The sequence below is a fragment of the Pseudopipra pipra genome, chromosome 1 (assembly GCF_036250125.1).
Source record: "Pseudopipra pipra isolate bDixPip1 chromosome 1, bDixPip1.hap1, whole genome shotgun sequence".
Lineage (NCBI taxonomy): Eukaryota > Metazoa > Chordata > Aves > Passeriformes > Pipridae > Pseudopipra > Pseudopipra pipra.
The window spans coordinates 62,774,429-62,878,808 of record NC_087549.1 but is presented as its reverse complement, the minus strand read 5'-3'; the positions used below and the strand labels follow the sequence as shown (position 1 = coordinate 62,878,808).

At 39.4% G+C, this 104,380-nt stretch overlaps 1 protein-coding gene and 1 long non-coding RNA gene across 9 annotated transcripts; one reads left to right on the top strand and one right to left on the bottom strand.

Annotated features, from left to right (window-relative positions):
* Positions 1-34,153: 34,153 nt before the first annotated feature.
* Positions 34,154-71,623, bottom strand: ELP2 (elongator acetyltransferase complex subunit 2). Of its 2 annotated transcripts, none has more exons than XM_064659027.1 (22): positions 71,471-71,623; positions 71,296-71,374; positions 69,482-69,567; positions 67,608-67,758; positions 66,314-66,391; positions 61,904-61,968; positions 56,056-56,122; positions 55,017-55,151; positions 53,980-54,075; positions 52,088-52,188; positions 50,827-50,958; positions 50,198-50,347; positions 46,767-46,955; positions 44,620-44,689; positions 42,310-42,405; positions 42,124-42,181; positions 39,059-39,131; positions 38,439-38,625; positions 36,712-36,833; positions 36,069-36,211; positions 35,420-35,533; positions 34,154-34,453 (listed from the first exon to the last, which is right to left on the bottom strand). In XM_064659027.1, exons 1-22 carry the CDS (start codon positions 71,600-71,602, stop codon positions 34,297-34,299), a joined length of 2,481 nt encoding a protein of 826 aa, XP_064515097.1. In that variant the 5' UTR covers positions 71,603-71,623; the 3' UTR covers positions 34,154-34,296. The 2 variants fall into 2 exon arrangements, with proteins under 2 accessions (XP_064515097.1, XP_064515103.1); XM_064659033.1 differs by having other exon boundaries at positions 44,620-44,686; positions 71,471-71,622.
* Positions 71,624-71,646: 23 nt separating this feature from the next.
* On the top strand, positions 71,647-103,447 carry LOC135416259 (uncharacterized). 7 transcript variants are annotated; one of them, XR_010431509.1, is made up of 6 exons: positions 71,647-72,154; positions 73,718-73,912; positions 85,179-85,257; positions 90,033-90,142; positions 97,750-97,918; positions 102,864-103,447. It is a non-coding gene; the product is annotated as an uncharacterized LOC135416259 (long non-coding RNA). The 7 variants fall into 7 exon arrangements; XR_010431506.1 differs by lacking the exon at positions 71,647-72,154 and adding an exon at positions 72,161-72,273 and having other exon boundaries at positions 90,037-90,142; XR_010431503.1 differs by lacking the exon at positions 71,647-72,154 and adding an exon at positions 72,161-72,273.
* Positions 103,448-104,380: the final 933 nt, after the last annotated feature.

Below are 104,380 nucleotides of genomic sequence, written 5' to 3'. Positions count from 1 at the left end.
AGCAATTTATGATGAGAGTAAAGCTCAGCAAAGTGGAAAAATCGCATGAGTTGTTCCAACATAATGCATGCAAACAAATAAGAACAATATTTACTACAGCTCAAAACTTTCAGATGTATCTCACTGAGACAAATTAAAATAATTTCAAAACAAAATCAAGTAAACACATCCCACGTTTAATGGACTGTTGAGTTAGATGACAGCTTTCAGTTATCTTTGAGCAGCTGATTTGGGTTGCCAAACCTGGGATCAAACCTACCTGCTCCACCCACTGGGGCCTGTTTGCTCACTGCTAATTAAAGCTGCCTTCATCTCTGCAAAAGCAGGCTTGTAACTCTTTGAAAGTGAAAGAATTAACTGTAAAATTCAGACTAGCACTTGTGAATTCTCCACAGATTTTTTTCTTGCCTTGTGTTAACCTGCCGCTCCTCCCGTCACATTTTGCTCTATATGATACTTTCATTTGATATAAAACTGCTCCTATTAGGGACAACAAAAATCGTAATGAGGATGGAAAGACATATAAAGACATTTCTTTAATTGGTCTGTAGCACAGCATTTCAGTATCAGGAGTAGCAAACTGATAAACCCAAAGGCATCTGAAACTACTTGAAAGGAGGCTGTAGCAAGGTGAGGATCAGTCTCATCTCCCAGGCAACTGATAACCGGACAAGAGGACAGAAACTCAAGCTGCACCAGGGGAGGTTCAGGTTGGACATCAGGAAGGATTCCTTTGCTGAAAGGGTTGTTAATTGTTGGAACAGACTGCCCAGGGTGGAGGTGTTTAAGAAAAGACTGGGTGTGGCGCTTAGTGCCATGGTCTAGTTGACGTGATAGTGTTCAGTCAAAGGTTGGACTCGATGATCTCAGAGATCTTTTCCAACCTAATTGGTTCTGTGATTTTGTGATCTGACCCCACTGAGCAATAGGTTATTTGTTTTGCCACAAGACAGAAGCAGTTGCGTCATCTGCCCATCAATTCCTCTCCACAGAAGTTTGGTTTGCATTTTTATCCTAACCTGATCCCAGGGTAGGAAGACTAACTACTCCTCTCTTCTTCCAGAGAAGCACTCCCCTGACTGAATCTTTTTAAAATTACCAAGACAGTGGAACTTCTCCTTCATTCTCCTGGACCTGCTAGGCTTCTCCAGCACCCTGTGCTCTTACAGGCAGGCAGAGTGGACGGGACATTCAGTAGCCAGGCAGATCCTCTCCAAACCACATTTCTCTGCAATGCAACATACAGAAAGGCTGCACAGCTGCACACCTTATCTTTATTTTCTTTTTTTCCTTTTCATCTACTTTACCAGCTCAACTCTACATGCCATTTCCATTGTTCTTTGTGTAGTTGTTACCAATGCTAGAATATCTGCTATGTTCAAATCCTTCTGAAAAGTCTGTCAGTCCTTACTTCAGAAATCATTAGGAGTGAACACGCACTTCAGGAGACCCAAAGGTGATAAAAATCGTTTCAAGAATTAAAAAGCGCCTACTTTAATATAGTCTTCTTTTAAATAAGCTCTATTTTTTTCCCAGTGTACGTCAGCAATCATCAACCAGTCATTGTCTTCTACAAAGAAAATAAGTGCATACCCAGCTTGTTTCAGACCTTGCAGGCACGCTTGCATTTCTTTTCATACCCCTTATATTTTGCCTTTTATTTTTTTATGTTGCTGATTTATTGTTTGTTTGTTTTCAAGCAAGACAGAAATGAAATTAACTTTCCCATATGGAGAACACCAACCGCAGAGCACTCTTGTCTGTGCAGTACAAATGCTCAAGAATAAACTGCTCTTCCTCATCCAGCATGCAAACTGCATATCCCAGACTGTGCGGGTGGAAGCTTAGAGCTTCAGTCAGATGAAAGATAATAAAATGAGCTTGGGCCTCATTAACTTACCCTGTTGATGTGAATATTAACATAGATTAAAATCCAAGCTCCGAAAAGAAAACGCAGTCCCAGCTCTCATCACAGGCAAATTGCAAGAAATAATAACTTCCTTGAATTAATTTAGTTCATCATACTCTAAAGCTACAGTAAGGGACTCTGCACAAAGGCCTTCTCCACATGGCTTTGAAAGTTTTGTAGCCAAGTGCAATTTCAAGAATTAAATCTCTGGTTATGCACTTTGTTTATGGCTTTGATGAACACGTTGCTGCTTTGGCTGAATATAGAGAAAGAGTCTAGGAAGGCATTTTTCTTTCTTTCCGGAGCTAGTTCAGCTTGGTATGTGTAAAAAACACTTATGAACATACCAGAATTTAGACAACTTGCTCAAATTAATTTAATGGGGTCTTTTGAAAATGATGAAAAGATGTTTCCCATTAATTTCTCTCTCTTTTGGAATAATGCTTTCCTTTTACTGATGTTCAGTTCTTTTACTCTGTTCTAAATAGATGTTATATTACCTTCATTACAAGTACATTATAAGTACTACACTAGTTATGCAAATAAGGACTCTTCATCTTTTTTTTTTCCTTTGCTATTCCTACAGGGGAACTGTGTTTACAGTGTACTGTTTGTACTTATGAAAGAAAGACTAAAGTGAAGGGAAGAAAGGAACTGCTTTTTTTTTTACTTACACTACAAACTTATTTATCATGGAAGTTCAAAAATGTGTTTAACATCTTAACAAAGGAAAAGACGTTTATGGAAATCATTAGTTCCTCCAAAAGTTCCGCCCCGTCTTGAACTGTCCCTTTGTACTCCCTGAGACTGAAGTCCAATACATGAAGCAGTCATCAGCAACCCTCATCCCAAAGCTTTAGGCCATTTTTTAACTTTGTTAATCCCAGTCACCAGTTTAGTATTTAAAAAGTACTTTCCTCAGAATTCACTGCCATTTAATTGATTCCCATTATGAAATTCATCTGTTATACCACATGAGACTTCCCTGTTCCTTCCTGACATAGCTGACACAGAAAGACATTGAAGTTGACTTTACCCTCGGACTCCCCATGCTGAATGGGCAGATGCCCTTGTCCAAGGAGATTTTATTTGTCATGGAACTTACCCCACTCTTTGGGATACATCTGGATATTTTTCCATTTAAGTGCAATGTTGTAAGCTGTACCATGTAAACCATACCATGTAAACTGTGGTGGTCTAAGACTGGTGTCTGTTCCTGCATCTGTGGCAGAGACATTTCCTATCCGTAGTTTGTACATCCCTGTAGATAGCATTAACACAGAAGAAGGGTGGAGTAGCAGATCATATGCATGTATTTACTAAATTGGCAAAGATTTATCTGGATTTTTGTGGTACACTGAGCAACACTGCTTTATGCACTATAGTTTTCTTTATATTTGATACACAGATCACTGGCTTAGAATACAATAGATGTTTCTCCTGAAGACAGTCCTCTGTCATACTGTCTTTCTGGCGCTGTTCCCAATGCAATTGCTGTGGGCAGAGCTGCGCTTCCCCAAAGACAGACCTTTCTGCATAAAAACATCCCACAATCTGCTAAATTGCTTTTGCACCTGTCAGGCAGCCATTTGGCTACCCATAAATTACATGATTCCTTCTTGCCCTACCTATCATCCTCCTCGTTTTTCTTCAGTCCTCTTGGTGAGAGTTTCTGGCTTCAAACCCTACGAAGTCCCTTCTGCTTTTCTATGACTATTCGATTTCATCTCTTTGGGTTTCTTTGGTGGCCAAATCTGCTCCTCACAACTGCCAAGTGCCTCAGGCCACCTGATAGTTTGCTAGACTACAGACTGAGCCCTTCTTTTGCAGGAGAAATGGTATGAACACCAAGAAAAAAAACCTCTGTCTAAGATGTAAGCCAGTAGCTCTGTGTTGTTATTGCTAGTGAAGGGCCACATTATCTGCATTTACTGAGTGATGACTCTGCTGTCAGGACTTATGGGATTGTGTTTTGGGCAGCTCTGAGCTTGGTTTGTCTGTGGCTGCAGAATCACTAAACAGTTGGGATCAGCTGCTTAACTTGTTCTTTTCTTTGTCCCAAAGCTGACAGGTTTCACCATATATGGTAAAGGACTAAGAGAACATAGTGATTGTTGTGTAATTACTCTTGTTAGCTAGCTCACCAACAAGAAGAAGTGTCTAGATTGTTTAGGAAGATACAAAGATAGCCTCCCTAAGCCAACCAGGACTGACAGAAGGGAGCCCACTCCCAGGACTGGAGAAAGGGAGCCCACTCTCTTTACTATGCTCCTCCTGGTGAAGAATTTGAGTGACCAACAACTCACTGCAAAAGCTTTCTTCTAAAGGAAATCTGGTGCAGTTGGCAGAAGGGCACAGGAAAGGTGTGCACAAAAGTCCACATAAGTTTCATGGAGTCTAAGGCAAAAAGAGGAAAAGTAAGATCCTTTCATCTGAAGCCATTCAATTGCCAAAAAACACCGTGTCTGCTGCTCTTCTCCCATCCTCCACCATTAGCACCAGAGAGAGAGCTTGGACTTCAGTAGCTCACATGAGATGCAAGGTATTTGTATAGATGAACAAGTCTATATCCTCACAGTTATATAAACTGAATGACTCAATGTTCCCTGAAATCACCATAAAAAAGGCTGATCATGAAAAGTACTTTCCGACTCCTTCCTCAACACTCACCGTTATTTCCGGTATTTATGCCACTGTAAATTCATCTTAGGTTTACTCTACTGAAACAAGATCATCTTATCTATAAGGGAGAGCAGGCTGTTGCCTTATTATTGCCTATCAACATTCTAGACAAGAGCAAGTATCTGGAAACCAAAATATTTAAAAAAAAAAAAGAGAACTAGGGAATACATAAAGAAGGAAGAAGAATGATTTCCCCACTCTTTCTCCTTGGGAGAAAACATTTTTGATCACAGCTTTTAGATCAACCTGAAAAACATCTCAAAAACTGTAAAAGCAAACAAACAAAAATGAAAACAAAATCAAACACAAAGAACAAAAAAAAACCCCACAATACTAGAAAAAAAATAAATAATAAAAAAAAAGGTAACAGTTTTCCACCACTTGCTTAGTCCTTCTCCCCCAGTGGTTTTGCTGGTCAAACCTGTCACTGGGCAGAAAACATTATTTGCAGAGGGAGAAGACAAGTCAATATTGAATCATATGATTTCCCAGATTATTTCATATGATTCCCCAGATGGAACCATAAAGCCATAAAGCAGAGTAAGGGTTTACCGCAAAATAAAACAGTCTGGAGAAGGGGGAAAACATATGTGTGGATGCATATATTAAAAGCAGTTTGAGAAAATCTGTTAGAATTTTAGAAAGTTATAAAGCAATATAGAATAAGTTTCTACATTTTTTCCAACCAAAACTTTACAGCAGAAGCTGTTATCTGGACATATTGACAACTTGCGTACATATAAGAATGTTTATTTTATACTGCAGAATTAAACTTTCCTGCTGCCAAGTTTGGAATATTGAAGTCCTATGTGCAAAGTTAATATGAAGTCATAGAATCACAGAATCACTAAGGCTGGAAAAGACCTCCAAGATCATTGAGTCCAACCTTTAAGCGAACATCACCATGTCAACTAAACCATGGCACTAAGTGCCACGTCGAGTCATTTCTTGAACACCTCCAGGGCTGATGACTCCACCACCTCCCTGGGCAGTCCACTCCAATGCTTAATCACCCTTTCAGTGAAGAAATTCTTCCTGATGTCCAACCTGACCCTCCCCTGGTGCAGCTTGAGGCCATTTCCTCTTGTCCTGTCACAAGTTGCTAGAAGAGGCTGACCTCCACATGCCTACAACCTCCTTTCAGGTGGTTGTAGAAAGCAATAAAGTCACCCCTGAGCCTCCTTTTCTCCAGACTAAACAACCCCACCTCTCTCAGCTTCTCATCTTATTGGTGAGTATTATTTACTCTCTAGACCCTTCATCAGCTCCATTACCCTTCTCTGGACACGCTCCAACACCTCAGTGTCCTTCCTGAATGGAAGGGCCCAGAAGTAGACATAGCGCTGAAGATGAGGCCTCACCAGTGCCAAGTACAGAAGGAGTCCTGATGGCCATGCTACTTTTTACACAAGCCAGGATGGCATTGGCCTTCTTGGCCACCTGGGCACATTGCTGGCTCACGTCTGACTGCAATCCCAGGTCCTTTTCCACTGGGCCACACTCCAGCCACTCTTCCCCCAGCCTGTAGCACTGCATGGCATTGTTGTGGCCCAAGTGCAGGACACAGCACTTGACCTTGTTGAACCTCATACCACTGACCTTGGCCCATTGCTCCAGCCTGTCCAGATCCCTCTGTGGAGCTTTCCTGCCCTGCAGCAGGTCAGCCTTGATCTCATCTGTACTTACTGAGGATGCAGTCGATTTCCTCATCCAGATCACTGATAAAGTTATTAAACAGGACTGGCCACAATACTGAGCCTTGGAGATCCCCACTAGTGACTGGTCACCCATTGGATGTGGCACCATTCACTGCCACTCTCTGGACCTGGCCACCCAGCCAGTTCTTAACCCAGTGGGGAGTGTACCTGTCCAAGACATGGACTGCCAGCTTTTCCAGAAGTATGCTGAGTAATGAAGGTTTTACTGAAGTCCAGGTAGACTACACCCACAGCCTTTCCCTCATCCACCAGACAGGTCACTTGGTGATAAAAGGAGATCAGATTGATCAAGCAGGAACTGCCTTTCCTAAACCCATGCTGGCTAGACCTGATCCTGTGGTTTTCCTTGTCATGCCATGTGATCACACTCAAGATGATCTATTCCACAACCTACCCCAGCACTGAGATCAGGCTGACAGACCTGTACTTCCTCAGATCCTGCTTCCAACCCTTGCAGATGGATGTGACATTTACTAACTTCCAATTGTCTGGGACCCCCTCATTTAACCAGGACCGATTATAAATTATGCAGAAAGGCTTGGCAAGCAATTCTGGTAGCTTCTTCAGCACCCTTAGATGAATCTCATATGGTCCCATAGACTTATGTGTGTCTAATTGGCTCAGCAGGTCATCAGGTCACTAACTACTTCCTCATGGGTTGCAGTGAGTCTATTCTGCTCCCTATCCCTGTCTACTAAACCAGGGACTGGTTGCCCTGAGGATAACCAGTCTTTCTGTTAAAGACTAAGGCAAAGAAGGCATTAAGTACCTCAGCTTTTTCTCCATCCTTGGCGACAACGTTCCTCCCTGTGTCCAATAAAGGATGGAGATTTTCCTTGGCCTTCTGTTTATTGTTAATGTATTTATAAAACCCCTTTTATTATCTTCCACTGCAGTGTTCAGATTGAGTTCTAGCTGAGCTTTCACCTTTCTAATTTTCCCTCTACATGACCTTATGACATCCTTGAACTCTTCCTCAGTTGTGTGCTCCTTCTTCCATAGGTCATAAATTTTGGGGTTTTTCCTAAGTTCCAGCAAAAGCACACTGTTCAAGCAGGCTTGTCTTCTTCCCCACCAGCTTACCTTTCTGCACAGAGGGATGGCATGCTTCTGCGCCTTTAAGATTTCCTTCCAAAAGTATGTCCAGCCTTCCTGGACCCCTTTGTTATTAAGAACTGTTTCTGAAGGGACTCTCTGAACCAGTGTCCTGAGCAACCCAAAGTCTGCTCTCTAGATGCCCTTACTTTCTTCACCAAGAATCAAAAACTATTATTTTGTGGTTGCTGTGCCCAAGATGGCCTCCAACCACCAAACCTTCCACCAGCCCTTCTCTGTTTGTAAACAGCAGGTCTAGCAGGGTACCACCCCAGGCTCACCAGCTGTATCAGGAAGTTATCTTTCACACACTCCAGGAACTCCTAGATTGTCTCCTCTCTGCTGTGTTCAGTTTCCATCAGGCATCCAGCAAGTTTAAGGTTTCAATCACCCTGTATTTTTGAGCTGATAAGACATTTTGCAGTATTTATACTGATGCCTTAAACCCCTAATGGTTTTTTATTTTTCTAATATTGGTAAGCCTTATAAGTTTTATAAGTAGATTTTAAAAGCAGCAACCCTCCCTCCTTTGTCCCTTGTCCCTTTCCCTTTCTCTGTAGTACCCTTGTTTACACATTCCTTAGCCCTTTTACTCCATTCTATGCTCCCTATATCACCCCTACTCCCGAATCCAGTAGAAATGTTTAGTCTTTTGTCGAGGCAAGGCCTAGATTGTTGGCAGAACAGCATATCAGGGCCTAAACCACAGAACACGGTCAAGAATTGGGTGACTATGTACCCTTTGTGCTCTGATGAAGATGAAGATGGGATGAACAGAGGGTCCTGAAACACACCCCAGACCCATTTTCAGGGGCTGGACCTGGGGTGGACCAGAGTAAAGGCCACAGGGTGGACACATCTGGGATTGGATGGATGGTATTATAAAATGTAACATCTCAGGCATGGCCTGCACGTGTCTTGTAACATCTTAGCCTTGGCATAATAAACCCTTTCTTATCTCACCCCTAATTAACCGCTCCGGAGATTTTTTCAGCACCTAACTCCCACGGCAACAATACTATTTTGATTTATCATGTAAGAAATTTTTGACAGGATGTTCTGGGCTCATACATTTTTTTTAAAATTATTGCTGTTTTGGTAAAGCAGAAATGTGGGGTGAACAATGGCAGTAAGTGGCTACAATTTCCTGTATTGCTACTATGCATCGTACCAGGATTTATATCTAACTTCATCATTAGCTTTCATTGCCCTGCCTTTGTACATTTTCCTTACTTTGTTTTTGTTGGTGTTTTTTAATCATTAAGTTTAAATTGACACCCTTGGGCCAATCCAGTTTTAATTTAGGAGTGTGAAACAAAAATAACTTCATGAGTCAAGAATTAAACAAATGAGAAATGACCATATGGCAAAACCCAAGCACTTTTAACTGCTCTTTGAATGTAATATGATTTATAGCAGTGAGGTTATGTGGTAAAGTTTAGAGTGCAAAGCTTACTAAATAATGAATACAGTGCTTCCATGTAATTTTGCTGGCAATAGCCCTAAGCAATTTTAATTAGCTTCACCTCCCATTAACTGCAAGGATAGCTGTGGATGTGCAGCCTTCCTACAAGAGTTCTGCAAGTTCTCTTATCTAGATTTAATTTTTTTGCTATCAAAACACATTACCAACAAAAAGGAGCATGGAGGAGTGATGACAAGCATCCAAAGCCTAATATACTAATCAGACAGAGAGGAGCACCTTGACCTGGCTATTGTTAGGCGCATCACAGGAGGATGCTCAGTCCACTGTCCTGGTGGGAAACCCATCATCAAGATGAGTTTTTGTGGGAAATCCCCTCTGGATGGCCTTACAGACTGAGGATGTGTTACTGCCTTAAGGGATGTGGGATTCATGGAGGAATGCATGGGAAGAATGCTTGAGGATTTTGTGAGACTTACTACAGGTTGTAAGGAAGGGACAGTGAGGGATTAATGTGGTTTTGGAGCAATAAGCATGGCAAAAAACACAAGAAATGGGAAAAAAGTAACTGATGGTGTGTAAACATTGCTTAGCACGTTTCTGTGGCCACGCCATGTGCCTGATTGCAATAGCCTGTCCTGTCTTCTCATTAAACCCCATTTCTATTTTCCCGAGTGAGGGGCTCTCTGCTCTGTGTGCATGGAGGTCCAAGTATCAGCGTTCAGGCTAGAGGACCATGAGTAACAGAGCCCCTTTTTCTGTGGTGCCAGCAACTGGAGAAACTGGTACACGTGGAGGCATGCATGGGTGTGCATAGTGCTGTGTAATCACTAGCAAACATGGAGCCACACTAGCCAGTGAGCAGAGTGAGAGTCCTGGGAGCCAGATATTATAGCAGCCAGAACTATGGGCTGAGGAGTAGAGACCAGAGGGTCTGAGAGCTGGCTGCTGGAGGGACCAGGAGCCCAAAACCAGCTGTTGGAGAGATTTTGGCATCTGGAGGTTGGCTCAGACAAACCTTTGCATATTGTGTGCCCGAGGCATTGGAGAGCAGAGGATCCAGGGGCCGTCTGCTGGGTAGGCTGAGGGTCTAAGGCTAGTGGTTGAAGAGACCTTTAGTGTGCCTCTGTTTGTCATAGCAACTGGAGTGGGGTTGGGGGTCTCAGGGGCTTGGATGTCCAGGTGTTGCAAGTGCTGTGTTTTCTGCCCATGCTGTGTGCAGCCAGCTGTGTTTGTACATGCCTGTTATGGTCTGATTATTGAGATATGCCTCTGCCCAAACTAAGGGGTAAACAAGACCATATGCCGAAGTCAATAACAAGGCTTTTATTTAACAATGAATGTGAAGGAAAGAGATAGAAAGAAATGGAAGAGAGGTGCGGAAGAGAGAGAGAGATCAAGTGGAAGATAGCCATCACCCATGGATCCAGCAGCATCCCATTGCTCCTTCTTCACCCTGGGATTCTCAGTAGTGGGAGTCTCGAGATCATTCAAGACTTTTCACTATTTATACATTTTAGCAAACAAAGGAATTAATGCTCATTGGCTAAACAGTTCTCTAATGCTAATTATTCTACATGCTGACTCTTTCTTTCCTTCTGAGTCAGTGGGTTTCTTGGGTCAGTGGGCTGTGAGTCAGTGGCCACAATCTCCCTCTGCCAGAATTACCTTTTACCCAGTCGGAGCTGGTTTCAGCAAAGTTGCTGAGTTGGCTTTCTCTGTGGTGTGTGAATTCTGCATTCTTCATGTGAATATTCAGTGATATATTCTCCCACAGCTTTGTTTACTTCCCACTAGGTCTAATATAACACCCAGACAACAGTACCATCTTATCTCAATGTCTCACTGTGGGGGTTTATCCATGGAGGCGTATTTGGGGGACTTCAGGGGTCGTTGGTGGTTCTAGATGCCATCTGTCCCATAACTCGGGGTGATATTTATTTGACCAGTGATATGTACAAGCTGTTGCTTCTTTACACAGTTTACCACAGTGTGGATTTTTGTCTGGATGCCTTATCCAGGATGTGCTAACCAGGCTTATCTCTGCTGGGCCTGGACTTAGCACCATCCTGTCGCTCCATTCTGTGCTTTCATCACGGCAAATTCCTTCTGTGGCCTTAACAGTGTTTAACACAGGCAACTGTGCTCTTTAAGTCCTTACAATGTCCCTGTGTGCCTGTGGGGCCTACCTGCTCAGCCTGGCTGCTGGCTGCAGCAGCCTCACCTCTGCCTGCCTGCCTGATATGGCAGCTCCTAACAATTTTCTCACCAGCTTGCAGCCGAAGGGTGCAAACAGCCTCCCATATAATTTCCTCAAGGAAGGGTTAACAGAACATCTTGCTGCTACCTCAAGGTCAGACAGCAGCTGTCTGTCACCTGAGACAGCAACATCCAGATGCACTTATGTCTGTTGCTACTGTCTGCTTTCTGAAACCTTGTGTTCACCTACACCATTGGCCTCAGATACAGTCTCAAAAAGGCATGGCTTAAGGAACCAGACATGGGTTTGGTACTCTTTGTTTTTAACCACTTAGCTGCTGCCATATGAAGGAATTGCATCATTTATGTTCCTCTGCCCATTTTTTTCCTCTGCCCCACTAGCCAGCTTCTGGCTTGATTTGTTTTCCTTTCTCTGCTGAAGCCTTCTGGCAAATCATTTCAATGAGTTCAAGAAATTGTTGTAACACCCAGAGAGCAGCATACCACTAGGAGCCCCTTGCCTCTTTGCTGCCTCTGCCTGCCATGCTGATGGCTGGAAAGCAGACCTCCTCCTCACTAATGGGGCACAGATCCCTATCTACTTCCTAACAACAGGAAAATTTGGAAAGACAGCAGTAAGCAGAGATATCTTGCCTCAGGACCAGAGGCCTGGTGATTAGATGATGACTATGTCTAGGTTTGCCCAAAGAGTTTTAAACCTTCCCTTCCTTGAAGCTCAAGCACTTTCCATCCTCAACACCAGATATAACGAATTTCTCTAGTGTGTGTGTGAATAAACCACCAAACAAACATATCCCAAAATGCAAGGTGGATAACCTGTTCCCTGCCCGTACCAATTTTCACTTACATTAAAGAAGGAAAAATTAATAGGGTTGGTTTTTGTTGTTTTTTAAATAAAATCTAATGTGATGTTTGTATTATTACCAGAGAAGTGTTACAAGGAACATAAATCTGACCTCATAGTACTTTATCTTCTGTTGTCTGGTAGCAATTCTTTGGAGTTTTTATTCCAGTTACAAAAGGAATAAGAAAATTGGACCTATTCTGTTTCACTGTACCAATTTGCTACAAAAAGTTGATAATCTTAAACAGCAGATGTTTGGAGTCTTGCCAAATGGGAGAAGAAAATCGACACAGGTTTTTGGTTGTTATTACAAAGAGTACTGTGTATTTGTTGGTCTATAACATATCCTCACCTCTGTAACAACCTGTCAGACAGCTGGAAGGTTTCTAAATTACATGAAAATACCAGTTTTAGTTTCTGTCACTACAGATACTTAGAGCGACCGAATCCAGAGAACAGAGCAGAAGTCTACACCAAAAGGATAAGCCAGATGGGAGGTCTCTATATGATGGCAGACCCCACAAAACAGTCTGACTGCTCAGTGAAAGCTGAATGAATTACTGGAATAGTTTTTCCTTGACATCCATTCATGTTTGCTGCGGTACATGTGAGCCCAGATGTCTTCTCCTGTTGTGTTTTAAAAGAACTCTTACTGCAATGGATATAACAGCACATATGTTTTAATTCCTTTAGCATCTGCTGGTGAAGAGTGCAATGGCTCCAGCTACTCTGTTGAGGATGAGAAATGGCCAGTGAAACTAATGAAGAAGAAAGACCAAGTGGGAAAGAGACTTAGAGATGAATTAGTGCCTTGTACCCTTTGTTTTCCATAACATTTTCCCTCCCAACCAAACCCACCATCAAATCAAGAAGTGTTAGCTAGCAGGAGATTGCTCAGGTGATGTCTTCACAGCCGACACTTTCTCCCCATAATTACAATGCTGCTGGAGCACACATGCACAAGGCAGCTTTGGCAGCACTAGACATCCTCAGAGCAAGGTGCAGCAATACCAGGAGGAGAGGTAACCAGGTCTTAGAGCTGTTTCATTTGATGATGTCTCTGCTATTTCACTGCTGACTGTACACAGCAGGTTGCTTGAGTCTTTAGAAAAGTAGCATTCTGGAGTAGCAGGCTAGTTTTTGCAGTATCACAGAGGTAGTCTTTATTTAGGGTACTTTTGAAACCTGAGGTAAGAAGTAGACTATTCCCCAGTAGACAGAATTAGCAAAAAGGACAGAGCACATTCTTGGAGCAAGTGAATTACTCAGTACAAGACAAAAGCTAATAGCTATGAGAAAAGCTGTTGAAGGGGCTGACTGATCAAAGTATTTAAGGGATTTCCATTTTCAAAAACACTTGGCCCTCAAAGTAGTCTGTAATCTGCATCTGTAACATGCAAAACAGAGGTGTCTAAAATCACTGAATTTCTGAAAACCTAAGGCAGGAGGTCTTCCGCTCGAGAAAGGGAGGACGTGCCATCTCTAAATAGGTTTCTAATTTAGGAAAATAAGTTCTCCTTATACGAAGATGTTGGCAGTCCTACCTAGCTCTTATCAACTCTGCTTAGGCTCATAACAAGTCACCACATGGTGTCTTTACAGAGTTAAGAGAGTTTCTAGCTAAATGGCTCACTGACAAAGATATCTGTTTTTAAACTACCCATAAAAATAGGTATAGCCTTTGGGCTCAGAGGTAAAATACACTAAAAGAAAACAATCACACATTCATGAACCCCACTCTCACCCATCGGCTTCTCCTGACCCACCCCACTCTTCTCACCCAGGAAATTTTGCAGCAAAACCTCCAGATGCACAAGTATAGACCCTGGAGAACAAGCACAAAAGCCATTTTCAAGGTCAAGGTCTCTTCTGTTCAAAATACCATGTGTCTCACCTTCCTTCAGCTAAGCTGCCAGTTTTAATGCTTCAGGCAATTGTAGCTGCTGCCAAATGACTCAAGAGGAAGTTGGCCTTTAAGATATTTGAGAACTTTAACTGCTTTCTGGAGTACTTCAATTTGCAACAACAAGAAGTGAACTCAAGGTCAATATGTATTGCAGAACATGGGTTAATCATAATTTTACTGATGGGCTCATTCTCACAAGGAAAACCAGTGCATTTGGAGAAACAGGGTAAGTAATGGCTTCTAGAAAGACCAAAGCTCTCATATTGGGTACTGGTTGGCAGAAATAGGGCTGGACCTCTATTCCAAGAGGTCTTCACCAAAAGGTTTACACTTAGATATTTGGAATTTAAAATGTGCTTTCTGGGGGCTCGAGAGAAAGCTGAATGCAGAAGTGGCATTTTATAAATGAGTTTTAAGCTATCAGAAAGAGAGAAAAGGAGGGACAACACATTGGTATGGAAAAACTGAATAAATCCTAAAACCCAGAGCCATTGCTATCCTCTTCACAAGCAAACAGTTGCCTCATCTTCCTCTTCATAAAACAGTCAAAGTGGGAAGCAACCTCTGGAAGTCATCTACTCCAACCTTCCTGCTCAAGCAGGGCCATCTAGAGCCACTCACCCAGGAGGAGGTGCAGATCACTTGTGAATATCTCCAAGAAGAGAGATTCCACAATCTCCCTGGGTCCTCTTGTGCCTATGTTTGACCACCCTCACCATAAAGAAGATCCTCCTGACATATAAGTGGAATTTTCAATATTTCAGTTTCTGCCCATTGCCCCTCATCTTTCCACTGGAAACCACCATCCTACCTCCAGAGATTACATTGAGTCAAGGACTCTTCTGTGTCGAAGATACTTTTTTGAGTCTCTACAAGAGACCATGTCATGCAGAGCAACACCTGCCCATGGCCCCAAGCAGATTCTGTTGGCTGCCTCCATCAGTGCCACTCCTACTGTCCCCCTGCATTTTCAGCTTCTCTTAAACAGAGAGAAAAAAGCCAGTATACAGGTGCCTCCCCACATCCATTTTTCCCTTCCCCAGTCTCCTTCCTGTTGCCTGGATTATTCCCGCTCAATGCCTGTCCCCACTCTGCTACACTTTCCTCCCTACACCCTACCACTTGCACCTCTGCACTGTCTCTTCTCCATTACTACCTGCATCCTCACATCAGCCCCTCCATCTCTTACCAACTGTTCTAGGCAACCAGAGGTGAAGTTACCCTTGCTTCCAGGCAACCCAGGTCCTCACAGATCTTTAGGGAATTCAAGAGGATTATACTGAGCAGTCCAGCCTTACCCACCACTCTGATACACATTTATGAGACAGGACTCAGGCACAAAGTCACACTAACATTTCTGTTTGTTATTTTTACTGCCTGTCCACTAATTCTCTTACTTTTATAGTTCCTATTAGTTTTCCCATGGAAGTGTCAAAATTATCAGCCTACATTTTCTCCTCTCTTTCCTGGAAATCTTTTTTAAAAACTGCCGTTACGCTTGTAACAATCTTATAACATCAAACTGGTTTTAGACAGGAGTTTGTAAGCTGCTGCATGCAGATCAGCTCTTTCATCCTTACATTCTCCTTTAGGAGACTTGAGTGAATGCCTTCCAGTCCTGGTGATCTGATAATACTCATTTTGTCTATTCCTTCCACAGTCTGTTCTGCAGTCACTTAGGACTGGGCAACTCTGCATGACTTCTTTATGATGCACTAATCAAAGATGAACTTTGCTGTCAGGATCCTTTCCCCTGAAACATCCACCCTTTTTGAGATGGTGGGAAAGGAGTGCAAACACTTTGCTCTCTCACACACCCACTCCCTGCCTACTGAAAATGTATTTTTTAATGCCCACACTCAGAAGGAAGAAGTGCTGCAAATTTAGTACACTCATTTTGCTGAGAATTTATACAACCTGCTTGCTTTCTGCTTCCCCCACCCCAAAGGCTCAGAGAGCCAAGCAAGATGCTTTCAGCTGCTGCTGGCAGCTGACCCCAGTCACCAGCATTGGTCCTGCATTCCCCTGATGCTGCTCAGCCTGGACCAAGTGTGACGTGGGCTGGTGGTACAGTGTAGTTAAGTCCTCTTTCCCAAAGAGTAAACCTCAGCTGTCACATAAAATACATGGATTTCCTCTCCCTTCCCAAAGATGTCTTTGTTTAGCTCTGATTCCTGCCCTGGAGGATCGCACAAATGAGATGTAAATCCATTCTTGTTGCACCAGCAGAAGAGGTGGATCCTGCCAGCTCTCTGTTTCAGAGGACTAGCTCTCACATGCCTTTACACACTTGCAATTGGGGGTGGGTGGGGGTGAGGTGTCCGCCTCCCTTACGTCACTGCAGCTTACATCTCTCTCCTTCCTTAGAGGGCTGTTACAGTTTTGAAAAGACCTAGCTCTGCTCCACTGGCTTTGACAGGAGAAAAAGCCTCTTTTCCCGAGCCTCATGCTTACAGGAAAGCCCATGCAGACTTTTAAAATATGTATAATCCCACTGTCTTTTATCAAGGAGGATTGCTGTGGATTTCAATTGCTTCATTATGCAAAAAAAATATATAATCAAATATTCTGCCAACCAAACTGGCTGTGAAAATTGAATGTTACAAGTGACCCAAATAAAATTTAACCACTATGTTTCTCAGTCACTCTCAGCAAAGGTACAGCCATCACCAACTCTAATCCCTAACTACAGATTATGGAAGCAAAATTCCCCATGTACTTCGTCTGTTTACGTATTTTTAAAGAAAAGCAAAAAAATTAATTTGGTGTAAAGTGATTCAGATACAGGATTCTAATCTGCATTTCTATAATCTTTGAGGGAAACACTTGTTCCTGCCTAAATGGGTATAGATTTGCCACCTAGATGATTATCCTGATGCAATTTCATACTGATTATCAAGGACTTTTACTGTGGCATAGCTGACTGGAGGAGAAGTGGGGTCATAGGTAATTCTGTAGCTGTCTAGATGGTCTGTAAAAGCATCTTACTTCCTTACTTCTTTATTTATAATAATAACCATAATTGTTACATATAACATGGTGAAACAGAATAAAGAAATAAGAATATTAAAAATTGGTTTATGTAGTGTAAGCAGCGAGGTGGTGAAGGTGGTGATGAGATCTGAGAGGAGCCTGCTGATCAATTTTGTTGTCAGAGAGTAAGACAATTTCATTGCCAGGAAGCACTGCTTAGGAGGGGGGAATTCCTAATAGCACAGCAGTTACACATAGCATCCATCACTTCTGCTTAGCCATGTGCTTGGGCAGCCGTACATGTAGCGAAGCATAGAGACATCACTGGTGTCCCCAAGATCAGCTGATGGTTAAAGTCAGTATATCCACAATAACCATGAGGGTTACTGGGGTACAGGATTTAAATTACATAGAATTTTGTCAGGAAACCCTTATTTTGAAAAGCAGTGGTTGCAGTTACTTTTCCTAGACCTAATCCCTCAATGCAGGGAGGGATTCCGCTACAGACAGGGAGTCTGTGGTCAGCTTTGTATCAGCCGGCTGTGGTCAGATTTGGGTGCTTTAAGTCCTCACTTTGAGCTGATTTCTGTCAGCTCTGATCCCACCACAAGTGGAGCGTTGTAGAGATGGTCACAGCCAGTTCCCCACCAGTCATTAGCCTCTGCCTCCATCAGACCTTCCCCCCTTGCTCAGAGTGCCTGGTGCATGGCCACTCCTGTGGCTTCTCTCTCTTGTCAGCAGCTGTCCCAGCAAGAGGCAGGTTTATTTCCCTTTCCTTACTCTTTTCTCCCAGAGTGGAATCCCAGGCTGTTTCTCTTCTCTCTGAACACAAAGGAAGAAGCAAAGAACTTTCCTGAGCACTGTAGAAATGCAGCTGATGATTTTCACCCTGCACACTCGGGACTTCAGCTTCATGCCTAACATTATCTACTAGGACTTACAAGCGCCCACCCAATGCATCTGTTTAAGTCAAATAAAATCTAGGTACTTGTTCCATCATTAAAATGGAAACACTTTTTTGTACTTTCCTACAAGAGCATCAGCTTGTTTCATAACCTCAATATTCAGCTTCTTTCCTCAGTCAGTTAACAGCATTTCCAGAAATGCTCATTCACAGAACCATCAAATCATTAAGGTTGTTAAAGACCTCTAAGATCATTAAGTCCAACCGTTAACCCAACACTGCAAAGTCCACCACTAAGCTGTGTCCCTAAGTGCCACATCTATACAACTCTCAAATACCTCCAGAAATAGTGACTCCACTGCTTCCCTGGGCAGCTTGTTCCAACGCTTGACAATCCCTTCAGTGAAGAAATTCTTCCTAATATCCATTCTAAACTTCTCCTGGTGCAACTTGAGGCCATTTACACCTGTTCTGTTGCTTTTTATCTGGGAGAAGAGACTGACACGTACCTCGTTTCATCATCCATCAGCTGGTTTTGAGGGACAGCTAAAACACAGCAGCAGTGGCAGTTAGGATGCACCAACCTTCAGCCAAAAATAGGACACTCTCCTAGCAGTAAATTTTCTTTTTTGCTTAATTTTGCAGTTACATTGATTTTAAAACAGTTTCGGCCACTGCTTGCATAAAAGATGTTTTAGAAAGGTACACTGTATTGGTTTTCAAATAATTTGGCAATGCACGCCCATACTTATCTTTGCAGTCTGTCCCTCTATATAAGTGTATCAGGGGTTAATTATGCTATACTTTTGGTCTGTGTTTGGCCCCGCCACCTGTGAAAGTTTTGCTCTTTCCCGGCCAAGTTATGGGAAAACAAGCACTGATAAACGGGAAAGTTGTCCTTGAAGAGAGCTTCTTGTATAAACTGTTTTAATTGGTATTCTCTGATTGGCTACTTGTCCTCCAAGGTCGCTTGAAGGAGAGATTGAGGAGGTGGAGGATGAAGTAGCACCCCCAGACTCAATTAAGAAAGACCCCCAAAGCATACTGCGCGTGCGTTAGGGGATTTCCAAAGTTCTCGTGCATGCGCAGAAGAGATGCGCTTACATAGCCGGGAGGTGGGACTGAGGGCCTCTGGTTGGGCCGTGCTGGCCACACCTGGGAGGTTGTGGTCCCTCAGTTAATTGTATAAAAGTAGACAGTGCTTTCTTGGAGGGGAGCTAGCTTTACTTCAAGGACAACATTGCCTTTTGTCAGGGATGCCTGCCAGTTTGTGAACTTACTGACTCTTCAAGGATGCAGTTTCTGCTATGGGTAATTATAGGCATGCTAGGTCAGTAAGTAACTTTATGGGCAACAGCTGGGTGACTGTGGAGGTCGTGCTGGGGGCTTATTTCTCTCCTCCTTTCTCCCTTTTGGGTTTGTTCATTTTTGTTGGCCACCTCTTGGTAATAAATATTGGTTTTTGTTAAGCTTTTGACGGTGTCATGGCTTCAAGATTTGGTATGTTTCAAACCCTCCCTAATACAATAAGGAAGGGACTTTAACAACTATTCTAATTCTAGAACAAATAAGATAAGAATGTCAAGATGTATTCCTTCTGTCCACTCCTGACATTCTCAAAATCACTGAATTGTCCAAATTCATTGCTGCAATATTTTTTCCAAATCTCATTTCACAGTTTCCATTGGGTTTCTCAGATGCACGAGTGACTTTCTAGTCAATGCTTAGGCACAGAAAACCATTCAGTAAGAACACCCTACTCATCCTGTGCTCCTAATGAACATACAGCTTTTTACCTGTCCTCTGGTGGGTAGATAAACAAGACTCAGGAGATAAACAAGACTTCTCCTCTTTTAAAGCCCACTGCAGGCCCCAGAGTCTTCCCAGGAAAGCAACACCTCCACAACCACCCTGCAGCCAAGTAATCCAACTCTGTGCAGAACTGCAAGATAATTACAGCTGAATTTCCACAGCAGGTACACTCAGCCCACAGACCTTGCCATCCTCTGGGGAGCAGAGGCAACTAGTCCTCACTAGAGAGAGAGGCTCTGTAGGGACAGCTCTGTGAAGAGCTGAGCCTGGGGAAGGTGTTTCAGCCACACGTCAGGTTTCGCTGCCTCTACGTCTGTTCTTTTTCCTGTACGGTCTGTCTCTCCCCACAGCCAGGCATCCTCAGACCTGCTCGTTGCAGCTCGGTACCTGAGTCATCCTCAGGTTTTCTTCACCTAGGGAGGCAGGTTGGTGGCAGGTGGGCAGGCAGGCTGCTGGCCAAACATGGTCAGGTGGTACTTGGCATCCTTGCAGTCAGGCTGCTGAGCGCCCAAACCACAGCCTCCCTTACGAATGTTCTGCATCACAGCCTTATCCCTTTCTTGATCACCCTGGTGCTGTATTTAAATGTCTGCCATGCTCTATATGCCACTCATCCATCAGGCACATACACCTGGCTCTTTCTGGAGTTATCCCCCGTGTCAAGGACCCTTGTCAGCAAATCGTGGTGTGTATGTAGCAAGGTTTGCTGCCAGTCTGGGCCAGGTCCCTTTGTTTTCATACATCTGCTGCCATTAACATTATTCTGCCCATGACAGAAACGTGACATTGTCACCTGTGTTTTTGTGATTAGATTTTAGTTACTAATAAAACCAAGCCAGCCTTGAAAATATACTTTTTCACATGACTGGAAATTGAATGGAGACTAGCTGCTTAACCGGCAAGAAAGCTATTTTATTCTTTCAGGTGCTTTTTCCTTAGCCTAATCGCTAAGGTCTGGTTTATATTTTAATTATTGTTACTTGGTTTATTCAGGCAGTTTTAGCATGCTTGTTCATCCCCTCTGCAGGTTAGAGCTGTCCTTTCTGAATACAATCCAGTCTGTTTCTAAGAAAAACAGCAAGGAAAACTCATAGGTTTTCAGTAAAGCATCTTATCATCACTTAGAAAATAAATTTATAAAGTGCTTTGAAATTGCAATCAGCTAGTCCCTTTACTGAGGTAGAAATCTGATGGAGAAACAGAGAAACTGTCTGACGGAAACTGGAACAGAAGTTCAGTGGCATGCTGAAAATTTCTGATGGAAAAAAGAAAAATAAAGCAAAGTTGTGATATGTATTCAATTCGGCCTACCAGAGGTCTGCATGTATTATCCTCTACATGTCCTTCCCTTTTCAATTATATTCCCAGCTTCAGTGGCTATCAATCTCAGGGTCACCAAAGTTACTTGCTAGTAACCTAATTGCCAAGAACAACAAAAAACTCAGAATTCCCTATTTTGACTATTGTTTAATTTTCATTCAGTTCAGTCAGCCCAGAGTGAGAAGGGCTTCTTAATGTCTGTCTCATGATCTGGAAACTCACACCAGTGAGTGAAAATAGCTATCACTTAGAAGGGATTCAAAGTCCAGAGCTATTGGTCACTCAAGGACACCCAAACATCAACAGGAGCTATTTCCTCCTGAAAGTGCCTGTCCCAGATGTGCACTTATTCCCCCTTTTCCATCACCCTTAGGTGATACTTCAGCTTCTTCTGGTGAAGCCGACTGAAAAATACTTGCTGTGCAAAGATCAAAGAGAAGTAACAATTAAAAATAGGTGAGGGCGTTGCTGAAGTTTAAAGGAGAAATGCTGGAAGATATTCACAGAGAGAAATGTAGAAATGACGGGCATGTCATTTTGCAGCACCAGAGCTCTTTCTGATGTGTGATTTCACACGGCCTTAACTGGCAGAAAATTTTCAGAAGACCTTTTCAAAACAAAGTAAGTTTTGGAAATACTCTGAACTTCTTTAGGCAAAGCTCTATCAGCCTTGAGTGGAGGGAAGAGAAGGGGAAAATTAAAAAAAATAATGGAACAATGGCCAGTACCCCCCCCCCCCTATCTTTCCACTACCCACCTGTCAGGTAATAGGAATGCTAAGACTGCTGCTGCTGCAAGCATCCAGTTTTCCCTTGGCTCTCTAGATCTGGTTGGGATGATAGCCTTACACAACAAAGCTGCAGGAGCCTGTGAAGAAAACATCATCAACGTTGAATTGGCAGCTCAGTGGAGGAGGCAGAGCTGTCAGTGATTTAATTTTGTCTTCCTCACACAGGATCTTCTTCGCTACAGCCACCACTGAGATCCCTGGAAGAAGGGCTGTAAGGGAGGATTGACTGCATGTGAGAAAAAAGCAAGATTTTGATAGCTGGCCAGTACCTAATGTTCCTCTTGAAATATTCAGGTAAAGAAAAAGGTATGTTCCTTCAACTGCCTCCTCTCTTTTGCTTCTTGAAACTTGATCTCTGTGATTTTCTTGTGTTAGGAGCACTAGCTATCTAGTGATGACTTCAAGATATTTAAGGTCTCACCCTTGTGACATAAATATAAGAACATTGATAGTTTCAAGGTGTTAGGAAGAATGAGGAGGTGAGATTGTTGTGTAGAAATGGTAATGATCTCATTCACAAGAACAGTGAGGGCCAGAGAGATATGCCATTTAATGAAATATATAATAATACCACCAAACATCTGTAACATGACTCCAAAGAGTCTCTCAGAGTGGCTTTTGAATAATTGAAGGGAGTTTAGGTGCTGCTGAATGATGATGCTCTGGCTTTCAGGTTAAGTTTTCTGAAGTTTACTACAGACTCCAAAGAAGGAGTGCATTCTAGCTTGAAAACAGAGCTGAGTGAGCATTGAGCTGCCCTGGGACCAAAGTTCGTTAATATTTTAATGTTTCTAACATGATGCAGAGTGCATGAGAAGTATAAGCCTTGGGGACCATCCTGCTTAATTTATGTAGTGAGTCACTAACAAAAAGCAAGGCTGTAGCTCTGCCTTCCTGATGGCAGATTAAATTCTGGCTATTCTCAATAGTCCAATATTGAGGACTAAAACAACCTCTTGTTCCTCTTCTACATTTTAACAAAGAAAATAGAAAATTAAACTGGTTCAGGACAATAATAGGCAATCAGGAAAAGATGTTGGAGCTGACTGTCATTAGCTATACCACTTTTCAAGCTGCTATAGCGATAAATCAGATCAGCATTTGGCAAACAAAACAGTCATGCTGGTGCTAGAATAATTGCATGCATTGTCAGAAATGCAAGTAAAGGCCCTTCAGTGTTCTGTCTACTTACCATCAAATCTGGCTTATTTAAAGTAGACGTCTACGGAGCAAACATGATCTAGTAAAAAGCAACACTGTGAGGCACAAATGAGTAACAGTAATCACAAAATGCTGGTATTAGCCGAGCACTTGTGAAGAACCCCACCATGGGACAAGCAGTAGCAGGCTGGCTGCCCAACAGCAGGACACGCAGGGGGATCGGGGAGAGGAGACACCACTCAGGGCTCTTCTTTGCCCCTAACAATCACATATACAAAGAGGCAAAGCACCCAGCTCCATGGGCAAAGGGGTTAGGACATGTATCTTCCCAGTGAGAGAGTGATGTTGCACAGATCTCTTCTCTGTGTAGGAAAAAAGTTTGATGCTTTAAGCTGCAACCGTTATCTCTGTGGTGGTCAGAATGAAGAAGAGTCCCAAGCTGCAGATAGCTTTGGACACTGAAAACCACTGTGCCATCAACAATGCATTTTAGCTCTCCTGCTGCTCCAGCTGCCTCTCGTAATTCCACTTTGCTCAGAGCAGAATGCCAGGTCAAGTAATTTGTGGCTACTCAAATAGTAAGACAGTGGGTCAGAAGGAACCTGTCCTCCTGACAACAAACTTCCTGAAAGTCATACATGTCTTGGGAGGTGTCTCCGCTCCAAGGAAATCCATATGAACCACAGTGCATTACAATTGCTCCTGTTTTCTTCCTCCCAGTATACAACACAGGGCATTACAAGAAGATCATCTGTGCAGGGGACATTTGAGTTTAGTTCCAGTTTCTGGTCTCCCAGAGCAATGAGCTATCTCGTTCTGTCATGGCTGCTGCCCTGCAGTGGAAGCGCTGGGTTTCCATGGTTAGGGTGCGAGCTTGTCATTTTCTGAACTGACATGAATGAAAGAAAAGGCTATGAGTTTGACTTGGGTCAGCCCCTGACCCATCTCAATTTTACTGCTGCTGCTAGCCAAGCTGTAAACTGAATTCAGCTATTTTAGGTGAGCTTTAATCTTCAAACAAGAAAAAGGGCAAGCAGATTGATGTTCTCCTCTATCTGACAAAGCAACAGACCTCAATATATCATGCAGTATTTTAACCTGACAAACAAAGAAGCAAAAATTATAGAGTTCCATGTATACCAGTATGAGCGGCTTTTACATCATTATAGATGACTGTATACAGTGGTACAAGTTTTAACTCCAGTTGGAAAAGACAGAAAAATCTGATGATTTTGTTACTTTTCATCCCATCACAACATGATTCCCCAGGAGGTTTCACTAAGAATGATGAACCACTCTGTTTGTGTCATGAAAAATAGTCACATCTCAGAGATGTTGCAACATGACATTGGTTTGGTATTTGTAAAGGACTCCACAACAGCTAGACAAGCCAAGGGCTTTGGGAAGCAGAACGACACTGTGTAGGGGCCAGCTAATCCTGTGGCAACCTGGAGAGTGCTTTTGCCTAAAGCTGTTAAAGAAGCACCAATCATTGATCCGGGCCTGCAGTGGATCTCCCAAAATAGCCTGGTACTGACTATCCTACTGGAAAAGAGAGTAGCACAGCCAAAACCCTGCAAGCATCTGGCACCAACATGCCTCCACATGTCGTGAATGCCTGCTAGCAAAGCTTCATATGGCCATTATCCTATGAAAGGTTCATTTGCATATCTGTGCCACTTGGGAAGTGAATATTGTTTATATTAGCCAAGAGCTGATGACAAAAAAGAGAACGTCTGCCTGGAACACGGTGTGCTTTCAGAAGCTGAGGTGAATTGGTTGTCTGCCGACACACTGCCATGAGACATGGCAAACAGCTTCAAGATTTGAACATGGGAATGGCATCATAGCCAAAGTCATAACTGGCCAGTTTCAGATGCCATCCTGTTGAGAAAATATTGTACATACCTAAAAAAGGGCTTCCACCAGGCTGCAGAACAAAGTGGGAAGATGTCTGTAAGAAAAAGACCCCAAAGAGGAATGATCCCAAGCCTCTGCAGCTCACCTGTAGGAAGACTAGGCTTGTCACCACTGCTAGCTGAAGGGATGGTGTAGAATATGAATCTCAGATCCAAAAGCACATCAGCCTCTACATTGACCTCAGAGCCCACTGCACCAGCAGCGCTGTCAAGAGCTACTCCTATCATAGGGTAAACTACGTCCTGGTGACTCAGAGAGCCACATATGGCACCTTCAGAAGGAAACAGGGATACGACAGCTTCTTCAAAAGCATATGTTCACCTTTCTCCCACACCTACGCAGAAGCACAAGGTGCAGAACAGGCTCCACGCAGACATCATCGTCATCACCATGGCAGAGTACAGTCTGCTCCCAGGAGGGGCAGGGGTTTTGCAAACATTGCACTCTTAGGCAAATCTCAAAACTCTCCAGTGTCTTTGTTTGTAGCAATTCTGCCATGCTGAAGTTATGCTCGGGATGAAATCAGGCATTTTTGCCTGCTTTGGGCTGGCTCATTGCCTGTGTCTGGGGCACTAGTTCTAACCCTCAACCAAACAGCCATCAGAGGAGGGGATAGGGGCAAGTCTGGGTAAAATTTTTCTGACATTTGTTTCCTCTTAGAGGCATATCAAACCCAAATTTTTATTTGTTTCCTCAATACATATGGAGAAAAGTGGATAGTACTCTTTTACATGACTTCTCTTATTGGTTAATAGACCTCATTTTGGTGTCTCACAGATGATCAGTTAACCCCACCACCACTGTAACAGAACAAGACTCTAAGACCAACAGCACAACCTTGCAAGCCCTTCCTTGCTTTTGGAGAACCTCTTTTAGCCTCACATTACACTGAGTTTTAGCCTCACATTATAATGAGCAAGTTGTGGAGGAGTAAGGAGATGTTTCCAAATTCTTTTGTTTTTTTAAAGATCTTCTTGGATAACCTGGTTAACCACAAGTCACTGCATCAATAGGATACAATAATTCCCTCCTGTGTTATGCAAAAGGACAAGCTGAGCAGCAATGGCACTTTCCTCTAGACTTAAAAAAATCAATTATTTCTTTGTTTTCAAATCTGTAAAATCCTATGGAGACTTTTCTCTCTCTGCTAATTTTGTTGGCAAGGTCAACTGGAAAAGGTTTCTGGCATCTGCCACGTCTGTTGGGAGGCCTTCCACACAGTGTGAAAACCCCTTTCCTGACGTGGCTGGAAAGTCACTCAGCAGCCTCCTCTATTTTTACTGAGTCAATAAATGAAATTCTCACCACCGTGATTGACTGATTCTTTGATGGAGCTGCAAAGACGCAGGAGGCATAATATCAGCTGCTGCACAGACGTCCCAAACATATGCTGCCAGTACCTTCAGTCTTGGGTTGCAGCTACCCTGTTATTTTAGTATTAGGTTTATCCTTTAGCAGCAAGTGCTAATCGTTCCACACCGTGCTGTGATTCTGAGGCCTCTGCAACTTGTCACTGCAGAGCAGAATGATACCAGAAAAATCAATTTATGACTTAAACGATGTTAAGAACAAAACAGTCCAAAGATAAGATACTACACTCTGTCACAAATACCCAAAAGACAGCATCATGCACCTTAAATGTTTCAAATAAGAAAGTTTTGACTTGAAAAAACCATAACAAAACAAACAAAAAAAAAAATAAAATTATTTGCCAGCACAAACAGTATTGTTGACTAGGCTCCCAGATAAACATGAATAAATAAAAAGGTGCAAAATCAGTAATAAATATTTCTTTATTGGTAGAAATTTTGTAGCACTGAGGAAGAGGAAATAAGTTCAATGAAAGGAAGAGTACAGCTGCCATGAAAGGAACACTTAATTACAACAGGACTCTTCAGACTGGAAAAGAAATCCATGGGTGGGAAATATACTAAAGGTCTATGAAATCAGGAATAACAAGAAGACAGTGAAAAACAACTAATCCTTTTCTAGTATAAAACCAAGGAGGCATTAAATGTTCAAAACAAACAAGACATGCATCTTCTTATTGGTAGAGACTGAGGATTTCCCTCTAATTTCCCTGAGGATTTCTCACTAATCACTAGGGGAATTATGGGTTTGCATGGATTCAAAAAGCAGTTGGACAAATACACGGAAGGAAAAGGAAATTCTTCAATAGCTAATAGGCATTAGGGCTCTTCCTCTGGTTGAAAATGTTCCTGAAACATAAGTCACTGGAATCTGGGAGAGTTTCATCATATGATCCAATACGGTGACTCTTTACTTACAAATTATAGAATCATGGAACGGTTTGGCTTGGAAGGGACCTTAAAGACCATCAAGTTCCAACCCCCCTGCCACACACAGGGACACCTCTCACTGGGTCACACTCCTCAAAGCCCCATCTGACCTGGCCTTGAACACTTCTAGAGATGGGTCACACACAACTTCTATGGGCAACCTGTTCTAGAGCCTCACCACCCTCACAGTAAAGAATTTCTTCCTAATATCTCATCTAAATCTACCCTCTAATCTAATCACAGCTGTCTACAGGAGATGCATGAGACTTCATTAGCTTAAACCCTTCCCAGGGGCATCCACATGGTTAGACAGCCTTTTAGAACACAAAACACAGACAACAAAACACACATAGGAAAAAAAGTCCCATTTTACACTTCAACAAGGTAAAGTAAGAAAATTACCATTTTTAAAAATCTTCTTCAAATTGATACATTGCAGTGAGGGAGAATATCTATAGCAGACAATAAGACCCTGTGTGATTAGGCGGTGCTCATCATTTTCTGAAGTTTACAGTCAGTTTCCTGACTGAAGGACAAAAACAGAAGAAAGAATGCTTTCAAAATCAGTATTTCATGAGAAATGCTTATCACTGAAACACTGCATTTAAACATCTCAGAGGATACCAAATACCTGTGTTTGATTGATAAATTTCTAATTTATTTTGATTTTTTGGGTATATATGACAGGTGCTGGAAAATCGCACTTATCTTTTTTCTTATATTGCCACCTGGTGGTCCTCGGCATGTGGAAGCAATCAACTCTGATTTTTCAGTGAAATGACCACAGTTTAGGCATTTAAAATAGCATCAATTTCTTCTCCTCTGAGACAGACAATAAGTAATTTTTTTAATATAGAATGTGTAGGGGTGAGGGGCTGTTTGGGTTTACAACCAACACGACAGCTCCTGTCTGTAGTGCAGTCAGCTCTTAGTTATCTAAACACCACAGGTCACAGGGAAACAATTAATATGGATTGCAGCTCCGCTGTGGGCTCTGGACAAAAACTTGGGCTGGGTGCCTTTCTCCCTACTGGCAGACTCCCCACGCTCAGATGGAGGCAGGAGACAAGCAGAGCTTCCAGCCAGACCCAAACCATCTTATCTTTCTTCAGCCCTTTCCACCTTGCCAGTGGTGGAAACGTGGCGTAAGGACACTCAATAGTGTGATGGGGGCTCTTTTGTTCCCAGAAGCTGTGTTGCCACATGGTCAGACCAATGTCTGAATTCACATCTGGCAGAGATGTTGGAGCACACTGCACAGTGGATACAGGAAAGGCACAGCTCTGCAGACACAATGTTAAAATCACCACCACACACAGTCAAGTGCATGCAAAGGAATAGTGTAGGAAAGGGACATGATAAGTTTAAAGAAGAGAGAGTTAAAGATTTGAACTTCGTAGGGGAGGAAACTGTACAACAGACTTTAGACACACCACTGTAATAAGACGCTACTGTAATGAGACCATGGGTACCTGTCCAGTTTGGAGTTTCCCAGTACAGGAAAGATGATGTAAACTGTTGCAAGTGCGGCAGAGGGCTACCAAGGTGGAGGGAGCAGGGAGCAGTTGCCCTGTAGGGGGAGGCAGAAGAATGGGGCAGGTTCAGCTGGGGAAGAGGGGTCTTTGTAGGCACCTGGTAGCAGCCTTTTAACACTTAGGAGGAGACTGTGAAGATGATGGAGCCCAGCTCTACACAGTGGTGAGCTGAAGGAAGGTAAGAGAGGGCATAAACTGAAACAAGAGAGGTTCAGAACTGAGAGAAGAACAGTTTTCACCATGAAGACAGTCAGCAGTCAAACAGGTTGCCCAGAGCAACTGTGCAGTCGCCACTCTGAGATTTTCAAGATTAGATCGGAAGAAGCTCTGAGCAACCTGGTGTGATTTCATACCTGACCCTGCCTGGAGCAGAAGCATGGACTAGAGATTTCCTGAGCTCCCTTCCAATTTTAATAATCCTGTGATCCTATTGCTCTGTGAAACACAATCTGTTTTTATTTCAGGTCTGAGCTAAAAATTTTCAGTACTATTAACCTGTGGAAATGCACTTTTGCACAATTAAGAGGAATTGCAGAATTTCACGTCACAGAGCTATGTTTTGAGCTATGACAATACTTTTTACACAAAAAAACACACCAGATTTCTTTTCAATGGGTAGAAAAAGTTGAAGCAGGCCTTTGTCTAGCAGTAGCTAAGCAAACCCAACATTTATACCTTTTTATTAGCTTTAATATTAGCTTTTATACGGGAGGTCCACCAGCCTGAATCAATGCTCACCAGCTGTAAAGGGGCTCTCACCTTGACTAGTCCCACTGGGTTTAGTGAACCAGAACTGTTACTGAAGGCACAGCAATGTTTGCGATATAAAGAGACTGTATGCACACACCGCAGAAGCAGAAGTTTGACCAAAGGATCCCTGGCAGGCTTCTACATCACACCTTTACCAACTGTGTAGGTCAGACTGACCCATCCTGAAGACCCACACAGAGCAACCTACAGGCATCTCAGGCACTTCCCTGAACTGCAGCTGTTTCAACCTCGCTGGCTGAACCTCTTCTGCAGAGAAAGAGAAATGTGTGTTACAGCTCAGTGCTCTCTGTGGACAGTGGTGAAAACTAGTAGCATCCAGAAATACGAATATAGAAATGCCTGCCATGTCAAAGCAAAGAACTTAAACAGCAGAAAGCTCCCATGCTCTAAAAAGTGCATCTATGCAGTACAGATATTCTCTCAGAAGTACATCTTTATATGATAACTCATAGGAAGGAGACTCTCCAAGATTATGAAATGGAAAGACAAACATAACTATTGTTTCATCTTGAAAAGCACTTGGAAAGCTTCCCTTGAGGGGACTGCAGTCAATTCATTTTTGTGGAGGAGAAAAGTTCTCCCCACTGGCAGTTAGATAGCTTATGCTTCAGCAAGGGAGGAAGGGCGTGCTGCTCACACGTATGCCAGCAATTTGCCGTCAGGGAGAAAGCAGGTAATGAGGCTGGACAGACTGTGTAAATACCAAAAGCCCAAAACATAGCAAATGAAGAATCAGGGACATAGAAGGTAGAACAGAAAATATCAAGAGGATGTTATACTATATATGAATTCTCTTAGGATCCTGTATTAGAAAGGATAGGATTATCTTACAAGAACAATAGGAACAGAGACGAGGCTGTTGAGAAAATAAGGATTGATTAAGTGAGGATTTAGGGGCCAGCAAGAATGGAGAAGGGGCTAAGAAGGCAAAACATCTCCACAGAAGAAGGGTGGGTGAGAGAAAAGAGAGAAAAGGCTTAGAAAAAAACCAAAATGACGCAAGACAACAAGATCTGTGTTTGCACAAGCTCTTGATTCAAGGGGAATAGCTCCTCTGCAGTAAAAAAATCTCTTTGCTGCATCCCTCATTATTTCAGTTGGGATCTGCTGGAGTCTATGCTGAAGTCTATTGTAACATGGTGATTACCTTGGGCATAGCACCTCCTCTCATCTGTACAGCAGTAATGTTGGCTGAATCATGCAAACACCATATACATGGTGCAGCTTTCTTAGAGGACTTCAAGTCCAGTGCACATGTGGTTGGCATAGCTACCCCAGGGTACTGGAGCTAACCCCATTATTATGGTACAGCATCGGGCTTTGTCACATGGTCTACCCTTTTCCCTCCAGAAAGAGCAAGTGATCATTTCTAGTTTTATTATTGCATTATTTATTATTTTATTATTGCATTACAGCATAGATCAGTTACTGCAGAAAATAAAATGATGCTGCTAACAAAGTTTGTATGTGCCATTGAGGACAAACTGCTTGCATACCATCACTAGAGCTGGTCGCACAAGGTGAGAGCAGGAGCCGTGCTTGAGTGAGAGTCTCAGGGGCTGGCAAATGGAGCCCACAGCCCTCCAGGCTCTCTACCAGCAAAGGCAGAAGAAAATCGGGTGGTTGGCATGGGCAAAAAGGCAGCCCCTGGCTGGGGAAAAGAAGCGTATGAATCATGAGTTGATTCATGAGAGTTGAGTCCCACAACTCTCTTGAGGATGTGCCAGTACACAGGGCAAAACCAGGAATGGTTGGAGGGTCAAGGGCTGGGAAAGTCATGGGGTAAACATGCTACCCTGCCATCCCAAAACTATCACTGTAGATCCTGATACAGTACTGCTGCTAAAATAGCAGTAGTAGAGCATCATTAAAATGTGCTCAACAACTCCACCTCCACCAGCTTCCTAAGGCATTAAAGGCAAATTCTGATTTCTGTCCTGTCAGTGATTTTGTCTCATCTTTTGTACAGCTCCAGATGCTCCCTAAAACAGAGCAAGTAATATTTTTGCTTCCCATTTCAGTTATTTTAAAGTTTCCTTATTTGCAACAGCCACTTCTTTAAAGATTCGATTCTAAATGAGGACACAGCTGCTGCCTCCTCTTTTCTCATCTCTGCATTAGCTGCAATTGGCAGTGAGCCTCAGAGCATTCTCATTTTTTCCCATTAAATATTTTGGAAAACAGAGATTACTCAGAGTTACCAAAGTGATGTTTTCAATAGCTGAGAGTTCAATAATTGACTTCCTTGAAATTTTCAACAGCTTCTAGTTACTTCTGAAGTCCCAGCCCACAAGACAGACAACAGCAGAAAATTATACTTTTTTTTTTAAGGCTTAGCATGATGTGTAACCTGCTTGTTCTTTCCCATTTCATAACGGAAAAAATTAACACAATCAATAGCAGTAGTGTGTAGGGAGCCTGCCATGTGGAGCCCACGCAGGAGTTCCTACGGCTGAATGTCAGTATCTCTTATCTTCCCAGTTTACACAAACAGCATATTTTGTCCTTCTAATCCAGTAGACACCACAGCATCCTCACCTCTAAAGTCAGTGTCTGCATGCCTTTTTGGTCCAACACTCGAGGATGCCTACATCCTGGACTGAAAGACTTGAGATTGCTTTGGATCACCTCAATAACCATTTGATTTTAGTTACAGATCTCAAATTATAAATAACAAGATCCATGCCATTTCTTGCTTGCTTTTTCATATATATCTCTCCTGTAAGACAAGACAATCTTCCTCCTTTAAGTCTGACTACATAAAACAGTTTGTTCATATCCTTGGCCACAAAGTCTTCTCAGAACAAGCATAAAGCCAGTAAAATACTTTTGATAATGTGCATTCAAAATATTAATGGAATGGTTTTACCTCAAATGTATCAAAAGATATTAGAATATTCCATGCAAAACTTTAGTTTATCCCATCAGTTTTCTCAACTCTACTTCCAATGGCACTGTACAACAAGCAGAGAATTTGAGTGCCACATACATGGCCAGCAGCTCTTTCTAAGTTTTTTTTAAAACGCTGATTTACATGCTGGTTTTAAAAGACTTTAGTGGACTTACTGAGAAGGTAAAGGTGTATGTAAAAGTCATGCCCACTAAATGCTTAGCAAAGATATATGTAAGCAAAGATAATATCATACATAAAATATTAATAATGTGTTAAGGTCTCTCTTGACAATCGCTAACTTAATCAAAAATTAAAAGTGTCTATTATAAACATTTAGACTTGTGAGACCAACAGACTAATCTGATGTATTTAAAGTTGGAACAACGAGGTATTTAATTTGATTGAGTCACAAAAGTTCCAGGGGTAATAGGAAGGATTACTAAATCATCTAACAGCTGATGCTTGTTTAATGACAGCATTTCAGCAAATAAAAGAGAGGGACAACTAATATGATGTTTCACTTTAAACTATACATAAGAATGGCCACATGGCAAGACATACTGGTATTGGAAAGAATTATCTGGTCCGATCATCAAATTGGAGCTAAGACACCGAATGACAACTGTGACATAGAATGAAGTTCCACCTTTGGCAGCTTTTTGAAACCTCATGAGTGATAAGTTATATCTTTTGCTTGCCAGGACACGACTGCTTAGAAATTCCCAGACAAGTAAAATACACTGCTCAAATGCTTAAATGCTTAAAGCACACACGTAAGGAAAGCATTGGGTAAAGCACAAATAAAATATGGCAAATCACCTTTATTAACAAGTAATTTTTTATTTCCCTGCCCCCACATTAAAAGTTGATTTTTTAGTTGCTGAAAAATGAAACTGAAAATGAAAAGCTAAAACACAAAATTGTTTAAAATATAAACTATTATTATCTGGAAAGAGCATGACCCACTCTGAAAGAACTGTACTCTTAATTTGAAGATGCAACACAGTAAAAAGTTAGACGCAATTCCAACTACCTCTGCACTACCAGTTCTGGGTAGCAAGTGTTTCTGGAATAACAAGAATTTCATTCTCAAATGAAATTCTCAAATTTAACAAATTTCTGAATTAGACTTTGGAATTAGATACAGACTTGCTGAGGTAAAGGCTTCTTTCTGAAGTACTCACTGTCTTAGTAACATTCTGCTTAAATTACAACACTACTGGACAACTAAGCTAATCTGTTTTCACCAGAACAGGTAAGGAGCCGTCAAAAGTCAGGAAGAGTCCAAAGGCACTGGTAAGGAATGGCTGCCTCCTTTTAGCTCCTGCCTAGTGATATCTGTAAGTTTTTCCAGTCCAAACTGTAGAGGACAGCCCTCCAAGAGATTAAGAGGTGGCTCTTCTACAGCACTCTCTTCAGAGAGAGCTCACTGGTACACAGGGGAGACACCAGAAGATTTAAGTGGTCTGTGAGTTTGGCTTTAAGCCCCACGTGACCAAGAAGCACAAGCTCAGCACTCTGCACAGCAGAATAAAGGAATAAAATCAAACACACAGGCCTGTCCAAGCATACAGACACAACTACTCCTTCTAACATCAGGTGGCCTAAGACTTGGAACAAGACTGTAATACACATTCAGAAGGCAAACAGAGAAAGCTGTACGTTTAACTCTGATCTCTGTTTGACTGCACATCCTGAAACACGTCAGCACTGGCAAGCCAATTAACAGTAAAAGTTTGATAGGAATAGGAGCTTAAAAAAAATTCAGTACTCCACTTGGAATCCCAAGTACATAACCCAAGTGTTGCCAGCTTCCCACCCACCCTTGGAGCCAGTGATTAAAACTGTCTCATTATCCTTCTCCTATACCCTACCCACCTCCCATGCCTCAGTTCCAAGATATCCACCAACCAAAACATATAAAATATTTCATATTCCCAGAACTGCAGGATTATAAAAATATTTGACATTTCAAACTTCCACCAAAGTTGCTTTAATAAGTTACATGTCAGATGTTTCACTTCCCAGAGCAGAAAACAGAAAATTCAATAATCAAAATGGCTAAAAGTTGACATAAAATATTGTGAATCTGTTTGGCACAGACAGGCCTGCTGTCTTTGCTAAAGAGCAAATCTGTTGACATTGAATACTTTAACACAGTGATCAGCTCCACAACTTGCAAGCTGCAACCACTCGCTGCTGTTCTGATCATTATGTCCAGCTCTGCCTGCATGATGTCTCCAACATAAACGTTTCACAGCAAGAGCATGACTTTGGCTGCAACAAAAAGAAATCCATACATAACTGCAAAATGTCAAACACAGTTGGGCATGTGACTGTAAACATCAACATTCATATAATTAGTACTCTTCAGTTAACACTACCAACTGAGGAAAAACTGATTTGTGACAACCAGCAGGTATTAAATTCTTAAAATAAGTAGGGCCATTAACACTAATGACATTTTATCCTCTCGCTCATCAATAATTCAAACAGCTATTGATTTCCAGTTTTACCACATTAAGCTACAGGTCTAGCATCTCAGTTACTGATATGACAGATTTTTGGCTTTTAGCCTACAATTTCCTGTTATCTGGTATCCCTTCCCAATTCACTTCACACACATACAGGCCAAAGTCACCATCAACTTTCATTTCTGTTACTATCAATGCCAGTATGTGACAGAAGAATCTAGGAGAGTGCTTCAAGTGAAACATTCAAAGTCTTTCTACAGAGTCTCTCTAGCTGTCACTGCAGCAGCACCGCATAGATCTTGTCATTCCTTTGGTTTCTGGTAGAAGCTGCTCTTGAAAGCTTGCTGTCATCCACTCCAAAATGTTTTGCTGATGTATATAGACAGGGATTCTTTCCCCCGTCTCTTCAGTGTTTTCTATCATCTTATTTTATGACTTTTTTATTTTTATTTCTTTTTAAGTAGGGCCAACAAAGAGAAATATTTCTCAAAGCATTTGTATAGCATGAAGTATTTATTTTGGGGTTTAACCCCCTCTTGTTTTTTGTTCACATTCATGGGTGAGTTTTTTAATACATCTAAATAACCAATTTTTTTTTTCCGAGTTTCGCTTTAAGGTATCTTTAGACTTTCAGGGATCAAAGGACAACAATTTTGGTATACAAATAAACCAGTTTCATATCATTTTATATATTACAAGAACATAACTCCAGCACTATTAGTCTCAAGAATAATATTTCATTGCTCCTAACTTACTTCAAAAGACATACCTATTACCTATCTCAACACATGTGGTCCAGTCAGCTACTGCCAGTTCCTGTCCACTTTGCTTCCATGTGTACAAGACAATCTTCCCATTCTCTAAGCCTACTGCAACAATATATCTATCAAGAGAATAACTGCATTAGTTAACAGAAATTACAGTAGGCAGCTCAGCAAGGCCTAGTTCTAATGCAGGATAGAAAGAAGTAGCACTCAAGTACTGTTTTGCACCTTGACCTTCAAATCAGTATTTACTTTTCCACAAAAATTAATACATCACAATTTAAATCAAAGCCACTTCATTAAAAAAAAACAGCAAAGTAGAAACCTGCAAAATATATTTGGTTAGGAAAAAGTAAGGAGCTTATTACAACATCAGATCAGTCAATACTGTTGGAAAAAATAATGCATTTCAGGTGTGTTCATGCCTTTCTCCCTCCCGCTTCCTTTTTTTATTGTTACACTGTTTGGAGAAGTCACTATACAGCTGAAAAGGTGGCTAGGAAGGAAAAAAAAGTAGAGGTCATTCAGTTAAAGAATGTTTGAAATAATTGACAGGTAGATTTCGGGAGCTGTTTAGCCACAGAACATCAGTTGACTATGAAAATATTAATTTCGAATTAAATACAAAATGACATTATAGAAAACCAGTCATACCTTCCATCAGGAGTAAGCACACGGCTGATACTAACAGCAGTTACAGAATCCCCAGCATCTAGTACTGTTGAACAAGGCTTGACTAAATCCAGCATATTCCCTTCAGTATTCACAGATAAATCACACTGGCCCCAGATAACGACCTGTAAGAAAACAGAGTCATCTAGGAATTTTCACTTTGAACTTCTTGTAAATGCACTTACAAAACATAAGGAATAACTTAACTAAAGGAATTCTAGGACATAGAACAAAGTAGATGACCCTGAAAATAGTAAAAAATCTCTATCTACAAAGATTCGTCTTTGTAGAAAGTCTGTCTGATATCATTAAAGTTACCGACAACAAAAACAGATTCTGTTATGAAAGTTGAAGAAAAACTTGAGACCCATAGAATTATGCGACATATGCTTGTCTTACTGCATGAAAGAAGAAGGGAGAAAGTCCAACTGGCAGCCCACAGTCTTGTATATATATATATTCAAGCACTTTATTTAGCTTATGAAAGTATCACTGATTTCTGCGCTAAAACGCACAATAAGACTTTTGTGTATTTATAGAAAAAGGGCTCATTAGAACAAAGCATTTGCTAATCTAAAATACATTAAAATAATTCTGGGCTTTCCAAACCTTTAATATTAATTACCTTTTTGTCCCGACTACCAGTAATAAAATACTTGCTATCTGGTGTCCAATCACAAGACCAAATGATTCGACTGTGAACAGCTGTATTTTTGTCTGTGTATGCACAGCAAGCGAAGACTGCTCCTGGAATAAAACATACAGAGCAAAACCCTTGCTTCAACTACTTTACATATTAAAAGTAATCGTTACTCTTACCTAACTCTATGTAAGAACTGCAGGAATACTTGGATATTATTCCATTCCTGTTTAAAGCAACTGGGAATACTTAGGACCATATGGGTATTTTTTGCAACACTTACTACTACTAGTGATAATGAGCAACTGTTCAAGACAGTATCAGTCAGCCCTTATAGCCCTAAAACAGTAGGGAACAGTTCAATCTTTTACATACATTTCTGTTTCAGAAGAATTTAAGTCCAAGTATAACACCTTCAGGTTATTTCTATCAAGTTTTTTGTAAGAACACTGACTTCAGAAGTTTTTGAATAGTGCAACATTTACCATGTGTTCACATATTCCCAGTAATTTCACCACAGTTCTTATTTACCAGTAAAGCCCCAAGAGCTGAAATTACAATGGTCTAATTGTAAAGATTCATGTGTTCCCAAAGAGACAGGCTGCCATTTCAGCATGTATACAATTAAGAACAGATCATTAAATGGAACTGCTTTTCCTAAGTAGGAAAGGTTGCCATTTTGGAGCACAGACTTTGAATAACCACTTCTGGGGATGCCAATACCAGCACTTTTTCTTTACACTGATAATGATGTTATTTGTAGACAGAAGGGTTATTGATGAAGAGATGAAAAGAGGATTTCCTCTACTTGCTGTGAGTATTCATGATCCTTATTCTGAAACATTGTGTAACTACTGTGGACAATATGCCAGGCTTTAGAATAGAAGTCTGAATAGAACAGAAATTCAAGCCAGGAAACAACTGGACACTGTCTGAAGGGGCCAAAACTCACTGCCAAGTCTCTAGGAACATTCTATAGAGCACTGCAGTGTTTATATGCTATTAAGCCAACAGAGCAACGATAATCACTTTCAGCACAAGCATCTGGTCTAGGATTCCATTAACGTGTTCAACAGCAATCTCCTCATGATTTTGCAAGGCTCAAAGTCTTAATGAGAGGGTCAACTGAATCCTTACTATCAGCATTTTTTCCAGACAGAGACAGTCCTAGTTAAATTAATCAATTGTGTAGGATTATCAGAAAGCCACACCAAAGACAGAGATTAATCCTGTCAAGAGTCTCAAAGTGCCATGCCCTGCAAACAGGGACAAGGCAGCTCTATGCAGGATATGGGTGTAGCAACGAACCCTCCAGCTATGCCTGCACAGAACACCGCGATGAAGGCTTCTCTTGGCAGAATGCCAATTGGAAGTTCAGGCATTACACGCCAGCTTGTATACTTGATTTCAATAAGTCAAACATACAATCACATGCAGAAGGCAGAATAGTAGACTTCATTACATCCATCAATTAAACAGCATTTAAAGCCTGATTATATTCTTCTCTGCATTTTAATTTAATTTCTAGCTTTCCATACATTATTAATTGCATTTCTTAAAACCACAAGTCTCTACAACAATTAATTCTTCTAAGTTGTAAGGAAAATGTCCATTAAAATATTACATTAATTCTCTTTCAAATATTCTGCAGTCAAAAATATTGAACAAACTGCAAAGTCTTCAAATGTGTATATCCACTTTGCATATCTTACCTGACTCGGAGGAGTCTTCTTTCCTCCACAGTGACCAATTCCTGTCTCTAGAAACTGCTAGTAAAAATCTGTCATTAGGAGAAAATGCCAGCTGAGTAACAGTCAGATTGTGAAAAGACAAACTCTGCAGTTTTTTCCAAGAAGTAGTGCTCCACAAAATAATTGCTGCATGTTCTTTTTTGGAAGCCTGTATAGATGGAAAAAAATATCAGTGAGAATTAATGAAAGCAAATATAAAAATCACACATTTCAAAATACTAAGATGTTAGGGGGCTTGTTTTAAGGCTTGCAATCAAGTAAGATCCAGCTTTCCTCTGGGAATTTTCAAGATTGTTTCACTATTTTTTACTAATGTTGACAATATATGAGCAAGAAAATATTTCAGACCTATATTTGTTAGAATTTATCTTATTAGTATCTTCAAATGAATCATACATAATTTAGGAATAATTTATTTGCATTCACTCTCACCTCTGCAAGGCAACTGCCATCTATAAAAAATCTTTCACATTTATGTAAAAGAACAGAATTCAGCCCAAACTGAATTCTGATTCCTGCTCTGTCAGCCCTAGAAATCTGGTGGGCACTTTTCACTAGATGGTGCTAGAATCTTTTCTTACCTTACATGCTGAAGCAATTACAGTGTTTGAATTATTGCAAGCAACACAAAATATTTCATATCCATGTCCATATCTGAAATACATGTGAAAAGATATTTAATGCATCATAGTCATTTTCAGTATTACATTCCAAATAATTCCTAAAAATGTTCAGCATTCAGTTTAAACATCTGCATAAATTCTTTCAGAATTAGAAACTGACTACAGAAAAATCTCTCCAGCCCATTCCATAGTCCTGCAGAAGCTACACTAAGCTACAAAGCAAACTAAAGCAGCATTTAGTGTACCCTTATTTTCTTGAAAAACAATTTTAACACTACCAATAAAAATCAGAAGCCATATATTTGAATACCACTGAAGAAATATACCAGAAACACCCAGGCAGTTCTGTGAAATACTGAAAGATTTTTGAACCAAAGGACAAGAATCATGTTGGAAAAGGAAAACACAATGATGAAAGTAGTACTGCATGGCTTACTCTTAACTTGCGACTAGCAGGAATTTTATCATAATGCTTAACTTTAAAGCACGTTCCTGGAGACTATTTTGTAGTGGAAACCACTGAAACTCAATTTTCTAAAACTAAAAAATATTTATTCCATCAAAAGTATAAATTTCCTGAAATTCCATGAAGGGAAAATAACCTGTGGAACAAGTCATGAAACAAGTCCTCGGTTGTTTTGGTTTTATCTCCTAAATGTAGTATTGAAGAGGACTTGACGGAAAGACTTCAAGCTTCTGCATGCAACTTTGTTTTTGCCAAATGGAAGCTCCAAAATGTAACATTTCTTGTTAAATTAACAGAAAATATAAAATATTGTCTTTGGCAAAGTCACATGAGCAGGACTGTCTTAGGTCAGACTGACTGCCTGTACAGGCCAGTGCTGTCTCCAGTAAAGCAAATTACGATAGCAGCAATAGGAGATGCTGTCTACATGAGTATATACGCCTTGCCAGTATAGGAGCTCTAGTACCACTCTTTCCCTGATCCCATACACACAGTCTGATTTCTTCATTATGTAGTACACCACCAAATAAAGGTTCACAATGGAGAGAAGTAACTGCATGAAAGAATAATGAAATGATATTTTCAACCACATAGCATTTTTTCAGGCACAGGTAAACTGACTGGACCTTCAAAGTGTCCAGACAAATGAATACAGTACTTTTCTAGTGTCAAAAAGGATCTCTTAGACTTTCAAGTGTATTACATGAAATGTAATAAACACATATGTCAACACTCACGCTTTAATCTCAGTAGGATGCCTACAAACTCTCTACAGTAATTTTTGAAGAGGATAAAGATTAGCACATTCTCACAAGATTCACCATATTTTTAAGTTATTAGATTATGTAAAAAATTCAGCAAGTTCCTCATACTAAAACCTCTTCAAGCAAACATTTCGCAAAATCCAACACTAATCCTTCAAAATTTGGTGTCAAGTTAGAGCTAGGAATACACAAATGTCAATTACAAACAAGCTATTTTTAGCAAGTCAGTGCCTCACACTGGTTTTCTGCTGCTATGGCAACTTGAAATCTACATTATGAGTTTTCATGTTACTCCTTTCAAGATTATTCTGAGCAAAAAACCTCAAAGTCTACGAATGCTTTACATCTTGTTGCTCTTGCATAAAATAATCCCTATCATTAGCTGTGTCTCTGAAAACAGAAAAAAATTTTCAGATAAGTCATCTGAAGACCATAATAAAATGGAGTTATTTTAATGAATGCAGGATATACAGGAAGATAGGCAGTACTCCCATAGCAGAGTATCAAATATTAATGTCCCACTAGACTCGGCAAAATGTCAAAGGCAAATGAAGAAAAATCTTGCCCTTGGCTCTGCTTCAATACTTAAACATCCCTTATCAAACTTCTTATGTGAGTGCATTAGCAGCCATAGCATGCACAGAAGAAGCAGTTAATGTAACAGTTAGAATTACAAAGTGTGCAGATATTGTCTAACATCCACCGGCTTTCCTCTCAGGAAACCCTCCTTTGAGTACAAACATAGTAAAAGAGCTTAGAAGTAATCAAAGGAGATTTACTGCCCAGTTGAAAGTAAAGATGAGCTCCCACAGAATTTCCCCCTCAGTCAAATGAAAGCAAGCTGCAAAGTGTTTTTCCAAAGCTTTTTATTTCCTGACCCCCAACTGAAGTCACAAAACTGGTAACGTATAAAGGTAGCTGTAATCATCAGCAAAGGCCCAACATTCTTCTTGTTCCTGCCTGAGACCAGTCTTTTAGGAGATTCAGATAAAAAAACTCGTAAGAGATTGAGATTACTAATTTCTTCATGTTGCAGTTTTAAGATTGATACTAAAGCTTTGAAGATTGTGAAAGGATAGCCTCATGTTACTGGGATCCTTAGGGAACAAATTAGGTGACAACCTTCATCTGCAAATTGAGAATTTCAGAAAAGGAAGAAAACACAGCAGAAGAATTCTAAAACTCTGTAACCACAAAACAATTATTATGACCATATAAGTCCAAATTGGGTTTGTAACCATTTTACTCAACATTCATCACTTTGCTCTACCACTAGGCACATCCTATTTTAGCTGCTGCTTCCATCTATTGCACCTTATAACTCTTAGGCTTTAGGGGGAAGCTCCTCTATTGATGCCTCAGCCTTCACTTCCATACCAGAAAGACAAACGTCGTCTGCAAGCCTGTGCCATGAAGTGGAAAGAAAGCACAAAACTCCTTACAGAGAAGAGACCCTGAGCATAGGCAAGGTTTTAAGGAGAAACAACTAGTAAAATAAAATTGTGACACATCAGTTCTAAATGCCATTTGTGGCACTGTTTCCTAAGTTTTATATATAATTTCCTAATTTTATATACACATAATAACATATATGTTTTATATACATATAATAACATGCATACATGTATGTATTTTATATTTTCTAATTTTTATACACATATATTTATTTTACAAGTATTTGTAAAGACAAAGCAAATCAGATAGTAAATAGGAAGAGTTACAAGACCATACTACATTAATATGTTACAATAGCGTTCTGGAAATTTTGTAATTTCAATAAGGAAAAAACTTACAACTTCTGAATTTCAGGCCATAAGGTATTCTGCAGCAAGTGATCCTCTGATGGAGGTTCTAAAAAACATTTGTACAATGTATTCAAATTTGGTACTAAATAATCTAAAAATCAGCTAAATAATGCTTCAAGTTTATATCCAACGAACCTCATTCTCTATTTCCTACAACAGAAATGAATCTCATACCTGTAAGGATCATGGGTTGAAAATAAATCTCAGGATACTGATTCGAAATTGTATTAAATGATTCTTCATCCTCTGCTGGTTGAAGAGCCATATCTCCTATTCAAAGTAAGGACTCCATTAGCTAGAGAACATACTTGAAAGGAAGGAAAACATGAGGACTTATTAAATGCATAAAAAGCATGTATTGTTTTTACAATACGAGTAACTGAAACCAGGTTTCCCTGCTTGCAGTTACAATAATATGATTATTAGAAGCTAGTTATTCTGATGCATGTGAGAATGAGATTTCTAAAAAAGATAAAATCTAACCTTCGAAAATGACCTCTCTCCATCAGCACAGATTCTTTTAGATATTCTTAAAGAAAATTTGATTTGACTGAACAAAGCAGTCACCAGGAGTTCAACCTGTGTTTCCTCAATGTTAAACCTTTCCTTCTATATTTGAAAATGTTTAAGACAAAAATCTCTGACAAAAGTGATGAGTTCCTAAATTTAATGTAGATCCCTAAATGAAAAGCCATGCTTGAGCAAAAGTATCTATACCTTCCAAACTTCAGCAAAACTGATGAAGGTTCAGTCCTTAGCTTTAGGCGAAAGTACCAGAAGCAACTGAAAGTAGTTAATTTTAAGTTAAAATTCAACTCTGTCCTTCACTCTGACAGTATTAAGAAAAAAGGTACAGAGCTGGGCAACAGTTTCTCTCAGACATAAACTACCTTTTTGCCAAATGTACATCTCAAATACAGCAGTTTCAAAAAGTAGGTATAGAAAAAGCAAAAAAAAAAAAAAAAAAAGATTATTTTCTCTTTCATACTGTCTTCTCTCTCCTTGAAAATGAAATGAGCAACATTTATCTGAGACTGCTATCTGATCATCGGTCACCATGAAGATTCCTCTGCAGTGTGAGAACAGAGGTCTGTGGTGCTTTACCCCAAGCCATTAGTGCTGACAGCATTGGGTGAGCAGTGGTGGACAAGGCAGGAAAATTCTATTCATAGGGCTGCTTCTGGGTGGGCCATGTGAAATCAGCGGATATTAGTTATTCTCTGTGAGAAGATAGAGAAGGAGGGGTTTTTCTCCTCTCTCAGCAGAAGAACTCATTAGAAAGCATGGGAAAAAAAACTTTGCCAAAATATATTTTATGAGTTATTTCAAGTATGAGTTGTATTTCAAGTACAACAAAGCTGGTTTTTCTCTCACAAATGGCTTAGGAAAATTTGGCTTATTGCCACCAGAGACCTTGGAGACAAAGCTTATTAAAATGCTTCCTTTTTTAGATCACACCTTCTGAAAAAGCTTTAAGCAGACAAAAAACAGGTCTGACCTAATTTGTAGATTCCACTATAGTGCATTTTTACCAGAGACTTTATCAAAAACCAGACTACCAGTCTCGTCCTCACTCTCAAGAAAATATTTTTTATCACTCTACACAGGTGCTTGTCCTTCCTTCCTTGTTCCCCCACAATGTAATTTCCAATGCCTCCCCAAGAAATTCACCTGGTGCCCCACCAGTCTTTACAGACACAACATTACTTGCTGTTGGCTAACTAATTCTTCCCTCCCAATACTTTCTACAAAGCATCATTTACCTGGAGAAACGGTTATTTTCACTGTAAGAGAAAATCTGACTGATTCCCCTCAAAGAAGCATTACTTCTATAAGCTTCTACAAAGGTGATAACATGTGAGGAGAGTGTGAAAAGGACTCGAGAATGTAGCTAGGTAGGTATTTTACAGAGCAACTGCAAGTAGTAACAGGTAGTTTTACTTTAATAACTCTGAACCTAGTTTTCACAGTATGCTATTCAATACTAATTTTTTGACTAGAAGTCATTAGTCTTCTTAGGGCAGGGAGGTGGGGGGGTAGTGAGCATGGAAAAAAGAAGAAAAATGTCAGGTGAGGAATTCTTATAGTATCCTGCCCTGGCTATTCCCAGATGCATCACAGAAGAGCAATGAGGCTCTCAGGAGCCCTGTTCAGACTGAGTGGGGTTAATTCCTACAGAGGTGCAGGACACAATATGGAGAGCAGAGAAAGCATTTTGGGCTTGCACAAGACTTTTGGGAATGTTTAGGGGGAAAAAACAAAAGGCAGAGAAAGGGAGAAAAGATCCTCACTCGTGCTTTTATTTTTAAGCACCATATTTAGGTGCTACCAGAGAACTAAACACTTTGCACAATTTTATTTCTAGACTCTGAACTTGCAGTAACGCCTGCACTTACAGACCTACAAAAAATATGTACATTAAAACAATCACTTAAAAAACGTTTCCAGATGAAACATCATAACCATTATTTCTCACTGCCATACCTTCAAAAACAGCTTTATTGGATAATCCCAACGCTGGCACAGTTGCACCTTCTGGAAGATCAGATGACTGCTGAATTAAAAAAAAAAAAGGTTACACACAGATTGTTATGTAGGTTTGGATTTCAAAGGCCACAGTTTAAGAAAGTCTGAGAGTTACTTTCCTAGAGAATTGAAAGGGGAAACTTTGAAAAACTTCCAATCCTGGACAAAACAAAGACCAGTACTCCACCAGAAAAAAAAGAAAAACAAAACAAAACCAAACCAACCAACCAACTAACCAACAAAAAACCCACATACCTTTTCTTAGGCCTCAGCTCAAGAGTTTTCTTCATCCCTAATTACAGGTTTTCTTCGACAATTTTATTTATTCCAGCACATACATGACAATTAATCTATTAACTGAGAGCACTGCAGATTTTAACACAACAGAACGGGGAAAAGCTGTTCTGAGGTGAAATAATAAAGCAGCATTTTGGAAAAGAGAGGGGGGGGGGTTGAGTGCCTGTGACCACAACTTCAAGCACAATTCAGTAAATAGCACAGAGATGTGGCTGGAATACGTGCCTGTTTAAAGCAGCACAGGGGAAAGACAAATCATCAGTCAGAAATTACTTTTATAATGGTATAGGGAAAAAAGTAAAAATTTAGAAAGGGTAAGTGAACTTGCGGACCTTTGTGCAGAGATGAAAAAGATTTAATAGCTGTAAAATCCCTTCCTTACAGTGTCTGAAAAGTTCAAAGACTGTTTTACAGAATTAAATCAATAATTTAGGTGACAGCTTAAAATTTATTTATATGTTCATAATTAGATGAGAAAACATATGACAGACACATACAAGTCTAAGGCCCCTAAAACAAAAATGGTTCTTCGTTACAACCCTAAGTATAATACAATCCAATGGATTTGAACTGAATATAATCCTATTCAACCCTTTTTGAACATAAAGGTGGCTTTGTTGGTTTTAAGTACTTTTTGGGGGAAGGCATGTGAGCCAAATTACAAAAAAGCTTACCCACTTTAACGATAAAAAGCTTTCACAGAAAACAATTTCAATAAAGCTACTTAAGAGTAGCTGTATCATTAGAGCTCACAAAGCCTTCCTCTTTAACCAAAGCCCATGTGAACACTTTGTGATATCATGAATCAAAAAACAGCACTCAGACGAAGAGCCGATAAGAAAAGTCTACATAAAAGTAAAATAATGGTATCTGCCAGCATTATAAAAGCAGAGACTTTTTTGTACAATGGTCATTAATGCAAATGGTTACAAAGTCTTGTGGAACTAAAGCACTAAACAGCTACTTGTGTGACTTCTTGGTATCAAAAATGATTATACTTGTTTCCCAGATATTTCAATTGTTAAATTAAATTGAAAGGCCAATCCATCTCCGAGACACTGCACAGAAAACACTGCTTTTGAGCAAGAAATCCAAAGAGAACGCAAGGCACTGTACAGAGGCATCTATCTTGAACAAGGTCTGCTCTACAAAATGCAGGGAAAACCAGAATTAGATCTTAATGCAAATGGGGAGCAAAGAAAGGACAGCAATGCAGGACAGCATAGGTACCAACAACTAAGAATTGGAATGTAGAGGCCTCAAAAAAATTTTCAGTGTCAAGAGGAAATTAAGCATGAGCAAATACATCTTTATAAATATTTATATATAAGAACTAACAACAGTGCTGAAAGCTTTATGCTATTTCCAAGTATACAATTAAAAAAAAAAAACAACTAATAATACCAATACATAACCACACAACGATAATTACATCCAGCCAGGACTACTACACCCGTAAATTAAGGAGAAGCACATTCCCAAGATTTATTGTTTGCTTAATCCCCAAGTGTGTACAGTGGTCTACATGATCTGACTTATTTAAAATTCACCCACACTCTTTACAATCTTTTGACACTAGGTCTTGCTTGGTTTCAAATAGAACCTGTTTCATATGACAACACCACAAAAATACATATGCAACAACACACAGGGAAGTAAGCAGAAGGGAAAGAAAAAACAAGGTTAAGGTTTCAGAATGATTAAAGGAATTTTTACAGAGTTTAGTGCGATCTGAAATTTTCTAAAGCATTAACTTTATTTACATCTAAGAGGGTCGTCTTCATTTAGCATTGCTTTAGCACACTTACATGGGAGCACAGCTTCTCCATTGAAATACCAGTGATGTTACTGAAATTTTCTATAAAATTCCTGGGAGCACGAAAAACTCGAAGCACTTTTTCATCTGCTCCTGACACAAACTGAAACCGGCCAACCATTGCCAGACAACGCATGTCGTATCCGTGTACTTGAGGCCTTGCAATTTCATGCCAGGTTACCTAAATGAACATACACAAAGTTAAAACACAATCCTTAACCAGAGAAGCAGTAAGATTTCAAGTTTGAAAAAAGTACTAATCCTTTACTTGCTAACTTCATTAACATAAAGCAGCCTTCTACTGACCTGCGTAAAACTGATGTATGATCACATAACATTAGCTGAATACTAGTTTTCCACGACACAATTCCTGTAATTAGTAAACTGTGTCCCTGCACAGATGTGTTTAAGGCACTTACTGTGACTTCTTTATGCTAGACAGTCAGGAATAGAACATAAATTGCCTAAGCAAAAGGAGGATTGTATGCTACTACTTTAGAAACTGTAGCTCTGAAAGACCTAAGAAAGGTAGTGATAATTACCTTGCTTCCTTCATCTGTCTTTCACAAAGCACAGCAGCACTGCTGTTATCAGGATAAAGGTTCCTACTTCCCTCTTTTCTTTAAATACTTGATTTTAGTGAGACCATTTAATATAAGTTCTGAAAAAAAACTGTCAAAACCAAAATAGTTTCTTGTAGAAAAAACATCTGGAAAATTATAGAAGTGTTTTCATTTGAAGTATTAGTTTTTCCTACTTTTCTATATTCATATCCACTCTTCAAGTTTTAACACAAAAAAACGAGAATTAACAGCTAATCAAAATAGATAGACAAGGTAGTTTTATAGTCATACTAAACAAAGAATATTAGTAAAAAATATATTAAATTATTTAAATTGCTTTTCTAAAAAGCTGATTTATTCTACACATGAGAAAAATTTTTTTTCAAAAAAATCTTTGTTTTCTAGCAAATACACTTTCATGAAGAGATTTTTCCGAAGTGTCATTTGCTACGGCTCCTATATGATACTTTAGTTGTGCACTTTAGAGTTAACAGCTAACAGAATTAGAATTAATTTCATCAATTAAAATTAATTTAGACTACTTCAGTATTACAATGCCTGTAGCCAAGACAGAATCTACATTGTACTAGATACCATATGAATATAAACAAAGACATGTTATTGACTGTAAACTGCCTCACCCTCAAAATTCAATTGAGCTTTGAATGCTCAAGTTTCTAATAGGACCTAAACGGGAATTTGAGACATCCTACAAAACCTCATGATTTCACAAGGGCTTGATTACTTCCCAATGCAAAAAAAAGCATTCATTCTTAAAAAAAAAATAAAATCAAACAGTGCAGAAAGCCCTTCTTACCCTTTACATACTTTAGATCACAGCACATAACAGGAATGAAAAAAAAAAAAAAACAAAACAAAAAACTCAAACCCCAAAACAAAGAGACAGCTGCATAAGTCACACAATAAGCTTCTTCCAGAAAAATCAGAATGCAAATTTGCATGACAAATTGAAGGTGACCATTATCCCCCATTTCTGATATTCTGTTATCAGAATTGAGACTTTAAGAAGGGATAATTATTTGCATTTAACACTTAGCTTCCTTTTTATAAAGAAAAATATGAATATTGAGCTGTAATACTAACTCTTCATAGATATATGAACCATTCATTGTGTCTTGTTAAGATAAATATCAGATGTCACCTGTTTTAATTTTTCAGATACTAAACTCAGTAAAAAAACTAAGGCATTCTAAAGGCCTGTGTTACCCAAGTTCATAAGCAGCAAAACTAAATGCCTGGTTTTCAAGGTTCAGAAGTCCTGAACAGACTCCTTCAAATGACCCATTTCTATGTCAACCCTCCACTTCATCTCACCAAAAGAATACTATAGCTTTCTCCCATACCCCATGCAGCAAATGCTGACACTACTTGGATGCAAGGTGGCTGCTCTGTGTCAGAACAGAAAGTATAAGAATTCAGTTCACACCAGATTTAGATATGAAGACCACAATCTGCCTGCTAAATCAATTGATTCAACAGTTTCAGGGAGAGCTGATCAGGTAAATCATACAAAGCTCAGTTCTTTCAGAAATAGGATTAAAATTTAGCAAGCAGCATATATAACAAAGAGTGGTACTTCAGTAGGTCACAGAGAAAGTGATATTGACAATTCTTGAAGGCTGCCAACTTACATCATGTGCTAGTCCTGGGCTCTGCTTCACTATGTCAAATCCAACGTACTATCTTTTCCACACACAAGTATTGAGGTCATGTTGCTGAGAACACAGCTGCGTTGGGCAGGGCACATCTCAAGGATGAAGGACCACCACCTCCCTAAGATCTTGCTTTATGGTGAACTTGCCACCGGCTGCCGCAAGAGAGGAGCCCCAAAGAGAAGATACAAGGACTCCCTGAAATAACATCTCAGCCTTGGCCATATCGATCAACTGGTCTACTCTGGCCTCCAATCGGGAGGTCTGGAGATACACCATCTATAATGCTGCTGCTTCCTTTGAGAACGTCCGCAGGATCACTCTTGAGGAGAAAAGACAACGCAGAAAGAACCGTGTTTTGCAGAATATACCATCTAAGGAGTCTTTCTGTTGTGCCTTTTGCAATTGGATGTGTCTATCTCGTACTGGCCTTATTAGCCACCAGCGTGCTTGGAACAAATGTGGATAGAGCCTTTCCCAAATCTTCATTCGCGAAGCCTAGCCATGATGATGATCTTTTCCACAAAGCTGCTGTACCCTCCAGATTGGAGATTAAGGACAAAAGCAGAGAAGGAAACTGGAAATGCCCTTCCTACAACACAACACTTTTGCACTCCTAGACAGGGTTCCCCCCAGCCCAATGCAGGAGGCGTGAGCAAGCACCTGTGCGGTCCTTAGTTTCTGACTGCACTCATGTAGTTCGGATAACCATTCTAGTAAAACAGTCAGTCATAAACAAACTAGTGTAAAAAAAAAAACATAGTGAGAACTGTTTTTAGATTAAGCTTGTGTAAAAAAAACACAACCAAAGTTGAGTTTCTTTATGATTACCTGCAGCAGTGTTTAGCCAATTTTTAAACAACGGCAATAGATGGTTGTTAGAATCAGCCATATATTCCTCCTTCTGAAATACTGCAGAGCCTTTTCCAAGACCCTGGGAGAAGACTAACTGAAGGTAATCTGGAGGTGAACTCAGGATTAAACAGCAGTCATATGTGATTGCAAAAACTCTGCCATTTAATATTTTTACAGTGAAAACAGGACACATTGAATGGTCAAACCAAGCAATTTTGAGCAGATCACCTCCTGGGGATATTTAAGGTTTGAGTTATATTCAGGCGACTTGTTCCAAACTCAGGACAGACAAGCCCTCTTAACCAAATTCACAAAATCTTTGAAGACCATACCTGTGTCTCTTCTTTTCTTTTCCATGGAGCAAAGAGTCTAGTAGTTTGATCAGAGCCCACACTGATGATAAACTCTCCTTCTGGATCCCACTTTACATCCTCTACACTGTTAAAATGTCCTGAAATCACAACTTCTGGAGTCCATTCTTTCTATTAAAAAAGTCACCCAAAGAAGCAAGGAGTTTTCACTTGACTGATTGGCATATTCTAACCAAAATAAAAGAACTGATGTACTTTCTAAGAAAGCAAGAAAAAGACATTTGAAAACAGCAAATTATTAGAACTCAAGAGTGACTAAAGAGATACAAATACTGATTTATTGCTCCAATCTAAGAGAAACTTGTGTTATTGGTTCAGTTGTAAACAAAGCACAACCACAAATGAGTTCAGTCTATTCAACTGACTTCATGATTCCCATAGGTAAGAAACAGGTTTTAGAGCCTGGGAGATTTCAACCTCCCTTCTGTGCAGGAGTGAGATTCCTACAATATTATGTTCAGAGAAGGATTATTTCAATCATTAATTTTAAATTGTACTGTTACACTTTTCTATTAATAACAGAAACTTACCTCAAGTGACATAAAAGCATAATTCTTTTAAATAATACTACTAACAAAAAACCAACATACCTTATTAATCGTAGCCTGTTTCCAAAGGTGTAGTGCTCCATGAAAAGCATGAGCAACGATCATCGAACCATCTGGACTAAAGTGGCAGTCAAAAAATCCAAGAGTATTGCCACCCACTTCACCTACCCGTACCTGAATTAGAAGTGAAATATCTATGAAAATGGTCTTCCACTCACAGGAAATCATTCTTATTTCATGAGATGAAAATTTACCTACAGACAGAAGTTCACATTATGCACACAAATGCATTTAAAGAATATTTTAATTGCAAAGTTAAGAACTGATCTGAACTTCAAGCTGCACACTTGTGGTCAAACCAATGGAAATAGAATGTAAAGTGAAAGAATAAAAGAATAACAACTTGCAACAAGCTTTACTGCACAACCCATTTTTAGAAGCCTGTAAATTTAGCCACGACTAAGCATTACAACTAAAGACATCAAATGGCATCTCCATGTGATCACTTGATTATGAACTAATTTCTACTTCAGTACAAAGGCACAAGAACTTTTCAGTGAAACAGAGGAAAAATAAATACACTACTGTAATTCTCTCTTTTTCACCCAAGAGAGGATTGGAACTTCCTTTGTGACAGGAAAGATCACAAACAATGGTTGGCATAACCCAACACAAACAATTTCAGCTGAACTACTGCAATTTGGAAAAGCAGGTCAACTGAAAACAAAGACATCAATCAAAGCACTAGAGAAATCTTGTCATACCACTTGTTTATTTAGGATGCTCCACATTAGAGCAGCTTTCAAAATACTACAGTGACATGAGTATTCAGCTCAAATGGAAGAAAAACCTAATGACACAGTCCATGAACAAGTTATTGTGAGTAAAACCAAGCTTGTGAATTTCGTGTCAGCTGCTCTGTAGTAACTGCTTGGGTCACATTCCCACAAGGATTAACTGCAAATAGTTCAGGAAAGTTTCTTCCTCCTCTTACTAGGATAGCAGAGCATGTGTAACCTGTTTTGCTATACTATGAATGACAGTTGAGCACAAATACACCTTATAAACTCTCCAATACAGTAATAAGAAAGCAAAGAAGCAATAAAAATCATTTTGTATCACATTACTTTTTTTAAAATATAGTTTTATTTGCAACACAGCATCAGAGTGAGTATTTTTGCATGAAACTGCTTTTGCCTTTCTCTGTCAGAATTTTATAAAGCTTTTGTTCCCTAGAGTACACACACTATACTGAAAACACAAGTTGAATACAGTACATATTGTGAGAAAGACTGACACTTGCCTGTTCTAGCCAGACTCCAGATTCCTTATCAGGCTCCCAGATGATCACAGTTTTGTCCATTGATGCAGACAATATCCTCATTGGTTGTTGCATGCTGCCATCTACAGTACAAGGAAAATTATTACCCTACAACCTAGGAGAATATTTGCTAAAAAAATTTGGTCATACTGTAATCCAAACATGATAAGAAAATTGCTCAGCATCAGAGATGTGCAATGCAGTACCTATATGCCAGACTTAAAGCCGTTGCATTCTTGCCAGGCGTTCATTAGGAGGTATTCTATTTTTCAGCCATAATCGCCCAAAGAAAATGCAAAACATGTGCATGAGAACAACCGTATTCCACAGCTTACTCACTCCAAACTGATATTGAATTAAATATAATTTGGAGGATAGGCTGGAGCTTCACAAAGAGAATGCACAGCAGTTCTCAGTTCCATTCCTTAAGTAATTTTTTACTGAGGTTTACAGTTTAAAACAAAATAATCTCCTAGTATTCCCTGGTTTGTTTTTTTTTCCAAACTGTTAGATTCACTACAGATTTCAATACACTGTAGCACCTTGTAATACATAAAGCAGTCAGGACTGCTTCCCAAAATACAGTGAAACACTCCAGAAAAATGCTGAACACAACTAGAATGGGGAAGATGAAACTGGCTGTGAAACCTGTAGGAGAACCACTGCGGAACTTTTCTTGATAATAGAGTTGTTGGTGGGCATCTCATGATGATGTGATATCTTATGCCAGCGCCAGACCTACCTTCAGCACTGAGAATATGTCTCTCAGATCAGTCTGCTTCTACTGACAATGTGTTTTGGGGAACCCAAGATTGGGCAGGCCACAGAATGCAAGCAGCTGCACGTATGCAGAAGCCTGATGTCAGACACTTGGAAAACTTCATGGTCTGACAGGACAGTTTTCAAATTGCAGCACAAGACTGACAGGCCTATATTGTGCTCTAAGAGGAAAAATCTTTTTCTAGGGCCTAATTAAAAAAAAAAAAAAATAGAAAAAAAAAAAAAGTTTAAGGACCAGATAACTAAGCCAAAATTTTTAAAGCAAGTCCTGTGTCTTTCACTACAGTTATTTTGGCATTCTAATGGCACTCTGCTGTTCAAGTGTTGCATATACACCAATAAAGATGTTGTTCATACCACTGCAGTCACCTGCCATCAGTAACTCTAAAATATATCAGAAAAAAAGGCAACTTTGACAGTACAAATACACAAGGGCATTCTGATTGTGCAAGCATGTCAAACCAAGAATCTCCTTCTGTTATACACCAGGTAGACACCTAACAGCAAATCAGTACTGCAAACCAGGCTGTCAAAATTTAAGGATTTTAAAAGAAAGATAAATACTAGAATAAAATACAAAATTCAATTTAAAATAACACTTTTTCAATGAGAATCTGCACTAGTGCTTTATGGCTAGAGAAAATCAATACTCCAGGAACCCCTGGCATGTTATCTTAATGCATGGAAGACTGAAGATTAATCTTCTGAATGTTGCTATTTTTTCTTTCTACTCCACAAAAAAGAAAGGAGTGCTCTTAAGGTAATGTTTACCTTCTGAAGAACAGGCATTTCAAATACATATATAAAAATAAACTATTAGAGCTATTAATTCATACTGATTAATTAATTTGTACGCCATAACCAACAAATCAATTACAGTAAAGTCATTACAGCTCAGTTATTTTATTTCATTTTTTAAAGAAAACCTGAGTAAAAGGCAACATCCATTTACTCATAAAACCTTATTTGCAGAATTAAATGGTTTTCATAGTCTACAGTAACAAGTGAACATGCAAACACAAAACAAAGACACGTGACTGTACTCTGTGTATACAACACTTAACACAGTTGCTACGTTTTTAGTATCTTTTTACCTTTGGAAAATGAAGGTTGCCAGTGAACTGCATACACCCAGTTTTCATGACCAGCCAATACCGACTCCAAAGTAATTGCATATGATGTGTCAGTATCTACCAGAAATCAGAGAAAAGCACATTGCTTTTTAAAAGCCACGACAAAACCAGGTCATTTCTGGTATCTTCAGTGAGAATAATCAACTGTTTCAACATCTTCCAGTATCTCAATAGCTTATTGACATTGAACAGCTCCTTGAAAACCTACTTTGCTACAAGTCCTGAGTACCAGATTGAAGAGGTCAGTGTATTGCCTCAGAGTGGTATCACAGAATTCCTGAAGAACTCTCCCGCAATTTTGAAATAAATGCTCTGACACTGGCTCTACCCATAGTCTTAAGCATATTTGCATCTCCAAATGACTCAAAATACAAGCATTAAGATACTTCAGACAATGAATCAGGATTTGCAGGAAGTAGCAGGAGCATTTTTTACACATAACATCATACACACTTCATTATATTACCTTCGTTGCCTGATAATTTATCCCACAACAGCAGCAACGCGAACCTCTGGTGTTACAGTGCTCAAACAGTACGTTAAACAACCATAAAGTAAGCTTGCACATACTTATCTGTTCTCTCCAGTATGTTTCGAAAGTTTAAGTAATAGAAGCACCTTTTAACTAATTGCATTTGAAACAAAATTAAAGATATGCTATTAAACTGCAGGAGAACTGCACAATAGCTTACTTCCCACAGACAAACATGTCCTACATACAGCATTTGGAATACACATAACAGTGCATGTTAATATTAAGCTCTCTCACTGCTTCACCATTGCTTGTAACACATCATTAACTTTACATAGTCACGGCTTTAAAACAGTAACTCCGCTTTTTCTAACAGCTAAAAATAAGGCAGTCAGATCCATCTCACAGTCTTTTTATACAAGAAACAAACCAAATTAGATGGCAACCACCTCGTTAGCTCGCCTAAAACCATGAAGAGATACACAAGTGAAAAGTTGTGCAAGAGAATTTTACAGCTGTTACCTACCTTTCACAGTAAAAACATTCTCTTTCAATCTTATGGAATCATCTTCAGTTTCTGGAAGTTGCTTTGATTTTGTACACACTTTCCAAATTCTTATCAAACAATCCTGAGCACAGCTTGCTAAAAAAAGGTCTTCCCCTGTTTGTTTTCAAAGAAAAAATTAGACCCGCATTCTCATTGCTTTTTCATTCAGTCACAGCCATGATTAACCTACCCTCTTTCCAAAAACGCACCTACAGTGTTATCCAAATTTTCCTATTGTACACAATATCATACAAAACATATTGTGTACAATATCATACAACATATAACATCATACAATATCATACAACATACAACAAGTTGTTGTTTTATTTCAACATCAACTCACTTTCTAATTTCAAACTCTCTATGAATTTATAACACGCTGACTAGGAACATATCCCTGCTTACAAAATGTGGAAAACATGGTAAATACTGCACATATATTGTTCTACATATGCTTTCCTACTACTTATGGCTGTTGCTGTTGGAATTCTACCAATTAGTCTCAATACTTGTCAAGAACTCCTTTCCTCCTTTCTTTTCTTCAGGGTTGGAGCTCCTGTAATTCCATCTATTTTATTTGTGCCAGCTATTTGATTAGTTAACATCTGAAAACATTATCCTCTTAATTTCTTATTCTTAAAAAAAAAAAAAAAAGAGGGGAAGCAGGAGAAGAAAAGAGAAAAGGACTATTTCCCCCTACTCTCCCCACTGAAAAAGCAGCCAACTCTTCCTCACTCAGATACAGATATCTGTTTATTGCTAAAACTCCAATTTGTTTGCATTTAGGTATCAGTTAGGTAAACATACTTGAAGCAAGCAAGAAAAATGTTTACATCTTAACAGGACACAAAGTTCCATCTTGATTTTTAATATTAGTACCACCATCTCAGGAAACCAAACATCACAACTGCAAGAGCTGAGGTGCTACAGTGCATCAAAGTCATCTGCTGGAGGGGTAATACAAGTAGTACTGTCATTAAATCAGTATTCCACTTTATTCATCTTTCATACTGACCACAGACTGCCCACTCAACACCTCTTATCCAATCTTCATGTCCAGGGAGTATTAATGTTTTCTGAAACTGAACAAGAATTCCTGTTATATCACAGAAATGCACTTAATTACTATGCACATATCACCAACAAGCTTTGGTTTTTCAAGTCTTTTATATTTACAGCTCCACTACTTGAAACTGGAAAAAATTCAGCTGCTACTAAACATTTTTGTTTACAGATAGATTCTCATAAGCCGTTTTGGTTTTACTACCATTAGATAAACACGTTACATTATGGCATTACCCATACATGAGCAGGAAAGAATGTGAATTTAAGGTGCACACCCTCAAGAGGCTACAGTCTCCCTATGATAAAGATAAAATTTTTTTTTATCTTTATCAGGTTTACTGCGGTACACAAAGAATAACATAATGCTAGTATGACCCGACAAATAATTTCTCTTATAATGTTACCATTTTATTTTGATTCAATTAAGTGGTTACTGCTTACTTAGCGTTTAAACCATTTCTATTTTTCTTTGCCCAGAAACAGCTCTTTGACACTTTCATGACACTTTTTTATCTCAAGTTGACTTAAAATGTCTGAAATAACCATTACTGTTAAAACACTACTGTAGTTTAGCATGAATAAATATCACATTATTTCTGGCATTTATATTCTGCTAAATCCCTTACCTAGGCCTACTAAGAGCTAAGATTAAATGATAGCCTCTGCTATCAGCACAACTCTGCAACAGAGCTCTTTCTCCCTATCTAGGAGCAAAAACAAGAGCCTTTCTCATTGCATGTCTGCTCTTTCTCAAAATCTCTCTCTTCTGCTACAGAGTTGATGGTAATCAACAGTAACTCAGCCAAAGGAAAAATCTGCAGTATGAAAAAACCATACTCAGAAATTGATGCCTCTCTCATTCACCCAAAGTTTCTGATACTCTGCAAAATCACCTTCCCATCATTGTCATTGGCTTCTCCTTGTTCTACATTTGCAGTCACAGAATCATAGAACGGTTTGCTTTGGAAGAGACAATAAAGATCATCTAGTTCCAAAGCCCCTGCCATGGGCAGGGACACCTTCCATTAGATCAGGTTGCTGAAAGCCCCATCCAACCTGTCCTTGAACACTTCTGGGGATGGGGCATCCACAACTCTGGGCAATCTGTTCCAGTGCCTCGCCACCCTCACAGCAAAGAATTTCTTCTAGTATCTACTCCAAACCTACCCTCTTTCAGTTTAAACCCATTGGCCCTTGTCTCATGACTACATGCCTTTGTAAAATGCCCCTAAAATTACAGAACAATCTATATATGAAATACCAAGCTAGAACAGCTGATCAGATACTTCCAAATCAGAAAGTTTTGGTCTTAAGAATGTGTTCTCACGGCCATCTAAGCCTCATTTAGCTAGTCACTTCTGGACTCACTGGTACTTCTGGATGTGGCATTTCAGATCTATATTTATGTTAAGCACCCAACATATTATGTGTAAGTAAAGACAGGAACATCCCAGGAAGCAAGATCAAACAGCAACCTAAGATTTTTCCTCAAGACTACGTTTCTGACAATACATTAAAAAAAAAAATTAACAATTCATATTTCAGACAGTAGATAAAACATGTATTTATTTATTCATTTACACCATCTTTGACATAATGCTCTGTATTTTATATTCACCAAGGTAAGTTGGTAAGGTTTTTTCCAAATGAAAGACTGGCTTAGGTTGAACTGTTGCTAAAATACTTCTCTTTTATGGTTCTGTTAATGTTAAACAGTGTGCCCATCTCCTAAAACTTGACTTTAACATTAATCTAAACAAACATCTAATAATTTTCCTTTTTTTAATTTCAAGGTGTTGTGGCATGTTTTTTCTCTAATCACCCTCATCATCTCACATCAAAAAGAACTATTACAAAAAGCAGCCATTTGTTCTTTCTTTAAAGAGTAAAACTAATTACTTTGAGATTATTAATACCACCCCAGGTTTCTAAGTCATTTCCCAAATGGGCTTTTATGCACTACTTAGCTTTAAGTCAAGCATTCAGTTTCTTTGTGCTATAGAACAAGCACTCTTAACCAGTCAGCTAGAAGCCTACTAATTTTTATTTTTACATGCTTACATTGCATAGTCCCCTTGTACTTGGTGGCAATTCACCTGGTTTAAGGTGGAGGTTTCTGAATTTCATTACCTCATATTCACTCATCAGCAGTAATACTAGCACCAGATGCTGTATGTGGTCCCGTTGCTGAGGAGGGATATCCCCATACCTCTGTAAATATGTTCACTCCCTTAAATGAAAAATTCACGGTGCTGTCTTTCCCATTCCTATCATATCATCCTCAACTTTGCACCTATCTGAACAGTGTCAGTAGAGTGTCTGGAAAACAGTGGTGAACACAAGGTCCGTTACCACGTACAGAAGGAAGATGGCACAAAGCATGACTGTGACCATTCCTAGTCATACGATTTAATTTTAGGTAGTCTTGTGAGGAGCAAGGAGTTGGACTTAATGATCCTTATGGGTCCCTTCCAACTTGAGATATTCTATGATTCACCCAAAGTTTTCAAGATATTGTTTCCCATAAAAATAAAAATTGTCCACTGAATCTGAGCAAGCAGTAGTGTTGCTGTTATGCCTTCTGCTAGGGTTTCTTGTATTGTTTTTGCCCTTTTCTTTGAAGACTGTGTTTCTTAGTATCACATATTCGGCTTGTTAGATGTATTCTGTTCTAAAATTTAATCAATATAAAGCTCCTTGCAGATGCATGTGGTCATTATTTTTAAGTGACTCAGTCAAAGTTTTTATTATTGTCTAGGATATATTTACCAGTATTTTGAGCTGTCACTCTTCTCTTTTTTACAGATTTTGTTTCTATATCTCATATTTCTCCTTCTCTATTTCAGTTTTCCACTTGGTCTTCACTGGTTACATAAGAAGTTAGAGTACTAAGAGTTAAATTTAACAAAACCTCATGGTCTGACTCACCTACTTCACAGGCTTTCCCATGCCTCTTAACTAATCTCTGAACATTGCTGCTAAGCAACAATCTGGTCTCTTTTCTTTTAAGCAAAGAATAAAGCTGTTCTGTAGGTAGCAAAACTGATGAAGCCAGTTTGTCTGTGGACGTGCTCAGCACACTCTGAACAACTAATTCTGCCCACACTTGGGGTACATCTTCTTCAGGATCAGGCTAGTAGCATTGTTTGGCAAATTTGGCAACAGAGGTTCAAGCCTTCTCATTTTTTCTGCAGCAGATGCTAGATGTGATATCCCTCTTGCATCTGTATATCTCATCACATTAGAAAGAGCCTAAATTGTCTTTGAGTCTCTTACTCCACTTTGCAATTAGGCCAAATTATTTGGGTGAAACCTAGTCAAACACGCACTGCATCATCTTCTCAGAGAAACCAAGCTGAATATAGAAATGTTTTGGTCTAAAGCTCTATCTTGATGCCCTTATGACACCTGGCTTACTTATTTCCCCTCCATAGGCCACATCCATAGATATTATACCTCAAGCAGGAAGACATATAATGGTTTCTGAAAGATTTTTCCCTGGATACTTCCATAAATCAATACCCTCTTTCAACAAGTCAGAAAAGCAAATAGTTTATTTTTCTCTCTACTACTTAACACAGGAAGGGATCTATGGGTAGGGAATCTTAAAAATATTTAAAGCCTGTCCATTCAATTTCAAAAACCGAGTAGTTGTTAATGAATAAATATGTTTCAACTGTAAAATTAATGAGTTTACTGAAAGGTAGCCTGAATTAGCTAACTGAAGATGCCTCATCCTCCCTCAGCATCTAACAGTGCCCTTTAAGTTTCATGAATGTACATTCTACCTCTGGATTCATACAATTTTTTTTAGGGTGTTAACTAAAGTAAGTGGTTTACAAGAGTCACAATTAACAGGACAGAGCCACAAATCCTTACCATTAAGGGAGTAACAGAGTTTAGATTCTAATGACTCTCCTATGCTAAGTTCTAGTAAAAAATGGCAGGACAACGGTAACACTTCCTTCAAATACCTTTAAGAGTACTACAGTAGCCATATAAAAAGGTGTCAGCAGATCTGAGAGAATCTGACTAAAGAGGAGAACCTGCCTTTAGCAGCTAGGAAGGAATTTACGTCAGAAGGCTTGCGAGGATGTTTTAATTCTGTTAGCAATGCACCACACAAGCACTTTTACAAGGAATCAGATTTGGTCTCTTCTCTTTGAGACCTACACAGTCCACTTAGTTAAAAGAGATGTTCTGGAAAGTTAAGATAGGCACCAACAGGAAGTCCCACCTCATTTAAGAGATACTCTGAACACCAACTCTGCCAGAACAGCTGGTGAAAACACTTTCTAAAGTTGAAGGTGTGAAAAATAACACATGTAAAATAAGAGAAAATTGCTCATCCCTTGTACAAATAAAGTTTTCTACTACTTCCAAAAAAAAGAAAACACCACAAACTTGCTCATGAAGACGAAGATGAAACTTGAATAAACAAGTTACCTTTCTTTATCCTCCACAGACTGACTGCATTTAAGAATGGCTAAGACTATTGCTATACTCAAAAGTTTGGCCAACAATTGGCAAAATAAGTTATGTATCTCTGAACATTTTTGGCAGTCAAATCTATACAATTTGTTAATCTGAATCATACAAGAAAACAAGTTGCAGACTCTGAATGAGAAAAATCAACTGCACAGCCCCTGAGATAAGTCTTCCTTTAGCACACTGAGAATCATGTGGCATTCTGCCATTGCTAATTCCCACAGAATTCACTAAATTAACTCACGAGCTAAATAAGAAAAAAAAAATTTTAAAATCTTAGATAGCACCCTTCTTTTCTGCTTAGTAGTCACGAAATCACTGAACATAGCAGACAAATAAGGAAGTACTTATTTTATTTATAACAACAGCAACCAAAATATCTTATTGTTGTATATGGCAACACGAACTGGCAAGTTATCTATAAAGTAGCTTTAATCTTTCTCAAAAAAAAAAAAAAAAAGAAAGAAAAAAGGAGTGTCTATTCTTTAATCTCCAAGGGCACTGGGCCTGAACAGATCCAGAAGAATACACATGCCAGTTTCAATGGGGGTTTCGTAGTTTCACTGGTGCATTGGGGCAGCGCTTGTGGTTTGAGGGGTTTTTTAAGGGAGTGAGAGAGAGAAAAAAAGTGACGCTGACTTCTGTTTTGGAAAACAGTCATTCAACACATGCTTTAGAATCTAACAGATGCAAGGGAGGACATAATGTTTTTCTACTGCTCCAAAGGAACATTCATCTGTACGAAAAATTAAAATTGCCAGCTTAAAAATAATACATGAAAAATATGTGTGCTTTTAGAAGATCAGATACTCCTAAAAATGTTTTTTGATGTTCAAAAGCATTCAAACATCAAGAGCATACTTAGCATAAAATTATACTTAGCATAAAATACTTAACAAAAAAACCCCATAAAATTCCTCAGATATAAATCATAACAGTTTTATTATAAGAATTTATAGACTGAAAGTAATATCATTTCCATATGAACCACTCAATGCATGGATACTTAATAAAGAAGGACAGTTGCAGCTATTTTGTATCAGTGGGAATAGAAACACAGGCTATCTTCACACAGGGGAAAAAAGTTAAGAAAAACTAACACTTTCATACATTGAATCCAACTTCAATATTCTGTATGTGCATTCCACCATTACTTAGAAAAATGGATAAACTATTTGAAAAGGGGCAGTTGTATGTCAGGGCTATCTAGACACAGATAGTACTTAATGAAGAACTTAATCTATAGCACATATGAAAAGAAGCAGAAGAAATGAGTAATGTTCTAAGGAAGAGACAAAAACTGCAATTACCTGACCATTCTGCTGTATGAACAAACTTATTTTGCAGTCGTCACCACCGCAAGCCAGAATTGGTACTGGAAAGGAAAAGAAAGTCTTCATTTTTCATAAAATCTAATATTCTAAGATATGAAAAAAATATAAAGCTAATATAAAAATTAATATAGTATTAAGAAATATATTACCATCTACAGACAGGCAAGTGTGATACCACTTTTTAATGTTTTCTACATTACATGCCTAACAATATTTGAAATAGGCTAGTATCTCAAGAACACAAAACTCAGAAGTTATTTCGGCATGCAAATAATATCTGCAAATATTTAAGATGCCAAAAAGAGTAGTTCACCTCATACTCCCATATCTGTAGGAAGTTCAAGGTTTTTAATTAATTATATTTTATTGATATCAACAGGTATTTGCTCTAAATAAAGAGGAAGCAAGGAGCAAAACAAAATGACTCAAAACTAATGCAGTTCAAGTTCCTAAATCAACTGAAGTAAGTTTAGATGAAGTTAGTACAATTATTATACAGCAAATAAAAAGACAGACCAAAAAAGGAAGACAGATCACCACTATCTGTAACCAAGAATATGAAAGCAAAGAACATTATTATAAACGTACTCAAGTCTTGAGTAGTAGTTTACTTCCACCGGCTATCCTAGAAAGTGCATAAACCCCATAAGTCTATTGAATCAAACCAAGCAAAGTTACGTCTAAGGGTAAAAGAAGAGAAGTTAGGCAGTGTATTAGTTCATCTCTCCCATAGAAGATGATGGGGGGAAACAGGTAAGCCTAACTCTACTCTTTTTTTAGGACCTAAGGATGAAGTACTACTGCTAGGGACTGAAACAGTAAAAGAAAATGAATTCATCATAAAATTATGAAGAAATAAGTTCTCAGGGCTAGACATTTGCATTTCTCAAGTCTGAGTAGAAAACAACATACTAAATTTCACTAAAATCAACTATTTCCTTTAGTGTGGATAGACCAAAATCAACTTGAATATTCATAATACTTTTATGCTGTATGCTAATTTCCTCTTTCTGCTTGTACCAAATCTGTGCCTAGTTATCTGCTGTTCCTCTTGCACTTTAAAGCTGCATTCCACATTCTTGTACCTCCATCATTTGCCGCTTTTTCCCAACATCTAAGTCACATTTCACCTCCATCTCCCCCTCATTTTACATAGGGCTAAAAAAAATCCCCCTTTGAACTGGAGGCAATGAGTTGTTGTGAAAGAAGACCTGGTTGTCGGGTCCACAAAAATTGGGCAAGGATGAGGTTTTCTTCCACAGAATACAATACAATGGATGTTCTTGGAAACAGTCCATTACTCTAACCATATATTTACTCCATGGAATGAAACTTTAATAAAAACAAGGACAGAGTTATGATCTAGTTGCTGTAGCAGACAAATGCAAATAGTTTCACTCAAAAGTTCTATCAAGAAATGTGTAACTGGCAAAACCAGACCAGAATACAGTTTCTTATATAAATGTTCTAGGTTATTAGAATCTTACTGAAATAAAAGTCCTACAAAGGAAATAAGAAAAGTAAGTTGGATCAGCAAAGCTTTTTCAAGTTCACTTGCTCTTTTTTCCATCTGTTGTAATTCAGTTCTGAGGAGACAATTATTTACTGTCAAAGGCCAAGCTACATCACGGCACTTGTCCAAGTGGTAGGAAGAAACACAGAATGTGACAAAAGAGCTGATCAAGATTTGTGAAATAGTAAATCCTATTCCCAGCATTTTAGAAGCAGAGTTCTGCAGACAACCAACCAAAACAGCACAAAGATCTTCTTCAAGACTCAGAAACAAATGTACAGAAACTCCTCAGCTAAGAGGCTGCTCAGTAAAGTGCTTAAGCTGTATTCCACCTGCAAATGACTGGTCAGATTTTCATGAGAAGTCTATCAGCTTTCCCCATTTGACTTCTTCACAAAAATGGGTCAATTTTTTTTTAATAATTTATTTTTGAGGACAATCAGTTAAAATACTAGGCATCATGAACATCAATGCCTTCTGAAAGCTAAAGCATCCATTGTGTACAAATCAAATCTCAATGTAAGCTTTACATTTCTTTGCTTGGTGAAATTAGAGGTTACTGCAAATGCTTCTAGTTTAGAAGTGTAGTTTACGATTTTCAGAAAAATAATTCTGTATTTAATTCCTGACTTAAGAAATGAAGATTTTCCCCAAGAGAAAAGATTTTTTTAAATCTTAATACAGCTGACAACACAGCCTTCATAAAGATTTCAGAGCAACTCTTGAAGTTTTCATAGATCATTTTTCCCTGAAGCTCATAAAAATTCCAAATTGCCACTACAGATTAACGTTTCTGACAAAATGATCAGTAGAGATATTTTTAATAATATATTTTAAGCTACTTCATTTAGATTTCAGAATTAACATATTCCTCTGAATAAAAGCAGTTCTGTTATATGGATGATTATGTCAGGTTTATGGAGAAAACAGAGAACATGGCTATGCTATATTAAAAGCCCCTCTATAGATTTCTCCAAGAAACATTTCTAGTAGTACATTTGTGGTTCCAAATCTAAACTATTCTGTGACAATTATAGCAACACAGTTCATTGGCACGAAAAACACCAAAGTATAGGAATTTTTTTTCTAATTCCATACAAAACCTATGCAAATAACTTCTCATTCAAAAATAGTTTCAGTTCTTCAGAAAAGTAAAGTACTCTTTCTCATGTTATGAGCACTGTGTTACTTAGGATAACTAATTTGAATGGGGATGGAAAGAGTCTGTAGTAAAGGACTGTCAAGCTCTTAACATAACTTTCAGCAAAAATGATAAATTAAGATAAATCTTAATTTAAGGTGTTTCCAAAGTGAATAATCACTTCTCTTATATACAACATTAAACAGATGCACTACTCTAGAGTGTTAGTGACTATTTCTTATCTGTACAGTATCATAAATGAAGAAATAATCCATTGCTTTGCAATATGAATGATATACTCATTAAGCTGGCACCACAGATGCTTCACTTCTAACAAAATTCATATTGGAGGTAATGATTTTAATTTATCCTCAAGCCTTTTAACTTCATCTCAGCAACCATCTGTTAGCACATTCACAGGAGAAAAAGAGAGTGAGGTTTAAAAGCTCTTTACTGGTGCGGATGATGCTTTTGGTATCAGACACACCCTGAAAACAGAGATTGGTATTTTCAAATGGGACAACATATCTTTATAGAGCTTTCATATCTCCCAGAATTATCACAAGCCAAAGAATAAAATAAGCTAGTGAATAACTACTCTGGAGGTATATAATCAAAACAACATATCAGTGTGAAATGCATTCAGCAAAGAGTTGAAAACTCTAGATACAGTAAGAAAATTTAGTACTTTTTCTCTTGGGACCCCAGCACATCTCCATCCACATGAAAGACTGTAACGATACTTAAACAAAAACTTAACTTGTGTATCTGGCTTGAGGATACATGTAGCTTAAAAAAAAAAAAAAACTTCTACATATTTGCAACAAAAGAATGTGCCTGTGGCAGGCTACAAAATCTGAGCATTTATGTTAATAGAAAACTATATAAACCATACTGAACAGTCAGGTTAAACTAGTTCAGCATCTCAGGTTTTTTCACATTTAAGACTGAACAGGTGATAAGCACTGCTTGTTAATCTGTAATTTTCAATGCAGGCCTGAGAGTTCTTTTTCTGGCTCTTGCCCTTCAATTCAAGAACAAACATACACAGCAGCACAATAAGGAGTAGGTGCAACTACTGGTGCAGCCTCACCTTGGGTCCTATGTGCAGTTTTGGGCACCACAATACAAAAAAGACATTAAGCTTTTAGAGAGCATCCAAAGGAGGGCAACAAAGATGGTGAAGGGTCCAGAGGGGAAGCCATACGGTTTAGGCTGAATACTGGGAAAAGGTTTCTCTCTCAAAGGATGGTTGACAACTGGAACAGGCTCCCCTCAGAAGTGGTCACAGCACCAAGACCGACAGAGTTCAAGAAGCATTCGCACAACACTCTCAGGCACATGGCGTGGCTCTTGGGAATGGTCCTGTGCAGGGCCAGGAGCTGAACTAAATGATCCTTATGGGTCCCTTCCAACTCAGCATATTCTATGATCATCCTATCCTATTCACATACAGCATTGTTACCTCCTTTTAAAGCTCTCCGTTTCAAGAGTTCAACTAAAAACTCCATTCCAGTGTCATTTTGAAGACACTGTAATCAGTCGGTGTTTTTCTAATTACTAAGAAGAGTTCATTGAAAACCTTTAAATACAAACATCAGCTTAGGTTATTCCATAGAAAACAAAAACTGTGGCATAAGAGTCTGGAGTCAGTCAAGTGAAAATTTGTTTGGGGGATTTCTTAGATTTTATGTTTCCTGCATTGATATTCAAGCTGTGCAGCTGTACTTACCATTGCTGCCAGGCAAGAAGGATAAGCAGACATCCATAACAAATCCATTTCCAAACTGCAGAATTTCAATGCATTTAGCTGGAAAACAGGAACAGACAGTGTTGATCTTATTCACTGTAAGTAATACAGTTGCACTGTCCTTTCCTAATACATTATATAGTTAAAATTTCCCATCCATTTTTCTTTTAAGGAGCTAAAAATCTTCTACACTTTTTAGAAGCCTAAATAATAACACTATCTTCTGTGGGGCCATAGAAATACATCCAGAATCAGTTAGAAGATAAGTCACTATTCTCCATTGAGTATTAGATCTATACAGCTTCACTGTGATAACACATCAGAAGCAATAAATATTGCAAAATATATCCTGTGGCAACAACATTCACTACACAAGCAGCTACAACTGAATCCATTTGCTAGAAGAGCAGCTAGAGAGATGAAGAAAAACCTGCAAACACCTCTGAGATCTAGAAATGGCTAAACTGGTAAGCAATCCAGATCAAAATAAACAACAGGATAGCAAAAAAACCTCTCTACAGCCAAAGAATTGGTCCCTCCATCTCTGGAACCCAAAACAGCAAAACAAAATGGAAAGGACAGGATTTCACAGTGTTTTCTGGGAACATGAGAAATGTCTTCCAGCACATGGGACTGAAGATTGGCACCTCCCATCTATCTCTCTCATGCAGGCAAGGGAATGCAAAATCTTCAAATACACCAGATAAGGAAGAAAGTACCTTAAGAGATGCAGTCACTACAACTCAACTAGCAAATAACACTCTAAATCTAGATTATCTACCCTATTTATTTCTTATGTATTTCAAAAAGCTGTTTTCCCATGTGTCCATGCAAGAGTGTAGTTCACAAAAAGGTCAAGATCCTGTTATCCTAAACTTCGTTGGACTCAAATCAATAGTAACAAACAAGTGACACCTTTCTAATGCCAGCATTAATAATTGTACTACATAATTTTACTTCACATGCACATACAGCTAGTCTGCTCCCACGTTGCAGGGCAAAATGATGGCTCATATCATCAGATTCTGAATACATATTAAAAAAAAGTAAATTTAGCCAACACATCACTCATGAAAAATAAAGGTAAATCATTCTGCAGAACAAATCTGACCCAAGGCTTTAAAAGAGCAATACAGTGTTTTGTTGTACCAAAGTCTAAGAGAAATCAACATAGTTGCATTAAAAGATGTTAGTATTTAGTCTATTACTTAAATGGATAAACATTCATCACTTTTATTCAGCCAGTATGTTGTCCCTAATGTTACAAAAATGTTACCTTCTGAACCATGCCGAGACCAGATTCTCACAGTGGAGTCAGAAGCTGCAGAAGCTATTAGCAGGTTTAGGTCAGGTTCATCTGACTGGTAGACAGCATCCACAGCACAAACGGCTTCCATGTGGCCTTTGAGGGGAACACTTTTGACAGGCTGAACGAAGAAAATTTTACAAATTTTTAAATTCCAGTAACTTATCCGAGAGAATTTAATACTGAAAATGAGTTGTGTACCTGCAATGGCAGAGCACCTACAAACTATGCTTAAGCTATAGCATATTCTAAGAAACCCAGAGAAAGGATACAGCACATAATGAACATTAACTTGCTTTTGCTCAAAGCTGAACAGAATTAAATGTTGCTGTGTACACTATACAAACATCATCACTCCTTGAGGAAAGTTTGAAACAGCATAGAAATTAGGAAGAGCAGGTTTCCTTCCTTTTTCTACTTCTCTTGTCCCTCACCCTAAGGAACATCTCACAAAAGTCTGGAGAACCTTGGTGAAGGAGAACAGAGAACACAATGAAATAGTAGCACTAGAGCAGCTCTAGCAGCAATGTTTAGCGTGTTCTCACAAATCAAACCAGCTTTTTATTCCTTCAAAATGACAACATGAAAAACAAAACCTCTAAGTCTAGACTTAAGCATCTACTTTCTAAATGAATAAATAAAGGTGATTCAATTTGCAATCTGTTCCTGATAAACATAAAGACCAAAATGACTTTAATTCTGCAACTACCAATCATCCACCATTTATACAAATTTTATCACAAACATATCTGACATCTCTTTCCAAAATATAGCTTGGTATGCCCCAGCAAGAATTTTTGATCGGTCTGATATAGAATTTTGTCTGGTTTTAAGAGTTTACACTAGTCTAGAACTGTCATTAAAATGTGTATATTTAGCCATATTCTTTTGCAATGATTGCCATAAGGCTGTGCACCACATCAGCATAAAAAGTTAATAAGAAGTCTGTATGTTATCTTAAATAAATGTATAAATAGTTACAATGGATCAGGATCAGAAATAACTTACTTCCAAGAACATTCCCACTTCAATTACATTCTCCCTACTATGCATTTCCCCCTGCTATGCATTCTCATGCACTTTAAAGTGCCAAGCCAGTGAAACGAGTTACCTACACAGCCATTCAGAAAACAACGCCTAATAAGCAAGACTTTAAAAGTTAGATAATAGAGGGTTTTTTTCATCTAAATGTCAGTTCATTCTGAAGGCTCTATTACACAGGACTCCATCTTTTGCCTTATATTTTACAGTATGAATAATAAGTTAGCATGTCTCCTTTCTTTTCTCAATTTCTCTGACAAAACTCAATTGTTCCACGTATTTTTTAATTTTATTTTTGTTAAGCACCTACCCCAACTTGTATACCATCCTTCTAAGACTACCTACAAACAAATATTACACTGTTGCACAGATTGACTGGAAATCACTAGAGCTGGACATAAGGAAATGAGAAAGGAGGGTACAGAAAATGTTAACTCAGAATGGATCTCATAGTTTGAAGATTTTAAGGTGGTTTAAAGAAAAGAGCCACATGACATCAGAAAGCTGATGAGTAAAGAAGAGACATTCAAGATCTTTCAGACATGGTAAACAAATCCACCTGATGACTGATTAGTTAGTTAATTTTCTGATTTGAAAAAGATGAACTATAGAAAAGAGGAAACATCATTTATAGTAAAACACAGCACGACATAATACCAACAATTATAAGGATACACACATGGGATTCAACAGTCAAAGTAAAACAATGAGGTATGAACCAGAAATACAGACAAAACAGATAATTTGAGATTAGTGAGAAACTAGTGAAGAGGGAGCTTTGAAAAGGGGTTACTCTAGCTTACCTGATTATTCCATGTTTCTACACCATTCCAATCCCAAAGAATAAGTTGTTTATCAGATCCACCAGAAATTAACTCTGTTTCAGAAGCTAAAAAATACGTTTTGGTAAGTTTTGAGAACTCTTACCTTTGTAACAACAGACAACAAACATAAGCAGTTACATTGGTTACAAGTCAGAAAATATCACTGGTAACCAAAGTTTCCATCAAAATAAAGTATGGCTAATAGGAATTGCACTGGGCAGAACAGCTTAAGAGCAAATGTATTACCTAACACAGCATAAAGAGAAAAGTCACAGGAATATTTAAAGTTCTGGATGAATGTGATAAAAATATCTTTCCAAAAGAATCTCAAATCCAACACTGTAAATTAATATTTTGGGCTTTTGTTTGGTCTTTTTGAAGGATAGGAAAATACAGCAAGAGAAATCTAATCAAACAGAATTCAAAGGTCCCACATGAAAATTTAACTCCCACGTTCCCTGAAAATAATTTCTTTTAATCAGTTTTAAGAAGAATGTGTTTTATTGCAATCAGTTGAAGGATGGCAGGTCTTATCACCATTAAACACTAATGTTTTCACCTCAGTACCTCTCCTCCAAAAAGACAACCTGCACATTACATTAACAGTCTAATCAATGGCCCCATTTCTCTTTGTCAGTAATTTTCCATAAATGCCTAAGGGCAAGAATAAGTGCCTTTGAACAGTCTGCACTAAGCAACGCTAAATCTTGGAATTACTATCAAGCAAAAGCCTCCTAAGTGTCTCAAAGATTCCTATCCATCTAAAGATCATAGTTTTTCGTGGATATGAATTCTATGCAACTTAGAGCTGTATAGTCAGAGATTGCTCATAAGGCACTGAGAATCAGTTTACAAAGTTAAAACAGGTGAGACTCCAAACCCTTACTAAAGAGCCCGGTGGCAGCTCAAGCAGCACGGCCACCAATCTCTCAGGAACACCGCAGCCCTGGGCAATCATCCTCCCAGGGTGCCCTTGGCTGTGAGGCTGGAAGCAGACAGCCTAACCAAATCTCCACACTCACTGGGAAGCTCACCTGGGTTTGGCAAGTCACATTCCTGTGAGGAGTGATGTCAAATTGAGGCCACACCTCGAGTACTGTGTCCAGTTCTATGTCCCTCAATTCCAGAAGGACACTGAGGTGCTGGAGCAAGCTCAGAGAAGGGCAACGGAGCTGGTGAAGGGTCTGGAGCACAACTTTATGAGCAGCAGCTGAGGGAGCTGGGGTTGGGATTTTTTAGCCTGGAGAAGGCTCAGGGGGGACCTTAGCTCTCTCTGCAACCACCTGAAAGAAGACTGTAGCCAGGTGGGAGTCGGTCTCTTCTCCCAGACAGCTAGTGACAGGATGAGAGGATACAGTCTTAAGCTGCATCAGGGGAGGTTTAGGTTGGGCATTAGGAAGAATTTCTCACAGAAAGGGTGATTAGACATTGGAATGGGCTGCCCAGGGAGGTGGTGGAATCACCGTTCCTGGAGGTGTTTAATGAAAGACTGGACGTGGCACTCAGTGCCATGGTCTCTCTGACGTGATAGTGTTTGGTCATAGGTTGGACTCAATGATCTGAAAGGTCTCTTTCAACCTAACTGATTTTGTTATTCTGTGAAATACCTACTGGAAAGTCTAGTTTAAGGCGAGAGGATACGCTGCAACTCCCCATTTCCTTCAGTTTACAGCACAGCCCCTCTGTTGCCGGTCCGACCCTCCCCTACGAGGACAGCAGCTGCCCGGCCCCGAGGGGAACCAGCTCCGAGCCCCCCGCGGCATCCCACACCCGAAGGGACAAGGGCTACTCACCGCGGTCCCGCCGGCGGACCCAGCGCACGCAGTTCACCCTGCCGGCGTGGCCCCGGAGGGTGGCGGCCACCCGCCTCGCCTGCGGGACACAGAAAGCACCGACGTGAGGGACCGGCCCTGACCCGGACCCGGCCCCAACCCCGGCCCCACCCGCTCCACAGCCCCATCAGCTAACCGCTGGGTCGTAGAGGACGACGTCGTGGCAGCTGCCGAAGGCGAAGAGGCCTCCACGGCCCCAAGATACGGCCCCGCCGCCCGCCCGGTTGGCGCAGCAGGCGACATGACAGAGCGACACGGGCGCCGCCATCTTGGCCGCCGCCGCGTGCGCGACCCCGCGCGGCTCCCTTGGCAACGACCCCGCGAGGGGCGGGTCCGGGGGAGGAGCGGCCTGAGCAGCTCCGGGCGGATCGGTGTGCGATGCTTGGGGTGTTTTTGGGGGAGGTCTTAGTTTTAATCTTTATTGCACCTTTTGCCAAGCGCTCAGAGGTGTAAAAGGTTTAAAACTTTTCTGTTTGGCTGGGGGAGGGGGTTTGTGTTTGTGTGTATAGAAGTTGCAGAATCACAGAATCGGGATGGAAAAGACTGAGGCCATGGAGTCCAACCTGTGACCTAACACCACCTTGTCAACTAGACCATGGCACTGAGTGCCATGTCCAGTCTTTCCTTAAACACCTCCAGGGATGATGACTCCACTACTTCCCTGGGTAGTTCATTCCAGTGTATAATCACTCTGGGAAGAAATTCCTCCTGACGTCCAATCTGAACCTCTCCTGGCACAGCTTAAGACTGTGTCCTCTCATCCTGTCACTAGTTGCCTGGGAGAAAAGGCCAATCCCCACCTCCTACAACCTCCTTTCAGGTAGTTGTAGAAAGTGATAAAGTCACACCTGAGTCTCCTCCAGACTAAACAACCCTAGTTCCTGCAGCTGCCCCTCACAGGACTTAGCCTCTAGACCCTTCACCAAGTTGATTCCACAGGTACTAGGAAAGAGCTGAGTATCAGAGATCATGTCGTTGTTAGCCATTTCGAGTCTGTTTCAGTCACTTGTGAAGCCACCTTCTGATAAGGAGTCATGCTTACATTAAGTCACTGACCTCGGGGTGTGTTTATTACCATGTATGTGATGTCCTAAAATCAGTGTCACAGAAAGCAGGAGAATTCGCAATGAACAATGGTCAGGGCCCAGACGGGTGAACTGAATATGTTTGAATGCCTCTGTTTTTCAAGAAAGGATGTGCTTGAACTGCATCAGCCATTTGGCTTCACAGGCTCAAGGGTTTTGCCAGTTCCCAGTAGCTACAGGTGCAACCTGCTGCCCCACAGGCTGTGTAGGAGTCTCAGCAGGACCTTCAAGACCTCCACTCTGCCTCCAAATAATCTGCACCACACATGCAGAAGGCCCTGGAGTAGAGGCCAGGCTGAAGTATAAATGGAGAACTCTGCAATCAAAGTGTGGAAAGGCAGAGAAACAGAGATGTGCTTCCCATCCCCAAATTGCACCTGAGATATCCTGAAATAATTAAAACTGAACTGAAAAGTTGGAAAGCCTGGGCTAGAGGTAAAAGTCATCTCTATGGGGCTGTGCAGGGAATGAGGCAGGGATCAGGAAGAGAAAGCAGAAAGCAAGCCTACGTCCAGAAGAAACACTGCATACCATAGGGAACACTTTGGGCCCTGAAACTTTCCTGCCACACCTTCATCTCCCCATGTGCCTGTGTGTTCTTGAATGCTGGCTGTCAGCAGCACTGTAACCTGACACAAAAACGTTCCAGCTAGGCACAGTTTTTTCCAGAGGGTATGAGAGGAAGGAAGCTGTGCCTGATCACACACAAGATACAGCCAGAAATGTTAGCTGCTAAGGGAACAAATGACTCCTTGCAGAAAAATGCATGGATCTAGTAATCAAAGCATGCTTTAACTGAGGAGTGCTGTCCTGAGGTGCCAAGGATGGCTGTACAGCAGTCAGGTTGCACAGCAACCCTCTTCTCAGCATGCCCTGCCAGGGTTGGAGTCAGGGCTCTGGCAGAAGGAGGTCGGGCACTGCCAAAAAGCTGGGTCATGTTATAGGAGTTGCCTCTGTTGCTGTGGGAACAAAGCTGGCTCTGACTGTGATTGTAGGCATAAGCGTAGGCTTTTCCAAGATGGACTGGGTGAGGGATTCCTCTGTGACACAAAAAGTTAGCTCAACTGGTAGATAACCCACTGCTGCTGCTGTCCTCTTGGAGAGGTTTGAGGTGCACGTTATGCCGGAGGGTGCAAGGGCACTGTGCCTCCATGCTGCAGGGTTTTGTGGCGCTGCTCCTCTCATTCTTAGGCCACCACCTCAAGGATGGTGCTTTCCCAGCCAATTTGAGAGAGCACATTGTAGAGGGTTGCTAGTGCCAAGTATTGCCACTGATTGCCTCCTTTCTCCAAATAAAGGTCTGTCACTACAACCTTGTGTCAATCCAATACTGCCCAGCACTGCAAGAACTGGGATAAATCAACACGGATTATGGACTTCAAAGTGCCATGAGGAATGCTGTAACAGCACCATGGCAGCATGGCCAAAAAGCGCAGGAAGCTGGATTTGTGTCAGGACAGATCAGCCCAGACAAGCCTCATTTCTTACTTTTTGTAAGTATTATGTCTGACCAAGTCCTCATTCACGCGAGACCCTGAGCCTTGGGTCTAACCCAAGAAAGTTTTTTTGTGAATTCTCTTGAAAACTGAAATATCTTGAAGATAGTATATGAGAAGTTCAGAATATTGGATAATTATAACAGAACCAATACGCCTTTCAGGAATGTGCTTTATAAGGAATTAATGGTGATGGTCAATGATGTTACAAGGATGAACAAGGACTAGTCAGCAACAGCCAGTCTTCATTCATAGCTAATGTCCTTACTGAATTAAAATCTGTCCTTGCTGTTTTCCTTCATAGTCCTAGAAAATAACTTCTTCACTTTTCAGAAATATACGTAAAAATAATCTTCTGCTTTTTGCCACCTTTGGTGTAATTTTTGAGGCATAGGAAGAGCTCAGTTCATTGAACATCAGAAATAGTTGCTGTGGTGCCTAAGCAGACTTCAAAAGTCACTCCATAGCTTTATTCACATCTTTTACATGTCCCAGTTTGGTTCTGCCAATGGAGTTACATCAACAAACTCCCATAAGGGAGTTTTTACTTACACTGACAAAAGGTTTCTTGAGCTTAAAATAAATTTGCCAGTTACGTAGATGTTGGAGTAACTTCAGTTATTCCGTTATTGGAATAAGTTTGTTCCAATAGTAAAATAGTAGCAAAATAGTAATTTTGATGGTAAACTCATCTCTGCAAGACAGGTTTTGCAGGCAGAGGTGGCTTCACATGCTCCCTACTCAACTCAGTTATGCTTACAGCTTTATGATAGAGACTGAAAAAATACACCAGTTAAAAAGTTATATATAGTATTTAATGTATTTATCTATGCCTAAACATTGAGATGAAAATATAATAACGTTGCAAATGTGTTTTCATTTCCTGCATAGTGTTTCCAAAGTATTATACAGCATGTTTAGCCTCATCTTTCTTTTCTTGTTTTCTGAGGAAAACATGGTGTTGGATATATATTGCATGTATTGTTAATTGAATACATGTTGAGAAGAACTCTAGTCTTTGCTAGGTTAAATCAAAGTTTTATGCTTTCTGTTATTGGGTGGAGTCTTGTTGATGTAGAGGAACATATATTAATAGACAGGAGTCATCATACATGATACTATGAAAAGCAGCAATCGTATGTTAGGTTTAAAGTTATATGTAGTTTAATTCTATAGAAGAATGTTCAAAAGTTGCTAAATGAGCAAAGCCAAGTACTCAGAGTTTGGGAAGCCTTGTTCTTGTAAGTTTTTGACCTTAGTCTATCTTTATGTGTCTTCATTGTATACTTGCCTTATGAAGTAATTCCTAATGCAGTTGCCTCATATACAAGTTACTGCTTGCTATTTTTACTGTAGGTTGCTTGCCTCCAATATCAACCTGGACAGATAGTGTCTGGAGAATGAGACAGCTATTCAGTATTTTAATTTCTCCTCATTAGTTATATCATGGCTGTATAGTAGTCTTAGCCTAGAATTATCTTTTTCCTAGTAGCCTTCTTCTATGGCCACAGAACCTGAAGGTCTCAGGAAAAAATTTACGAGTTACGTTTTTCTTTATAAGATAACTGTTAGGCAGAGGGGTATTATTATATTCATTTTCTGGGTGACAATTTTTTCATAGACCAGAATTCATAATAAAATCACACACTCATAAAATGGTTTGGGTTGGAAGGGACTTTAAAAATCATCTACTTCCAATACCCCTCCCATGATCAGGGACACCTTTCACTAGACCAGGTTGGTCAGGGCCCCATCCAACCAGGATTTGAAAATTTACAGGGATGGGGCAGCCACAGCTTCTCAGGGAAACCTGTTTCTGTGCCTCACCACCACCACAGTAAAGAATTTCTTCCTAATATCTAACCTAAACCTACTCTCTTTCAGTTTGAAGCCATTCCCCCTCGTCCTACCACTACACTCCTTGATACATAGTCCCTCCCTCTCTTTTCTGTAGAAATCCCCCTTTAGGAACAACTCTCTTGCCTTTGACATCTTGAGTACAGATCCAGCCTCTTCCTTTTTGTCATCTGTGAGATCTACTTTGGAAGGCATTTCAGTGCATGAGGAATACTTATGGGCTTGCTGGGATAAAAAAAGCAGATATTGTCACTTGAATAGGTTTAATTTAAAATGTTTAGAATAAGTTTTTAGAAACAATTTCTCCTTTAATTCATCTCACTGAAGACTGAAATCTGAATGATTCTGGTGAAAGAAGTTGAATTGAACAAATCTTAACTATAGCTATTTCCATTTTTCTTGAAGGCTGTATTCTAATTATTTTATGAATAGCTTACATCCCCACTGCCAAAATGGGTTTCTGATTTTCTAAAGAAAAAATAAATTAATTATTTAGAAATATCATTCAAAATTAGTTCTCCAAACAATGACTGTAATTGCTGGCTGAAAGAAATTCCACAGAAAATCTCTCTGATTTTCTTTTTTTTTTTTTTTTAAAGGAAGACCTAACGCAAACATGACCTAGAAAATTGCTTAGGAAAAAAAAAGAGAGAAAAAGGATGAAACAGCTTGTCACATAATCCAATTGATTATGCATTATGTTTTTGAAGCAGAAGCTCTAAAAAGAGACATGATAATAGGCATTCATTCCAGAGGGCGTACGTGTATAAACACACACACACACAAAAGAAAGAGTATGTGGAAATGCCATCTGGAATACTTAAAATCATATTTTACACTTGCATTCTGTATGTAGATTTGGTATGGCTTCTACAGGATATTGTTTCATACCATAGAATAATATCTTCCAAACCCAAAAATAAATTGAGTAATAATCTCCTGACACATTTCTTCATTTTGAAAAACCCAAGCTTAACATGTTGAATTATGGTCAATGGATTATTTTATTTGTACACACACACACATATACATATATACACACACATATATATATATGTATGCAACCACATCCACTGCATATATATTTATAATGGATTTGATCATGAAAGGTTGTTGCACAAATTATATGATATTTAGTAATCTCCTGAAGGATAAGCCGGATCCAAAGCCTTCAGCAGTCAAACAGATTCCCAATATTAGATGAGGCTGTGAGTCAGGGATCTGGTTACTGACACTAAGAACTGGCAACTTTTTTTAACTGTATGATAATGCCACATTTCCCTGTTCTTTTTCACTGTCTCACACCTGGTACCTGTGATGAGCACAGGTAGGAAAATTAATAACCTTCTAACCTTCCCATCTGGAGCTGTCACGGGTATCAGCTAGGAGGAAGCACAAACAGCATTACAAATTTGTATGAGGAAATCCCCATTTTCAGTGCTAAGTTCTCAAAGGCAAACATCTGCTGAGTCTCAGAGCTGCAGGGGAAAGAGGAACATGCCACAGCATAGTCAATACTCATACAGCAGCCTGCTTGTGTTGGGTCATACTTCCTCTTCTAGGAAAGGTAACAAAAAACTCTCTAATTTCTGTCAAACTACAGTTTCCTTTTAAAAATTTGGGGGGGAGGGGTGTTCTTTTTTTTTTTTCCTTTTGCTATTGGTGTGTATTGGTGTATGAAGTTTCTGTAGTAGACAACAACTTCTCTGGAGTATTTGATAAACTGCTTTACCACAGGTTATAGATGAAGTTGTAAGAAAGGCTTGAACCTGTCCTGATGTAGTGGCCACAAAATACCCTGTGCCATTTAAGTTGGAGTTGGCATCACAGGTGACTCTATTGTTTTTCCCCTGTCACCCACAGCAGGACACAGCTTGGACAAATGCCACAGGCAACAGAGGAGAAATAAAAACAAATTTATTTTGAAAGGGGGAAATATACTTTCTGTTTAATATGGCTCAGCTTATATAAGCGGCTCAGAAGAAGACTTCATACCACACTAGCATTAAGAAAACATTGTTAATAAGAAAGATGTTTCCTACAGTGATATAAGGCTGAATAATAGTTGATGGGAAAGAAATTCAGAAAGTAAAAAAATTGACTGAACACAAGCAAAAAAGAATCCCAATGGTAAATCAATCAAAGTATTCCAGATTAGGAAATTGCAGTGTCCTGAACAGGAACTTGTAATACCTCTTCAGATTTAAGGTAGTGAGAGCTGCTTTGCACCTAAATCTAGAGTTCAACTTCCTTCTTCTAAATAACAATTCTAAAAAACATACTCTTTGGACTTCAAGTTAGTATTTTGATAGTTAAAATTGACTCAGTGGATAAAATGGAAAAAAAAATGAAAATTAGTTTACATAAGGAAAACACCATGAAATAGAGAAAATATGAAAAGCTACGTTAGTTTAACCACTTGGAAAAATATATACAACATAACTCAATCTGGCATTTCCAAGCACATGAGTTTTAACTCTCATGTGCTAAAGTGTTTTAAGGCAAGTTATTTTGTTTAATCCAGTCATAAACAGAACATTTAAAGAAGTAAAATACTGAAGCAAGCATGTCTAGAGAATGAGGGCAAAAGCAATCTCTGAACCAGTGAGCCTTACAGGGCATTCTGCAAATAGCTTTGCATGAAAGAACCAGGCAGAAGGGGCACCTACCAAAAGCCTGCAGTGCACACTGAAATTCACTCATGAGAATCAAACTTCTGCACACTCAGCAATAATACTCCTCAGACAATAGATGCTTACCTTTCATGCTGCATAAACTGTCAACAAAACCAGACTTACACAGGGATAGAGTGAATTTTTACATCATTTTGAGGACATGAAAAAATCTCATTTCACGAAGGAATATTGGCAAGGTAAATTGCAATTTTCCTCATAGTTCCTTCCCCAATTCTCCCATTTCTTCCATCCAAAAAGTCCTTCATCCATATTATCAGCTACAGCAAAACTTTATTGTGCATCAGACAAATAGGTGAAGAAACTTTCATCCACCCACTTTCAGTCCCACACTATTCCACGTGTCTTACTTCAGACTCTTGAAGCTCCAGTGTCTCCGAGAAGATCCAGTCCCTCTCTTTCTCATCACCCCTGGTGCTGCAGTCTGCTGACCTACTCCTGCAGCTTCTTAACTTGGTGACACAGATCTTCAATGAGGACACATCTACTACAGGCTAGAAGACCGTCTCCTGCTGCCCCAGCCTCAATGAGAGGCCCTAGGCATTCCCTACAGGCCAAGACATGGAGAGCTGCATCCTCCTGGAGCTCTCTCTGGGTCGAGGCCTCTGGCCCTGCTTAAGCAGGAAAAGGTTGGACAAGACAAATTTCAGATGTCCCTTCCAAACTCAGCTGTTCTGTGATTCTATGGATCTGTTACAGGGAAATCGCTCCAGTGTCTGCTGGGGACTATATCCTGCCGTGCATCACCACCATTGCTGAGGACATGGATGTGGTTCAGAGCAGAGTTGCTGTGTCCTTCTGCACAAACTGTTAAACAAGCTGCTGCATCCATTTGCTCCCTCAGTCACCTCCTTTATGAAATGTTTTCCTGCTTTTGCAATTTATCCTTTCAGTAGTGTTTCTTTTAATAGCAGGAGCTGGACCTTCAGAGACCCCATCCAGCCTAAACCATAGCGTAAGTCGCATATTTGCTCAAACAGGTGATCATATTTTCAACAGACATTGAATTCTGAGTTTATTTAACTCTTCTTCTCCTTCTGTACAAAATGTGGACAAGTCTGTAACACATTGAGTGAGCAATTGGCTGATGGATCAGGCTCAAAGAGTTGTACAAAATGGTGTTACATCAGGCTGGTGGCCAGTCAGCAGTGGAGTTCCCTAGGGCTCAGTTTTAGGGCCAGTGCTGTTTATTGCTACAGGAACCAAATGTAAACTAAGTAAGCTTGCTGAAGTTGAATCCTTCAAGAGCAGAGAGGCCTTATAGAGAGATCTGGATGGACTAGAGAACTGGGCAACCAACCGTATGAATTTTAAAAAGAGCACGTGCCAGATTCTTCATCTGGAAGAGTGTAATCCTTGTTATACAAACAAATTGTGGGGCAGACAGGCTGGAGAGCAGCCACACAGAAAGAGATCTGGGAATTTTGGTTGATGGCAAGTTGAATGCGAGTCAACACTGTGCCCTGGCCACTGGCCTCCTAGCCAGGAGGGCCAACATTGTCCCAGGGTGCATCAGGCAAAGCATCACCAGCTGGTCAAGGGAGGTGTTTGTCCCGCTCTGCGTTGCACTGGTGCAGCCTCACCTCAAGTCCTGTGTGCAGCTTTGGGTGCTACAATGTAAGAAGGACATCAGACTATGAGAGTGTGTCCAAAGAGGGCAACCAAGATGATGAAAGGTCTTGAGGGCAAGCTTTCAAGGAGTGGCTGAAGTCACTTGGCTTATTCAGTTCTGAGAAAAGAAGGCTGAGAGTTGGCTTCATTGTAGTCTACAACCTCCTCAAAGGTGGCAGTGGAGGGGAAGGTGCTGATCTCCTCTCTCTGGTGACTAGAGATAGAACATGAGGAAATGGAATGAAGCTGTGTCAGGGGAAGTTCAGATTCTTCACTGTGATGGTGATTGGTCATTGGAACAGGCTCCCCAGGGAAGTGGTACAGTACCAAGCCTGTCAGAGTTCAAGGAGCATCTGGAGATGCTCTTAGTCATATGGTGTAATTTTAGGTAGTCATACGAAGAGCAGAGAGTTGGACTAAATGAACTTTATGAGTCTCTTCCAACTTGAGATATTTTATGATACTTTTCCTAGTCTCTCATTACATACCAGAAACTTTTTTCCTTCTCATCTCCTTTTCCACTCTCCTATTCACTTCCCTGTTGCCCTAACTTCTGCACTGTGTTCAAGGAGCCAGCAATCCTGAACATCCCTGCTCTACTGGGCCTTATGCACAGGGCTTGAGCAGCCCATTTTTTAGTGTGAGGAGCCGCATTAGGAGGGAGCTTGCTGTCCCACACCAGCCTGAGCTGCGCTGGGGTCTGCTAGGGTGGAAATAACCTTCCAACCTGTTGGAAAACTGTCTGCTAGCGGGACACCCCGCTCAGATAATCTGTAACTTACAAAATGGTTGAGAAGGGTAACTTCTGTTTGGATCAGGGGGTGGATCACAGCTCTCCTGCCTGGGAGAGAGCTGCCTTTGGAGGAGCGAGTGACCCCTGTCACTGTTACCCCAGGCAGGCGCACGTGTGTGCTGGGCTGCCTGCCCAGAAGGGTCCTTGGGTTGTGCCAGGCTGCACAGGTCCCCTGGCTGTGGAGCCACCTCAGCTGCATCACAGTCACAGAGCTATCTGTGGGCAGCTCCCACACTGTACAGCAAATTTTGCCTCCTACGTGGCCTTGCCTTTATCTAACAGCAAAAAGTTCTGTGATCGTTCTCTGGGAATAGAGTAATTTTCTTGTGAGAAACTCCTCTATTAGCTCAAATTATCAAAAGGGGGAGAGTGGGAGAATGTCTCTCCATGGACAGGGTCTGCTCTCTGCAGAATTCCTTGGGGAAATCCATGTGGCTCCATCCAATGCTGCATAAGCACAAGAATGCCCAGCATCTGAAGGGATATGAGGTGTACTCACTATATATATTCCTCTTCTTTTCTTATCTTACAAAATCTGCTATTTTATTAAGCTGTTTAGTTTATGGCCTTTCTGAAGAATTGCACACATGCCTCATGCAGAAACCAGCTACTGGGAGCTTGGAAACTGTGTATCATTCCCAGCCTATTCATGGTACAGCACATGTGCTTGATAATGCTACCAAGTCACCCAAAAATATATATAGCAAGAAAGCAAGGAAAAGGGGAGCTGCTGACATGACTTCTGCTTGCACACTTTTCTGGTTTTTGTTTAGCTCTTTGTAAGACTGGTTTTAAATTATTCCATTTTCTGTGGCCCTTTGCCTATTTTTTTCCCTGACTGTCATTAGTCATTACCTGACTTGTACTAGAAGTGCTTAAGATCTGGGGAAGCCAAGGCATTTTGTTCAGCTGTTTACACGAGGCTTGTGACAGATGGCAAAACTTTATTCTTAATGAGAAGTTTTTCCACCACAGTCTCCAGTGAGGGAGTTCTCCCTCTCTGAGCATGCAGTGAGCCCAAGGTCACTGCGGCAGGACAACCTTAGATGAGTATCAGGGAAAAGCATGAGCCCTAGGGGGGGTCTGTACCAGTCTGCACATGCCATGAACTTAATAGGTGGTGGTATTACCCTGAGGACTGTTCTACCTTTTAAACACCAGGGTGTAATAATAAGGATGGCAAAAAAAGAATAAACCTTTAGCCTTGGGGAAAACTAAAAAAGATGCATTCATGTTGGAGCCAAAAAAAAAAAGGTGTTATTTACTTGGACTTTATTACAGCCTGCATCAAATATTAGTCATCTTTATAGAGCTTTTAGTAGAAGGAATTACCAATTTAATTATAATAAACCAACATTCCTACTTTATAAGACAGTAAAAAACTAACTAAAATATTAGCAGGTAAGCTCTAAAACCATAGAGCCAGCTTCTGGTCATATTTGAATGAGATAATCTCTGATAATTCTGTTGTATTTTTCCAGACGTACACCAATGGAATTGTATCACAACCTTTTCCAAATTCCTGATAAAAGTCATCAATATGAATAGAAATAGAGTTATGATTTCTCTTGTATATTTGTAACTTTCTGTATAAAAATTAATATCTAAACAATATTTTCTGATCCTCTTTTGAATATGTAACATCTGTTAGGAAGTAAACACAGATTTTCTTGTACTGTATAAAAGATGTTGATGTTCTAGAAAATGCTAAGAAAATGTTTTAAACGTGATCTTTTTTTTTAAACATGATCCTTTTTTTTTTTTCCCTGAGATCTGTGAATAGAATATGTTTTCCTTCTTGCTATTTCCATCACATACACGAAAATTATATTTTCTTTAATTTAATCACAGAATCATAGAATGGCTTAGGTTTGGAGGGACATTAACGATCATCCAGTTCCAACCCCCCTGCCATGGACAGGGACAACTTCCACTAGACCAGGTTGCTCAGAGCCCCATCCAGCTTGGCCTTGAACACTCCCAGGGATTCAGAGAATTCCTAGAATAAATATAACCTCTCTCAAGACATGAAAAACATTACAAGAGTTGTCCAAGGCTGATATAAATTGTTATACTTCTCTTGGAGCAAATCTTTGATTGTCTGCATCTTCTCAGGGTTTGCTCTTCTGAACTGTGATAAAGAAAGTGGAATTTTATTCTTTACTTTACAAACTGTTCACTATGCCCAGTAAACTATGACATGAATCAATTTATTGTAGCCCTAATACGTTATAAAAATCGTCTTCTGAATGTTGGAAATTCGTTCAACCTTTTTCAGGACTGCAGCTTAAAAACAACTTGAATAAATTTTAGGTGGGTGTTGATGAAATAGACAAAATAGGATCCCAGGCCTCTTAGGCAGATTTTTCCCTTTCTGTTGTATTTGTGGTTTTGTTTTTATGGCATAGAAATAGGATGTACCTTCCCTATTTTATCATAGATAATTGCATCCAAATCTTTCCAGATATTAAAAATAGCTCATCTTCATGTATCTTTGTAAAATACCTGGTGGGGATTTTTTTCTATTTTCTTCATCGGTATCATTCCACATTCTGTTATTTCTATTTGTCCAGAACTATTCCTTTTTCAAAAGAGATCATTAGATGCAATTTGACAATATGTTGGAAGAAGCTCTGATAAACATAAAAATGACTAATAGGGTTTTTACTGCTATTTCACGTCACTGTTCACGTCCAAGTGAAAACATCAGCCTATATTTTAGGATGCTATCTGTATTAACAGCCTATTGGTTTATTCAAATAATTTTCTCATATAGTAGTTCCCTTTCTTTCATTTCTTTTCAGTTACTTTAAGTTTTACCTTGATTCTTACAAGCACATTATTACATGAATATTTTACTTTTACTACACAGACATCCTTCTGCTTTTAGCTTGTATATATTTTGTCCTTTCAAAACTTTAGAAATTATTTTTGTGTCTAAGAGACCTAAATATTTTAGCTGTTGTTTTGCTAAGTGATCTGCTTCTTTCTAAATATGACTGAATTCTAAATAAGATTTAGTGGTAAACAAAATATTATACACAGCTACAAAATAGATTAACTGGCAGAATTTAATAATATGGCAATCATTTAGTACTTATATCCATAATAGCCATAAAAGGAGAATCATATTAAAGCTCAAAAATCCTCTTGAACATTGAAGCCAGAGATAATCTGGTTTAGTGTTTACATTTTGGGAAGGCTCCATTGATTTATATCTCATTTGACAAGAAGGTATCTGATAAAGTTTTCATTTCTTTGGCCTCCGAATTCAGGTTAAGCATTGTAAACCAGAGGTGACCTACCTTGCAAAGGTGCTGAATCCCAGCTGGTGTGGACATGAGTTGTTCTCACTCGTAATATTATCCCACTGAAATCCTCATGTTTTGCCCTGTCTGCTCTCTGTTACTTGTGACATGTCTTCTCTTATCACACATTCCTTCTAATTCTCTTCGCCCAAATTTTTTCCTCAAACCTGTTTTCTCCTTAAACCCTTTCAACAAAACTGTGTATGCTTGTAAATAATTTTAAATTCCATTCATAATTTTATAAGGCAAGACACTGAATAAAACCTTGACCATGACCTTTTCTTCATATATTATTCCCCCATTTTCCCTATGGTGTATTATTTCCCTTGTTCCTACCCTATTTAGAGATTTACATTATTATGTTTCTATAATGAGATTTCACATTTTTATTTCTTCACAGACAATAATTTATTCCAGACAATGAAAGATTTTTATGTCTGAGCAAATATGTGTTTAAGACCATGCCTCAATGCATGACACTTGCTGACGATCCTGCAAATCTGATCGAGTTTGGTCATTTGCAGTTCTAAGTTCTGGTGCTTCAGTTGTCTGTATTTTGGGCCACTATTCATCCTTCTCATCCCCTCCTTTCTGTAGAAAGAGGAATGCAGTGGAAGGTGACTTATTTCTTCTTTCCATCTTCCCCCACCACATCAATCCAGCCCTACTGTGGAGCCAGGGATACATATGAACCCACAAGACCGAAGGCGAAGTTTTGTATCCAGAACTCAGCTTAAGATGACCGGTTTTGCACTGAATTTCTGAGCAAACACTTCTGTTCTGCCAGCTTTGTGCTAGAGAGCTGTTAGCACAGCCAAAGCACAGAGTGGACTAGCACATTTTGTTATTTCCTAAATTGCTGCAACAAGTTTTGCCTGGATTTTTTTATCAATCTCCTCAACCCCTAGAATGAATGGTACAAACAAAACACAATATGAACAAACAAGGATGCTTCTTATCTCACAGAGACATTATTTTTTCTGTCATGTTTTCTTTTTCAGCAGCTACATAATGGAACTTTTATCACAAGATATTGCAATATTCCTATATTTACTAAACAACAGAGTTCCTTCAAGGCAAGTACTGTTATGTTTTCAATTAAAGTACGATGTCATACATCTGTTTCCATTTCTATCTTGTTGTCAAACAGTGGACATGAAGAATATATATTGTATTTTCATCCATTTTGTATTCAATGGTCAGATATTTGAGAACCATTCATAGGTTGGCAGGGCCACTGTATCACAGTACTTATACAGCTTCTCACACATAACATGAATTTGCACAACCACATCTAGCTCTCAAAAGCATATCCATCTTTTCAATGTCATTTGATTTCAAGTAGTCATTGATTTCAGTCATTCTATGTCATTTAAGTAATACCTTTGACCTGATGTTCTTCTCCGCTTCTGAGTACTGTGATCAGTTTGATCTCTGTGCAAGTGCCCTACCAAACAACGGCAAGTTGGAGATGTAATACTGGTCTTCATTACCGGGAAATCTATTGCTCTGACAGAGAGGTATTTTGGTCTCATTCCCAAGTCCATCATATATTTTTTATATTTAATGTTAGCATCTCTAATAAAAAGCATTGTCCTTATATGAATCATTTTCATGGTACTGAAGAAATGCAGGCTCTGTTTTATTTTTGTTTGACTACAGAGTGGTTTAAAATAAACTTGGTTTGTTTTGCTGAGCGTCATTTATAAAACCCTGGAAGGAGATAGTGAAGATGCCTGGATGTGATGTGCTCTGAGCCCTCCATCTGCTGATCTGCCCCTGTATAAGCTGCACTACAAATATACAGGATGTATGGTGGACTCTTGGTAGCCTCCGGCATAGCTTTTACCACAGTACACTGAGGTTGTAACTTTGCTAATGACAAAAATGAAATTATTTAATCTCCAAAGTAGAAGCTAAGTTCTTTTGATTTTTTTGAATGTAGGACTGTCAGGAGTCCCAGGGACCAGCTGTATAAAAGCAAATCACCCAACACTGTGTGAGATATTCTAGAAAATTTTTCCAGAGCTGCTTCTGTAGCATCTACATAGGTTGCTCTCAGCCTCCCACTGCAGGCAGGTCAAAGCCCTATATGGCTGGTTTTCTTAAAACCTGGCATCTCCTTATTTCTTCCTCTTGTTGAAAAGAGCTTCTGCCTGTGGGTTGCTTTTTGCTATGCTACAAAAGCACATGTATTTTCTGCTAATGAAGTATAGTGATAGCCTTGCTGATCCTTGCACTGATCCTTGATTTTCTTCCTTGTTCTTCATCTGAGGCTGATTTTCAAACCTTTGTGAGAAATGTTAACGAGAAATAATTTTTGCATGGATCATCCTCCCTCCCACTCACAGCAATTGTGATTTTCTCCTGTTACTTGAGGCAACAATATTTCTAAAGGTACATTTCTTATGTGGAAAATTAATGCTTGGAAAAAGGTTTCCTGTCCTATTACTATTTCACAGTTTATCAGGTAGGATCAAGCTAAAATGGCTAATCCTATATCCAGTTTGCAGGCTGTAAAACACATATAATAATCCTATTTTGAAGTCCTGCAGCAGACATAGGAGGGATTGGATGACTTAGAGGAGTGAAAAAGGCTGGATGAGTATCTGGAAACATTTTCATGGTCAGTCTGCAAAAGATTAAACAGTTTTCCCCAGGGGGAAAAAAAGAGGAATTTTGAGTAACTTGAAACATTGAAAACAAGGTTGGATGTGATAGCTCATGGAGGAAAACTGTTGTACTAAATAGATAATAAGGAAAAGGGCTTGAGAGTCCTCTCTGATGTTTCATCTCTATGGAAGGGTAATTAGGTATGTGCACAATTACAAAGCAAATGGCATGCATGATGATGTTTTCCTCAGTCAGATTTGTTTTTCTCTTCTTCTAATTTGGCTTTAATTAACACTAACACAAGTAAGTTTTTTTCTAAATATAAGCAGAGATATGTACTGTGTTAAGGTTTTAAATCATGTTTGTGATGCACTTGGGTAATTTCTATAAGTATCAGGGAGAATACCACTTTTTTTTATGTGTATGGAGCTGGAGCAAATGGTACCCAAATATAACACTGATAGTCATGCTTTGTTGCATGTGTGAAATTTAGCAAAGGGAATTAACAACTGAAATGAGCACTCCCACATGAAGGATAGTATTAAACAAATCTAGCTTTAAGTCCTGACCTTCCTACCCATAATTCCTCCCAGGAGACTTTGAAGTCTTATACTAAAAGGCCTATGAAGCTTGGAAACTGAAAGCAGCATTTCATAGGTATTAGCATGATAATTAGGAGTCTGTTTTACATATCATTTTAATTTGAAAGTAAGTAATCAGAATTTAGATGACACTTTGCTTAATTATATTGAGTGTTTGACATGAAAGTAAATTAATAACAAATTGATTTCCACCATCTGCTACTATTAATGCTGGGAAAACCAGAAGAACTTCAAATGCTATATCTTTATCCATTTTTAATATTATTATCCAAAATAGATGTTGCATTTTTGTAAGAAACAGCACAGTGCACTTGATGGAAGAATAAAGAAGGCAAAATAGTTCTCTAGAGACATGAGAGAAAACTTTGGTTCTCTGGCAGCAGAAGACAGTGAGTGTGGGATGTGATTGGGATTGAGCCTGTGGCACCACCACTGCCCACTGCACAAGGCAAATGCAGGTTCTGAAATGTTACACGTTCCAAACTGTGTCCTGGAGTATTTTAAGTGTAACTATATGAGAAAGGGAAAGAGTCCCACTACAAATACTCAACCCTCCACAGCATGGAGAGAATTGGAAAGAGAGCACACGTTTGGATTTGTCATTATTCCTTATAGTTAACCAAGTTTCTATACACCCAGCCTGAGATAACTATCAAGTGTTAGCATCCCTCAGTTTTACAGTCGGGTTATTAGAGAAACTCTTTGGAAATGTTCTGCCTTTGGCATTGTTATGGGGATTTTTTTAATCTCACAAACAAATTATTTCACAATTTAAATATAGGAACCATTATCACTCTAATATTTTTCTTATGACGAATATGTAATCGCAAATTGCTTCCTCTCCTGAAGAGCTTTCCTCTCCTGAACAGCTTTCTATATAAAGTATACAATCCATATCCAACAAAAAAGAATACAGTGAGAATGAGTTAGGCAGTAAAGGAGAGAAGGTATTTTTAAATGTGAATGTTTACTAGCTTTCACAACGTGATTTGAAAAAAATCTGGACAAAGTCTGTAATATTCCAAAGGCAAACACCATTCCCTATCAAAAGCTGTTGTTGCTATGGGTTATCTCCCACAGTGGGTATACTTAATTTAAAACCTAGAATTATATTGCATCCAGCAAACATATGCTATTACTGTGATCTGATAAAAGCTGGGACAGGCTGTGCTCAATTTCTTGAGGAGTGACAATTTTAAAATATTCATGTCTGTAACACAGAGATCCATGATAAAGGTGGGTCAGGTATGGTACTAGTTCACAGTAGCCTAGGGGTATATCTCTTGAGACTAAGGTACTTTGAGAAGACTTTTTCAAATGCTGTGAGCACTCTAGCAACAGAGCTGTCTTTCCTGATTTTACTAAACAGCATGCAGAACTACTGTGCTTGCACTGTCTTCTTTGCGCTGTCTTCTTTACACTGTCTTTGGCTAATGCTTTTCAGACCATTTTAGAGAGTTAGAAGAAATTATTTTAGAGAACTTGGAAAAGAATCTATCCTGAGAAAATAAAAAGGCCCAAATGAAAAAACACCAGCAACTACACCAAAAAGAGCCAGGTTGCACAAAGGCAGAGCTGAGTGTCCTGCAGCCAGCAGTCAGCAAGGCTCTTAGTATCAACAACTTTTAGTGCTTTACAGGACGCTTGTAGAGCAGATTTGGATAATTTTTTGTTGCTCTTGCATGGTGATAGCTGAGCCTTCTCTCCAAAATTCCCATCCTTGTTGTAAGTGTAAACAGTGTTAGCAATCCACAGAAATTATAGATGTTAAGGGCTGTGATTCCCTAGGATCTCATATGAGCATTTGTTTCTGTCCATAAGAGATTAAAAAAAGAAGAAAAGAAATAAAAATGCTTTTTGCCAAGGAATACAGTGTTACCAGTTCCAGAAAGTGGAAGCAAGGCAATTTTCCCAACATCCTCTGAGACTCCTGAAGCATTATAAAGACATCAGCTTTATGAAGACATCAATAAGAATTGAGAATATCCTTGCAAGGAGCACCCCTCAGGGACCAGCCAAATGCTGTTTGTTGTACCCTATTTTTTCTCTCAACAGTAGTAATTGGAGTACTTGGGTCCCTCCTCACATCAAGAGTGGGGCTCAAGTATCCCTGTTCACCTGAAGGTTTCCTGCCAGTGACACTCACCTGTGAACATCAGCCACCTCAGGCATGCTGGCTGTTCTGGCCATACTGTGAACAGGCTGGTCTTAACAGGGAAGAGTAGAGACAGGATTTCCTTTAAACTTCTATATTTGGAGTTTTTACTCACTGTGACAGTCGTTAAACATATAGACAAGGAATATATTTTTGCAAGCTTCTGTACACCCTTCTAAGTAAGTATATTTCCCAAAACATATTGCATCTTGCTAATTATGAAATTTGATCTAGCGTATGAGTATAGACATTTAATATACACACCATCCTCAGAAGGGGATGCCTAATGCCTTTGATTTAAGCGATTTAAGCTACCTGGATTGTAGGGTTTTATAGGCTTGTGAAAACAAGAACGTCAGCATTACAAATGATTCAACATCAGCTAACACCTTGCCAAAAAAATTAATTAAGTCACATAAGTCCAGTGACAAAATTCAGATGATTCCTTTATAGGCAATATCCTTAACATCCAATTTCATTTTCAGACAGTGTTCAGAGAGCTCCTGAGAACAGCTGTGAAATTCAGACCAGTTTACCAATTACTTTCACAAAAGAGTTGTTTTAAATCCATTTTCCCTTGAAGGTCTCAGATCAGGTGAGAGAAAAGTTTGAATGGGGCAACTGGAAATAATGTCTTTGTCTCTTTTTCTCTCCTTTTTTTAACATTTAAATAAGTGGATAGTCGTTCTGCTTAAATAGAAAAAATCAAATACTACTCATGAGCTAAATTTTCCTCTCATGATCATCCCACTTCAAATTTTCCAACCAGCCAAAAAACCTAGGGTTTTAATCTATAATTAATTTTTTTCTCAGCCTTACTTTGTAGTCCCTCCCAGATTTCCTTGTTGCTCGCTGACAGAACATCATATTAGGTGAGACATTGCTGTAGTTCTCATATACACTGTCACATAGAATGACAGGAAGGAGATCAAAGTGCAGAACACTTGGTCAAAAAGCCAAGCATAAAGGTCTGGCCTTCTGAAACAGTCCTCGGGCCTACACTTCCCATGAAACATTAGAAGGAAGAACCTCAAACCCTTGGTTTTAATTTATGACCCTGTGTGTAACAACATTTAGACACTTTTTTATCAGCCCTTCAACAGATCATCCCGAGTTTCCCATCCTAGTGGTGACTTGACTTGTGAAACTCTAAAAGCACAAAAGACAGATATGGATTTGTAATAATTACAATTTTAACTGGATAAGTATGTAAGGAAAAATTAATCATATTATCATATCCAGAAAATAAAAGCAAACTCCTGCTTTTAACAGAAAAAATAGATTTTCTATGCTAGATTTCCGTGAGAAGACTGGGGTTTCCACCACAAAGTGGGAGCAGCAGCTCCTGTGCTTATATAGTAAAATTGCAATTGGTGTGACATCCCTGGCTGGGCTATGGGCTTTCCCTCTGCCAGAAACATTGCATGTGATAAAAAATTAAGATATGAAATTTAGAGGCTTAGATTTTTTACAAAACCTATTTGGTGTGAAATTCTAGGGGGACAGTATTTGCAAATGATGCTAGAAGTAAGCAGAAATTATTAGCACATCTACTTTGCATCTTTGAAAAGAAAATAACTTATCTTTTTTCTTCATTAAATACCTAGTAAAAAAAAAAAGGCATAAAAGCATAAGAAAAACTCAAGATGTTTCCAGCCTCTTTTACAAAGTGATTTTAACCACAATAACCTCTGAATTTTTATGACTGGCTGCTTTGACCTCTGTAATCAACAAAGAAACAGTAAAGCAAAAAGAGTATCTTACTCTCCTGAGTCTGTCTGTACTGAGAATTTAGATTAGCATTCTTACTGGAGCATAAGGTAGACTTGCCTTCTCTTTAACAAAAGAAATAAGGAAAAGATGTACCTGAATTTGGGGTAAGCCTGCAAAATCTTGTTGAGTCAATAGTCATATTAAGAAGCACAGATTCATTTCCTTGGCCGTGATCCTATGAATAAAAGATCAGTCTGTTAGACCTGTATTATACCTATACTTTAAGTATAATACAGGTATGTAGGTATTTATAAAGATTATACACAAGATGGCCATCAAGGGCAAACTTGGCATTTTACTTACTTATTCTCATGTCTAATTATAATGCTGTGACATTCAAATGCAAGTCCTTGAGGGAATATAGCCTCCAAAACACAAAATGTGTTGCTGAAGTGATTTTTAATTACTTAATAAAAATTGCAATGGTCCAGACTCCCAAGACAGATTTTTCTCGTGGTCATATTTGTATGAATCCCAAACTGGAAGCAGAGCTGTTTCTATTAAACTGGTAGTCCTGTGAACAGCAGACCTTAGGAGTCCTGCTTGCTTTCAGAGGGATCTCCCTGCTGAGGTGCAATCAACACAGACACACTGATGGAAAACTGGGCTCCCCAGCATCTGATAAGATATGAACTCAAGATGTAGCTTTCCTGAAGTTATATCTCTCTCCTTTCTCACCTGCTTTCTTCTAATGCCCAGGAAACTTGCATCTTTGAAACATATGTCTTTTTGTTTTCAAATTTGCTTGAAATATCCTGATGGAGTCCATGGCTGTGACTTGTATTCATAGATTGTTAGAGGGAAACTGAAACACGTACACAAAAAGCAGCACCATGTACTCTGCGTACATTAACTGGAGGCAGTATAGTGTGACATGGACTTTTCTGTCCACACGTGAGCATAAGAGTTAGCTCTTAGGGGCAGGATGTCAATGTATTTGAATGTTCACTGACTTCAGAGTAGATGTGGTGTTCTGCCCAAGTCAGAGACTTCAGTCCTTGTGTTTACAAAGTGCAAACTCATTTAACTCAGTTGATCTGAGAAACAGTCCTGATTAAAAAGACTTTATTAGGGATAGCTGTTCATTATGCATACCCACAGCTTCCCAGAGAAACTCATTCTCGGCATCCTGCTGTGACAGAGATTAGTCATTATGCAGTAAAACTGCACTGCTGGGACCACATTTGCATTATTAAATGAATTAGAGTATTACTTACAAAAAAAGCAGTCCCAGAGCTGTGATCACCAGCCCCAAACCTAGGCAAATGTGACCAGCAAATATTACAGGACACTTCTCAGCATTTGGGAAGAGGACTGCATCTGCAGTCATCTGTCACAGTTAATCAGACTTGCACTGGTGTCTACAAAATGCAACAAAAGAGAGGCCTCATAGAAACTTCACATCAATAGCCAAGTACCTGCTATCAAAAGCAAAGCAGCACAAGATACTGCTTATAAAACACTAGAGTAGTGAGATTTTAGTTTTTTCCCCACTGCACTAAGCCTGCAGCACCACTGAAACACACCTACATCTGACCTTTAGCACAGAACTTTCTTCGAGGCCTGACCCACTAGTTGCCCTTACCATCTCATCATACAACTGCGTACTGTTCAGCCAGCCAGGAGCAACTACCAGCTGAGGTGCAGAAAGGAAAAGCTTTTAAGTGACCATTATACAGGCATCTCCTCTCTGTGAAGTTCCCTCCTCATCTTAGAGCAAGTTTAAGTAGGTATGTGGAAAGCATCTTTTTTAGTTTGAACTGAAGGGAACTAGAAGGACTCACACAGTAAACCTGTGTTTTAGGAGGAGAACACAAAAATGAGCTGAGGCATTTCACGTTCTTGAATGGCTTCTTGACCATCCTAGGACACTTAAGCTTTTCTAGTCTCTTTCAAGACAATTTTAAACTCAGCTCTAATAAGATGTGTTTTACTTTGAACTTTTGTGAATTAGGAACCATCACATGTTTGGTGCAATTAAAAAATAAATCCTTATTTCTATGAAGCTACAGACTGCCAACTTTTAGCCTCTGTTTCTCCCTGATTTATTCAAGCCACACAGCATGTAGGACATGGGTCATGACCACCTTTAGAAATGTGGGCTGCTCTTGCCTCTACTCTGAACCACATCCTCAAGCAGTTTTCAAGAGCTAAGCTAGAGCACGCTGTGGCTGGATAGTAAATGAGGGCATGTGCTTTTATTTAGGTAAAGGTTTAGCAGTTCAGGCATCATGCGCCATAATTCAGGCAGCCTTGAAAACCATGTGAGGAAAACCAGGAAGGAAAACTGAGCTGCAAGCATGTCCTGGCCATCCAAAGTAATGAGAAATGGATGGTGGCCAAATGTAACGAGCTGGTGCATTTTAGAGTACAAATATCAAATTCAGTAACATTCTGGAAAAGATGCCAAAATTGTGCACTCTGGAAGCACACAGTTCCTGTCTGAAATGAAGGCAGCTCTTTACCCCCTGTGGTAGCTATTACTGCAAGCTGTGAGCAAACTGGGGACTTGAACTTGGTTCGTACTTTCAAAATTATCACTGCTATCATAATTCCACAGATCCAAACACAATAAGATATAGATCCTAGCTATTATCAAACTCTTTGGAAAGCAAATAAAAAGGGAAATTACAAGTTTAGAAAAAAATACATGAGCCTAAACATTTTATTAAACCTATGTCTAAATGCTTGGACTGTGGAGCCTTTAGGCTATTGTGAATCTATTGCAAATCTGTTGTAGGATCCCAGGGGTCCAGTCAGACCAAATAGGATGAACTGACCCATCAGTCCTTCTCCCTCTTCTTCCTCCTAAAAGGAGCAGTCTGTCTCTTCCTCCTCCTTTTTTGTCACTGGCATCCTCCTTCTTACTCTTACCCCACTGGTCCCCAGCACTTCCCCAGGCTCCCTTTGTGCTATCGTTCAAGGTGCAGCTCATTTCATGGAAGTGGTAGAAATTAACACAGAAAAAAAAAGTGAGAGAATTATTTTTTAGAAATAGCAAGCTGAGAAGTCAGCTCAGCCATCTCATTTGATTTTATCTTCAGACCTGCTGAATATAATATAAGCAAACACTGGTTGTTCTTGAAAAAGATAGCTTTTTCAAATATGGCCTTTATTAATCTTGCAAAGTTGTATTAAGGTCCTGGACAACAGAGTCTGACTCAAAATCCCTACAGTTCTCCTGTGCTAATTAGAAGTGGCCTTTCCTTGTACCGGTTCCAAGATGTTGCCTGAACTTTCAAGTGTTTTTGAAGACAGCTGCAATTTCTTACTTGAAGGCCCAACGGCTTAATATTTAACCTGTAGCTGTTGTCAGCTATTTAACCTTGTCTAGAAGTGAATGGGTAATTCCCCTTTGCTAACAAAAGTGCAAAAAACATCTTAAAATGACCTTGTGCCAAGTTTATGGTGAAAAGTCACATGCCAGGAAAGCCGTACAGCTAGTGTTGACCTTTTGTTCTTGGCCATCTAAAGACATTAAAATCTGACTGAACATAGTTACCCCATCTTAGACTCAAAGTGTAATTTAGTGAACATGTAGGCTTAAATGAGACAAGGGCCAGTGGCAGGGAGGACCAGCCAGGCTGCAGCAGAATGATCTGAGTCCTGCTCCTGGCAGCCCTGAAGAAGAGCTGTTCTAATTGTATCTCACTGATTTTTGGCTGGTTTTAACATTTTTGTTATCAGAATAGACTTCTTTATTTGGACAAAGGCTGACTAAGAAGGGGTGCTTTATTCACATTAAGAGACAGTCAGTATTAATGACTCATTAGCATATGATCAGAGAGGGTTTGTAACCCTGCAGGCCTGTGAGCAGGGCTGAGCGAATCAATAGAAGCAGAAAAAACAATTATGAGTTTGCATTTGAAAATTTGTCTTAGGAAAGTAATCCAGATAAGAGGGTCATTAGTTATTAGGAAACTAGACTGGCTAGTGGATATTCCAGTTCAAGGAATGAGTTCATTAAGATTTTTCAAACTGCAGTGTCTTTGTAGTCATATGAAACTGAGACTAAGCTGCTAGCAAAGGGCAAAGGACCTTACTATGGCCCACGGACCAGTCTGGGGCTCTTGATGGCTTGGAGATGTCAGCCTAGTTACTCACACATCTGAAGGAAACTGAGAATTTGTAAAATGCAGCTCATCAAGCTCTGTTCGCATCCCCAAAGTCTGAAACATGCCCTTTAATTTCACTCTATCAGGGTGGGAGCTACCTGTTGCAGCCCTGCAAAAGCTGTAGGGGGAAATTTGGGGTTTAGCCCACTGCTCTGCTACAGCCTGTTAGTACTTTTCAGCACAATCAGGCTCATCTGGAGAAGAAATCCCACTTCTTATGACCCTTGGTCATGCAGCTCTCCTGGTTTCCACTTGATGCCAACCATGCAAGGCCGTGCTTCTCCAAAGAAAAATCTGTACAGCTCTCTACAGAGAAAATCCCACTGTCTTCTGATTCAGCCATTAAATAGTAGATTTGCTTTAATGTGAAATTGTTCCTGAACGCACATAAACAGACAGGATTTGAAATTTTGGTGTAGAATTTGTCCTTTGGGCGCAGTTTGTCTCTGCCATAATTATGTTTTGAAATGCTTGATTTCATTGTACTTCTTTCTATAGCTGGACTGGATTAAGACCAAATGAGCTCTTATCCTCTTCTACTATACCCAAGTGGATCTTGCATCCATTGTCACCAGAGTGGTGGCTCTGCATTTTTAAAAAAGAGACGCTACTTTAAATCACCCTGCACATAAGTGATCACTATCACAATCTCTTCAAAAGTTTCCAATAGCCAGAAGCAGGATCACACTGCAAGTTCAGTCTCTTCCTTGTCACTCATCCTGGGGAAGAATTACTACAGAAAACAATATCTCACTCAGCACTGTGGGCTGGAAGTCTTGACTCTTTTGCCATGGGCAGCACAAGCTCTCCTGAGCAATAGACCCACCACTGAATTCAGTATTGCCTGTGCAGACAGCCTGGCTGCCTCCCACCACTGCAAGAGAGCTGTAGTGCCTCTGCCCACACAGACACAGCGGGATGGACTGGAAATCACCGGTCACGGTCTATTCCACAGGCACGCTAAACAAACAGAAAATAATAGCTGGGAGTTTTCATCTGCGCATGGGAGATTCAGTGTGGCCTGCTTTGGTTTCAGAGTGTTGGGAGAAATCTGTGTTTTGATTGCTCAGACTTCAGAGCAGCTGCTGTAAACATGACGTGTCTGAATGTTTCTTCTGGGCAAATGCTGGCGACAATGCAGCTCACAAATTCTGTTAAAGCAGATCATCCTCCATCTTCCTGGTCCCTCTTTTTAGGGCTAACTGACAAGTCATTAATCCTTGACAATTTAAGACAGCTATAGGTCTCTTTAATTTGCACCTAGCTTCTTCTAATCCAAACTGATTGTTCCAGAAGCCAAAAATAACTGCTGCACATATCCAGCTGTCCCTTTATTCTATTGGGGGTGGCCTAAATACCAGTGGGGACAACAGCATGATTTTCTGCTAAATACCCATGTCCCATCACATTCCTTCCCCATTGATATGATTTTCTTGAGGTCCATCCCTGGTTTTGAAGTGTGACAGTGGAGAAGGCAAACCAAATCACAGCAGAAGGGAAAATCAAAACTGAAAGGACACAAGGTTGGTGCCAAACTCAGCTATTTACTTAAAACTTTGCCAAGGAGGGAAACACAAAGATGATAATGATGGTAACATTGCAACCCAGAGGGTAGGGTTTTATGCCATTTCTGGAAGGTCAGCTGTGCTGTAGTTTCCAAGCAAAGACAATGTTTCACAGCAAAGATGAGCAGGTGTAAACATACACCGGCAGTGACCCATTTTACAAAACAAAATTTTAATTTGCACATCTTTTACAAGTTCCCAGCATCCAGTCTGAAAGCATGTGCCTGTAGACATTATGACTTAATGACAGCCTAATTAAAGATGAGTAGTTTCAGTCTTTTGGCCACCTCAAGACTGTAGAACTGTCCTCCCAGTTTACTGCATCCAAAATCCCCTTTTAATTTCAAAACCTATTATGCGAATGCAGGAAGCATGATGACTAGAACAATGAGCTCTGAACACAGGACTTTGCCACCCAAAAGGCATTTCCCTCTGACCTCTAAAAAATAAAAGTCTCCCCAGTTCTTTCCTGCCAAGGCAATGTCTACATTAGCAAATTGTGCGATGAGGGTGGAGCGAATCCAACTTTGCAGACTGCAATCTGAGGTTGCAGTATTGATCCAACATTGACACTCAATGTGTTTCAGCTTTTGTCCAGTCACCCGACAGCCAAGACTGGACTAACAGCCCAGTAGTGGCTGAAGCATATTTAGTGCAGTCCTGAAGCATACTGTTTGATGAAACCAAATGTTGGGTTGACTTTCATTATAAAGGAAGGGGTTTCTTTAGTGATCTTCCTTTTTTTTTAGGAAGACCTCATCCACCTATGTCAAAGACCTCTCTGTGATGCAAACAAAAGCACAGTAAATGAGCATAATCAGGAGAATCATTTCAAAACTGTAATTCTGATCTAACTCCATCATTAATGACAACACATTCTGATTGAGCCATCATCTGCCTGGGCTTAGCTAACCAGAGGTAAGTTTTAAGGACAATGTCAAAAAAGGGGCAGCTTCTGATGCACTCAAGTCTGTAAAGGCTGATGAGACCCCATGAGGACCAGCACTCTCTGCTGGCATAAGAATCTTTTTCACCACGAGCACACTCCATCCTTAATTGTAAGGGACATAGATTTTTCATTCACTTCTCAGAAGGATGTGGGGAAGATTGAACCATTTGGAGAAATGCTACTGACATAAGTTTTGCCAGGCAACACCAACAGATCCAGTCATTGACTATAACCTTTTTTAGGCTGGAGTTCAGCCTTGATGAAATTAAATCTTTTTAAAAAAAATCTAAAGACAAAGCCTAAGAAAAATATGATTTTCTGTTATTCTGTGGCTATCCTGAATTACAGGCTTGAAATATAGTCATGGGTGTGGAATTGTATTTGAGCCATTGGCTATTGAAGTCTGATGTTCCCTCACACTTTTATTTATGTATTTGTAACCCAGTTAGGGAAGTGGCACACAAAAAAAGAAACCTTTCAAAGGCTTCATGTCAAGCTATATGAACAGAAAATACTTAATGTTATTTGAAGTCTAGTATGTTTTATTGCACATTAAGTGAGTACTGTGGGAAGGGCAAAAACATGAAACAAACCAGCACATATGGCTTCTATAATTTTTTTTTTATCCCTAAGTAGTAGCTTTGCTAGTGCTGTATGGAAGTTTCATAACAGGCTCAACATCCTATAAATAAAGCAGACCTTCAGCCTCTGGGGGTTTTACTGTGTCACTGATGTTTTCACTCCCACAAACTATCACACTGAACAAATAAAAGTTATAGCCCTTTGAGGGAACTGGAAAGCGAGCTGGGATCCCCTTCTGATTTTAGGAGAAAGACCACTTGAGCATTCCAGAGGCCAGACATCCTCCAAAAAAACCTGACATGGAAATTCCTTCTGTTTTCTGACAGCTAGGAACAGTTGAAAGAAGTATGATGAGCGCTCACTCCTAGAGAGGCTTCCGAGTAATTGAATTAAATCCTGAACGCAAATTTTCATATGTTCATTAATAAACTTGGCATGGAAAGGAATTCAGCTGCTGCTGCATTGTAAGATGTTACACTATGTGTCTTCCAGGAAAGCTCTAGTTGATTTCCAATATATTCACCTAGAATTACCTTCTATAAAAGTTGTGCTATCCTACCTGTTTAAAATGTCACATATGGTCAAATATGATGCCTGTCTATGGACCAGCACTAAAGGTGTGAGTAACTGATTGTGAGTTAGGGTTGGCTATGGCCCTCATATATTACTAATTTATTGAATTATATACCTATATACATGATGATCATGACTTTAGAGATCATTAAAATAACTCATCTGTAAAACAAGAGATACCCCTTCACTGTAGAAGAATTCTGCACCTATCGAAAAAGGTAAGAGCTTTCCAGTTTCTCATGATGGATTGTCAGACACGGGATAAAATGTTAAAAGAGAAAAGCATAAAATCAAATTCCAGCACTTCTGCTAAGTGACAGCTTATTTGGTTGGTAAGAAAAAGGCTGAAGTGACTGCAACATAAGCGATAAAAAGTCTGCCAAGAAAACAAATCATGATAGGGACAGTAGATTATTTAATCTGAAGTGAGTGACTTGTTCTCCTATAACTTGGATGGAAAAGAATATAATACAGTTTAAAAATATAATAACTCTTCCTTTTAAAGTAAAAAATAATTAAAGACTAATTAAAAGGACATACTTTTCTCATTGGCCCATGATAGTTTTGATAATTGGAATTATATAGTTATCATAGTATTGAATACAAGCATATTTGCTTCTATCTAACTGCTCAGATCATATGCTGCATAAAACAATGACATGCATAACATAACTCCTGATTTGAAAGTTATGTAACAAAACTTTCTTATCACTCTCATATGCCAAAAAATATCTAGGAACTTCAGGTTATGTTTAATTTTGTCAGCATAATACACAAGTATTCCGAGGCTTATTCACCAAAAATAAGTGCACTTAAAAGGCACTTAAAAGCTTTTCCAGCTTCTATAAGTTGCCTTTGTACACTAGGTGAAGACTTATCAAATGCAATCTTTAAATTGGTTAAAGATGATCAAGGTGTAGATCATGGCAAACCACTTTTGGTAACTGAATGCTACTTACATTCTTTTATAGTGTGCTAAAAGTCTTTTAATGATGTAATCTTAGAGCAGTTTCATTTTATATGCTGAGGTTTTTGAAATGATGCATTCTCTGCAGAGTTATGACAAAGAACTGATGACAAATTCTTTTGTCATAGCAGTAACTTTTATCTAAGAAACACATCAGAACAAAGCACAAGGCCTGAGAAGAGCCTGAGTAGTGCACCTCAGCTCTCTGAAACCTGACTTCACAGTTTCAGATCTGTAAACAAATTTTCAGCCACCTCCTGTAGGAAAAGTATCACTTCTCAACATGTCATAAGTAGGACTGAAGAGTTGAAATATGACAAAAGGCCGGAATTGGATTGTTGAATAATAATGTGTGTGAAGAATAACATGTGTTGAGAGATTCAGTAGAGAATTATTTATCTGAGGGAACTGCGAATGTACACCTAAAGCTTACAGAGTTCCTGTTTAAAACATTATCTGATATTTTTTGCAGTTATCCTCTTTCCTTCTATCTAAAGGTCATCACATTTTAAGTTCAGAGTTTTTAACGCTCACCCAACAGTTCTAACTACACCATCAAATACAGAATCACAGAATCATAAAAGTTGGAAGAGACTTTCAAGATCACCTAGTCCAACCATCAAACCAGCACCACCATAATCATGCCTAAACCATGGCCTCAAGTGCCACATCCAGACACTTCTTGAACACTTCCAGAGACTGTGACTCCGCCACCTCCCTGAGCAACTTACTCCAATGCCTAACTAGTGTTTCAGAGTGGGTTTTTTTTACTAATATCCAATCTGAACCTCTGCTGGTGCAAATTAAAGCCTTTCCTCAAATACCCACCACGATGAGTTACTATTGCATTCCTGTGTAATCCGATATGGTTTAGGTACTTTGAGAAGAGATTAGAGGTGGCACACAGAATCAAGTCTCCCTGCAGTCTTCCTCAATAGCATCATCCACCAAGGGGACTTCAAAAAGTGCAATGATTATTTTTTGCACATCTTTTCCACAGAAAATATGTTGTTTTCTCTCAGAGGAATTGCTCTCCAGACACCTCATTACAACAAAGCAGGGAACCTTTTTGTCACTCAGGGATGCTGACTCCATCACAGACCCAGAAAAAGGGGTTTGTCCTAAGAAACTCTTCTCACATATTACAAAAACTTTTAAAAGAGGCATATCAAAGGAAAAGAACATAAGACAGCTGTAAAGAATAATTCTGCAGCTGTTGATCTCAGTTCCCAGCTCTCTACCATTCCCCCTACTTCCCAACAGCTGCTGCATAGACCTTATGGCAGATTTCCAAAATCTGAAGCTGCTCTGCCCTATGAGAAAATCACAGTTTCATTCCTATTCCCAGTTTCAGAAGAAAACAGCAGTATGTTCCGGGGGATTTAACCCACAGTCTCCTAAATCCTGAGAAAGCTTTCTAAAATCACTTGGAATTTGCCACAGAGGAGGCTGTACGCTAAGTTCAGTGCAACTGCAGTGGCGTAACCCAGAGCAGTGAGGACACGAGGCAATAGTGCAGCTAAAATTGATCAGTTGCAGCGTCAATATTGCACTTCCCATATTCTGAAAGATGGCAGCCCTTCAGACTACTCAAGTTGGAGGCAAAATCTGAATACAGGTCAGCAGCAATGAACAAGGAGTGGAGGACCACTGGAATTCTCTTAGCTGAGCAGTTCCTGCAGGCATCCCAGCTTAATGTACCTCTAGTTCATTAGTACTGGGACAAGAGCAGTAGCAGTCTCATTAGTGATGAGTGATTTAACACTTGCTTTTCCTGGTACTTTGAATAGTTATGTCATCCATTTAACTATCAGCAGTATCAGTCATCAGGGGAAGAGATAACTATCTAAATGCATAAATTATGAGTGCTTGGAAAAAGTTGTGCTTCTCCTAAGTGTCCCAGTGTCTTATTCTCAGAGACCTGTGTTTGAGTCCTCTCTCTGTCATAACAACACTGAATATCTCATCTTTGGATAGTTTATTTACTCTTTAATCTCCCAAGTATAAAGAGATCAAGATGTTTGTGTTTAATGTAAATGACAACTAGGACTAGATATTCATTGTAATAAAACCTCTGGCCCCTTTACATGATGAGTCTTGGGCCTCTGACAAGGTGAAGAAGCTAATTTTAAAAATATATATGGACTCATTCCCTGGAAATTTGAAATATCTGGTGTCATCTCCAGCATCTTAGATCGTACCAAGAAATATTTTTGAAATAAAAAAATAAGATAATATCTGGCTGCCTGTTGTAAGGTCTGATTAATTCATATTCTGTTCCCCCATGCTCTGTTATCCCTTGTTCTAAGGGTCTCCTCAGATCCACATAACCACTTACATGGGGTAAATAAAGGGGAATGAGAGCATAGGGAGTGAGTGGAATTTGTTTTGTGGACTTGAGGAGAATAATCTGCCAGTAGCAAATTATGCTCAGATAAAACACCAGGAAATTTCAAGTAATGAAGTGACCAAGTCCAAAATGCCTGGAAAATAAAATGCTGTTGGACACTAGCACATAGAAAAGTGGCAAGAGTAGTCAGTGTAAAATTAAACCAATCAACCAATAATCCCCCTAAACATGCAAACAAAGGCAACATTTCTCCCCTAACAAACTGTGCCAGTTTCTAATGTCACGGTTCGTTTTAACCTCTCAAATTTACAGAATAACATACCTTATCAATCAAACTTGAAATCACAAGCTTGTTAAGTAGTAACACACAGCTCAGAGGTAAAATTCTTCAGAATAGGATTTTATTCATATCTATTAAAGCTTTTCTTATTTCATATTGCAGGTTGTGCTCTGTTACTGTGTGAAAAGAAGGATGCACTATCCCCACACCAAAATGCAAATGCTCTGGAATAACACAGAGTCCTAAGTATGCCAGCGCAGGAAAATGTAGAAACTGGAAGGCCTTTGGAGAAAATGAAGAAAGCTGTATTGCAAAGAAAAATATTCTGAACACAAAAATTATTGTGATGGGATTCTTTTGCTTATAGCAATGAGAGCACTTTTTTGCCAAGGCAATGATCCTAAATGTTCTGGGCCCCTCGGGGAATTGCTTTATATGGAGTACTGCTAGCTTGCTCCAATAGACAAGGCATGCAGGCTGTCACAGTCACGGATATGAAATTTATCTTTCTATAAATGAATTACAGGCTTAGGAAGCCAGCAAGCATCCAAGCATCAGAAAACAAAACTGGGATATAGATCACCTAAATTTTAATTGATTCCTTTGCACAGTGACCTGCCATTTTATTTCAGACTAAGTTCTTACACCATCCCAATCCCTGCGGCATTGGCATAGGACTCACAGGGCAGCTGAGCTGCTCAGGACCCAGAACTTTCACAAATCTGAAATAAATCTTCTGAAACAGCCCTAGCAATTGAGCAATTTGGAAAGCTATTACTGTTGTGCCCCTGTGACCTGTAGAGCTGAAGCCCGAATGAGAGGAAGGTCTTAGGTAGCTGTTTCTAGTAGTATTTATTAAAACTGAGAATTTGCAATTCTTGGGAATTCTACCATTAAAAAATGGATGATAACCAAAAGCCAAAACACTGTTTTATACTTTTTCAATTAGCAAATTTCAGTTAAGAAATGTAAAATCTCAGAATTTTGTCTTGAAACTAACTTGTCCCTTCTCGTTTCCTTGGTACCTCAGATGTAACTTGTAATCCCATTCTTCTCAGCAGCCTGGACTTTCCAGGTAGGTTGCTTGTGCCATTGCCCATGGCCCCAAGTGCACTGTTATCAGCTTAATGATGGGGGAGACTCTCTGTCTCAGAGTAATTTGAACTAAGAAAAGAAAAGGATTTCAAACTAAGCTGCTTCAATTCAAGTCATCCACCCTTGTAATCTCCTAATGAAATAATGAAATTTTTTTGGCCTAGATATCTTCTATTAAGAAAACGTGTACAATGTTACTACCCTGACCTACACTGAGAAAGAAATGCACTTCTAGATAGGTGTTTCATTATTGGATTTTAACAGGAAAGTAAATCTGATATTTTTCACCTTTTTTCGAAAAGATATTCAAAGGAATGATAGTTTATACTAAGTGATGAAAATCCAATAATTTAAATGTTATCTTTGGAGAATAAATCTTTTGTTAAACATTAGTGATTTAGAACAACTCTGACATAGTTCATATTCATATCCATATCCATTGCCTATTAATTTTTCTGTTTCCATTCTTCTGTCACATATATTACCCAGTGCAGCTGCCAAGTTCAGCTTATAGTGTGCTCAACTTTCATGAATTTTTCCTTTAATGTTCATGCTGAATTTATGAAGTAGTTTCTAATGAAAAT

Bases quoted from the DNA above. Each gene is read 5' to 3' on its own strand.
- ELP2 (XM_064659027.1), bottom strand. From the start codon at position 71,602: ATGGCGGCGCCCGTGTCGCTCTGTCATGTCGCCTGCTGCGCCAACCGG. The intron at 44,690-46,766 runs GTAAGTGTGCTA...TTTTTAATTCAG, and splicing joins TGGAGAAGCTGTGCTCCCAT to CAGTCATCTGATCTTCCAGA. The intron at 34,454-35,419 runs GTATGTCTTTTG...TTTTTGTTGCAG, and splicing joins TGTGTTGAGATAGGTAATAG to CCAAAGTCATGCTCTTGCTG.